The 142,740-nt window shown below is 34.9% G+C and overlaps 12 protein-coding genes, 2 long non-coding RNA genes and 1 other non-coding gene across 26 annotated transcripts in view; 6 read left to right on the top strand and 9 right to left on the bottom strand.

The window, feature by feature from the left end:
- Positions 1–4,254, top strand: part of LOC109171748 (extra-large guanine nucleotide-binding protein 1) — a 4,849-nt gene extending 595 nt beyond the window's left edge. For 2 of the 4 annotated variants that reach the window (XM_019320802.1, XM_019320801.1), the window contains 8 exons: positions 1–1,247; positions 1,357–1,494; positions 1,583–1,687; positions 1,782–1,967; positions 2,092–2,290; positions 2,669–2,910; positions 3,227–3,390; positions 3,468–4,254. The exon at positions 1–1,247 is cut by the window's left edge. In XM_019320802.1, the coding sequence (XP_019176347.1) occupies positions 1–1,247; positions 1,357–1,494; positions 1,583–1,687; positions 1,782–1,967; positions 2,092–2,290; positions 2,669–2,910; positions 3,227–3,390; positions 3,468–4,065 (2,879 nt within the window). In that variant the 3' untranslated portion in view covers positions 4,066–4,254. Of the gene's footprint in view, positions 1,248–1,356; positions 1,495–1,582; positions 1,688–1,781; positions 1,968–2,091; positions 2,291–2,665; positions 2,911–3,226; positions 3,391–3,467 lie in introns of all 4 variants that reach the window. The other 2 variants (XM_019320803.1, XM_019320804.1) reach the window with 2 other exon arrangements.
- A 150-nt stretch (positions 4,255–4,404) lies between these two features.
- On the bottom strand, positions 4,405–6,152 carry LOC109171750 (B3 domain-containing protein REM5-like). 2 transcript variants are annotated; one of them, XM_019320805.1, is made up of 4 exons: positions 5,534–6,152; positions 5,150–5,438; positions 4,912–5,063; positions 4,405–4,824 (listed from the first exon to the last, which is right to left on the bottom strand). In XM_019320805.1, the coding sequence occupies exons 1-4, from the start codon at positions 5,609–5,611 to the stop codon at positions 4,540–4,542; spliced, it is 804 nt and encodes a 267-aa protein (XP_019176350.1). In that variant the 5' UTR covers positions 5,612–6,152; the 3' UTR covers positions 4,405–4,539. The 2 variants fall into 2 exon arrangements, with proteins under 2 accessions (XP_019176350.1, XP_019176351.1); XM_019320806.1 differs by having other exon boundaries at positions 5,306–5,438.
- A 3,225-nt stretch (positions 6,153–9,377) lies between these two features.
- LOC109171774 lies at positions 9,378–13,493 on the bottom strand. 5 transcript variants are annotated; one of them, XM_019320840.1, is made up of 2 exons: positions 13,144–13,493; positions 9,378–12,605 (listed from the first exon to the last, which is right to left on the bottom strand). In XM_019320840.1, the coding sequence occupies exon 2, from the start codon at positions 12,498–12,500 to the stop codon at positions 9,714–9,716; it is 2,787 nt and encodes a 928-aa protein (XP_019176385.1). In that variant the 5' UTR covers positions 12,501–12,605; positions 13,144–13,493; the 3' UTR covers positions 9,378–9,713. The 5 variants fall into 5 exon arrangements, with proteins under 5 accessions (XP_019176385.1, XP_019176388.1, XP_019176386.1 ...); XM_019320843.1 differs by having other exon boundaries at positions 9,378–12,538; XM_019320841.1 differs by having other exon boundaries at positions 9,378–12,647; positions 13,348–13,493.
- A 7,612-nt stretch (positions 13,494–21,105) lies between these two features.
- Positions 21,106–42,044, top strand: LOC109171725. Its single transcript, XR_002052646.1, has 3 exons — positions 21,106–21,379; positions 26,268–26,273; positions 42,035–42,044. It is a non-coding gene; the product is annotated as an uncharacterized LOC109171725 (long non-coding RNA).
- On the bottom strand, positions 26,793–29,176 carry LOC109171723 (cell division cycle-associated protein 7-like). Of its 3 annotated transcripts, none has more exons than XM_019320779.1 (6): positions 28,873–29,176; positions 28,247–28,483; positions 28,013–28,096; positions 27,749–27,878; positions 27,187–27,658; positions 26,793–27,100 (listed from the first exon to the last, which is right to left on the bottom strand). In XM_019320779.1, exons 1-5 carry the CDS (start codon positions 29,115–29,117, stop codon positions 27,200–27,202), a joined length of 1,155 nt encoding a protein of 384 aa, XP_019176324.1. In that variant the 5' UTR covers positions 29,118–29,176; the 3' UTR covers positions 26,793–27,100; positions 27,187–27,199. The 3 variants fall into 3 exon arrangements, with proteins under 3 accessions (XP_019176324.1, XP_019176326.1, XP_019176325.1); XM_019320781.1 differs by having other exon boundaries at positions 26,793–27,107; positions 27,195–27,658; XM_019320780.1 differs by having other exon boundaries at positions 26,793–27,111; positions 27,198–27,658.
- On the bottom strand, positions 38,000–39,711 carry LOC109171722 (cytochrome P450 94B3-like). The gene has a single exon (XM_019320778.1). The coding sequence runs from the start codon at positions 39,663–39,665 to the stop codon at positions 38,148–38,150; it is 1,518 nt and encodes a 505-aa protein (XP_019176323.1). The 5' UTR covers positions 39,666–39,711; the 3' UTR covers positions 38,000–38,147.
- A 6,525-nt stretch (positions 42,045–48,569) lies between the features above and the next one.
- Positions 48,570–53,241, top strand: LOC109171724 (salicylic acid-binding protein 2-like). Its single transcript, XM_019320782.1, has 3 exons — positions 48,570–49,040; positions 52,555–52,692; positions 52,792–53,241. Exons 1-3 carry the CDS (start codon positions 48,681–48,683, stop codon positions 53,068–53,070), a joined length of 777 nt encoding a protein of 258 aa, XP_019176327.1. The 5' UTR covers positions 48,570–48,680; the 3' UTR covers positions 53,071–53,241.
- Positions 53,242–55,357: 2,116 nt separating this feature from the next.
- Positions 55,358–75,494, top strand: LOC109171781 (GDSL esterase/lipase At2g23540). Of its 2 annotated transcripts, XM_019320854.1 has the most exons (6): positions 55,358–55,716; positions 55,812–55,942; positions 56,691–56,939; positions 57,041–57,296; positions 57,499–57,727; positions 75,481–75,494. In XM_019320854.1, the coding sequence occupies exons 1-5, from the start codon at positions 55,434–55,436 to the stop codon at positions 57,720–57,722; spliced, it is 1,143 nt and encodes a 380-aa protein (XP_019176399.1). In that variant the 5' UTR covers positions 55,358–55,433; the 3' UTR covers positions 57,723–57,727; positions 75,481–75,494. The 2 variants fall into 2 exon arrangements, with proteins under 2 accessions (XP_019176399.1, XP_019176398.1); XM_019320853.1 differs by lacking the exon at positions 75,481–75,494 and having other exon boundaries at positions 55,359–55,716; positions 57,499–57,843.
- On the bottom strand, positions 58,758–60,108 carry LOC109171784 (salicylic acid-binding protein 2-like). The gene is made up of 3 exons (XM_019320856.1): positions 59,727–60,108; positions 59,280–59,417; positions 58,758–59,173 (listed from the first exon to the last, which is right to left on the bottom strand). Exons 1-3 carry the CDS (start codon positions 60,090–60,092, stop codon positions 58,895–58,897), a joined length of 783 nt encoding a protein of 260 aa, XP_019176401.1. The 5' UTR covers positions 60,093–60,108; the 3' UTR covers positions 58,758–58,894.
- On the bottom strand, positions 62,190–67,756 carry LOC109171783 (salicylic acid-binding protein 2-like). The gene is made up of 4 exons (XM_019320855.1): positions 67,335–67,756; positions 62,915–63,052; positions 62,499–62,825; positions 62,190–62,375 (listed from the first exon to the last, which is right to left on the bottom strand). Exons 1-3 carry the CDS (start codon positions 67,707–67,709, stop codon positions 62,538–62,540), a joined length of 801 nt encoding a protein of 266 aa, XP_019176400.1. The 5' UTR covers positions 67,710–67,756; the 3' UTR covers positions 62,190–62,375; positions 62,499–62,537.
- On the top strand, positions 70,585–71,226 carry LOC109171732. The gene has a single exon (XM_019320788.1). It carries the CDS (start codon positions 70,585–70,587, stop codon positions 71,224–71,226), a length of 642 nt encoding a protein of 213 aa, XP_019176333.1.
- On the bottom strand, positions 71,673–88,261 carry LOC109171785. The gene is made up of 3 exons (XR_002052659.1): positions 88,247–88,261; positions 79,819–79,823; positions 71,673–71,747 (listed from the first exon to the last, which is right to left on the bottom strand). It is a non-coding gene; the product is annotated as an uncharacterized LOC109171785 (long non-coding RNA).
- A 15,792-nt stretch (positions 88,262–104,053) lies between these two features.
- Positions 104,054–104,512, bottom strand: LOC109171731 (RPW8-like protein 3). The gene has a single exon (XM_019320787.1). It carries the CDS (start codon positions 104,510–104,512, stop codon positions 104,054–104,056), a length of 459 nt encoding a protein of 152 aa, XP_019176332.1.
- A 5,221-nt stretch (positions 104,513–109,733) lies between these two features.
- On the top strand, positions 109,734–114,845 carry LOC109171778 (probable disease resistance protein At5g66900). Its single transcript, XM_019320848.1, has 5 exons — positions 109,734–110,522; positions 111,686–112,086; positions 112,296–112,651; positions 112,808–113,013; positions 113,516–114,845. Exons 1-5 carry the CDS (start codon positions 109,850–109,852, stop codon positions 114,349–114,351), a joined length of 2,472 nt encoding a protein of 823 aa, XP_019176393.1. The 5' UTR covers positions 109,734–109,849; the 3' UTR covers positions 114,352–114,845.
- Positions 114,846–133,803: 18,958 nt separating this feature from the next.
- TRNAL-UAA lies at positions 133,804–133,887 on the bottom strand. The gene has a single exon. It is a non-coding gene; the product is annotated as a tRNA-Leu (tRNA).
- Positions 133,888–142,740: the final 8,853 nt, after the last annotated feature.

Here is a 142,740-nt window from a genome sequence, read left to right as displayed (position 1 = left end):
TGGAGTACTCCTTTGCTATGGAGTACCATGGCCCACCCATTGCCCATGAGCTCCCTCGAGCTGTACCCATCAATGTGGATAGGATTCCAGTTGCGGCCGTGGTTTCCCAGATGCCCTTATCTCGTAAATTCTCATTGCCCATCGTTCAGCCCATTTCCGTTAACGATGTAGCCAAAGGGTTCTCGAAAGAGCTGAAGCGAAGCTCCAATTCCACTGTTTCCCCGACCTCGGTGATTGCGTTTGACCGGCAAAGTGGGTGCGAGGACGAGTCCGCTAGCAAAGAGCTAGAAGAAGAAGCTTTAGGGTCTGAGACTACTCTCTCTCCCAGTTCGGTTAGCGGTATTGACGAGAGCGCGCCCAGTAATAGCGGTTGTATTCCGTACGGTGAATCTAGTAGTTCGGAGCGGATGAATGATGATGAGGGAGGCGGTGAATTTTCCGGCGCCATTAATGAATCCACCGACCTTGCATCTCCCTCTGTTGGCCATGACAGGGTGGGGAGTTCGGGTAATTTTAGGTTTTCAAGCAGCTTCGAGATGTCTAGGGAATTTTCAAGAAGTTCGCAGACTTTAAGGTTTCCAGGTTCCTGTAATGGTGTGAATGAGCCAGATTGGGCTTCAAATGAATCAGTGTTGAGCTTCGATTATCCGTCTTCTCGGGTTTCGTCTCATAAATTTGGGGATACTAACAATGAACAAGGCTATGAGGTGAAGAGAGCTCCAGTTGTTACTTTCTGTGATATTGAATCAGAAGACGAAGATGTTCTTCATGAGGAATTCGTTGGTGCTGAACCAGAGGTGATAAGGCCTAAGAGAGAACCTCCAGTGAAGGTCAAGAAAGGAGTATGCTATAGGTGCACTAAGGGAAATAGGTTTACCGAGAAGGAGGTGTGTATTGTGTGCGACGCAAAGTATTGCAGTAGTTGTGTGCTTAGAGCGATGGGGTCTATGCCCGAGGGAAGGAAGTGTGTGTCGTGCATTGGGTATCCGATTGATGAGTCGAAGCGAGGGAATTTGGGTAAATGCTCCCGAATGCTCAAACGTCTGCTTAACGACTTGGAGATTCAGCAGATTATGAAGGCCGAGAAGTTGTGTGAGGTCAATCAATTGCCACCGGAGTATGTGTGTGTGAATGGAAGGCCTCTCCGTCACGAGGAGCTCGATATATTGCAGAGCTCTGCAAATCCACCAAAGAAACTTAAACCCGGAAACTATTGGTATGACAAAGTATCCGGTCTTTGGGGAAAGGTGAATGCTTTCGCCTATTTTCTTCATAAAGCTGACAATTTTAATCCAAAACCGTAATCTTGATTCTTGATTCTTGAATGTTTGTTTGTACTGACTGTTGAGTTTACAGGATGGGCAGAAACCTTCACAGATTATTAGCCCCCATCTAAGTGTTGGGGGTCCTATCAAGGTGAATGCTAGCAACGGGAACACTCAAGTTTATATAAATGGTCGCGAGATTACAAAAGTGGAATTACGAATGTTACAGGTTAGTCTCTTTCTCTTGACAGGCAACTATTAGATCGAAAATTGTTCCATACATTTATGATTGAATCCTTATACTTTAATTATTATAGTTAGCGGGAGTCCAGTGTGCTGGCAACCCGCATTTTTGGGTGAACGATGATGGTTCTTACCAAGAGGAGGGACAGAAAAATACGAAAGGTTATATATGGGGCAAGGTAGGATTTCTATGCTGATATTATCCTTTCCGGTGTTTTTCTACTAAAACTTTTATCTCTGATAGTATCCTATTCGCTCTATGTGACATCTTAGGCGGGAATGAAGCTGGTCTGTGCAGTGCTCTCACTTCCAGTCCCTTCAAAGTCGTCTTCTGTTTCTGGGGAGCAAATAACGGATGTGCTTAGTCGATCTGTCCCGGCTTACTTGGAGCAAAGGGCGCTTCAAAAACTACTTCTCATTGGATATAGTGGGTCTGGTACGAGCACTGTATTTAAGCAGGTAGTTTCCTAATCATTGGACCTGTCTTTGACGGTTTAGCTGTTTATTTGCTGCTCAATTTTACGTCACTTCAAGACACTGAAGCAACCAGCGTAATTGGCATTTTAATTTCTTGTTTAATTAGGCAAAGATTCTTTACAAGGATGTACCTTTTACGGAGGATGAGTGCCAACATATTAAATCAGTGATTCAGAGTAATGTATATAGCTACCTTGCCATACTTCTCGAGGGGCGTGAGCGTTTTGAAGAAGAATGTTTGAATGGGCTATCAAAAAATCGGGCTTTTAATGAATCTGGACAAACAGGTGACTTTTTTCTCCTATGTAAGAGTTAGTTTTTTTTTCCGTGTAAGTTGGTGTTTTGAGGCAAATTGAAGCATGTTCCATCTAACTAAAAGCCTAAGCTTATAGTTGCATTGCACATTTATGTTTATATATTATATATGCTCAACAATGCTTACTTTATTTGTATCTGCGAAACGGAAAGGGTTCATTTTGTACTTTTGGTTGAAACTTCTAAATGCGGTTTTCGAATTTTCCCTTTGAGGGTAAACATGGAAGTTAGAGTTTAAAATACCCTTCCCGAAACTATGCTTATCTCATAGACTTGCATTCAGCTCGGACTCCTCTGAGTACATGAAATGATTTCCTGCACCATACCGATAAGTTTTGTTTATTTTATTTATATATGGTTAACAATAGGGCGAAGTGATGGAAATGATAAGAAGACTTTGTATTCCATTCCTCCAAGGCTGAAAGCGTTCTCTGATTGGCTTCTCAAGATTATGGCTTCGGGTAACTTGGAAGCTGTCTTTCCAGCAGCCACACGGGAATATGCTCCATTAATTGAAGAGTTGTGGAGTGATGCTGCCATCCAGGCTACGTATAAACGGAGAAGTGAATTGGAAATGCTTCCCGATGTTGCTAATTATTTCCTCGAGCGGGTAAGATAATGGCTATGGGCAAGATTCACTTGTTAAATGATGTTCAATGTTATTTTATATTCATGATATTCTTCTTCCCGAAAAGTTGAATCCCCAACCCCAAGGGCCCCACACACCTCGGTCCGACAGAGCATGTAAATCACGGTAACTTAGTGGCTAGCAGATAGGGCCAGCCAGTGCGCACAAGGGATCTGTTCACTTTGGGCATATTCATTATATTCTTGCCAAGACTCTAACCTAGGAGGTTTTAGATTCAATCCCTTAGATGCCCTTAGATGTAACACAAAAAGAATTCATGATTTCTCTTTTTTTTCAGGCTGTTGATATTTTGAAAGTGGATTACGAACCTTCAGATGTTGATATATTATATGCGGAGGGTGTTACATCTTCCAACGGGCTCTCATGCATGGACTTCTCTTTCCCGGAGGTTGCAAATGACGATACGTTTGAGAGTTGTAATCAGCCCGATTCTCTGCTCAGGTTTGTACCACTTCTAATAATGTTTTCCCAGATATATTAGACCCTAATAATAACGTTTTACTTTTACTTTCGCCCAGATTTCAACTGATCAGAGTACAGGCAAGAGGGTTCGGGGAAAACTGCAAGTGGTTCGAGATGTTTGAGGACGTGCGGATAGTCATTTTCTGCGTTTCGTTGAGTGATTACGACCAGTGTGGTGTCGATGAGACGGGGGAGTTGGTGAACAAGATGCTGTTGAGCAAAAGATTTTTCGAGGGAATTGTTAGTCACCCGACATTCGAGCATATGGATTTCCTACTACTACTAAACAAGTTTGACGTGTTTGAGGAGAAGGTGGAACGCGTTCCTTTAACCGAATGCGAATGGTTCGACGATTTCCATCCGGTGATAAGCCGCCATCGCTCCACCAGCAGCAGCAGCAGCAGCAACATTAACCATAGCCCGTCCCTGGGCCACCTCGCATTCCATTACATTGCAGTCAAATTCAAGAGGCTCTATTCGGCTCTCACCGACCGAAAACTCTACGTTTCTCTGGTTCGAGGCTTGGACCCGAAGAGCGTTGATGAATCGCTGAAATATGCGAGGGAGATACTAAAGTGGGACGAAGAGAAACCCAACTTCAGCGTGAGTGAGTACTCGTTTTACAGCACCGACGCAAGCTCCTTCTCACATTAACGACGGGTCTTCTTCAAAGGGTTAGTTCAACATTCTATCATTGTACATACACACATATATATATTCAGAGGTCTTTAAAGTAGATGAAAAGGAAAAGAAAGGATTGAATGAAAGGACCTTCTTTGTAGATTGTAATTATCTTGAAACAGCTTGCCAAAACTGAAGATATTCTAACACAGTTTTGTTCAATCAATTGAAGCATATGCTCCATCTCAACTAAATGCCTAAGTTGGTAGTTCTGTGGTCTGGCTCTGATACCAAATTGAAGCATGTGCTCCATCTCAACTAAAAGCTTAAGCTGGTAGTTGAATTGCACATTAATAGCTCAACACAATCTAATCCTTCATTTATCAACTCAAAGACAGGGTAATACAATCCTAGTAAAGTTGATCAGACTGTTGTAACTACAATGTTATAAGTTTGATTCTCAGTCGTGAACATAACTGGTCTTTCATCAGCCTCCACCCAACATACTTATTGTCTTGAATGGCGGCCCAACGGTCGTCCTCTTGCTCGTTTCTCCAAATGGAATTGAAGTTGATGATGGCCGCCATGACTTCCGACCAGCTCAAACGTACAGACATATCCTTTGGACAACCTGTTGGCTATCCGGAAATCGGCCCATCTGCCGCCACACATAACAAACTCGCCGTCTTGTTTGCTTATTTTGATCTCCCATTTCTCTCCTCGTGCATCCAGGAGCGTTATATTTCTCTTCCCTGCAATCCCCGTTTCTTCCACGAAGCCTTTCGGTATTATCTATGTTGATAAAAAGGCAGATGAGATTAGAGTTTAGAAGGTTAAAGAACACAGAAAAATGGAGTTTTGTACTCAAGAAACACTCACCATTTCCTCATCAGTGGATGCTGAAAGGATGGTGACGAAGCTTGGATTGGTTGTGGTCTTGGAAGGGCCAATCGATATCTGAGATTTATCATCCTCTGTCTCGCTTTCTTTCTTCACACTCATAGTCTGACCAAGATTGCTTGAATTTTCACCTGTTAAATTCATGGTTAAACCGGAATTAACAACAAATCAACAGTCTTTAAGGTAAGATGATAAGATTTCTGGGAAAAAAAACCACCTGAAAATCCAGGGAAGAAGCGTGAAGATGATAGGCTTTTGTCGCAGCAAGTGCGATCATAGAGTTGAACATGGAAAGTAGAGTAATTATCCATCAACCAGAAAACAACAAAATTCCCAATTTCTAACTGGTTATCATTCACAAAAACAGACCAACCATCTGCAAACAAGTAACGATTGCTGCTTTTTTTAAGCTTCACAGTCCATGATTTCCAAGAACCAGCCATGGCGAGTGAGGGCGTGGACGACAGCTTCTCCCCAAAAATCTTGCCAAACAAAGGTGGTAAACGCTGTAATCAACACCAAATTAAAAACACATTAAACCCACTATACTTAATTAACAAGTAACAATGCATCAACAATAATCACGAACTGAAAAACTTACTAGAACCGATGCAAAGTCGCTAGCCGATAAGATCTTGAAAAAGGAAGGATTTTCGTTCTGCATATTGAAGTTGGACATAGCTCAGCATGAATCACCCAAGTTTCTATGAGAATTGAGAAATGGGTTTTGGCTACGAGGGAGAAATGTTGAAGATAATATCAAATTTGTGTGAGTTTAAGTCCATTGCTTTCACTCTTTCTGTCAAAGAGACAGGGTTTTTTGGGAATTGAGGATAGCAAATATGAGGATACCAATGCATGCACTGGATTCATAGCTTGTTTTGGCGAGAAAGTTAAGTTGCTCTGGATTTTTGGGAGGTTGGACAAGAAAATACAATACTCCAGTGTTCTTTTACCCTTTTTGCAGAAAAAAAAAGAGAGAGAGAGAGAAAATGTCAGTTGCTTTGTATTGTCATTTTTCACATCCTCTTCTTCCTCCACTGAGATTTTAATCAGACTTAGCTCAGATCATTTTGATGAAGTCGGAGGATTTTAGTCCCAAACCCGGCAACTCCTTGTCCGTGACGGTGACGGACGGAAGCCCGGAACTGACTCTGATACTCTTCTTACCGGTGATCGGGTCGACGTTGCTCGGAGGCGTGATGGCCGAGGTGCAGAAGCAGGCGGATGAAGATGGTGGTGACAGCCGTTTGATATTCTAAAATTTATATTATTAAAACACCATTTTGGTGTAAACAATTAGTGTTTCCTTTTAAAAATTTATTTTATTAAAAATAAATTATAAAAATTTAAAGATTTACGTTTAAAATCAGATCAATATTAATTATAGTAAATAGATTAAAGATTAAATAAAATCTGGTACATAATTTGGGATAAATGGGATTGAGATGAAAAAATTTGGGTGCAAGAATATACTGAGAATTTTATTTTGATGTAAAATTTAGTAAAAAATTTAATGTTTTGAGTTGAAGATGGCCAAACACCATGTTGTCGAGTCATTTGACAATTGATATCCCACCCAAGTTTTTTTATCTTTTTCTTTGGGGGGGGGGGAGGGGGGGGGGATACATTGGAAAATTATCTTTTTGAGGTTTTGGCCTTTTGGGTCTTTCAATGACTCCATATCTTTTGTGAGAATTGAACTTTCAACCTATATCTTTAGTGAAAATCGAATTCTCACCCTATTGTTGAAACAAGACTTTCAGAGGGACCTTTGAATCCTTAAATCATTGATTTTTTTTTTTTTTGACACATCAACCTTTTCCAACTAATTCCTAATTTGAAAATTCTTTAACTTTGTTCTCTTCCTTTTAGGGCATCTCCAATGAATGGAGAAAAAAGTGGAGAAAGAGTGAGAGATAGGGAGATAATGATTGGAGAGGAGAGAATATATATGCTCCGAAGAGAATATTCTTCTGGAGCATGTGAGCTAGAGCACAAGGCACGTGGGTAGCAAACGACAATGAAAAGGCGTGTACTATCCATGTGTCGGTGTGAAACAGTTGTTCCCCACCCTGTATTTTATTAAATAAAAAGAAAAAGAAAATGAAGAACAGTCATGACGGCCAACCATGGAGATGGTCCCTTTCGTCTCCATGGCTAACCAGAGACGAAGGAGTTCATCTCCGGCCCGGCCATGGAGACGAAGGGGCTAACCGGAGACGAAGGAGTTCATCTCCGGCACGGCCATGGAGACGATCCCCTTCGTCTCCATGGCGGCCAGAGACGAAGGGGACCCTTTGTCTCCATGGTTGGCTGGCCGGAGACAAATGGTCCCCTTCATCTTCGGCAAGTCAACTGTTTTTTTTTATATATATATTTAAAATAATTATTTTATTTATAATTTTAAAAATTATTTTTAAATAAATATGTTAGCCACTAACAAATAAACAAGTCATTTTAGATTAAATTACATAAATTTATATTGTTCAAGAATCCAATTGTAATTTTTTTTTTTAGTTCAATGACTTAATTGTATTTTGGTGTGTAGTTAGATGACTTAATTGACCCTTATTCCTTTATTTTCCAAGAAACGAGTGCCATGACTCCTGATATCCAATAATTATAACTAAGGGGGGTGTATTCAATCATGACTTTTGTAGAGTTTTAAAGACTTTTAAAAATGATAGATTTTAATAAACTTTGATTGACTTTCATAGAGTCATTCAAAACTTTTTAAAACTTTATAAGACTCTATAAAAATCTATATAAAAAACATTCATAGACTTTTATCAACTTTTTATTTTAAAAAGTCTACAAAAGTCATTGAAACTCTAAATTGAATACATCCTTACAAACTTCCAATGATTTTGATTAATAAACTTCCAATGATTTTTATCATTTATAATTTTCTTACAAAACATTTATAATATATCATAAAATTCTTCTTATTATATAGTTCTTCACCCACATCAACATTCTCAACATTATTATTTTTATCCATAGTATGCTGATATATATATATATATATATATAAACATCAACAAAAAAAAAAAACTATTTCATTAGAAATTCATAACAATATTGAACAATAAAATTTATAATAAAAGAATTGATCAAATAAAATATTTAAAAATATAATTATAAGTTGCATAAAAAATTTTTATATTAATAATATATATAAAAAATTATACTTGATTTATGGCTAGGCATCACGCAAAAAACTATTATTTGCAATAGCAATTTGAGACTACGAACAACAACAAGGTGCTAATGTTTGCAACCCCAAATTGTTGTTACGAACAGTAGTTCGCTATTCGTAGTAACCTGTTTTTTTTTTTAAAAAAAAAGGAAAAATATATGTTACGAATATAAACATAAAAAGAATAAAATTCAAAATATATATGTATTTATATGAATATTATGAAACATATACTAAAACTTGACGATGAAAAATTTGCTTTGTTCATGTATTTAGGGAGAAATAGATAAAGTTAGGGATAAAAAAAAATCATAGAAAAAATAAAAATCAATATAAAAAAGCAATAATCAAGTAAAAATAATATTATTTTGAATTTTAGAGGAAGATTGTAAACTTTATGAGATAGAGAAAAATCGGTAGAATTTAGGTATGAGGAAAATATAGGATAATGAAGAAAAAAATAATTTTATTAAATTTAGGTAGGTTTATAAAGTTTAAATAGGGAAAAAAAAAATAGAGTTTAAATAGAGAGATAAAACATTCAAAGTTGTTACAAAGAAAATTTTGAAATCTTGGGGTGGATGGCTGGATTTCAACTATTTATATTTGAGAAGGAAAAGTCTACAAAAGTCCTAAAATTAAAAAGTCCACAAAAGTTCATAACTTTTTGAATACCACATCTTTTAAAGAGTTTAAAAGTCTTAATTGAATACCACACGACTTTTAAAGACTCTTTAAAAATCTTGATTGAATACCGCATGACTTTTAAAAACTCTCTAAAAGTTTGAATTAAATACCTCCAAACTTTTAAAGTTCATAAAAGTCTTTAAAACTCTATGAAAGTCATGATTGAATACACCCACCTAAAATTCTTTCAATGCCAATTGCTTTATTTACAACACACAAGACATGAACCACATCCTTGTAGACTCTTTAAAGGCACAATTTATACGTCGTTTAGGACCAAGATCCACCTGATCCATGGTATAACAACTCACTCTGGTCCATGGTATAACAATTGATCCAACGGGACCACAAGCCATGGGGCTTTAGTATCTTCTTTTGCATTTTCACTAAATTAGAGCAGTGGTTTGTTGTTCTTGATTGAGGTGAAGAAACACACACACACACGAGAGAGGAAAGAAAAAAAGGTGAATCATCATATAAAGTTATGATGCCTAAAATAGGAAGGGCGATAAAAGCAAAAGCAAGCCAGAAGGGTGAAATACTACTAGCAGGAACTAACAGATCATCATAATTGGATTGTATAAAAGCAAGCAAAATGTGTGATTTTATACACCAGAAACTGCAAACAGTATGGTAAAAAAGCAAAAACCATAGATATATGAGGAAATTGGGTGGATTTATACCTGCTTTAGTCATCATTTCATTGCTACCTAAAATAATACAAGATTCTAACCGCAATTCCACAGCAATATCAAAAAGGGTAAAAATGAAAACGCATGAGCAATTTAAACCATGAATCAACAAACAAATTATCCCACAAGCATCAAGGGGGTGGGGAGGGGGCAAAAGAATCCAATTTGAATCTTTCATACTCTCTATGGCACCTGAAATTTCAAGCATTGGTCTCTTCTGCGACAGTTGGGAGGCCACCATCTTTGATAAAATCTGGGTTGAGAAACTTAGCCACGAATGCCCACAATTTGTATACGTCTTCAAAATTTGTGAGGAAGCCGAGTGAGGCGGTGATCACCTCGACTCTAATAAATCCACTTCGACTGTCCTGTCTACCATTTTCCATCGGTTTGCAAAGGGAGGTGTCTTCGAGATTCGAAGTTCCACGCTGCTGTTTCGGGCTATCTAAAATTCGAATATGACTGAGGATGCCAATGCCGAGATAGATACCATGCAACTCCGCCAGCTTCTGGATAATTTCTGGCTTAATAAGACCCTTATTTCTGTCTCTCACGTTGAAAGCCACTGCTGCACCTCTTTCGTATTTGATTTTGGGCCCATAAATGTAAACAAGAGGTAGACTTTCCTCGCCATTTGAACCGGGCAATCTTAGTTGCAACAAGGAGGTCACGAGCCAATTAATCAGAAAACGTAGCCGAAGGGTAGTCTTGTTGAGGCCTAGCATGTTTATATGATCAAGATGCTTGCATATTATCTCGGGTTCTCTCCTGTCTGACTCTTGCCCGTCATAATCTCCGTCGCTTATGTACTCATCATCGTCTAGACTTGTGGCTGACAATTCCCCAGGTTCTAGTGCATAGCCTAGATGAACTTTACGGTGTTCTTCTGTACTAAACGATACCCTTCTTCCCCTGCTAACATGCTGGTCACTCTCTTCTATACCAAAAAATCTACCACCGTTATATCTGTCCCTTCCCCTCCTTTCCAATAATCTGAACTCACCCTCGGTCTCTCGTCTTATAGCGCTCTCTTTAACCTCGTGACATATTGCAGATGTTGAACCATTCTCGAGGCGACTAAACTGAGAAGTAGAAGTCATATTGTTAAGGTTATATCCCTTTGACATCAAATTTCCTTTACTGGTTTCTGCTTCTTCCTCAATCTCACAAAGATGCTCGGTTCTTCCAGTGAACTGCTCTTCTTCGGGAATGTCGTGAAAATGGTCTAATTCTTGGGACACCGAGCGAACAGCAGCGTCAAACGAAAGCACGTGGTGGTCGTCATGGCACCCGGCATTCGCCTCCTTGTCGTACATTGGGCTGTTAGACATCTTTGGAGGCTTTGGCGAAAGGCGCTTGTTGTTATTCTTTCGGCCAGCAAACCAAAATGGCGGTATGGGAGAAGCCGTTTTTTCTTTGTTAGATTGTCCCGCACAGTCGGACCCCAATGGGCTTTGACCCAAATCTATCCACAATGAATTATCAGACGATTCATCTTCACTAAAGACTGGACTTCTCATTACCTCCCCGACAGATATGCTTTCGGTTTCTTCAAATATCGTGCTTGCTCCATCCCTATCCGAGCTGTTCTCGTGATCCATCTCTGTTTCAAATACGTCCCTCACCTGGGCAGAAGTGAACGCACCGGAAAACGCAGGGAGTTGAGACCCTGGCCGAGTTTCTGTACTAACTTCACCGTTTTCTCCATCTTCATCATCTTCAGCTAATCCAGGAAAACCGTCGATTGAATCACTCAAATAGAGGGGGTAAACGGGAGTGATTTTCACAATACCAGAGCCAGTATGCCCAGACTGATTTTGAAGGCTTCCCATCACAGATTTTTTAATAAGAAGGCATCCAAATCCAGTTGGGTCATACCCAAACACCCTGTAAAATGACGTGATAATAAAATCTGGGCGAAACAAAGACAATCCTAGGGAATCCATGTCTTTTGGACCTAGCGCCCCGGCATCAAGCAAGACGTGCCAGTTGTTTTGCTGAGCCAGTGCCATCCACTGATAAGAGTATTTAGCACCCGTAACTCTCGATTGGACGGGGAAAACAAAAAGACCGGTTGCACAGTCTTTTTTTCTCCTCTTTTTGTTTGAAATCTGTTTTCTCAAATCGGTTGAGCAGAGTTTAAGGGTCGGCCATTTGAACCACGCACTATACACTTTGGCTCCTTTCTCCCGGGCACACTGAGCCATCCAACTAACCGACTGGCTCTCGTGATCGAACATAGTCAACAACTTCTTGTTCGTGTGAAAAGGGTAGGACTCGGCCAGCAATTTAAAAGCCGAACCTCGACTAACAGTGAAAACCAGGCCATACTCATTCTCGGGGATGTTCAAGTAATCCATTATTCTGGATTTAATATCATGTTCAACAGTCCCTTTCTCAGCACCCCCGTATAAAGCATGGTTGCTCAAATTCGCAGTGATCTCGGAGAGGCTAAATGTAGACGAATCCCAAAAGTGCACGGTCTGAAGGAACGAAAACAATCCAAATCCACAGTAATCGAGACATACCTTAGGACCAGGACCGGAAAGGTGAGAGTACTCATCTGATCTCAGCTGATCAATCCTCTCCGAAGACTGGTATTTCGGGTACATCGTAAGAAACTTCGAGAACGCTTTGCGTTGTTCCGGAATTGCATCCTCCGACTCAAAGGTGTGTTCTGCAGCGAGGGCAGTGGCTCTGAGGAATTCTTTCTGGGCATGAAGCCGGGCAAGCGAGCGTGACCTCCCCAAGCCCTCATCTTGATTCTCCATCGCCTCGGAATCCATGACTTGAGACTTAACGAGGGATCCATCTTCAGAAGCTTCCTCGAGAGCCTCCCGAAGCTTATGCTCTTGCAATTTCCTCAGGAACGACGGGTTCCTCTTCACTTCTTCCCCCGAATTGTTAGAGCCATCCCTCTTTTTACCCTTTTTGTCCAAGATCAGAGCAGCACAGTGAGATATTGGCTTCCATAGTGAAAGATGCATCTTCTTCTTCTTCTTTTTTCCGTACCCACAGTACACCTCTAAAGAAGAACCGAACAGAGTTTCAGAACTTCATCAGAGACACATAGGAGTATATGCTTAGCCCATCTAACACCAAAACCAACAAAAGAAGAGGCCGAGTTTCAAACCCTAGCGTAATAAAGCAAAAGGGAATCAACCTGTAAAGCTTTCAAAGAATCAGAGCCCTTTGCTTTCAAAAATCAAACACCCCTATTTCAAGGAGGGAAACCCCAGAATCATTTGCTTTATGCAAACATTTCAAATGCTTTTTTAAATGAATGGATATTAAATATACAGAATGGGCAGGATCAAGGAAACCCTAGAATTCACTTTTCCTAAATATTCAAAAGAACAAGGGATTGCAACACATGGGAAGAGAAAATGGAGAAATCTGAAGTCGGAATTGGGGGTTTAAGAAGAGAAATTTACTGAATCTGGGACTCCATTTCAAGGTTGGAGGATTATCAATCAAGAAACGCAATTAAAAACACACAAACCCAAGATTCGAAGACTGGTGTTTTACCAAAAGAGAAGGTCAACCACTCCTATAACAAGCATCAAATTCCCAACAAACCCAAATGGAAAGAGGAATCAGAAGCAGAATAATTGAAGAACCCAGACTTACAGATCCCCAGGAAATGGGCAAGAAGAGACGCCAAGGCGGGATTTTGGGCACCTGAAAGAGCAAAACCTCTCTCCCCCAACACCCAAAAGGGCTCAAAAGCTTTCCCCGTCTGTTTATCTCTCTTGCTTTTCAGCAACGCGAATTAAAAGCAAAGAACAACCATCAAAATGGCATTTACTATAGCAGGGAGCCCAAAAAACATACCTCTCTTGATGACCACCCTACTGCTCTCTCTCTCTCTCTCTCTCTCTCTCTCTCTGAAAATGCATATGCTCCTATTTGTTGAAAGGACCACACCTTCCACTCCTTAACAAACACTGAGAAGTGACATTGACTTTCACACACAGATTACAGATAAGTGCTCTTCTGTTTGTTTTCTTTATTTCTTAATTTAATCACATTTATTCATTAAATCATGTTTTACTAAATTAATTACCCACAGAATAGTCAGTGCGGGACCCCTCCCATTACGCTTCCCCTCGTCACTAATGCCTCAAGTCAACCAATCCTTTGGCTTGTAAAAGCTCTATTCTGTCTCAGCTTACCCCTCTACCCTAACAATTCTTTTTTTTTTTTTTTTTACTTACTCTTTTTCCAAAAGGGCCCATCAAACTCCCATCTGACAAAATATTTCAAAAAATGTAAATTATGGTGACTTAATAAAGTAACAGACAGAATCAAATGCGGGTGCATGTAAGGGATCTACTCAAATACTATCTACTAGACCATTGAACTAAGCACGTGTCTATCTCGATACTTTTTTTTTTTTATATAAAATTTCACACAAATACTACTCCGTATTAGATTATGAGAATTTCATTTTACATACTCAAAAATCAATCTTAATACTTTTTATATAAAATTTCTCGCATATATTAATAGATTATTAGAATTTATTTTTACATACTCAAAAACCTATCTTGATACTTTTTATATAAAATTTCACGTATATATTATTAAATTACAAGAATTGCTTGTTACATACTCAAAAATCTATATCCATACATTTTATATAAAATTTGACGGATATGTTATTAGATTATGGAATTTTTAATCAATAATTTCTCTTCAACCTTATTTGGTTAATGATTATTACATAACTTTTAGTTTGTTGTATTGATTTTCATATGAGTGTATGATAAATAATTTTTTAGATCAACTTTTTAAACCAAAAAAAATCAATTGTAAAAAAGTTAGTACCTTACTACCCTTATCAAATTGTATAATTCATTCTTCTCAATTTGAACTTTTTGTTTTAACCAACTGATGTGGTAAATAATTCCATCTATACGGATATGAGTAGAAATTATAGAATGGTAGCTCAGGTAGTTAAGACGAGAATCGGAGGGACCCGAACTACTGAATACTCTAGAGAGAAAATGTTCAAAAAGTCATTTCTACAAGCATTATATTTAATGTAGTATTTATAGGAGTTTGGAGGAGACACATGTCGGGAAGTCAGCATGTGTGACACGTGTCTTACATGCACCTGTCGCTCTCGAAGGCTAACGAGCGACATCCACGTGTGATGGAAGATTTGGATGTCCAATGACTATCATGCTCGTTTGAACGTTATTCATCTCTTAGTACTTATCATATGGGATCGGGAAACCCTAGCCAAGTAGTTGGGTCGGAACCAAGCCTAAAGGTCTCCGAGTAGAGACTCATTAAGTTAAGAAGGAGCCTTGTCTTCAGGTCAGGTTGAGCGAATCCCCACGAGGTTGGACGCGGTCGAAAAGCGCTCCTCTCTATGCATGGAGTCAGGTCCGGTCAAGTGTACAGTGCGTATAGGTAGGTATACCCGGGATAATTTCCTATCACCCACATATTTTTTATTTAATTATAATTTCTAATGTTTTGTTTATTTATAAAAAAATTAGTGAAAATAATAATTTTTTTTTATTATTAAATGCTCTTAATTTTGTTTATTCTTAAAAGATATTATATATATATAATCATTTCCTATAATCATTAATAATTAAATTTATGTCATTGGAAGTCATTTTATATGTTATCAAGTTAACCCTTAATAGTATTGATTTGTCAAATCAACTAACAATTAATGATAAATGATCAAATAGGGCATTGTCTGTTCTTATTATATTTTTATATGACAGTTATTAATTTTGATTATTTTAATAAGTATTAAATATACATTTTTAACAACATTATGTATTGGGGTTAGGTTCTTTCCAGCGATTTGTATCATTATTGTCCGTTGTCAGTTCGTTAGAATTGACGTTCGATCCGTTGAATAATAAAACTTTAATTACGAGAATGCTTAATCAAAACTCTTATCCTTTTGCCGTTTTCGTCAAATGCTAAAATATGATTCATCAATCAAAATATTAGGCATTGAACAATACTACCGTTACCATGATTGTGACTCCACAAATTGTAATCACATTTGATTGTCGATTACATTTCTATTTCATATTGAATAATGGTAACAATGTGGCCAATTGGTCAAAAAATGTTTTCTATTATTTAAAATTGACTAGTATAGTATTGACTTCGACGTTCATTAATCTTTCGTTTTAATGTCAATCGAGAAGTTAAATGTGCAACAAGTTGGTCGGGTAGTTGGCTTAATAACTACAAGATTTCATGTTCCATTTTTCATAAAAAGTTTTTTATTGATATATTTTGTTTGAGCGAATCAACTGTGTACAACCTAATATTGTTTACATCTTTGTGGTTATATATGTGCTCTAATATGCCCTCCTAATTGTGTAAATGTCTTCAATTAAAAAGAAAAAAAGCAATTGTTTTTATTGTTGCTAAAAGGTTGATTCACGTCCCGACTCGACAGAGCACCTGAGAGGATGTAAATCATTGTAATTAAACTAAACATATAGACTAGACGTTTGCTTACTGCGTACAAGGAATCTCTCTCATTTCGAGAGATTGCTTTCACATTACCACTAGTAAGACTGGATCTCGAGTCATTGCTCCTAAACTTCACCTCTGTAATTAACTGAGCTGAAAAACAATCGTTTTCATGGTGTGGTGGATGTATTCCCTTAGGATTCCTTGTGGTGGGGTGGGGTGGATTTGCAGGCACGACAACCCAAATATTGACACTTTGAAAAGAGGAATTTAAAAGTTGAGAAAGTAGCAATTTGACCACAATTTTAACTCTTTTTTTTGGGCATCCCAATTAAGTTATTGACTTTCTTTAACAGTCAATCCAAAGGAAAGAAAGCAACGCTGCACATGTCATTGACTTGCCAACCACAACCAAGCACTATAACCATTTCAATTCTCAATTTTCCATTCTAAAGTAAAACTTCGTACCCAACTTTTTCTTGTAAAATATGTATGTAAGTTGACAAATTTAATATGTATATATGTAGTGTTGCCAACATATCTTGCATAGATAATAGGAGTATTATAATGTATATCAATAAGGAATGCTTTGTATAAAACATGGGATATGCAATTCAATTAATATTACATGAATTTGAAAATCATACTATAAGAAAACGGTAAAATACATATTAAATAAGAATAATTTAAATACATACAAATTTTTTCATAGGTAAATTTGATGTGGGAGAGAGAGATTGAAAAAAAAAATTACTACAAGAAATGATTTTTTGTAGGATTTACTGTTCCACAAAACAATAATTTGTTTTGCCTTATGTCACGTACTTGAGGTGCGCCCAGCAAGCCTGTGCATTGCACGTGCCAGCTGGGCACATTAGAGACATTGCTCTTTTTTCTCTCTCTTTTTTTCCATTCTCTCTCCATTTTCTCTTTCCTAGTCATATATGTAAAAACCAAATAAAATTCCCAACTAATGTTGTTCTCTTAGGTTTTGAGAGATTTTTTTTTTCTATCCCTGTGTTTGTGAGGATTCAAAAGGAGTTATTCCAATTTTAATATATGTTATATATAAAATTATATATTTTTAAAAGTTTAGAATATTATTTTAAATTAGTAATAAAATTAAAACAACTAAAAAGAGTTTAAAACTTTTTTAATATATCGGACGGGATAAACTCAATTAACATATATAATGTGAAAATTTGATTAGATAAAATGTGAATCCAATTAAGAAGTATTGCATAAGGTATAGGAATAGTGTTATGGGTATTCAAATTGCTATAAGTAAACCATGAAAAAGAGCATATGTAGTTCATGATGGATATATTGTCAATGAGTAGAAGATTGAAAACAGATACTCATGTGGTGTACAAGACTTTTTAATTAGAGTCATTCTTGACTAGGTTTGATCAATTCTTCAATGATATTAAAGAAACGTTAAGTTCATCCAACAAATTCAGCTTCAAATTTGTGATACAGTCTGCAAATTAAGTTTTTTGTAGCATTGCTGGGGAAGTTGTTTTTAAGTCTGACTATAAGGAATGATATACCATTTCATTGTTCTTATTTGTAATCGTTCCAGCTTATGATTAAATGAATGAGCTTTTTTATTTTCTAAAAAAAAAAAAAAACCAAAAAACCATGGCCTTTAATTTAATTTGTGAATAAACTAACAACTTGTCTTCCATAGAATCCCTAGACCACACCAATTTTGAGCTCGAGTCAATTCAGTAAAGTAAAGCACCATAAAAGAGAAGCTTTTTAAAAGTGAAATCCATTTATTGCAAAGTTTTTCCCTCTTTTCTCTTAAAATGAAAACAAGCAATAGTGATCACTACTTTATCAAGGGCTTAAGTACCATATGGAGAGCCAATGATGAATTCATGACTTTTACATATTCATAAAATTATATATATATTTTTTAAAGTATCAATCTAATTTTGCTTGAACCCAAATTTTGATTGTACTCCATTTGTTTCAAACCTTTTCTAACGCTTATTAGTGCATTCATAAGATTCAAACATGAAATTTTATTGAACAAAATTCCTTTTACATGAACCATTATGCTATCTGCATCACTGAAATGATCATGCCCGCCCTACTATTATATCATCATATTTGTAATTCATCATCAATATTTTATTTACATCCCTTGCAAATACAACACTCTAAAAATATAATAATAATAATAATAATAATAATAATAATAATAATAATAATAATAACATTTGATTTTTTTAATAGAAAATTAAGCCCCATGAGTTTCTCAAAAAAAATTAAACCCCATGAAACTGATGTCAAGAAAAATTTCGAGTTTGAGTCTCACCTCAACCATTATGTTATTATTGATATTAACATTTTAGCTTCATTATTTATCAATGTTGCAGTAGGCGCTAGTCGGGCACCCGGGTAACGCCTAGCGCCTAGGCGGAATCTAGGCGGCGCTAGGCGGGCGCCAAAAAAAATAAAATAAATAGTGGAAGACTTGTCGTTTGACAATTTTAATGAGGTTGTTTTCAACATTCAATCAAATAACACAGCCAAATAAATGAAATAATGATAATTATAAGTCATAACATCATAATAATATTAAAATCAATAATAATGAAAGACGACATCAGACAAAATCAGTCAACATCAGACAAAATTGATCAAAATCAGTAAAAATCTGACGAAATTGATCAAATCGGACGACTCAGCCGAGTTGGCCGCCTAGGCGGCCGGCCGAGGAATGCCGCTTACACCCAAAACCGGCAGGGCTTGGTGCCGCCTAGCGCCTAGGGGGCCGAGTTTTGCAACCATATTATTTATTATTCAATTCATCTTATTTTATGCATTTAGTTTGATTAATAAAGTTTAGTTTTTTTTTTTTTTTTTTAAATAAAATATTTTGTTTGGTGTTAGTATATAAAATTCACATATTTATATTATTAAATTAGAAACATCAAAAGTATTCTTAAAAAAACATAAAATACAATTTAAAAAGTATAAAAATAGTAAATAAATAAAAAAAATTAAAAAGTTGGTTTGACTGTATAGTACATGAGACTAATAATCAATATCAATTGTTTAATTGATAGTGTTTGTCTTAATTATTTATTATATTTAATATCTTAATCTCATTTTCAGTATTTATATTGATACCTTTTGGAAAAAAAGTACCATATAAAAAAAGATATGCCTACCAACGACAATCTTTACTATTTGACTATTTCCTCCGTTCCGTAATAATCTCTAATTTCTTTAAAGTTTGGCTACTTGGGTTGAATTATTATTAATTATTGGGAAAAGGGTCAAATAGGCCCTTGAACTTTAGCTTAAAAGTCAATTAGGTCCTAAATTTTTTAAAGGTTTAATTATACTCATCAACAATTTATATAGGTGCAATGAAGTCCAAAAACAAGTTAATGACCTGCTATCACAAGTCATTAGGGTTCAGGCCACATTCCGACGAATTTTTTGATAAAAAAAAAAGGTGACCAGCAACCGACTCAAATTTGTCGAAAATTTCGCCGGTCACTTTTTTTTTTGCCTGAAAATTCGCTGGAAGGTGGCCTAAACCCTAATGACTGTGATAGCAGGTCATTAATTTGTTTTTGGGCTTCATTGCACTTAAATGAATTGTTGATGGATGTAATTGCACCTTTAAAAAATTTAGGGGCCTAATTGACTTTTAAGCTAAAGTTCGAGGGCCTATTTGACCATTTTCCCTTAATTATTTTGTTGAAATAGTGAAATGTGTGAATTGAATTGAAATCAAAGTTATAAAAGAATATAAACCCAACATGATAGCTTAAATGACAAATGAGTTCTTTTTGAGAGGGAGAATTTTGAGATAATCCGAGTTCGATTCCACACGTGACGATCCACAAGACCTGGACCATATTGTGGTTTACAAAACAATAAAGATGGGAATTGAGAAAGACCTGAACCATTTTTTTACAAAACAATAAAGATGAGATTGTTATATCGTGCGCACCAGGGGACGACGTCGTTTCTTTAAATTGGTGGGAAGTTGATGCGACGGACACCGTTCCGTTCGTCCAATCCCGTACAGTATTTTTTTTTTTTTTGAACACTTGTGTTTATGTGTATTATGTTAAAAGTTTATATGTATTATGTTAAGAGTTTATGTTTATTGTGTATTATGTATTATGTTACGAGTTTGTGTATTCTACTATACAATTCTGTACATACGAAACAATGATTTTTTTTTTAAAGAAGTTAACAGCAGAAACGGGAAACGGAATTAAAAAAAATACAAAAAGAAACCGTTTTGGGCCAGAGCGCACAATGCATTGTCCGCCCTGGTGCACGATATAATTTTCCATATAGATGGGGTTGTTATACCATGGAGGCACGGACAAGGTCCACTTTGCAACGTGAACCATGATTCTAAACGATATATAAATTGTGTATTTTTAATATTATAATTGTGAACTTCTAAAATATCAATTATATTTCTAGGTCCACCTTACAAGTTGGACCCCGATCCACAGAATAATTTGCTTCTAGTTCTAGATGGCCACACAACGAATAAGGCCAGTCCAAATGAGCACATAAAAAACACTACAAAATCAGGGAAACAAACATATGGCCTGTGGGGTTGAACCAGTGAAAGAGCAATAATCTAGATGATGACTTTACATATGAAGCATAATTTATCTTTATTCCTTGTCATATTCTAGGTTACCTTTTACATCATAACATGTTCTGTCTTCACTTCAGACTATGAAGGTTGGATCATTAGATTGACATCTCCATTTCATAGTGGATATAGGCCTTATTTGGCAATTAGCGATTAGCGGTTAACGGTTAGCGTTTGCGGATTGTATTAGCGGTTAACAAATAACGGATTATATTAATGAGTTTGACCAGCAGATTGTATTAGCGGTTTGTAAAAAGATGTTTGGTAAAATTAACTGTTTAGATTAGCGGTTAACATGTAAAATGACCAAAAGGGTATAATAATAATAATAATAATAATAATAATTTTTGAAATAATAATAATATAATAAGAATAAGAAAAAAAAAACAAAAATGATGTGGGATAAAAATCCCACATCGAAAGTTAGAAAATAAATGGCGTTGAGCTCCCTTATAAAAGGGAGCTCAACGCCAATTAATTTCTCTTGCCCATCCCATGTGGGATGGGCAAGAGAAGAGAAGCCTGGGGCTTCTTTATTTAAAGAAGCCTCAGGCTTCTTACTGATTAGTTTAATTTTTTTTTTTTTAATAAAATGGAGGGTGTTTTGGGGAAGGAAAATCCTTCCCCAAAACGCCAATCCCAAACGCTGCTCCTAGCAGCGTTTGGGATTTCAGCGGTTTGGAGCAAACCGCTGCTCCAAACCGCTGATAACCAAACATGATTTTTTGGCGTTTTGACGAAAGTCAAAACGTCAAAATGGTGGATCCGTTAAAAATTTGGCGGATTCGCCATTAACCAAACAAGGCCATATGGGTAATACTATTTTGGGTCTATAAAGAAAATAGTGACTATGAAAATAGAATTATAATGGGTAGAAAAAATAACGGTCAAATTTTTTAATCAAATGAATGGCTTAGATTGATTAGATTTTAATTTTTTCTTAAGATTTCAAAATTTATCTTTAATGAATATGATTATCCGTTAACTTTTTCGTTAAATATTATCTTTTCCGTTAATTTCTGTTAGTTCACCGTTAACTTACTCATTAATTTCAATAAGAAAGGTCTTAGGTTCTAACCCATCCCAATCAAAGTTGGCATAATTAATACTTTATTTTACTCTTATTAAATTATTATTAAATAATAATTTAGTAGTTATAACAAAAAATAATACATATGCATTTCTTTAATTTAGAATTATGTGTCTACAATGTCTTTTTTTTTTTTAAAAAATATTCATTATCGATGAATTAAATAAGAGAAATAATTTCATTAGTTATATTGCCTTTATTTTTCTCCAATATAAAAATTCTTTACATTCAAATTCATCAATTGATTATATTCGCTACATTGTCCCTACAATGTCTTTATTAAAAAATATATATTCATTATCAATAAATTAATTAAGAGAAATAATTTTATTAGTTATATTGTCTTTATATTTCTCCAATGTAAAAATTCTTTACATTCAAATTCATGATTATATTCACTATGTTAGTAATAATATATTATATAGTTTATTTGTCTATGGCTGTTGTTTATTTGACTAGTCTAAAACTACTGTATAGGAGCTTTTAGTGGTAGCTTCCCTATAGGATTCTCTTCTGTATTCTCTTTCCTGATTGAATGAGAACTGAGTTTGTTCATCTGGTATCAGTTAGCGTTAGGCTAGGCATCCTCCCTTTTTTTTCTCCACCACCGTACCATGTCGACAAACTCATCGGAAAGAACCGTAACCACCACCCCTCCTTCTCAAATGACCGGAAATTCCCTAAATGCCGCTCATCATTTTGTATCCATCAAATTAACCAATCGTAATTTTCTTTTTTGGCGCACCCAAATTATTCCTTTTTTTGCGTGGCCAAGGATTATTAGGATACATTGATGGCAGCCATCACTGCCCTCCGGCGACACTCCCAGCAGCGACGCAGCCAGGTTCCTCCGGCACCACCGCGGCTGGCTCAGTCGTCGACAACCCCGAGCATGCGGCGTGGGTCCAACAGGATCAACTGATCCTGTCTCTCCTGATCTCGTCTCTCTCCGACGAGGTCATGCCGCTAGCTGTTGGCCGAGAGACGTCACGCGACGTTTGACTCTCCATCACTGAGTCGCTGGCGTCCTCCACCCGGGCTAGATGCCTCAATTTGCTCGGCCAATTTCAGACATTACGGCAGGGAAGCATGACGGCGTCCGAGTATCTCGTTTTTTGTGAAGGATTGCACTACTCGGGAAATACTCCTTAAGGGATCCGCGGTAGGCGGCTTGTACAAATTGTTGGTGCCGAGGTCACATTTTGCTTTCCTGACCGCAAAAACTACACCTGCAGTGTGGCATCAACGTTTGGGTCACCCTCATAAGCAAGCCCTTCAACACGTCCTCAAACACTGTCCGGTCTCGTCAAATAAATCTCAAGCGTCAAACGTCTGTTCCGCCTGTCAACTTGGAAAATCATCCCGGTTTCCCTTAGATAGAGTTTATACTTCAAGTTTAAATGTATTAGATTTGTTGTATACAGATATCTTGGGTCCTTCTCCGGTTATTTCAGATTCTGGTTTCCGTTATTTCGTGTTATTTGTAGATGATTGTACTCGTTTTTGCTGGTTTTATCCCTTACGGTTAAAGTCAGACATCTATAAAATTTTTGATTTGTTTCGGGTGATGGTAGAACGGCGGTTTTCCCGTTCTATCAAAGCCATCCAGTCGGATTTAGGGGGTGAGTACCGGCGCCTCCACAAAACCTTTGAGTCCTTAGGCATTACACACAGACAATCGTGTGCCTATACACATGAACAAAACGGGCGTGTTGAACGCCGGAATAGACATATTGTCGAAACCGGCTTGACCCTATTAGCTGAAAGCTCAACTCCATTAAAATATTGGGATTATGCCTTTGAAACGGCAACTCAATTAATTAATTGCTTACCGTCATCTGCTATATCCTATGAAACACCACACTTCCGTATACATAAAACACCGCCCCCATACACTTTCTTCCGTGTCTTCGGGTGTAAATGTTATCCGTATCTAAGGCCGTACAATCGGCACAAGATCGAATATCGTTCCACACCGTGTGTCTTCTTAGGTTACCCAGTTTCCTTTAGGGGATACCGCTGTATGGACTTAACTACGGGAAAGATATTTATCTGCCGCCTTGTGCGCTTTGATGAAACAATCTTCCCTTTTGCTGTGCAGACTCATTTGCAGGTTGACTCTGGTTTGGCTCCCGCTCCACCACCTTGGGGAGCTGGGCCCGTGATGGTGAAACCCACCGCTACTCCGGTTCTAGATGAACCACCCCTAGCACAGCAGCCGGCGCCCGTGGCTATAGAAGGGCCGCCTCAAACCGGGGCGAGACGGGGTCGACCTCCAGGTCGAGGTAAACGCACTCGTCCTCCGGCCGAGGATCATGTCATGCGCACCAGGGGCAAAACCCGAGGCACAGACGAGCAATTCTATGTTCTTAACACCACTGTGGACCCTACTTGCTACTCTCAGGCTGTGGGGCACCCATAGTGGCGTGATGCTATGGATCAGGAGTTCAACGCTCTAATGCATAACAACACGTGGACTCTAATCCCGGCAACACCCAACATGAACATTATCGGTTGCAAATGGGTCTTCCGTACCAAACGCAAGGCCGATGGGACCATTGAACGCCACAAAGCCCGCTTAGTGGCAAAAGGGTTCAACCAGGTCGCAGGTGAAGATTTCTTCGACACCTTCAGTCCTGTAGTCAAGCCGACTACTGTGCGCATTCTGTTCTCTCTTGCAGTATCACGCAAGTGGGTCCTTCGGCAACTGGATGTACACAATGCCTTCTTAAATGGGCACCTATCCGAAACGGTTTATATGAAGCAACCACCCGGATATGAAGATCCATCACATCCAGGCCACGTCTGCCACCTACAGCGTTCGCTGTATGGCCTAAAACAAGCACCCCGAGCATGGTTCAACCGCTTACATGAGTTTCTGACATCCACTGGTTTTTTGGCATCCAAAACCAATGTCTCACTATTCTACTATTCAGCGGCGAGCTCACGGGTTTATCTGTTGGTCTATGTAGACGACATAATCATGATGGGTAACGATTCAGCTTTAATTGACACACTCCTCCGTCAGTTATCGACTGCTTTCAAAATCAGGGATCTTGGTACACCACACTTCTTTCTAGGGATAGAAACACTACCTTTCGGTGACGGTTTAATTCTATCTCAACGACGCTATATGAAGGACATCCTCACGAGGGCAGGAATGACGGACTGTAAGGCTCTGGCCACTCCAGCAGCAGTAACTCAATCAGCTACACCCTCTTTAACTCCCTTCGAGAACCCTACTAGTATCGTAGGATCGTAGGGGCGTTGCTGTATTTAACTATCACCAGGCCGGATCTCTCCTTCTCGGTGAACAGGTTGTGTCAGTTCATGCACTCTCCGACTGATGATCATTGGGGTTTACTCAAGCGGGTGTTACGGTACGTTAAGGGGACTCAGGAATACGGGCTCCGTCTGTCTCTATCGCCCTCGTCTGATCTTCATGCCTACACTGACTCAGACTGGGCCGGATGTCCAGTTGATCATAAGTCTACCAGTGGTTATGCTGTGTTTCTTGGCACCAATCTCGTCTCATGGGTCTCCCGCAAGCAGCGCATTGTGGCCAGGTCCTCTACCGAAGCTGAGTACAAAGGGCTGGCGGATGTTTCAGCTGAGGTCACATGGGTCGTTTCCTTACTCCGTGAACTTGGGTTACACTCTGGTACACCGGCTACGCTATGGTGTGATAATCTAGGGGCCACTTACCTAGCAGCAAATCCATTTTTTCACGCCCGCACAAAACATGTCGAGATTGATTATCACTTCGTCCGGGACAAGGTCGCCGCAGGGGATTTTATTGTCAGTTTTGTTTCCACCAAAGATCAGCTGGCAGACATTTTCACCAAACCACTACCAGCTCCACGCTTCCAGGCGCTACGGGACAAGCTCAATGTTGTCGCCCTCCAACCTTGTGTTTGAGGGGGTGTGTTAGTAATAATATATTATATAGTTTATTTGTCTATGGCTGTTGTTTATTTGACTAGTCTAGAACTACTGTATAGGAGCTTTTAGTGGTAGCTTCCCTATAGGATTCTCTTCTGTATTCTCTTTCCTGATTGAATGAGAACTGAGTTTGTTCATCCACTACATTGTCTATTATCTTTTTTGTGCTTTATTTTTTTAATTAAATATCAAAGTTATAATACAAAATAATGCTATGTATTTATTGACCAAGTATTTTATTAATATCATGAAAAATTAAAAAATATAATTAATAAAATCAATCATATTAACTATATGAGGGATTTATTGACAAAGTGAGTATTCAAATCACACAACAAATTGAAGTGAGAACTACCTCGCAATGTCCATGTTTGACAATCAGCAGTTAGCGGTTAGCGTTAGCAGATTATATTAGAGGATTTGATCAGCGAATTATATCAACGGTTGGTAAAAAGATATTTGAAAAAATTAACTGTTTAGATTAACATGTAAAATGACCTAAGGGTATACATATATTTAATAATAATAATAATAATAATAATAATAATAATAATAATAATAATAATAATAATTGTTTTAAAAAAATAAATAAAAAAATAAAAAAATATAATTAAGCTAATCGTATTAACTACTTGGGCGATTTATTGACAAAAAGAGTATTCAAATCACACAACAAATTGAAGTGGAAAACTACCTCGCAATGTCCTTGTTTGGCAATCAGCAGTTAGCTCTTCAATATTAGTATATATTTAATATTTTATGCCCTAATTTTTATTTGCTCTCCCTTATGTCCCGTATTTGGTTTCAACCATACCTATACAATTATTTTATTAACAATTATAATCAATCTTGACTATATTATCTTGTATTTGTAAATTTAGAATTACCTATTTAAATACGCAAATTCAACATTCAATTATCTATGCATGAACAATTTTAATATAATCTTACCTTAATATACTTTAAAGTACTTATAAAAAAAAAAAAAAATAAATAAAAAAAAATAAAAAAAATATTGAGCATTATCCCAATCGCACAATGCGCGTAAAAAACTAGTAAGTATAATAATAGTGACAATTGCTTCCCAAAAAGAATTGGAGTAAAGTGAGTCTATAGAACCAAACATAAGAGCGATCCAAGTTAGCCTTTGAGCTACAATTAATTAAAACTCCAAAATCCAAACCCCCCACAAATCATAAATTCACAATCCACATTCAAGTTTAAAATTGTGTAAAGTGCATAATAGTATATCTATCTATCCTAAAGCTGCAACAATCTCATTTGCTAGTTTTCTGTTGCAAACAAAAATATTTCTTACAATGTCAAAAAAGTTCCAATTTGCAGAGGTTCATGTCCTTCATCTCCCAAGCATCACAATGCACAAACAACATCTGGAGATGCAATGTAGGTTTGAACAAAAATTTCGAAGCCAGTCGGGGCAACTAATGCTGACTACTGACAATGTTGAAAAAATCGCTAGGCGCCCTCTAGGCGCCTGGGGACCGCCTAGCGCCTAGGCGCGATTTTTGCAACACTGACTACTGATATCAATTGTTTCTAGCACGCCTTTCTCTTAGCCTTCCAGCAATGCTATCGGGGATTGGCTCGACTCCCTGTCGCTTCCTTTTGGACTTTAGACTTGTTTCTGGTGGCATAATACTACCCAAAACTGCATTTTCACAATCATGTTCGACTTTTACTACAATACGAGATCCTTCATCCACCTTAGGATTTGTTTCATCATTTTCAGAGCAAACCTTCAGCAATACTTGGGGGACACTACATTCAGTCTCTTTGCCAGCACCTCGGGCTACTTCGTTGTCATCAGTTGATACAAAATCCATTCTTTTCTCTTCCGCTTGAGTTTCATTGCGTGCCTCAGAAGAAGGTAAGGATCTCTTTTCAGGAAGCCCGTCATTAGGTGAATTATTCTCGGGATGATCAGTCGTTGCTTGGCGGGTTTGAATGAGATAATGTGCAACTGACTTGTAACCCAGTGCGGTAATCTGTATTTGGGACAAACAAAGTGAGGCTACTCTCCTAAAGTATACGAACAACGATAAATTACACGAGATTCTCCTCTACCTTTGCATTACCTTCTTGTAGAGAGCACCAGTAGGAGCCCAGCCCTTTGCTTGTCGACACAAGCTGCAGTTGCAGATTCCACGACAAACCGGGCAAATCCAGTCCGGGTTCTGGTTGGCTTCAACCACATGTTCTCCATACCTGACGGGCCAATTTCTCAGACGGTGAGGGAAGATTTCTTGTTTTCTCACAAATAAACGGTAAGAATGGTTGGAGAATGAACAAGTCGATGCCACGAAGTTGAATGGAACAATTGCTAATAGTTGCATTATTACCTCATAAACAAACAATCCCCGCAAAACTGTCCCTGGACCTTGTTGCATTTCCAGCAATGAGTACGAAGGCCCATAGTTTTCTGCCTGTAAAACAGCATAGATAAATTAAGGAAGACAAACTGACAAATCCATCAAGTTTTACAAGAATAGAAAGGCATGGATATAGGCATTCAAGATGACCACTAAACACAAATCTATAGTTTAGAAAGGCATTCTTAGTTCTTAGTATCTTACCGGCATTGATGACAAGTCTTCCCCTTAACGGGATCATAAATTCGCTTCCCATCCGTTCCACATCCATCCACAAATAGATCCCAACTCATATCAGTGCTACCCAACAACTTCTCATGCTCTTCTGTATATATCTCAGCCTTTGAACCACCAAAATCCTTCACCAAATCCTCACCCTCAACATTGGATCTCTTTCCCAATGGCAATTCAGAGTAGCTAACAGGTGAAGCATTTTGCAGCCTAAAATTACCACCAAAACAGAAAATGTCATAAACAATTACAAGAATCTAAACTTGTAATCAAATCCATCTTGAAACAAGGTAAACAAGCAATCAAGAATACTACATATGAATCAACCACTAGTATTTAGCCTAAAAATCAAACCTTTACATGGACAAAAAGAATTCTATATAGATGCAAAAAAAAAGAGCAATCACTAATCAGATGCAACCCTCCGTTTATACACACAGAAAGAACCCACAAACATCAGCCAAACAACACCAAATAAACACCTAAACTATAATCAACTGATAACACAGAAAAATTTCAGAAGATTTCAAGGTAAATAGTGCAATCAACAGGAAAGTAAAAAATAAAAGGGGAAAGAGAGGGAAAGAGCGTGTGTGTGCCTGGAGGAGCGGCGAGTGGGCTGAGATGGAGGCAAAGGAGAGACAGAGAGTCGCTGTGGGGGTTTGCAAGTCTTGATGGCCTTGATGGGCTTGATAGACTTGAACTTGAGAGAGAGATCAAATATACCTAGCTTTCTCATTCTTTCAAGATTTTCCTTTATTCTTTCTTCCCTGGATTGTTCGTACTCAGAACCCTTCTTCTGCTTCTGGGTATGGAACTCGCCATTATCTTCTTCACCCACCATTTCTTCTTCACTCAACCTCTTTCCCTCCGCGAATCTGAAAGTGGAGAGTCTATATGTCCAACGGTCGAATATGTAGTAGTGGTAAGTGGAGGGTGCCCTCGGACTTCGTGCCTTCTTGTCTCCAATTAATCTTTTAATGATACTCCGTAGTAAATTATTTTCTAAATTAATTTTTAATGTTTTTTTCATAATATTTCTTTTGAGTTAATTATTGAAATAATCCGAAATTATTAATTTAATTTTTTTATTATTTTTTTCTAATTAAATCTTTAATTTTAAAAAATTTAACTAATTTGGTCTTCCGTTTGTTTAGCTGTCAGACATCGGTTTATTCGGGACTAAATTGGTAATTTGGCTATAATCAAGAGACCATTTTGGTAACTAACTATTTGGTTTAATAAGAGAGAAAATAGTGCATGTGATGATCAAAATGATCCCTTGACTGTGAAATTACCAATTTGATATCGAGTAAACGGACATCTGACAGCTAAACAAACGAAGGATCAAATTCGTTAAAATTGAGGACTTTATTATTATTTTTTTCTTGAAAAGTTGAGGACTTAATTAGGTAAAAAAAAGTCAATGATCAAATTAGTAATTTCGCTATAGTCAAACGGTCATTTTGATAATTAACTCTAAATTTTTAAATCAATAAAATCTTAATGTGTGTGTGTGTGTGTGTGTGTGTGTGTGTGTGTGTATATATATATATATATATATATATATATATATATATATATATATATATATATATATATATATATATATATTGGATAAAAGTGGATTTTTTCGAATATAAAAATTATACAAAATGCAAGTGAATAACTATACTAATTTAATTAGGTATAGTTGTATGGATATAATAAATTGGATTAATTTCATTTTTAGTTCTTCAATTGTTGATTTTATTTTTATTTTTAGTTAATGATTATATTTATCTTTTTTAAATTGTGATTTTCAATCTTTTGAAAATCAGATTTAATACCATATTTGATACTTGGGTATGAGTTTATGACTAAAGGTGGTAACAAGTTTTTAAAAATTGAAGTATTAAATTTGATTGATTTTAAAATCGATAATGAAAGTAAAAAATTATTAAAAATAGATTGTAATCGAAACACTAAATTTGACAATTAATTTAAATTTGGTAATTTAATAAATTATATATAACGGTATAAAATATAAATGCTCCGCTCTGATGATGAGGTCAGCACACACGATAATGAAGCTGGCCCAAATTTGAGAAGGAAACCATAGTATGTGTTGGATGAAAAGAAGACTGGGAAATGTGAAGCTTCCCTTGTATGTCGTTCTCTAAGGATGGTGAATGAGAATTGAACAATGCAAACAGCTAATCGCAAGTGCATAAGAACCGTAGAAAGCTAGGTCTCAAGACTTTAAAAGAGAGCATTATCAAAGCATTAAGGAAAAGTAAAGTATCATAGAAATGTAAATAAACAAGTAGCAAACACAAATGTAATCAAGTGAATGGATGGGACTAGGACTAGGTGTTCGTTGATTGGATGCAATAGAATGGCCTTTAAGTATAAGTAGTGTAGTGCATTGATCATGATTATTGTAAGATGTTTCCATTATTGCCAAAGCCACTCTCATAGGGTCTATTTGACTATCAAGTAGTAAAATCATACTCTTGTAGCAACCCTACTAGTTGAGATATTCCATCGAACACTTAGAGTCCACATTTTCTTCCGAGCTTCGTCTCTCGACGTAAGGTGGGGATTGTAAGTGGAATAGGCTATAATAGAGTTCCAATCTCTTGGCAACTACACGCCTCCCAGACCTATTGCATGATGTGGCCATCACCATACAATAGTCTATACAAAGTCCACTTCTAACAAGAATCAAGTCACTTTCTAATTGCAATCAAAATATTCTAGCATCCTAACAAATAAACCTAATCCTAATTCCCTAAGAATTAGCTACACACTATCACAATTGCATAGCTAAAATGAAGAATCAATGGAAGCATTTGAAAGAAAAGTAAATTGTAATTGAAATGAACACTTTGCTTTGAAGCACAATCTTCAATCTCCAAGAAAATCTTCACAATTGTATGTTGAAATCCCATAGAATTCTTAGATCAAGTTGTTTTAAGAACCCTAGGGAGAATTCTCTCTCTAAAATCTAAAGTACAAGTAACAAGTCTAAACAATTGGCAAAAATCTAGATAACTCTTAACTCGCAAATGAGAAGAAAACATCTATTTATAGCCACAATTTTGCCCCTTGTCACGCAAGATGTCACACGGTAATGGTTTCCGTGACGAGCAGAACCAGCATAGAATCCTCTTGTCACGAGGGGAGATACCGCGTGCAGTGGTTGCTAGCGTGATCAACATCCATCATTCTATGAAGTTTGCACCACGAGCCTCATTAATGCATGATGTATGGTGTGAAGAGCAGAACCATGTCTCTGAAGTTGGTGTCACGAGCTCCATTACCACGTGGTGAGGCTGATAACGGCAGAAACACCTCTCTGAAGTTGGTGTCACACCTGGATCACGTGGTAACTTGTGGAGTAACTTTGACCTTCAAGATGATCGAATTAGACTTTGAGGTCTATAGAAAACTTGTATTCCTTTGATGAGTTGATGTCCCAATGACACTTGAATCACTCTATTTGGACACTCCTATGCTAAGATATGATCAAAATACCAAACTGTCGTCGAGGTGCCCTTGAAATGACGTTATTTTCGTAGAGTGCACAAATGCAACCACAATTAGTCTTTATTCCTAACTTTATGCAAATTAAGCTATTCTAAGCATATAATAAGCTCAAAGAACCCCAATTATTGCACAAGATGTCTCTCAATACCCCCACAAAACATAACATCTATGGCACTTACCAGTCTACTGAGGTGTTATTGAGCATTATGTTGGAAATAAAAATTTCAAGAACAAAGAACGATTAATCGAAGGTGTGCGAAACCCACTTTTCTTAAAATTGACTCACTTTCTAAAGAGGGTACTAGGAGCGTTGAAGCATCAGTTTCCCAGGATACCATGGATTACAACAATATATTTAAGCACTCAAATATATTGCTTTCGGCGAACTTAGACAAACGAAACACTTTTAGGAGATTAAGAGAGATTGGAAAAATGTTTTTAGGGAGTTTTTAGAAAGTATGAGAATGAAAAACTCAAATTTTCAGTTCGTAAAATCATTATGCCCCACCACACATTCTTCTAAAAGATTGAACCCCAACCCTAAGCTCCCCCCCCCCCCCCCCCCCAAACTCCGACCCGACAGAGTATTTGGGAAGATATATATGCCCCACCACGCATATTTATAGGAGATGTGGAATTTATTAGCATTCATGACATTAAAAAATTGAATTTAAAATTCAATTGTGTAACTCTTAAAAGTAACAAATCAACCAAATTAAATATGATGTTGCAAAATTAATTCTCATATAAAGAAAATTGAAATTAATCATAATTAATTCAGTAATAGATTAGAATTAACGCACCAATTTCTAATACATTGGAGATACATCACAAGTTAGAGAACAATACGACTTATTATATGAATTAGTGTTGCAAAAATCGCGACTAGGCGCTAGGTTGCGTCTGGCCGCGTCGAGGAACGCCGAAATCGGCCTCCTCCGTGACCGGCCGCCTAGGTAGTTTAGACAATCTAGGCCTAGGCAGGCGAACACTGCTATGAATTGCGTTCTGAGGAACCTCTAAAATTTGGGCAACACTGCTATGAATAGTAGAGGTAGAGCTCTCAATGCAAGTTGGCATGGTAGGCCTTTGAGGCCCGCTACTTAGCGGGCATGGAGTCAACTGACCCACCCCAAAATAAGGTGTTTAATGGTGCACCCAAAAACTCTAAAGAAGTGATTGATATGGTTGGCTCTCTGGCTAGGGAAGCTTGGGTAGTTTTTTACTAGAAGGAATACAAGCCTTTGAAGTATGGCCATGTCGGTGTTGGTTTTTGCCAAATGAAGGGTGGGTGAAACTCAATACTGATGATGGGGTCAGGAAAGCCACGACAGGCTTAGCTAGCGCGAGTGGTTTATTTGTGATTTTAGAGGAAACTTGATCGCAAGCTTTGTGGTCAATATTGGGGTCGCTGATAACTTTCTTGCTGACTTGTGGGGCCTAAGGGAGGGACTACGTACGACTCAGTAAGGAAAAGGGGTTCTGAAGGTTGGTTGTGGAGTTTGATTCCAAATCAGTGATTAAGGTGATGAGGGAGTATTATGTGGTGAATGAGTTCATCATTACGCTCATTAACGACTGTAAGTTTCTCACTTTGGGGTTTGAAAATGTGACTTTTACGCATGTGATGAGGGAAGGAAACAAATGTGCTGTTGAGTTACTCGCCACTATTGGTCAGGATACGGATTGGGGGACGATAGTTTTAGAGGTTCCTCAGAATGAATTGTTGGGGTTTTTAATTGTTGATGCCGGGGAAACAAGGTTCAGAAGGATTAAATAGTACCCGCGTTGAGCGTGGGTGGTAACACCCAAAAAAAAAAACTTTAAACTCGTTATATTGCAGCGGTTGTATTATATGGATTAGTTAAACGCTTACATCATAAACTTAAACTGCATATATTTACTTTTACATATATTATTAGATAAACTGTTAGCACATGCGGAATCAAGCCAGCAAGGGAAAGCCAAAACTGTCATATCTTTCTGTTAAGTTAGTTAGGAAAGTTGTTTCCTTAACCACCTTTCCCTCTTCTTTTTCTGTTATACCTTTCATCTGTATTGCTTGTGTATAAGAAAAGGCCAAGCTGCCTGAGAACTGATTGATTGAGTTTTGAATACAAAAGACTTTCTTTCTGCTCCACTCTCAACATGGTATCAGAGCCTTGATGGCTTGGAGGACACCCTCTCTAAACACAATTCGTTCTACAATGGCCACAAACCCCAGCTCCTCAAATCCAAATCAGATTCCCACCCCAAATCCCATTGCTGCCTATGATCCTAAGGATCAAATTGATCCTCTTCATCTTCATCCAAGCGAAAGCCCTTCGTTGCAGCTGATGACTGTACAGTTGGAAGGAAGAACAAATTACCATTCATGGGCAGAGCAGTAGAGATGGCCCTGAGATCAAAAAACAAATTGGTTTTTGTAGATGGCACAATGCCAATCCCAAGCAAATCAGATCACAAGTTCTTCTACTGGGATCAGTGTAATACTATGGTACTCTCCTGGATCCTCAGAGCCGTTTCACCCACTATTGGAAGAAGCGTACTATGGATCAATATAGCTGAAGGAGTCTGGAAGGACCTGAAGAAGAGGTTCAACCAGCAGGATGTATTCCGAGTTGCAGAGATTCAATCGGGAATTCATCAAGTCAAGCAAGGTACCCTGACTGTCAATGACTATTTTACTCATCTGAAGCTTCTGTGGGATGAACTGTTTATTTTAAGACCAATTCCCTCTTGTGAATGCTCACCTAGCTGTGAATGTGGAAGGAAGTTGTCTGAAAAATAGAGAAAGTCTTGAGAGTGATATGTTGGCAACCTTTCTCATTGGTTTGAATGAGAATTTCACAAACACTAAACGACAAATAATGTTGATGAAACACTTACCTGATGTTGGGGAAGCCTTTTCTATGGTTTCCCAACAAGAGAGACAGGTGATTGGTGAGTCAAGTGGCTTTGGAGAAAATCTGACATAGGCAAGTGTATTCTTTACCAAGAATGATAACAGGAGGACATTCTCTGGTCAGAAACAGAAACCAATATGTAGCTATTGTGGGTATACTGGCCATACTGTGGACAAATGATACAAGAAGCATAGATATCCACCTGGTTGGAAGCCAAGAAGCTAAGGTGTGGGGGCTGCCAATCAACTTCAGACAAGTGTGCAAGAAGGTGTTGTCACAGAAGCTATTCCATCTGTTAATCAAGAAGATTTCAGAAGATTCATGGAGTTTATGCATCATGAAAGAGCAAGTAGCTCACCTCTTGCTGTTGTCCCACAAGCCAATGCAATTGCAGCAAATTTCATTCCAAATACCAGAATTGAAGGTAATTCTGTTGACTCTAACAGTAATTTGGCAAGTTCTCAATCCCTATGGATCTTGGACAGTGGTGCCACACATCATATTGTTTGCAATATAAACTTGTTGCATAATCCCAAGAAAGTTAAAGGTATCTTTGTGGATCTACCTAATGGAAGTCAAGCTCAAGTCTCCCACATTGGGACTGTTCAATTCACTGCTGAAATGGTCCTCTCAGATGTGCTATGTGTGCCTATCTTTCATTATAATTTAATCTCATTGGGTGAACTCACAAGAAGGGCACAATGTCAGATTATTTTTCATGCTAATCAGTGTATCGTACAGGATCGACACCTTGGGAAGATGATTGGTATGGCTGAATTGAAGAGAGGACTTTACCAGCTTGTTCATCCTACTCTTCCTGTCTGCAATCTGCAGTGTAAACCTACTGTCAATGTTTGTATCTCTTGGCATGCTAGGTTAGGACATCCTTCTGAGGGCAAAATTAGATTGTTTCATTCCCTAGACAATAAGATTTGTAATGACAAACCAAGTGTTTGTGACTATTGTCATTTTGCAAAGCAAAAAAGGCTGCCATTTAAGCCTAGTCTTTCTAATTCAACAAATTGTTTTGATCTTGTTCATGTGGACATATGGGGCCCATATCAAACTGCTACCATCTATGGTCACCAATACTTCTTAACTCTTGTTGATGACTATAGTAGGGCCACTTGGGTCTATTTAATGAGGAAGAAGAGTGAGGTCAAGCAAATTATGCAGGTTTTATGTGAACAAATCAAAACACAATTTGGGGGTAATATCAAATGCATCAGATCAGATAATGGGAAAGAGTTCAGCTTAGAGGAGTTCTATCAAAGCAAAGGTATCTTACACCAAACATCTTGTGTGTATACTCCTCAGCACAATAGTGTAGTTGAGAGGAAGCATGTCCACATCTTGGCTGTGACAAGGTCTCTAAAATTCCAAGCTAATCTGCCTGAAGATCTTTGGGGTGATTGCATCCTCCATGCTGTATATCTCATCAATAGACTTCCCTCAGCTGCCCTGGATAATAGAATTCCCTACCAGATTCTATTCAGTAAGGTGCCACAGTATCAGCACCTGAGAGTTCTTGGTTGTCTTGCCTTTGCTGCCATCCCTAGCTGTCAAAGGAGCAAACTATCACCAAGAGCCAGGAAATGTGCCTTTTTAGGCTTTGCAAATGGAGTTAAGGGGTACAAACTCCTTGATATACAGTCTAGAGAAGTGTTCTTGTCTAGAGATATACACTTCTATGAAGATATATTCCCATTTCAGAATTTTCAGGATAGTCAGTCCAGAGAATTGGTCCTGCCTTCTAAGGAATTGGCTTGTTTAGGCAGCAATGATATTGCACCTGCCACCCCTGGCCTAGTGGCTGATCAGCCTCAGCCTCAGCCACCAGAATCAAACCAGATCAGTGAGCCCCTTACAGAAGTGACACAGATGCCTCAACTCAGGAGGTCAAACAGACCAAAAACCACACCTGCTTACCTGAGTGACTTTGCATGTCATAATGCAGCCACTAAGCAAACTTCCCCACACCACATCTCCAAGGTATTATCTTATGATGGTTTGTCACAAGATTTTAAGGTGTTCTCTGTTAACACCATGCTTGTCAAAGAGCCTAAGAACTATAATGAAGCTATCAAACAAGATTGTTGGAAGAAAGCTATGGAACAAGAGATCAGTGCCCTGCAGGCCAATGATACATGGATAGTCACTGACCTTCCTCCTAATAAAGAGCCCATAGGCTGTAAATGGGTATATAAAACCAAGCTAAAGGCTGATGGGACCATAGAGAGGTACAAAGCAAGGTTAGTTGCCAAAGGGTTTACTCAAACTCCTGGTTTAGATTACTTAGATACTTTTAGTCCTGTGGCTAAGATTGCAACTATCAGGATGCTATTGGCTGTCTCTGCTATAAAATGTTGGGCTCTGCAGGCAGCTCATAGAATATTGAGATACATTAAAGCAGCACCAGGGCAAGGACTCTTCTTCTCAGCAGCCTCCACCATACACCTGAGAGGTTTTACTGACTCTGACTGGGCTGCTTGTCCAGACACTAGGAGATCCATTACAGGCTTTTGCATATTTCTTGGTTCATCTCTAATATCTTGGAAGTCCAAGAAGCAAGTCACTATTTCCAGGAGTTCATCTGAGGCAGAATATAGAGCCTTGGCCACAACTGCTTGTGAAATCCAATGGCTAATCTACCTGTTGCAAGATCTGACAATAGATGAGTATCCCACTGCCACACTATATTGTGATAGTAAGTCAGCAATAGCCATAGCTGAGAACCCGGTGTTTCATGAGCGCACCAAGCACATCGAAATTGACTGTCACTTGGTGAGGGAGAAGTTACAAAAAGGAACCCTAAAATTGCTGCATGTTAGTACAACTAATCAACTAGCAGATGTATTCACTAAACCTCATGCTCAGAACACTTTCAACAGTCTAATATCCAAGCTGGATCTTCATAACATGTATATTCCAGCTTGCGGGGGATGTTAGCACATGTGGAATTAAGCCAGCAAGGGAAAGCCAAAACTGCCATATCTTTCTGTTAAGTTAGTTAGGAAAGCTGTTTCCTTAACCACCTTTCCCTCTTCTTTTTCTGTTATACCTTTCATCTGTATTGCTTGTGTATAAGAAAAGGCCAAGCTGCCTGAGAACTGATTGATTGAGTTTTGAATACAAAAAACTTTCTTTCTGCTCCACTCTCAACATAAACACTCGTTTTAAATGGATTTTGTTAAAAGAAAAAAAAAACATCAATAACAATGAAACGTATAATACTAAGGAAATTTTAATGATATTATAAGCAAGAGAAATTAAACATTTTGGCTCTTAATTAAGGGTAAAAACACACTCAATATTCATCCCTTAACCGAGTCGTTACATTCTCCTTGCTAAAAAACTTACTATAGAAGATCGAAATGATAGTCGGTGGTCAACTCATACGTACTGTTGAGCCTTAGCATGCAAGACATTAAAAATACTTAGTTATTATTGTAACCTTCCCTCATGTGAACCCTAACGTAGAGTCCTTTAGCCATGTATCCGGTCAAGAGGGGGACAAAAACCGGCTGTGACTCGCACACCGGTCGAATCTCAAACCGGCGCAGAATGGAGGCCACTACGAACTTCATCTGAATGAAAGCCATCTCTTTGCCCAAACACACCCTCGGACCGGCTTGGAAAACCGGGAACTTAAACGGGCTAATCATTTTCAACTTCCCTTGTTCATCGAACCAGCGGTCCGGTTTAAACTCGAGCCAGTCGTTTCCCCAGAGATTCTCCATCCTCCCCATTGCGTATGGGGAAAAGGTGACCCTATTGCCTCTGTAAATGGGTGTTCCGTCAGGCAGAACGTCGTCGTTTGCAGCGTGCTTGGAGTCCCACGCCACCGGAGGGTATAGCCTCATGGACTCGCACAGGCATGCTTTGATGTAATTCATCTCCCTCAGATGATCAAAATTTAAGGTTTTTTGGTCGTCCGAGGAGAGGACTTGTTTGATGACAGTGGTTTCGATGTTTGGGTGTTTGGATAAAAGCCAGAAGAACCAGGTGAGGGCGGAAGAAGTTGTGTCTCTTCCGGCGACGAGGAAACTTATGACCATGTCCCTGACAACCTCGTCCTTGTGCCCAGCATCCAACAACCTCGACAGAAAATCACTCCCGGCGCCGGCGGCAATATTGTTTGCTTTTTCTTGTTTTCTGACACGGATGATCTCCTCGACGTGATCATGAACGACTTTGATGTGTTCCCTGAGTTTTTTCTCCGATCCCACGTTGAAAGCCCGCTTGCATTTCCACACAGCAAACACAGGCGCCATGCCGCGTCTCGCGGAAATCTCCGACGCCTTATCGAAAGCATCCACCAACGACTCGGCGGAAGAATCGGAGGAAGACAAACAGCCGGGATCGGAGCCGAGGGAGATTTTACATATGGTATCAAACGCAAATCTTCTCAGAACGTCCTGCAAGTCCAACACCGATGAATTTCTCGCGGCGGCCTCCAGCAACGGCGAGAGGCGGCCGTCGACCTCCTCCTCTAGCGTCTTCATCACCAGCTCCCGGAGTGACCTGGCGGTGAACTCGTGGCTGGCCAGCTTGCGCTGGGCGCTCCACAAATCCCCATCCACGTTGAATATCCCGCGGCCGAGGAAGTCGCCCAGAATCTGGTTCATGGGCTCCCCTTTAGGGAAGTTGAGGAAGTTGTTCTTCAGCATATACTCCACGTTCTCGGCGCTAGCGGTGACCACCGTGCGCGGCGCTCCGAGGCGGTGCACGACGATGGTTTTGGTGGGCGAGGAAGCGAGGAGCTTAGTGTACCAATCCAGCAGGCAATAGCGGTTCTTGTAGAACGATAAAAGACACCCAATAATTGGGTAAGATGGAGGAGTGTAAACAATGAGCTTCTTATGATGTTCAGTGTGGAATACACGACTGAACATTAATAAGAAGAAGAAACAAAGAAGCCCAAAGATGATGATGAAGCTGAGAGAAAGAAACATTATTATTGTGCGGTTTGGTTTTAGGGTTTCGAGTTTGGATGGGTTTGAAGTTTGAAGTGGGGGTGAGGATGAGGAGAGTGAGTACTGAGTGGGCTTGTATTTATGAGTGCGAGTGATGAGTGATGGGAGAATAGGTGGCAGAGGGATTAGGCAGATAATAGTGAGCAAGAAAGGGTCATGAGTATTGATGCACGTGATTTTTGTGCTGAAATTGGATTTGATTGCAATCTCCAACTGGGGCAGTGCACGGAGGCCGGCGCGGGCACATATTCCTATGTTTTTAATTGCAACCAACAATAGTGTCACATCCATGTCCTAATAGTTAAGTGTTAACTTACTTATTGATTTTAATAAAAAAGGTCTTAAGTTCGAACCTCATCCAATCAAAGTTGGCATAACTAGTACTCTTATTTATTTTTCTTAGTTATATTGTCTTTATATTTTTTCAATATAAAAATTCTTTACATTCAAATTCTTCAATTGATTATATTCATTACATTGTCTATTATCTTTTTTGTGCACTATTTTTTAATTAAATATCAAAGTTATAATACAAAATAATGCTATATATTTATTTACCAAGTATTTTATTAATACCATTAAAAAATTAAAAAAAAAATTAATAAAGACAATCATATTAACTACTTTAGGGATTTGTTGACAAAGAGAGTATTCAAATCACACAACAAATTGAAGTGAGAAACTATCTCGTAATGTCTTTGTTTGGCAATCAGCAGTTAGCTCTTCAATATTAGTATATATTTCATATTTTATGCCCTAGTTTTTATTTGCTCTCCCTTATATCCCGTATTTGGTTCCAACCATACATATACAATTATTTTATTGACAATTTATAATCAATATTGACTATATTATCTTGCATTTGTAAACTTAGAATTGCCTATTTAAATACGCAAATTTAACATTCAATTATCTATGCATGAACAATTCCAATATAATCTTGTCTTGATATACTTTAAAGTACTTATTAAAAAAAAAACATTGGGCATTATCCCAATCGCGTAATACGCGTAAAAAACTAGTATATATATATATAAATGTTTCTATTAAACCGTCGTATAAAATAGTTTAAAAAATAAAATAAAATACTTTCTATAGCAGTTCCAAATCGGAATTGCCATATATAGTGGTTTTTTTTTCTATATACGGTGTTTTAAATACCGTCATATATTAAGTAGCCTTATTTGTTATTTATTAGATGGTGGTTCTCAATAACTATCTTATATACAATATATACACAACAGTTGTTAAGAACCGTCATATAAAGTATTTATTTACAATGTCAGTGATTGTCACGACACTTAATTTTTTTCTATTTTTTTAAAGAATTACCACGACACTTAATAAACCACCGTCTAGTGTAAAAAAAATCGTCGTAGTATATATGTTTTGTATTAGTGATAGTGTGAGAGTTACACCTAAATATGATAAACTCCTTGTGGGCACGGGTGTTCCCAAACTAATATATGGACAATTGATTCATCGTGATTTACTCATCCACTATTCTATGGACATAGTGAGGGACCTTGGAGTCTAAGTGATAAAAAAAAAGTATTTATTTTTTTGTTATATTATTATAGAGTCAAATGTACACGTTGCTATTATAAGTGATTTATAAGAAAGTCAAAGGCACCATTGAAGTTGAACCCATCTCATAGTGTCAAAAATACTGAATACTAAACACATCTCATTGTCGGCAAAATATACTGAACAGTGAACACCAGTATGAAAAAGAAGAAAAACAAAGAAACTAAATTAATAAATTAAACATCACAATTAATTATATAGTCTGTTTGATTGTCATCTTATTTTACGTCGTGCAGTGTAAATGTGTAATATACATATTTTATTGCCAATTTAAATAGAATTTTATTTTAACATTTGATATTGATATTAATAATATATTCAACGCTAAACATGTTTTTAAAGAATGTACTATGGAATTAGATTTTTAAAAAATAAATGCGTCAGAAATGATGTCATACAATCTTATCATTGGCTGTGTTTCAACTTTTCAATAGGGAAAATTGGTGGTTTAGCTTTTCCGGAAACTAGCTCCCAATTTATATGTCAGTTTCACATGCATCAATTCAAGTCCAAAGTAGGCGCAGCATTTCTCCGACATGCCTCTTACTGAATATAAATATAAAAATAAAGCACACAAATTAATTAATGTTAAGTCGATAGTACAGATTTTATAGCAATTATATATATATATATATATATATATATATATATATATATATATATATATATATATATATATATATATATATATATATATATATAGGGAAGGGTTCAGGTGCGGGTATAGCTTCCCGTGCGGTTGTGCGGTTAAATCTGAGCAGTTGATCAAATTTAGATCAACGGCTCAAATCAATGAAAATTAAAAAAAAAAAAAACACGTGCCTGGAACAAAGAAGTATAAGCTAAGGTGCACCTTAAGTGTTAGATCTTAATCACAAACTCACGCACTTTAAGTACAAAACCAACACACATTAAGCACAACCTCACACACATTAAGCACAAAACCACGCACTTTAAATATTAAGTCATAGACTTTAAGTTTCAACAACTACTGACATTAAATACAAAACTCATGCACATTAAGTACAAAACCCACGCACATTAAGCACAAACATCACGCACATTAAGCACAAAACTCACGCACTTTAAGTATTCACTCACAGACTTTAAGTTTTTACAACTATTCACGTTAAGCACATCCCCACGCACATTAAGCACAAACCTCACGCACATTAAGCACAAAACTCACGTACATTAATCACAGATCCGCTCACCTTAATTTTGACCTAGATGAAAAAATTACAAAATTGCCACCGCATTTTTTTTAAAACTTTGATAATCCTGGACGTTGATTAAAACGAGATGAATGGCTCAGATTAAACCGCACAACCGCACCTGAAGCCCTCACCCGCACAAGAACCTAAATATATATATATATATATATATATATATATATATAGTGGTTATAGTGCGAGAATTTGCTTAGGTGCGAACATGTGGTTTAATCTGAGCCGTTGATCAAATCTAGATTAACGGCTCAAATCAATTATTATTTTTTTTAAAAAAATACGCATCTGGAAGGAACCAAGAAACTTAACCTTAAGCATGAAAATGACGCACCTTCAGTACAGAAATCACGCACCTTAAATACACAAACAAAGCACTTTAAGAACACAAACCACGCACCTAAAGTTTTAAAATGAGGTACTTATTATAACTGACGCACCTTAAGTACAGAAATCACGTACCTAAAGCTTTAAAGGACGCACCTTAAGCACACAAACCACGCACCTTAAGAAGGAAAACCACGCACCTTAAGAAGTAAAACAACGAACCGAAAGCTTTAGATCGACGCACTTTAAGTTTCAACAAAAACGCACCTTAAGTTTTCACTGAAGAACTTACGCACCTTAAATACAAAAATCATGCACCTAAAGAAGGAAAACCATGCACCTTATGTTTTAATAACTGACTCACCTTAAGCATAGAAACCACACACCTAAACAAGGAAAACCATGCAGCTTAAGAATTAAAACCACACACCTTAAGTTTGACCAATACGGAAAATTACGAAATTACCACCACATTTTTTTTTTAATAATTGTTAATCCTGAATGTTGAGTTTGCCAAGATCAATGGCTCTCCTCCTACCGCACAATCACACATGGGCGCACCAACCGCATTTGGACCTATATATATATATATATATATATATATATATATATATATGTGTGTGTGTGTGTGTGTGTGTGTGTGTGTGTGTGTGTGTGTGTGTGTGTGTGTGTGAGAGAGAGAGAGACAGATCATGTGAAAATCAACGGTCCAAGAGAGAACTGAGAACCAATTGCAACTGTCCACGTGTCCAGATCTAACGGTTCAGGAACACTTTTTTTTAAACGCGGTGGCATTTTCATAAATAATTGAACGTTGAAGTGCAAGTGACAATTTCATATAGTGAATCTAAGTGGCAGTAAAATGTATTAAAAATGCAACAAAAAATGTACACTCAACATGAATTTTAAGTGCATCTAACGTTATCATTAGTTGCACCAAACGTTATTATTAAGTGAGCCAATGTGAAAGATGTTATCATTAGGTGTACTAATGTTAAAAAAAAAAAAAGAGAAAATTGTAAAAAATGTCCCACTATAATATGTCAATTATCAATGTCATCCCTGAATTATGAGTGGTGTAAATATTGCCCTTCAATTATCAAAATGGTGCACATATAGCCCCTCCCGTAACGAACCTGTGGTTTCCCACCGTTGTCCATCGTTGGTACTTCGAATCGAGGGAGGGAAAAAACAACTAAATTACATATTTACTTCGACTTAACGGTGGCGTACACTAACGCGAAACCACATGTCCGTTACGGGAGGGGCTATATGTGCACCGTTTTGATAATTGAGGGGCAACATTTACACCACTCATAATTCAGGGGTGACATTGATAATTGACATATTATAGAGGGACTTTTTAATAATTTTTTCAAAAAAAAAAAGTAAATTACTTGCACTATTAAGTGAAAATAGTTGTACTTTTAAGTGATTTTACTTACAATTTTTACTTGCATACTCGCATTAGTCACTTGTACTTTTAACACATGTTACTTCCATCAAAGTTTGAGTTATTTACAAAAATGTCACCATTTTTTTATATTACATCATTAAACCTGAACACGTGTACGACTGCGATTGGTTCTCACTTCATTCTTAGGCATTCGTTCTCAGGCAAATTATGCTGTAAACCCGTGTCCACCATGTGCATGGTGGACACGCTGTATATTCATAATTTCTATACTGTAGATTCATAATTTCTATACTGTGGATTCATAATTTTTAAACTGTAGATATATAATTGCTATACTGTAGATTTATAAAATCTATACTGTAGGTTCATAATTTCTATACTGCACATTCATAATTTCTGTACTGTAGATTCATTATTTCTAAACTGTATAGTTATCAAATTATGAACACATAGTTATCAAATTATGAATCTACAGTATAGAAATTATGAATCAACAGTACCAAAATTATGAATGTGCAGTATAGAAATTATGAATCTACAGTATAGAAATTATGAATCTACAGTACAGAAATTATGAATGTGCATTATAGAAACTTTGAATCTACAGTACATAAATTATGAATGTGCAGTATAGAAATTATGAATCTACATTATAAATTTTAGGAATAAGAGTCAAATAGGCCACTCAACTGTACACCAAACTACAATTAGGCCATCAAACTAAAAAAACAGTACAATTGCATCCCTGAACAACACAAAATAATGCAATTAGGTCCAAAATGACATGTTTACCTGGAAGAGCAGGTTACCGATTTTAAAAATAATTTAAAATAAAATAATTAATTAAAATTAAATTTTTTTAAAAAAACTAATCTACTGGATTCGTCTCCATGGTCGGAACCTTCGTCTCCAGCCATGGAGACGAAGGGAGAAACTCCATGGCCGGAGAAAGCCAGCCATGGAGTTTCGTCTCCATGGCTGGAGACCCCCGACCATGGAGTTTCGTCTCCATGACCGGAGACCACCGGCCATATGAAACTCCATGGCCAGGAGGTCCCTTCGTCTCCGGCCATGGAGACGAACCTTCAGCCGTAGATTAGTTTTTTTTTTTTTTTTATTTTTTTATTTTAATTAATTATTTTATTTTAAACTATTTTTAAAATCGGTAACCTGCTCTTCCAGGTAAACAGGTCATTTTGGACCTAATTGCATGATTTTGTGTTGTTCAGGGACCTAATTGCATTGTTTTTGAGTTCGATGGCCTAATTGTAGTTTAGTGTGCAGTTGAGTGGCCTATTTGACCCTTATTCTTAAATTTTATGAATCTACAGTATATAAATTATGAATGTACAGCGTGTCCACAGCATAACGCTCTTTCATTCTCTCTCTCACACACACACACACCATTATGTATGCAAAAATGCACCAATAGTGTTAGAAAACTCACCACGATAAAATGCACCAATGCACCACATACCAAAAAAATGCACCATTGGGTTTACAAAAAGCACCAATTGTGTTAGGAAACGCACTACACTGAAATGCATCAATGCACCACAAAACGCACCACACACCAAAAAATGCACCATAACTCACCACACCTCATGGTGCGTTTCTAAACACTCTGTGGTGCGTTTATGTGTATCTAATGGTGCGTGACCGCACAGCTACACGGGAAGCCTTGACCGCACTGGAACTTGACCGCACCGTTAGGCTTTTAGGAATTAAAAACCATTTTGGGCTTAAGGCATTTGGGTACAAAATACTGGTTCACCATACTAAATAGACCCTAGCCCATTTCAAAATAAATAACTATATAAATATTTTTATTAAAATATTTAATATCGGAACTATGGTTTATTTTAGGAAAATACGGGGTATCACATCGTGGTGACATCACTTCAACTTTGTCTTGAGGTGGCAAGAGTTGTAATTGTATTGCTAAAATTCTCAATACAAGATTCAGAGCGTGTAGTATTCCCCAGTTGTTACATGGTCTCAACCTTTTATAGTATATAATGGTAACAATTACAATTATAATGGCCTCTAATAAGTGCAATGGCTCCCTCAATAAGTGTCGTGGCTCCTTAGTAATTGATGTGCGCTCTCGTATATAACTCATTCTCTTTGATGAGATGGTGCTCTAATAAGTGCATTGGACTCTGGGTTAAGTGCACCATTCCACTTCCTTTCTACATGACTCCCGACCGTTACTAATTGATAGCTAGTGTTAATTGCTTTGACTCCGTCAGGTTAGACCAAGAGCGTTCCATGTCGGATCTAGTACCTTGTCTTATTTTCTTGTCATTACTAAATCAAGTTAAATAGGTAAAATTTAAAAAATGAATCAATTTTTCATTCACACGTTATTCATTTTGAACCTATAATATATTAAATTAAGACCTCTAACTTAGAAAACTTACACTTTAAGCCAATCCAAACCCGGAATAAACTTTATAAAAATTATACCACAAAATAACCATTTAAACCAATTTTTCCAACACATCCATCAGCGAAAGCAGCAAAGTTTCGCCACTTCCATAACCACCCCACAATGGTGGCAAACAAGGAGCTCCAATCACTGTTATTTTATTCTGCATTCTACCCCAAAGATTGGTATCAATCTAGTCAATGAGACTCGTTTCATTCATCTTATGCATTTCGGTCTCATTGATAAACTCCTTCCAGATATCTATGGCTTTGGAAAACTTACGAAAGATTTGGTCTGCATCCTCTCGGCAACTGCAACAGAACTGGCAGCGGCTATCGTCTATAATGAAACCCCTACGCTTCCTTTCAGTCTTGCTTATGATTCCTTCGTGTCTCAATAGTCATAATAATGAGTTAATACCCAAAATCGTCCTCGACTATAGTGGTTTTTCTCAATTTCGTCCTAAACGACTTTGGTGACCTAATATCGTCCCAGACTTTTGTGTTTCGCTCAATTTAGTCCTCCATTTGTTATTCCGTCAAATTGGTGTTAAATAAAGGGACAATTCAGTAATGTCAATATTGATCTCTCTTTACTTTCAACTTGTGAAGTGCGAAATTCCTCTTTCTTGTACGAATTACACCCAGAATTACTCCCGGACATGCGAATCAAATTTTATATTCGCAGTTTTAGGAGTAATTCTGGGAGTAATTCGTAAAAAAAAGGGATTTCGCAGTTCACATGTCTATGAGTAAAGAGATGCCAATATTAAAATTACTGAATTGTCTATTTATTTAACACCAAATGGACAAAATAACAAATGAGGGACTAAATTGAGCAAAAACACAAAAATCTGGGACTAAATTGAGCGAAACACAAAAGTGTGGGACGATATTAGGTCACCAAAGTCGTTTAGGACGAAATTGAGAAAAACCACTATAGTCGAGGACGATTTTGGGTATTAACTCCCATAATAATTAAGGAACAAATTCTGTGCCTATGTTCTGCAGGGGCTAGATCGGCGTTAATCCAAATGTCGTCACATTTTTTAGAGTTAAAAGTGCTTGATTTGACTCTTCACCAGCCTCTGCCGCTAGGTGTTGGGAATGGCTCTTTAGGGGCCTCCACTCAACAATTCTCTCTCTTTAAATACACAGTTTTTACTGACATTCAAATCGTGATCGGACTCATGTAACAGATCATTAAAAAATAAAGGAATAAGGTTCAAATTGGCCACTGAACGTAACCTGAAAATGCAATTAGGCCACTGAACGAAAAAAAGTGCAATTAGGCCATTAAACACTCAAAAAATGTGCAATTCGGCCACTGAACTCTCGAAACGTATGCAATTTTACCGGATAACAGGTTACCATCAATTTTAGCAGGTTACCTGCTTACGTGGCAGCTTAGTTGACATTTTTAATAATTTTTAATAATTAATTTTAATAATAAATTTTATAAAAAATTAGAAAAAATTAAATAAAAAATAAAATAAAGTCGTTTTTATTTTTTAAAATTTTTTTTTAATAAAAAGTTATTATTAAAATTTATTAAAAATGCCAACTCAGCTGCCACGTAAGCAGATAACCTACTAAAATTGAGGGTAACCTGCTATCAGGTGAAATTGCACATTTTTGGAGTGTTCAGTAATCTAATTGCACTTTTTTTTTTGTTTAGTGCCCTAATTGCACTTTCAGGTTACGTTCAGTGGCCAATTTAAACCTTATTCCAAAAATAAATTAATGTGAATCAAGTCCTATTTTACAATTAAATAACAAATCATAATAATGAGAAAGAAAGATATATGTATTATATTTTGGTGTGTAATTGGATTACCTATTTCTTTTTACTAAATAAATATTGCTAGCTTCGCTATATAGATAAAGAGAACAGAAGAATGAACCAGAAAATTCTGTAGCCTCTCTCTCTCTCTATCTCTTTCCCTTTCTCCCTTGGTTCACATTAATCCTAGCTAGCTTACAGCTAATAAACCAAATAAAACGGCGATGACACAGAAACACTTTGTTCTCGTCCATGGTTCATGCCACGGAGCTTGGTGCTGGTACAAGCTGAAGCCCCTCCTGGAATCCGGCGGCCATAAAGTGACGGCGCTAGACCTCGCCGCCTCCGGCGTCAACCCCAAACAGCTCCACCACCTCCGCACGCTGCACGACTATACGTTGCCGTTGATGGAGTTCATGTCGGCGCTTCCCGACGGAGAGAAAGTTATCCTGGTGGGCCACAGCTTCGGTGGCTTCAACATAGCCCTCGCCATGGAAAACTATCCTCACAAGATTTCAGTTGCTGTTTTCTTGACAGCATTCATGCCTGATTCTGTTCATTCACCCACCTATGTCTTGGGTCAGGTATTCAAGTTTAATTATTAGAGAAGAATATTGGTTAAATTACAAAAACAATCTTAAAAAATTAATGATTTTAAACATTTAACAATCATAATTAATGTTTTTAATGTCACCTTCACAGGCTAATTTTACCACAAAGTTGATAACTCGGAACCAAAGGCAGAAACTTATATAATTAAGGGATTTTATTGTTATTTCTTTTTATAATTGAATGATTACAAAAATAATATTTTTCCTAATTTTGATGTTGGCAGGCTCAATTATTAAAGTCTGAATTGAAATATTTTATTTTTTAGAATTATTCAGTTTCTGCTAACCCAGTCATTGATTTGAGTTTTATTATAGCTGTATTGCTGAAATAGTGTTTGTTTGGTAAATAACTGTTGATAGCTGATAGGATTAATTAGAGGGTATAATTAGTTAATAATATTAGCTGATTGTAAAAAAGTGTTTGATAAATTAGTTGTTAGCTGATAGCTGTTTTGTATAATTTTTTTTTCTAAAAAGTTAATTGAAAAAGTTGCTTTGAGTAGCATTTTTAATTTTAACATTTTATTGAAGTAAAAAAGTTAATTTAACTAAACACTTATATTGATTTTTAAACCAAGTCAAACAATTAATAGTGATCAAATAAGCCAAAATTGACATATAAACTATTTTACCAAATAGACCGTATCTTTCTTTAATTTTAGCATTATCAAATAAGGCTAGAGTCTGATCTACCTTTAAAAAAATAAGGCTAGAGTCCAAAATTATTATTATTTTTTTATTATAAGGTGAAGGATACTCAAATATACAAACTACCACATCTCTATCGAGGTTCAAACTCATCACCTCTCACACAGGGGAGCAACTTGATACTATTAGACCATAAGGTCTTTGGTAGAGTCCAAAATTATTTAATTTCATGCCACAATTATTAGAATAAGAAAACAAAAATAGAATGGAGTTAAAATTAGATCTGTCGTCTAGTGTGGACTGAAGTGAAATGAAAGCAAGAGTTAGATGAATGGAAATATGGAACTAACGTAATCATTGAAAACAAATATGTGGTCCAAATAAACACATGATAATCGTAGTATTCTTGGGATGGAAAGAATGCTGGGAAAGGTGATTGATTGTTTTTTCGGAATGCCGTTCTTTAATGATGGTGAAAAGTAACATCCAAATGTAAAGAAATAAGTAGCAAACACAAATGTAATAAGTGAATGGAGGGGATTAGCACTAGGTGTCCCTGCGAAGTAGTGTAATGCATCGATCGTGATTCTTGGAAGATGTTTCTATTGCCAAAACCACTCTAATAGTCTATTATGTGTATCAAGTAGTAAAATTCTACTTTCATAGTCAGTGTTGCAAAACCCGCGCCTAGGCGCCGTCCGGCCGCGGAGAGAAAGGCCGGAATTTCGCGGCCGGGCGGCCAGCCGGCTGAACCGACGATTTTTTATTTATTTATTTTTTTAGTGACGTGGTAAGGTGTCAAAAGTTCACCGTAGGCGGTTTGCCCCTCCATTTTCTAAAAAAAAAAAATGCTTCTATTGCTCTTAATTTTAATTTTTTATGTATTTAGATGGTTTCAATAATATTTTGAACCATTTTACAACTACTTTGTAAATAGTTTGTAAGAAAAAACTAGAACAACCTTATTTTTTATTAATGAAGTTTTATAATTTTTTTTTTTTAAAAAAAAAAATAAAAAATAAAAAAATCGGCGCGTAGGGGGCGCTTAACGTATTTGCAACCTTGCTCGTAGTAACCTTACTACTTGAGGCATTTTATCGAATACTTGAAGTACACATCTTCTTACGAGCTCTACCTCTCGGTGCAAGGTGAGAAATACAAGTGGAGTAGGCTATAGTGTAGTCTCAATCTCTTGGTGGCTACACGCCTCCTAGACCTCTTGTATAATACATGCGGCCGTCATTATAAAAAAAAAGTCTACAAAGTTCACTTTAAACAAGAATTCAAATCAATGCATCACGTAATTTTCTAATTGCAATCAAAACATTCTAACATCCTAACAAGTAAACATAATCCTAATTCCCTAAGAATTAGCTAGACATTGTCATAATTGAATAGCTTTTTTTGGGTGAATTTGAAGCCCTCCAAGAAGGCGTTACCTAACCCTTAAGTAGGAGACATTACAAGAGTCAGCAGAAATAAGCTCCGTCAACTCAACAGGCGCGTGATCGAAGTAGTGTGTACCCCAATCAATCATCTGGCCGAGGTTTGCCGGCCAGTCAGCGCACTTGTTACCTTCTCGCTCAATGTGGGAGAACCTAATATGTCTAAACTTTTTAGTGAGGTCCATACAGTTTTTGACTAAAGCCACAACAGTTTTAGCTTGCAAATCACCTTTGGTCATGATGGTTATCACTGCCGCCGAGTGATAGTTAAGATGATAGAAGAATGGAAGCATTTGGAATGAAATAAATTGCAATTGAAATGAACACTTAGCTTTGAATTACAATCTAAAATCCCCCTAAAATCCTTAAATCCAGTTGTCAAGTTGTTCTAAGAACCCTATGGAGAATCCTTTCTCCAAAATCTAAAGTACAAGTATGAACAAAATGTAAAATCTAGATTTTTCCCGTAAATGAGGTCAAGAGATCTATTTATAGTCGAGATTGTACTTCGCGTCACGAGGGGAGTTACCACGCAATAGACAATGTGATATGCAGGGCTATTACGTAGAAGTTTTTGTCACAATGGTAGTTATCTCGTGACAAGCAGCATCAAGGCATAGAAGTCCGCGTCACGCTCGGGACCACACAGTAACTTGTGACATGAATTTGACTTTGAAAATTTCATAATCAGACTTTATGGTCCCTAGAAAAGTTTTATCCTTTTGAGTTGTCGCTCCAATGCCACTTTGAATCACCTCATTTGGATACTCCTAACACAAGATAGGATCAAAATACCAAACTGTCTCCAAAATGCTATTGAAATGACATTGTTTTCATATATTGCACAAATGTAACCACAATTAGTCCTTATTTCAAACTTTATGCAAATGAAGCTATTATAAGCGCAAAAGGACTCCTATTATAGCATAAATTTGCCTCCCAAATACCCCACAAAACATATTTAGCACTTACCAACACATAACAAAGCCATATGGTCCATTTCTTTGCATTTTAAATTGTGGAATTTTCTAACCCGCTTGGTTGGCGTGCACTCTCATGATTTTTCCAATTACGAGACGAGATTTGAACACCTCACATCTCTTAAATGATGAGAGCGCATGACTACCCATCCACACCAACCAATAGGTGAAGATGAGTTCAAACCTCCCCTTGTAATTAGAAAAATCAATATCATTAACACTTTGTCCTTTAATTAGGTTGGGCTAATGCGAACGTGAATTAGTATGAGGAAGACACCTTATGATTACCAAAAAAATAAAAAAAATAAAAAATTATCAAGTTTTCTTACACTTTCTTGGTACAGAATTTTCTCAAATTAATATATTATGAATTATTTTTCCATTAATTTGAATTATTTTACCTTTTTCCCACAGTTTAATGAGCTCACACCTGCTGAGATTTGGTTGGATACTCAATTTTTATCCTATGATACACCAGAAGATCCTCTTAGAACCTTGATTTTTGGTCCCCAATTCATGTCTAAGAAACTCTACCAATTGTGCTCCCCCGAAGTAAGTCATGCCACCTTCTCAAACCTTTTTATTCAATTATTTTAACAACTAATTTACCACTAATATAGGATTTCGTTTAATAAATTAATTTTTTTGTAGGATATTGCACTTGGGGGCTTGTTGATTAGGCCAAGTTCTTATTTTACGGAGGATTTACCAAAGCTCAAAAAGTTCACTGATGAAGGTTATGGTTCAGTTAAGCGAGTTTACATTATTTGCTCCGAAGATCAAGCCATAACATTAGATTTTCAACGTTGGCTTATCGAAAACATTGGGGTAGTTGAAGTGAAGGAGATTAAAGATGCAGACCACATGGCAATGCTTTCAAAACCCCAACAACTTTGCCAGTATCTCTTAGAGATAGATAGTGATGAATAGAATCACTCATTTGGTGTTCATTCAATTTACAATGTTGAATTGTTTCTTAATTGTTTGGATGTTTTATGCTTCATATTCTTCGTTGAACTATGTTTTGTCTGTCTGTGCTTTGTAAGATATGATGTCTTTTTGGTTTGGATTTTGTTTTTGATAATTTGTAATCTTTTTGAAGTTCTTATAAATTGTAAAATTATTCTAGTTCTATGTTTGCCTTAATACAATTATTTCACATTTTTACATGAACCATTGTTTTTATGTATCACTTTTAAACTTGAAGTGATGAAATTGAATTTTGATACAATTTTCAACATATGTAAACTATTTATATGTTGACTCCAATATATGCCACTTTTATTAAAATTACTTTTATTATTAAATATTTAATTCTAATTTTAATTTCGATTCCAATTTTATTTTTAAACAAAACACCTCTCGATATTTTGAGAATATTCTAGGCTCGTACATTAGCAGTAAATATTTTAGTAATGGTCAAAATTCAACACGTGTGTTATTAAATTGGGTCAGAGGCTTTACCTATGGGTTGAGGTGGATGACCTAAATTTAGTACCCAAAAAGGGACGGTTGAGATTCGTCCACGCAACACTCAAGAACCACACCTTCGTTGGATACAAGGGCAGGGAGCCGTAGATGTGAACAAACGACTTTATTTTTTCTTCCTTTGGTGTAAGTGAACGACAACTAGCTACACAAAGAGAGGCAGCAGAGGTTAACAAGCAGATCATTTTTTTTTTTTTTTTTTTTGAAACAACAAACAACAATTTTTAATTAGAAATATCCAGCAGAATTACATCAGAAATAGATGGAGGGGCCGAAACGAACCACTCCCTACAATCAGCATTGAACACGGCTTCCCTAGCTAACGTATAGGCCGCCATATTTGCAGATCGTTTAACAAACACAAAGCTAATACAATTAAAGTTACAAGCTAGTTTACGAATGTCATCAAGAATTAAACTAAAGGATGAGCTAAAATCAATGTCTTTCAATCCTTGAATGACAAGAAGAGCATCTGTTTCTACAATGACGTTATCTATATTATTGTTTACAAAATTAATCATTCTTTCACTTTGCCAAGCCAATGACCTTGTGGTCTAGTAACATAAAGTGACTCTCTCAAATAGAAAATCATGGGTTTGAACATCGGTGGGGCGGTATAGATTCTTTGTACTTCAGATACTACATTGTAACAAAGTTAGTAGTACTCAAAAAAAAAAAAAAAAAAACATTCTTTCCCTTTTATTTTGTTCGTCTCATTCATGGTTTTATTATTATTGAAAATTTATTACAAAATTAAAAAATAATATTGTTGATGGAATTAATAAACCCTAGAGCTCGAATTAACTGATATCAATAATTAAACAATAATAATAAGGAGATAAGAAAAAAGCTTTAGTAAAAGACAATGAGCTTGTATTACGAGTTATGTGTAACAAGATTACAAGATGTGTAATGATATATAAGACCAGATGAGGTAATAACAAGACAAAGAGATTAATTTATACTAAAATGCTCTCCGTAACCGCCACACGTGAAATGGTTGGGCGGTTACGGTTTCCTTTTATCGAGTCTTGACTAGCTTGTTCATCTCCGGCCTCGAGGCCGACCACTAAGGTTAGCCTTGGGTACCCGGGGCTGACTACTGAGGTTAGCCTTGGGGCCTTGGGGCCAACCACGAAGGACGACTTTAGGGCCTTGGGGCAGCGAGGTTGACCATGAAGGTCGGCTTAGGGGCTTCGGAGCCGGCTCTCGGCCCGCTTCTTCAGGTCAGATCGCTCCGGACTTGTCTCCAATATATCCATCAATTATATTATTAATATTATTAATATTTACTCGTATCATTTAATTCAGTAGCACTTAAAATATTATACATGATTATGTCTGGTACAAAATGTATAAACACCAATTGACACCTTAAAATACTTGGAAGAATAATAATGTATAGAAAAGTGTATGCATGAGATGGAGAATATGAGGCTAAGAAAGTATAACCGTACCGGGGGGAATTGAAGATTTGAGTGAATGGCTAAACAAGCTAAACCAAACTCACACCTAATAAATTGTATCACCTGACAAGTTTGTACAAATTCTGGAATATAATGACTTTGAGAAGAAGTAACATATAACCATTAACGAGGTCCATGCACGTTGGAGACGGTTCACAAATGTAGTCCACCTACCTCTTGAAATCCTCCCATCACCCCCATCCCACTCAACACATATAAACAACCCAACCATTCTTACCAATTCAACTCAAATCCTTCACAATTTCTCAACCACACCCATCCTTTTCTTCTTCATCTTCTTCAAAAACCAGGATATAAAAAGTACGTGTACACCTGCAGATGAGCCATCACCATAGCATAGGGATTAAGATGGCGGGCGTGGTGGTTTTGGCTATGGCGGCGTTATTAACAGGCTTCGTGGCTTGTGAGGACAAGAAAGGTGATGAGTGGGGAATGGGAGCTTCGTTTATCTTCGGAGACTCTTTAGTAGACGCCGGCAATAATAATTACCTTTCCACTTTATCTAAGGCTAATATTGCGCCCAATGGGATCGACTTCAAACCCTCCGGCGGGAACCCCACCGGCCGCTACACCAACGGGAGAACCATCGGTGACATTATCGGTAACGTAACATATATCTATCAATCTTTTCAACTCCTTTGTCCTTAGCTTCCATCTTTCAATAATTATATATATATTTTGTTCATTGGTTCTTAGGTGAGGGATTGGGGCAATCTCACTATTCAACGCCGTTTTTAGCTCCCAATTGTAGCGGCCAAGCTCTATTATACGGTGTGAACTATGCATCTGGAGGGGGTGGAATTATGAACGCCACTGGAAGAATTTTTGTAAGCTCTCTATATAAAATTCTTCACCTATAAATTTTGTATCTGGTCGTTTCGATCTACAGTCCATCATATAAATTGTCAGTTGTAATAAACAAGCCAAACCCATAAAGTTGCAACAGTTATGCTATGTAACCGTGTTCACCATGCGCATGATGAACACAGAATACATCCATAATTACTAAGCTGTAGATCCATAATAATTATGAATCTACAACATAGAAATTATGGATCTCTATAATTTATATACTATAGATTCATAATTTCTATACAACTGTAAATAGAAATTATGAATTTACCCCTGTATTCACCATGTGCATGGTGAACAGGTTTCCACGGCATAATTTGCGATAAAGTTGAGCTTGGGCCTATAACCCTTTTAAGAGTGTTGGGCTAGGATTTTCTAGCCCATAAAACCTTGGGCTTACCTGGTGTAGCCTAGTTGGCCCATGGTTATATGGGCTAATACATATGAAAAATAACACAACTTATTTTTCACTGACCAATGATAGATCATAGATTAGCCTATATTAACAGCTCTATTGTCAATAATTAGGTTGTACCTAACTCAACCTGTCATACTGTTATTGTAGCAAATGGTTGGACCATTGGTGACTCAATCCATTTGTCATCTCTAAATGTGCTACATATATTATACTCGATATGTACCCACATAAATAAATAATACTTTAGTGATGGACCAAAGAAATGAAGATAAAAAGCTTGAATGTAATGTATGTTGACATTACAGGTGAATAGGCTTTCAATGGATATCCAAGTTGATTACTTCAACATAACTAGGCAACAAATCGACAAATTACTTGGTGCTTCAAAGGCAAAAGAATTTATCACCAGGAAATCCATTTTCTCCATCACAATTGGCTCCAATGATTTCCTCAACAATTACTTGCTTCCCGTTCTCTCCATGGGCACAAGAATCAGCGAAACTCCTGATGCCTTCATTGACGATCTTATCTCTCATCTCAGGGGACAACTTACGGTAAATATAATATATTACTTTTTTCTTTCCTACTTCATATGTTCCAATAATATAAAACTATTATTATTTTTCTAAATCTAAATTTTATTGTTTGCATCCAGAGACTTTACCAATTGGATGCTAGAAAATTTATCATAGGAAACGTGGGACCAATCGGTTGCATTCCTTACCAAAAAACAATTAACCAGTTGAAGGAAAATGAATGTGTAGAGCTAGCAAATCAACTTGCTAACCAATACAATGCCCGGTTGAAAGAGTTGTTGGGAGACCTCAACAAGAATCTCCCCGGCGCCACCTTTGTGCACTTGAATGTTTATGATCTTGTCTTGGAACTAATCACAAACTACGCTAAATATGGTAACTTCTTCTCTGATCTTTTTCAACACCATATACTATATTAATACCAAAAACTACAGTTCACAGCAAAAACACAACTTTATTTCTTTATATACCGTCACATTTTTGAGAGGCAGAGTACTAGCCTTTACCAGTCTTCATCTAACAGTGGCCTAACCAGTTATTATTGACTGGACTTGACCCTTCACTGGTGTATATGCAGGGTTTACAACGTCGACCAAAGCATGTTGTGGAAATGGAGGGCAATTTGCAGGGATAGTTCCGTGTGGACCAACCTCGAGTATGTGTTCGGATCGAGACAAACATGTGTTTTGGGACCCATACCACCCCAGCGAGGCTGCTAATATTATCATTGCCAAACAGCTGCTTAAAGGAGATCCTAAATATGTGTCTCCCATGACTCTTCTTGAGCTTCGAGATTTGTAATTTGTGTTTCGAACCCTTTGTATTATTTTAATATGTTATTTGATTTCAAGATGTATGTCAAAAATTCTTGTGTTGATAAGAATGTTCTCTAGCTTATATCTAAATTAATACTTCATCCGTTCCATTATATATATATATATATATATATATATATATATATATATATATATATATATATATATATATATGTGTGTGTGTGTGTGTGTGTGTGTATTTTCCAAATTTAAATGAAATAATTTTTAATTCAATTTTTTATAATGTTAAGTTTAATATTAGTATATAAAATTTATTATCACATCTAATTACTTATTAATCATACGGAGTATTAGAATTTGATTAATTCGAAATCAAATTGCTATCCATTTCAGAGGAAGCTCAGCTCTCTCATTAATTATCTACCATTCTATTCAGTGGTTCACTTAAGCAAAAATAATATTTAAGTGGTCATTTTGAGGCAATGTTTTGAGTGTGGTTCACTTCTAATTTATGTCAAGTCAAAGTGGACTTGGGTTCTCTTAAGCGAAATATTTAATTTGATATTTATTTACTCAAAATAGATAATAGGTGCATGAGAAATTAATTCTCAAATTGTACTCATTGAGTTAGGAAAAATCGAGCTTTGAAAGGCTTTTAATAGCCTTTGTCATTTTTATCCTACATCACAAAAGTATATGAGTTTGTACTAATATAAATACAACTTAACTTTTTAAAGAGTTTGAATTATGTAGCATAAAATCTCAATCTCGTGCATATGGAGAGAGGGCACAAATCAAATTATATTCCAAAATGACTTATGGAATCTTATTGAACCATTGAGCTATGTAATAACCTTAGCTTATTACAGCAAAGATAAATGTTACTCTAAATTATACATACTCCAATGTCTTAGACTGCACTTTTAATTTTATTTTTTTAGTATTATTGACTCTCCTATAATTCAGTATCTGTTCATAACTATTTACTCAACTTACTGAAGCACAAAGAATCAATAACGTCCACTATTTGCAATATAATAATTTTATTAAGGCACACAGGATTACAAAGTTGACAAATTAAACGAAATCCAAACCACGACAAAGGAGGCACCATATCGGACAAAGCATAGTTCAATTAAAAAAAAAAAAAAAAAAAAAAGCAATTGAACATTGTGAATGGCAATCAAATTAGTGAATTTATTCATCACCAGCAATCTCTAAGAGATATTGGCAAAGTTGTTGGGGTTTTGAAAGCATTGCCATGTGATCTGCATCTTTAATCTCCTTCACTTGAGAAACCCCAGTGTTTTCAATGAGCCAATGCTGAAACTCCAATAACATGGCTTCATCTTTAGAGCAAATAATGAAAGCTCGCTTAACTGAACCATATCCTTCATCTGTGAATTTTTTAATCTTTGAAAAATCCTCCGTAAAATAAGAACTTGGCCTAATCAACAAGCCCCCAAGTGCAATATCCTACAAAATTTAATCTATTAAATTAAATCCTATCTTAGTATAGTATGTAGTAAATTAGTTGTTCAAATAATTGAATAGAAAGGTTTGAGAAGATGGCATGTCTTACTTCTGGGGAGCACAATTGGTAGAGTTTTTCAGACAAGAATCGAGCACCAAAAAACACTGCCGTTAGAGGATCTTCCGGTGTACCATAGGGTACAAATTGAGTATCCATCCAAGTTTCCGCCGGTGTACGTTCATTGAACTTTGTGAAATAAATAAAAAAAAATTCAAATTATACGTGATAGCATTCTATTACCCTTCTAAATAGGTGGTTACATGATCAAATTTCAAAAGAATTTTGGCCCTGTTTGGTAAAATGATTGTTAGCTGATATAAAATTATAAATAGTTGATAACATTAGCTGATTTTAGAAAAATGTTTAGTAAATTAGCTGTTAGGTGATAGCTATTTGGTATAATTACCAAACAGGGCCAATGAGTATTATATTTCAAAAACAGTAAAGATTAACTTTTTAATTTCCGGGATAATTATATTAAAGTTGATTAATTACCTGATCCAAGACATAGGAGGGTGAATGAACAGAATCCGGCATGAAAGCTGCTATGAAAACTGCAACTGAAATCTTGTGAGGATAGTTTTCCATGGCGAGGGCTATGTTGATGCCGCCGAAGCTGTGGCCCACCAGGATAACTTTCTCTCCGTCGGGAAGCGCCGACATGAACTCCATCAACGGCAAATTATAGTCGTGCAGCGTGCGGAGGTGGTGGAGCTGTTTGGGGTTGACGCCGGAGGCGGCGAGGTCAAGCGCCGTCACTTTATGGCCGCCGGATTCCAGGAGGGGCTTGAGCTTGTACCAGCACCAAGCTCCGTGGCCGGTGCCATGTACGAGAACAAAGTGTTTCTGTGTCATCACCATTATTCTGTTTCTGTAAGGTAGGATTAAGGGTTTCAAACTTAATTGTTAAATACAACTGGACAATTAAGCTTACCGATTAATTAAAGGCGGCGTGACTGTTAGATCCAAATTAATTAAATACAAAAATTTGTGTAAGATCATTAATTAATGAAATTCTCCTTGAAAACTCATTCAACAAACTTTGAATGTCAACTTCTTTTAAAATTTTTATTTTTATTTTTATTGCAATTATAAAAAAAAAAAAAAACAATTTATTGACTATCTCTCGTAACACATACTTGACTGTAATTAATTAGTAGAATTAATATTGATAGAAAATAAGATATATTAAAATACTTTTAAAAATTAAATAAAAAACTATATATGTTAGTAAAATAATAAAAAAATCTTTGAAGTAACAATAAAACTCTTTTTATTCCTTAGTTATCATAAATTGACTGATCTCATCCTATGTTAGAAAAGGAATCTACTTATTCTTCCAAAAGGTTGAACCCCAACCCTAAGGACCCCCACACCCTGACCCAACAAAGCATTTGAGATGATGTAAATCATCAAAGAAAAGAAATCTCCTTATATTCCTATGTTAGATGGTTTAAGATTTTGATAATAAAAAAATGATTACTGCCCCGTAATCCTGTCATGCAATTTTAATTTTTGAAAAAAAGTACAAAAACTAATTGTTAACTTGGGGGTTGTCGTGGATGGAAGACATCTATTTTTAACCAAGTCAAACAGTTAAAATTAATCAAATCAATTAATTTTAACTGATCAGCCATTTTAATTTACCAAACAGGGCCACACAAATATAAATGTGTTTGTAATTACGTTTTTCATGATTTGCTCCATCTTTACACATTATGCAGTGAACTTATTACAGCAAATATAGATGTTAAATTCCGTTAGAGGATTTTCTAATATACCATAGAGTAAAAATTGAATATCCAACCAAGCTTCCGGAGGTGTCCGTTGATTATATACTAAATAAAAGTAAAATGATTATAATTCATAACATTATCAATGCGATAAAATTCTCTTCCAAAAAAAAAAAAATAAAAAAATCGACAATTTGTATTGCAAAAAATGGATAATATACCCTTGGTATGTGTTCATTTGGGCCACCAATTGTTTCCGATGATTATATCCCATGCTTTCCATTCACCTCTCAACTCTCGCTTTCATTTCAATTCAGTCCAAACTATGACAGATCAAACTTATTTTAGCTCCATTCTTTTTATTCTTATTCTAATCATTGTGCCCACCATCAAATTTTGACAATCATTTTAACATATTGGACCAGGTCCAAATTGAAAGGTAGGCCACCAACATAATTACATAAAATTTATTTTTAGTATAATGAAGGAATTGTATTGCTATTTATTCATAATTGAGTGATTGAAAAAAGATATTTTTCCTAATTTTGATGTTGGTAGGTTCATCTATTAAAGTCTGAATTCAAATATTTTATTTATAACAGCATCACCACCAGTGGTTCCTTCTCAGTTTTTGGAACAGTGTTGGGGATCATAACTGATGGAAGGCATTGGTTCAAAGTAAAATACTTCTCCTGCAAAACCAAGTAAGAGCTCCGGATGCGCGTTAGGCGCACTTCGCGCCACAGCGGGGGCGTCTGACTTTTGAACCACTTTTTATTGGATCTGTTCAGTTTCTGCTAACCCGTGCCAGGCATTGATTTGAGTTTTGTTATAGTGTACCGCTGACATAAGACAATCTAAATGCTAGTACGCATAAGAGATTTATTCACTTTGACATAACCTACACACTGTGCTGCTGTCAAGGTTTGAACCTTAGTCTCTTCTTCAAAATACAATTCCTTCATTATATAAGTTGTAGCCTTTGGTTTTGAGTTATCAACGTCTTGGAGAGTCCCTCAGGGTGGCAAAAACATTAAATATGACCGTTATTATGTGTTCAAAATCATTAATTTTTAAGGTTAGTTGTGTTTGTAATTTTGCAATGTTTTTCTCTACCTTCTCCCTAAAGATTGAATGATGAGATATCTAGAGAAACAATTGAGCCATAATGACTTCCACAACTAGAGAATCATTTCAATTTAAAGAAAAACTAATTACCTAAATAGAGATGAACAATAGAATCACTTTATATAAATAAGAACTATGCACCCACAGCACAACCTTGAATAAAATTTTATCTTTATGACCAAAGCTTCTAGTCAATCTCATTATTTATCACTTAAACAAGGCTTTAACAATATATTTGCTACATTATTAAGATAGCATTTAAGCAAGGCAAACAAACCACTCAACTAATTTTACAAAACTTTAAAAAGAAGACAAAAAGATGGTCATATCAAACAAAGCCTAGAGACAACATATATATATAATTCAATGAATAGTGCAGGTCATAATACACCCAACCGATAAACAATTGAACTTTGTGAATGGCAACCAAATGAATATAATGATTCTATTCATCATCATCACCAGTAGTTATCTCTAAGAGAGATTGGCAAAGTTGTTGAGGTTTTGAAAGCATTGCCATGTGGTCTACATCTTTAATCTCCTTCACTTCGCCCACTCCAATGTTTTCGATGAGCCAACGTTGGAAGTCCAATGGTATGCCTAAATCTTCAGTGCAAATAACATAGGCTCGCTTAACTGAACCATAACCTTCATTGCTGAACTTTTTGGCCTTTGACAAATCCTCTAAAAATAGAGAACTTGGTCTAATCAACATGTTCCCTAATGCAATATCCTACATACAAACATTAATTTATTAGTGATTAATTACTTGTTAAAACAGTTTAAAACGAAGGTTTTAGCAGGTTAAATGTAATGACTTACTTCTGGAGAGCATAACTGGTAAAGTTTCTTAGACATGAATTGAGGACCGAAAAACATTGACGTTAGAGGATCTTCTGGAGTACCATATGGTAAAAATTGAGTATCCAACCAAGCTTCTGTAGGTGTCCGTTCATTATACTTTACCCAAAAAAAAAAAAATTGAATTAATTTAATTAATACACTTTAGTTAATGTAAGACAATTTTGTACCCCAAAAAAAAAAGTAAAAAAGTTTGGTAATTTAAAATGATCAAAGAATTGGATAATATACCTTTGCCATAAGATTCAAATTATGTCATGGACTAGGGTCCACTTTATAAAGTGGATCCATGAATATAGAAATAATAGTATAGGACTAGGTACATAAATTATGAACAGTAATAAATTTATGTACAAACATCTTGTGTATTTACTATAGTGAGCTTATGTACCTACAGTAACAAATTTTATGTACTTAATTACCATAATGACTTTTGTGAACCAAATTTATATATCAACATAATCCTATATATAATAAAGCTATATAGTCTTGTGAAAATTAAATGGTGATAATCACCATTTAATTTTCACAAGACCATAATAATATTGTTAATTATAATAACAATAACAATAATAATAATAATTGCAATAATAATAATGATAATAATTTCCACTGACAGTTTATAATATATATATATATATATATATATATATATATATATATATATATATATATATATATATATATATATATATTTATTATATTTATTTATTTATTATATTTATTTATATTTCAATTTCTATTGGCAAATTATTGTGTGAACGATGGTCCACATAATTGTATGGATCATGAATATCAAATACAATTTTAATATATTAAAAGTACATTATTTTTATATTGAAAGTACCTTACATACATATATAATGTACCCTTAGTATATTTAAAATATACTTTTTATTGCATGCAACCCCAAAGTTCATAAGTTTGATATTAATATATGGCATAGCTAGGCGGCCTAATATTTAAGATTGTTGATGTACATATTGAGGACTATGGAGACAAAGATGCTTTATTCGTGGATTCATCGGATACTATCCAACAACACTCTCCAACTTAATTGACGTGAAGTAGGCTTAGTAACATTAAGATTATATTCTCGAATTATTAGTTCTCAACTTTTATTGATTACACACTTAATCCGATAGTATTTGGAAGAAAAAATCAATGTTCGAACTAAGATTGTGATTTTGGTCTTTAAAGGTCAATTGTATGTTGCTACATCTAGAGTTAGAAATTTCAAAGGTCTAAAAATTTGATCCGTGGTGACTCTAAAATTGTAATTCAATTACTATTGTAGTTTACTAAGTTCTTAAAAATTTGTAATATTAAATACTATGTACTAAATTTTTAATATAGTTTAAGATTTGTAGTAATCACCCACCTTAAATATTATTTTAATTGTAAATATATTTATGTTCATAATTTTATCATAGGAATTTACACATAATAATTATTAAATAACAAAAATTTTATATAGGAATAAACCTCATATAAGGTATATTTTTATAACATATTTTTCGTGCATCGCACGGGACAAATACTAGTTATGTTATATATCTGTATATTTATTTTTTTAAAACAAACCTTGATATATGTATCTTTTAAAATATTTCAATTAGAACTTTATAATAATAATTTTTTACATATTAATGTTATTTGTGAAAAATAAAAGTAGAGTGGAAATTTTTTGGGAAATACTATATGTACCCCTATTTTCTACTCTCAATTTTTACTCCTACACTTAAAATTTTGATGTAGACACATTTACAGGAGCCCACATAAAAATAAAAAAAAAAATAGCGTTCTACTACATGTATTCTCAAATCTTACTCCCTCAGATTTACTCCCTGATGTGGTGGCTATGGTAATTTAATTTCTTCATGTGAGTCCATGTAAAAGTGTCTACATCACTATTTTCAGTGTAGGAGTAAAAGTTGAGAATAGAGAATAGAAATACATATAATATTTTCTAAAGAGATGATTTATCAATGTGAGTCACATTAGAAAATAAAATTTGAAAATACGAACTCAAAAATTTTGGACCAGAGCCCACTTGGTCCATAATATAACTAGTTGATTTAGGCGGCCTATTGTTTTCAATAACAGTTGTTATATTATAGACCGCGGTGCATAATCGATTATGCACCGCGGCCCATATACGGCGCCGTTTCTTTAAGTAAAGAAACGGCCCGCCGTTAGAGTTAACAGAGTCCGTTTGTTTGGTGTATTAAACACCAACTGACACTACAGTATATCTAAACCGACACTGTAGTTATATCAAAATGATACTGTAGTTATAGTGAAATGAAACTGCAGTGTATATAAACTGAAATTGAATAACATTTCACATATTTGAGTGTATATTGTACAATGAAGCTGTAATTATATCAAAATGATCATGTAGTTATGTTTTAATAAAACTATAGTGTATATAAAATAAAATTAAATAACATTTTCACATATTTGAGTCTATAAATATCGAATGAAACTATAGTTATATCGAAATGAAACTGTAGTTGTGTTCAACTGAAACTGCAGTGTATAGAAAATGACACTGAATAACAGAGTTACTTTTTGCAAAAGAATGCGAAACGGCGAAAATAAACACTGTTAATTTTCATTTAAAAAAAAAGATGCGCGGTGCATAATCGATTATGCACCGCGGTGCATAATATAATTTGCCTTTCAATAATTACGTTCCTTTCAATCAACATTCGCTTTCATTTCAGTTATGTCTACACAACTACACTATAGATAAATTAAATTCTTCCAAAAGCTTGAACTCTAACCCTAAGGACCCCTCATACCCCGGCCTGACAGAGCATTTGGGAGGATAAATTTACAAAGATTTGACTATATTTATAATTCAGGAATAATTGAAAGACAAACTCAAAATATTTATTTGTAAGAATTTATTTTTTAAAAAATCTAGTAATTAAATAAAAAAGTTAACACGCATTAATAATATATATTAGGAACTGTGGTTACATTGCTATTGGGTGATGGATTGGTGTTAAATTGATTGTTTTATTATAATATAAGATCTTATGGCATGTGGTCACTGGTCACAGAATCTCATTTTAGATTGTATCTGTTACTAGTGGTTGTGATTGTGAGAAATAAAAATAAATAAATAAATAAAGTATAGCAGAAGTTAAACATTTTAAAATATAATAATAAAAGTTAATCTTTTTTCTGAATTTATCAATTTTGATTTTTGACTATGATTGAACTGGAATAAATTAAAACTAAAAATTAAAGAAACTAATAATAGTTGTTGAATTCTCAACGAAAGATACTTGTACCTAACTGAGTGTTATTTTGGCCATATATGATTTAAAAAAACAAAAAAAACAAAAAAAAAAAACAAAACAAAAAAAAAAAAACCAAACAAACAAACAAAGAAATTATCAATCATTATTGTGTGAATCATGGTCCACACAACTGTGTAAATTATACTATCAAATAATATGCATTCAATACACAAATAATGTATTTTGAGTATATTAAAATGTACATTGTATTTCAGAAAAGTACATTATTTGAATACTAAAAGTACATTATTTTGTATAATGTAATTCAGTACACAAATAATATATTTTTAGTATATTAAAAATGTACTTTTTGTCAGGGTCGATTTTTAGATTTTTGTGGCCCTGTTTTTTTAAATAAGTGAGACCCTACTAAAAGTATGAGTGCAATATTTAAAACCAATACAGTAATATATATATATATATATATATATATATATATATATATATATATATATATATATATATATATATAACTCTTCTTTTCCGTTACAAAATGATTTTGTCATGCTCAATTAATTAGGTCCTAATTATTATGAGAGAGAAGTTATTATGAGCTTTAAATTAATTGTAGATTTTTATTTTTGTTTTGTTTCTTAAGTAGATATGTCATAAATAAATATTAAGTCCTTTAAAAATTGAGACCTTATCAGGACTATGTAGTCTAATGGTATCCGGGTTGGACTTTCATTTGGAAGGTTGTGAGTTCGAGCCTCAATGGAGGCGTTATTAGCTCTTTGTGTTTCAATAGGTTGAGAAAGTATATGAACAGATATTACAATGTAATAGAGCTAGTAGCATTTAAAAAAAAAAAAAATTGAGACCTTGTTGCCTATCTTGCACACTCTAAAATTCAGCCATACTTTTTGTTAGCTTAAACAATAATTTGTCACAAACTAGACCACGGATCAGGGTCCAAAATGATATTCAAATAATGTGCATGCAGTAAATATATATATATTATGTATTTTCAGTTAACATATTATTCACCTATAAATAGATGGAAGGTGTATAATATGATAAACACAAACACAACTTATTATACAAGGTAAATAATTAAAGTTGATTACCTGATGGAGGACATAGGACGGTCCATGAACAGTATCAGGCATGAACGCCGACAAGAAAACGGCAACTGAAATCTTGCGAGGATAGTTTTCCATGGCGAGGGCGATGTTCATGCCACCGAGGCTGTGGCCCACCATGATAACTTTCTCGCCGTCGGGAAGCGCCGCCATGAACTCCAACAACGGCAACGTGTAGTCGCGCAGCGTGCGGAGGTGGTGGAGCTTTTTGGGGTTCACGCCGGAGGCGGCAAGGTCAAGTGCGGTGACTTTATGGCCGGCGATTTCCAGGAGGGGTTTCAGCTTGAACCAGCTCCAAGCCCCGTGACATGCGCCGTGAATGAGAACAAAGTGCTTTTGTTGCCTACAAGTTTTCACCATTTTTGTTTTTTTTTGGTTTAGGTGTGAGCTATAATGGTGTCTATATATATATATATATATATATATATATATATATATATATATATATATATATAGGGCTTGGCTTAGTAGTTTTGATTTTAATTTTTTATATTTCTTCTTTGGTTGATGTTGTCTATATATATAGGCATGTGCAAATGCAAGTGGCCTTGCAGTTTCGTTACGATTTTAGCCTTTTACTACCAAACAGGGAAATGAAAGGTTGAAAGGGAAACGTGGAAACTGGAAACTAATGGAAATGGCATCCAAATCTATAGTAGATATGACATCACAATTTTGTATTCATTGGCATACATAATTAGATGAAAATAAATATAAAGACAACTGTAAATAAATAAATAAATAATAAAGGTCAAATAGACAATTGAATAGAAGATACTGCAATTAGGCCACTGAATCTAAAAAAAAAAAAAAAAAAAAAAAAAAAAAAAACTAAATCTCTAAACTAATCCATTTTATGCAATTAATCTAATTTACAGGTTTTTAGGTTTCTAACAAGTCACTCCAAATTTCTTAAAAAAAAAAAATAGAGCTTTGTCATAGTCTCCGTCTCGACGAAGGTATCTTCTCTCTATCCTGCATACAGAAACCTGATCAAATTAAAAGCATTGACCAAACTCAACTGTTGCAAGCGTGGTTATGATGTTTTGAAATAAAATTGTTAAATAAGAGTATGGTTATGATGTTTTGAAATAAAATTGTTAAATACAGAGTACCTTCCAAACGAGATAATAATTGTAGCAACTAGTCAACTATGAAAACCAAAAGCACCATGTTTTTCATTTGAAATTTTCTACCTCATTTCCTCACACTTTTAGGAGCGATTTAGTGGCATTTTGTTAACTACCTTCGTGGCTTCAATCAGTAGCTAAATAATGCTGCTTCGATACTAACAACAACTTACTTAAATGACTGCAATTACCTGTATGTTAAGAATTTCGCAGCTTAATCCAATTTTTACGAAACGTAAAATGAATAAACATCTTGCGCTTAGAAGATAGAATCACGAAATATTGACTATTTGTGTTTCAGTAGGTTGAGAAAGTAGTTATAAACACAGGGGTGGATTTAGCATGGGTGCAGCTGCCCCCACTCACCCCACCCCACCCCATATATAGCCCTTGTATGTATATATAGTACATGGTTTACATATAGCTATTTGAAAACTGATTAAAGTAAACAATAGTTAAGTTGGACAAGTTGGTAAAGGTATGTCTGGACTTGAGAGATGTCTGTGGTTTGAATCATATTTCATTATGGCTTTTGGCTTTTATATATATAATTTATAATGTGTTTTTTATTTGAATTATTTTATCAAATTAATTATGTTTCATATTTTGTTATGAATATTTATATAAAGTTTTAATGTGTTTTATTTTTCATTTATATCCAACAATATTTATGACTATATTTCTTAAGTGTTTCATTGTTTTTCAAACTATAATGTTTTGCCCCCACTTACAATTTTTTTCTGGATCCGCCACTGTATAAACAGATAATGCATTGTAATAAAATCAATAGTACTCAAAAAAAAAAAAAAAAAAAAAAAGAAGCTTACACCTTTTCGTGGTTTAGAAATTCTAATTTTTAGTGGAGTTCACTTTTAATTTGAATTGGGTGGATTTAGGTTCTCTTATGTGTAAAAGGTTTAATTAGATGTATTATACACTCAAAATGAGTAATGAGTAAATAAAAAAATTAATTTAGGGTCCGTTTGAAAATCTGGAAAATGATTTTTCAGAAAATGCCTAATTTTTGTAAAAATATTTTAATTTGTTGGTGTTTGAGTGAATCTTTGAAAATTTTCTTTTCCTATTTGGCTAAGTGTTTAGCTGAGTGTGGTGTGGTGATGGTGTTGCTGGTGGCAGTGGTGGTTTGGTAGTAGTGGTGGTAATAATAGTAATAATAATCCAAAAATTAACTTTTAAAAAAAAAAAGAGCGAAGAGAGAGAAGGGAAATGAAGAATTCGAGAAATGTCTTCCGACTAAAAAATTAGGAAGACATTGTCCCCAAATTAAACTTTTTTCCGTTGATCAAAATGAATATTTTCATTTGACTTCATTTTCCTTGAATACCCAAACACTGAAAAATTTCGGAAGTCATTTTTCGATTTTTCAAACGAACCCTTAATGATTCTCAAGATGTACCCGTTTGAGTTGAAAAAAAAATGAAGTTGGAAGGCTTTTAAGTAGTTTTTGTCCAGCAGGGGTGGAGGTTCCTTACCAATCCCCAGTTTCTAGTTGCCAGGGTTTACAAGGCCAGGTATTACCCAAATTCTGATTTTTTGGGTGCCACAGTTGGTAATAATCCAAGTTTTTGTTGGAGGAGTATTATGGCCGCTCAGGACCTGATTTGTCGCAATATAAGGCATAGAATTGGGAACGGTGTTTCTACTTTAGTGTGGGGTGATCCGTGGTTGATCGGGGATTCTACTCCAAGAATTTTATCAGATAAGCCGCAACATTTGGGTGAGGTGAGAGTTTCTGGATTAATAGACCCAACATCCTTATCATGGGATGTCCCTTTGCTAAATGAGCTTTTCTCGCCCGGTGAAGTTGAGCGTATAACTAAGATACCGATTAGCCCAGCCTATGATGATTTGTGGTATTGGCATGGGGACCCTAGGGGGTTTACACAGTCAAGGGCGCTTACCGTGATTTGATGGAACCATAACTATACCCCCGAATGACTTCTCATCCTGGAACAGAATATGGAGTCTAAATGTGTGTGGAATATTTCAGGCTTAATGGTGCAGTGTACAATGGGAGATGGTTTTGGTGCATGGCTTGAGTCGTTGCTACGGAGTGTACTGTTGATGAGAATCATTTTACTGTTATGGTGGCTATCATGTATCATATTTGGTTGCAACGTAACTCAGTGGCATGGGATCATAAGGTGGGTCTCCCCCGGCATGTGCATGCGGCGGTCGTGGCATCGTTGGATGCGTGGCGTAAGGCGGCGGGAACACAACCTCTGCAGCATGAGGCGTCCGCATCAACAGAGGCAGCTGGGCAGTCCACGGGCCAGCTGTTCTGCTACTTCGACGCTGCCTATGTTGCGGCGAATGGTGAGGGTGCGTATGACCTTGTTCTTCAGCATGCGGGTGGCGAGTTTGTTGCGGCAAAGAATGGACCACTGCCACCATGTCTCGGACCTTTTATGGCGGAGTCTTATGCGTGCAAGGAAGCCCTATCTTGGCTACGGGAACGTGGGGTTATGGAGGTTGTGCTTCGGACGGATTGTTTGAACCTATGTCACGCCCTTTCTTCTTCAGCGGCGGAGTTTCGCTCTTATGATGGTGTAGTTGTTTCAGCATGTCGGGATTTAATGAGTCTTTTACATTCTTGTTCTATTGTTTACATTTCCCGTTCGTCTAATGTTTTAGCACATTCGTTAGCTCAGGCAGCCTTATCTCAGGCAAACTCTATGGCGTGGGAGGATGTTCCTCCTGCGTTTATTTTGGCTTTGGTTGATTAATTATAACAGCATTTACCTTTCAAAAAAAAAAGTAGTTTTTGCCCCACATAAAAAAAAAAAATTGCAAAATAATGATGGGGTTGATGGCACCCCGCCATGTGACCCTAGTGTTAAGTTTATCTCTTCTTTCAATAACATTAGTGTTAAGTTTGTTAGATGATCAGCGAATCGTGTTGCTCACCTGTTGACCCGGACTTCGAATTCTCATGCTAGTTAGGTGCTATGATCGAATTCATGACCCATCGCCGCATATTTTAGATTGTTTTACTGTTTAATAATAATTGAGTTTTCTTTGATTTTCAAAAAAAAAAAAAAAAAAAAAAAATCATAGCCAACTGCCATGTAGTGTAATGGCATCTCCATTATCAGAGGCAGAACCAAGATTAAATGATGTGGGGCAATTACGATTTAAGAGTGAATAATTCATTTAATATATTTCGACATAGATTATTACATTACAAATCTACTAAAATCGAGTAGCAGACTAATATTTTCTTTTTAATAATGTGACTGCTCATGATCTATATACATAATCACCTTATGATTTGGTTAATCTTAATTAATTCTTTGTTTCAAATTAATATCTATCTTATATATCTAATTCTTTGTTTATGTAATCACCATCTTCTTTGACTTAGAAGACCGAAGCTGTCATTAATGCAGTTATTAAAAGAATGTTGTTTGAAGAGAAATGAAAATGGCAAATTATGTTGTGCATCCTTGTGCACCATGCATGGTGCACACGGATGCAAAAACGGCATCGTTTTACTTTTAAAAAAAAATCATTTTCGATTATTGTTAATTACATAAACATATATATGTTCATAATTTTATAATTTCACATTCTGGATGTATAGTTATGAAATTATGGATGTGTAATTATGCATGCAATTCTGTATGTATAGTTATGAAGTTATAATTTCACATTCTGAATGTATAGTTATGAAGTTATGGATGTGTAGTTATGCATGCAATTCTGAATGTATAGTTATGAAGTTATGGATGTGTAGTTATGCAATTCTGGATTTATAGTTATGAAATTATGGATGTGTCGTTATGCAATTCTGGATTTATAGTTATGAAGTTATGGATGTGTAGTTTTGCAATTCTAAATATATAGTTATGAAGTTATGGATGTGTAGTTATACAATTCTGGATTTATATTTATGAAGTTATGGATGTGTAGTTATGCAATTCTGGATGTATAGTTATTAAGTTATGGATGTGTAGTTATGCAATTCTAGATTTATAGTTATGAAGTTATGGATGTGTAGTTATGCAATTATGGATGTATAGTTATGAAGTTATGAATGTGTAGTTATACAATTCTGATTTTTTTTTTTTAAGTCGGACATCACAACGACGTCGTTTTTGCAACCGTGTGCACCTAGAGAATATGAAATTTAGTCTGCAAAATAAAAAATTTGGAAGGGGAGGGGGCCAGGGCCCCTGCACCATAAAGGTGACTTCACTTTATCCGTTATTATTCTAAATGGATTGTCAGATTTTGATTTTTGGGCTAAAAATATTAAAAAAAAAAAAAGAAAGTATTAAAGAGATAGCGTTAGAAATCGATGGATAATAATGAAGGCAATTAGATAAAGTTACATACATTTTTGTATTTGGAACGAGAAAAGTATTAGCCAAATTTGGTCTAATTTTTTTTTAATGAAATGAGTATGACTGATAACTGATTCACGTCAAATAATACTTCATTTTTTATTGAACCTGATTAAAGACCAATTGCTATACCAATACGGCAATACCAATTCAACTTGAGTTGTACCTCTGTTTTGAAACAATAATTCCAGTATATATCTCGTGCAAGGTGATCCGAATAATCGAATATGATTGAACCAAGATAGAAGGCATATTTAGATGTGTTTTTTCTGACTTCAACATCTCTAATTCAATTATTGTCCGTATCTATTATCTACTATATATATATATATATATATATATATATAGGGACGCACTCAGGTGCGAATAAATGTCCAGGAAGGAAATGCGAACGAATCAGCGCGCGACACGTGTCCAGATCTAATAACTTAAAAAAAAAACGCGGTGGCATTTTCGTAAATAATTGAATATCGAAGTGCAAGTAAAATCTCTTATAAGTGCACCTATTTTCACCTATAAGTGCATGTAATTTTGCCTTGTTAGCATTCACTTTCCGCAACCATTCATGCACCTGGGTGTGCTTATAACTATATGTGCAACTATTTATCACTATAGGTGCAACTACTTATAACTATAGGTGCACCTACTTTCACCTATAAGTGCATGTAATTTTGCCTTGTTAACATTCATTGATCTGAGTTCAGCGGGTAGTATTACTCCTGAAAACCACTCGCAAACATTCATACACCTAGATGCAACTACTTATACCTATGTGTGCAACTACTTAGAACTATAGGTGCAACTACTTAGAACTATAGGTGCAACTAAGTATTGATGCTCAGTGTAAATTTTTACTTGCACCTATAATACATTTTACATGCACTTGTAATACATTTTACTTGCACTTCGATGTTCAATTATTTACGAAAATGCCACCGCGTTTTTTTTAAAAATCAGTGTTTCTCATCCATTAGATCTGGACACGTGGACGAACAGAATCCATTCTTATTTCGCGCCTGGGCGAGCCGTTCGCACCCGAGTGCAAGTCTATATATATATACTATACTAATAAGAGCCTAAGAGAGTTAGATCTATAATGGGTAGAAAAATGGCGGTCAAATTTTTTAATCAAATGAATGACTCAGATTGATCAGATTTTAAATTTTCCTTAAGATTTCTTAATTTATCCTTAATGAATATGATTGTCCGTTAACTTTTCCGTTAAATATTATCTTCTCCGTTAATTTCGGTTAGTTCACCGTTAACTTATTCATTGATTTCAATAAGAAAGGTCTTAGGTTCGAACCTCATCCCAGTCAAAGTTGGCATAAATATTAGTATTCTATTTTACTCTTATTAAATTAAATAATAATTTAGTAGCTACAACAAAAAATAATACATATGCATTTCTTTAATTTAGAATTATGTGTCTACAATGACTTTATTCAAAAAAAAGTATCCATTATCAATAAATTAAATAAGAGAAATAATTTCATTAGTTATATTGTCTTTATTTTTATCCAATATAAAAATTCTTTACATTCAAATTTATCAATTGATTATATTCGCTACATTGTCCCTACAATGTCTTTACTAAAAAAAAATTATTCATTATCAATAAATTAATTAAGAGACATAATTTTATTAGTTATATTGTCTTTATATTTCTCCAAGTAAAAATTCTTTACATTCAAATTCATCAATTGATTATTCACTACATTGTCTATTATCTTTTTTTGTGCACTATTTTTTAATTAAATATCAAAGTTATAATACAATATAATGTTATATATTTATTTACCAAGTATTTTATTAATACCATGAAAAAATTAAAAAAAAAATATAATTAAACCAATCATATTAACTACTTGAGGGATTTGTTGACAAAGAGAGTATTCAAATCACACAACAAATTGAAGTGGGAAACTACCTCGCAATGTCCTTGTTTGACAATCAGTAGTTAGCGGTTAGCGTTAACAGATTTGACCAGTTTATTATTGTTGGAAATTGGTGAATAAATCGATACACAATATATATATATATATATATATATATATATATATATATATATATATATATATATATATATATATATATATATATATACATATTTGTCCCGAAAAAAGGAATTTAATTTATAGAAAATTAAATCCAACCAATTTTGGTTCAAAACCAAAATTACATATATATACAATGTATATATATTAACCAACTAGGGATTTATTTTATCAAAATAATCCCACCACAACTAGTACAAAACTTGTACACGAGACTTAATTTCCACGAAATTAATCCCACCACAACTAGTACGAAACTAGTACAAGAGTTTAATCTTTCCGAGAATAAACCCACCACTTGGTCCGAAACCAAGAACAAAATAAAAGCAAGAACGGGTTTCTAACCTAAGGTTTTAACCCAACGCGAAGAAAGAAGAAGCATAGGAAGCCCGAGTCGTGTGTACACACACTCTCCTTAAAACCGATTCGCCACCTCCCGAGGGTGCTAGGATCGTCGTGGCGCCAGTCTCCCAGGATAAAATAGACTACAACTTTGGCGTTCGAGCACTCCAACCCAAAGTCCGGCGAACTAGAACACAAGTTGAGCACTCCGATGTTTTATGAAAGATGTTGGCAGAATTTCTTTTCAAAACATGAGATGAGAGTAGAGAGAAAATCAAAGGTTTTGAGAGTTTCAATCTTGAATGTTGTGTGTAAACATTCTGCCACCACCATAGCTATTCGTAGGGGAAATATGAATAAATAACATATTCATGGCACATAAACCACCATTAATCCAATTTAAAAATTGAATTAAAACGTTTGAAACGGTCATACTTATTATCGAAATAATATCAACGGTCACGAACTTAATACGCGATTAATTCGTATCGACCATAACGATCCGTTTCAAAATATCTGAGTGACCGAGAAGTCCGTACAAACCCGAAGGTTTAACGAATTGGGACCGGAAACCACACCCGAGTGATCCACAAGTACCGAAACGGTGCAGCACGAATCAATGCATATAACATTTGATTCGTGCACACCGAATCCACAACACGAAATGAGCTACTTTGGAATCCAAAGCTTAAGCTCAATTCATGCACAACTTTCGTCCATGCACAAAGCATAGCACGAAAGTTCATTTTTCCAATTCACTAATCAAGCTTTCAAAAGCTTAATTACTATGTTGCAACTTAACCTTTTTCCAATGCTAAATTAAAAGCATTCCTTCGTGAATGCTAAGTAATTAGCACCAAGATTAGTGCTAATTTTAATTAGCCACTAAACAATAGGTTTAAGTTGTCGAATTCTCTCAAATAGGTTCACTTTAAGAATCAATTTCTCATTCACCTATTACCCATTTTGAGCGTACATTATATCAAATTCTTCGTCTCACTACGAAGAACCCGAATCCACTTTGACCCGACCCAAATCGGAAGTGGACCCCACATATATTTGTACCATAAAATAATCACTCAAAATGTCATTTTAGCTAAAAATTCCAACAATTATATTAACATTTGGTAAAAAGATATTTGAAAAAATTAAGTGTTTAGATTAACATATAAAATGACATAAGGGTATACATATATTATAGCGACGAATTTATTTCGTTTTGTGACGGACATTTCCGTCTCTAGTTATAGCGGAGGAAAAAATTTTGGTCACTAAATTCTAGCGACGGGGTTTTTTGTGTATTGGACAAACTCTGTCGCTAACCACTTTAGCGAAGAATTTTCACTATTTAGCGACGGAATGTGTCCGTCGCTATTCCGATATTTTTTTGTAGTAATAATAATAATAGTTTAAGAAAATAATAATAATAATAACAATAATAATAATAATAATAATAATAATAATAATAATAATAATAATAATAGTTTAAGAAAATAATAATAATAATTTAATAAAAAAATAAAATTTAAAAAAAATATGTAGAGTCGAACGTTCGGTTCTTCTCAGTTTTGTCACTTTTCTCACATTGGTGGGAAAAGTGGCATGGGAGTCTTAAGACTCCTATCAAAGGAGCCTTAAGACTCTAATTTAAAAATTAAGTTTGCCCATCAATTGATGGGCAAGCAGTGAGACAGCGAAAATGGCTCTTGTTATTTAATGAGTCGAAACGGCTCTACAATAATTTTTTTTTAAATATATATATATATATATATATATATATATATATATATATATATATATATATATATATATATATATATATATATATATATATATATATATATATATATATATATTTGGGGAAATCATTCTCAAAAACACTAAGTGAAAATATTGTAAATTGCAATGTTTGTATTTTCAGTGGTTTGAAACAAATTGTTGCTTCAAACTATTGAATAACCAAACACTTTCTTTAGCATTTTGATCTTTGAGTTACATCATATTTACCAATCATCCAATATATTTGGGTTACATTATAATTAAAATTTTCAAATTTTTACCACATCTAAATTACTTAAATTAGGAATTTCTTTATCCATAGTAATTTATTGAACAATAATAAAATGGTTGAACTAAATGAACACCGAGCAAAACACCTAAAGGATTGGTACCGGTGATTCATTTGCAACAAAAATACTTGGTTACTATTTAAAAAAATAGTAACAATTATAATGAATCTCCTATATTACATTGTATTCATATACTATGAGTTACATATTTAAATAAACATATTCAACATTAAATTACTTTCTCAACATATTATAGTATCTGTTCAAACATACTTTCTCAACCTAATGAAACACAAAGAGTCAACAACGCCTCCACTAAGGCTCAATCTCATGACCTCCCACATGGGAGATGGTCACTACATGCCATCTGAGCATTAAATTACTTATGTATGAATTTCTCATATATAATCTTGCATTGATGTACTTTCAAATATTTATTCAATTATAAACATTGGACATTAACTCATTCGCGCAATGCGCGTGTAAAACTAGTATCCAATAAGTTTCACAACTTTATTAGTAGAGTAAAAAATGTCATCATTACTCGTACCTTTGACATATTTTAAAATTCGTTTTGCAGTAACCCAATGTGATTCCTTTGGTTCCTCCATGAATCTGCTAAGTATTCCAACTCCAAAAGAAATATTCTGCCTTGTTGCCACCATATACCTCAAACTCCCAATTAAGCTTTTATAAGTTGTCACATGCATTCACATTCTTACCACACTCATCTTTGGACACCTTTAACTTTTCAGCTACCGGAGTTGAAACTGGTTTAGAGTTTTTCATTTTGAACTTTTTCAAAATATCAGCGACATACTTCTTTTGTGAAATAAAAATTCCACCATCCATCTGAACAAACTCAAGGACTACAATAAAGTAACACATAAGGCACACATCAGTCATTTCAAATCTCTTAATGAGTGCCTTCCTGAATTATGAGATAAGCTACAAGTTATTCCCCATAAAAGCTAAATCATCAACATATAGACAGATTATAACAATATCACCAAAATCTGTGCATTTGACATACAAAGTGTGCTCATGAGGACATCTTATAAAATCACTTCCAACAAAATATAAATCAATGCAACCATACCATGCCCTAGACGTCTGCTTTAAGCCATATAAGGTTTTTCTCAACATGTACAATTTATGTTCCCTCCTTTCTTCACAAACCCTGCAGGTTGCTCAACATATATTTCTTCTTCAAGAAAACCATTCAAAAAAAGTAGACTTGACATCCATTTTATGCAATTTCCAATCATTTTGAGCAGCGAGAGCAGTGGCGGATCCAAAAAACTTTTTCAGTGGGGGCGAAGCGCATTAAAACAAAAGAGATAGTTTGATTAAAAAAAACACTTAAAAGTATAGCCATAAATATTGTTGGATGTGGACGAAAAATAAAACACATCAAAACTTTATAAAAATATTCATAATAAAATATGAAACATAATTAATTTGATAAAATAATTTGAATAAAAAAATACATTATAAACACATCTCATTATTAGTATAAAAGAAAGTTATATATGTGTGTGTGTAAATCTCACCATTAATTAATACAAAATATTTAAAAGTCATAAATTAATTGTGTCAGCACACACATTGCATTCGAACCCTAGCCTCTTTAAAAGCTGTGCCAAAATTATATTAAGGATTTAAACCCTAGCCTTTACAAAGATTACACACATGCTTCGCCGCCTAATCTAATCATCTCTTGTTAATTTTTATCTATTTTGTTATACTTATACTAAAACTTGTACTATATATACATATATACATACAAGGGTTATATATGGGATGGGAGAGGGGGGCAGCTGCCCCCACTTCTCCCATGCTGAATCCGTCCCTGAGCAAGAGAGAAATAACCATTCGAATTGTATCTATAATCTTTGATTTTCCTGTCAGCTTTCAAATTTTTCTCTTAAAAAATTGATTACAGACCAAAAAATTGAATTTTTTTACTTTAATAACTGAAACCGAACCAAAAACTAAAATATTCGGACAATTTGATTTTCGATCGTCAATTATCAGCCTATTTTTTTTGCTTACCCCTACAGCTTAGTACATAGAGAAGTGGCCGCCACACTTCTCTCGTTTTTTGAAAAAAAAAAAAAAATTCTTATTTCTTATTTTTAGATTTTTGGGTGAAACTCCACACTGACTGCTCGACTTTTCAGCACTATTTGTCCCTTGTCATAGGATCTTTTCGTTCTTACGTCGGTTGTGCTATTGATGGTTGCAGAACTTATAGTGCTTCTTTTACCTATTGCTCATTTAAGTTTATTACTAGATCAGTTAATTTAATAGTAGCTCATACATTTGCTTTTTTTAATTTTTGCTCAGACTATTACTATGTACTGGGATGCTATCCCATATGACTCTATTGGTGGTTATCTTTAATATATGCCGTTCATCGATTACTTTCAAAAAATAAAGATGTGGAAATAAATAAAATATTAAGTCTTAATATAAAAAAATAAATAAATAATTAGGTTCACAAATACTACGTATCTAAGATGCTCTGTTCCAAGAAAACATGTATGCACACAGCACACAATCGAGTTGACTGGTGAATGCTGTAGCTAGCATAAGTCTACACTCTACACCATGGTGTTTTCATTATTATTTCACTATACAAACAACATAATAGTTCCATGAGCTAATTTCATTTATGGTCCTAAATTTATAAGTGACAGTTTAATTATAGTGTTTTTTTTTTAAACATTTTTCTTTAATCTTAATATTATTATTATGGCATAATTATTTTTGGTCATCTATCAACAAAACAGTTTAAATGACGTTAAATACAACTAGTATTTTCACCCGTGCGATGCATGAAATGGAATTGTTGTAATATATTAAGAATATTTAAATCGATATATAATTATTTAAGAGTTAATTTCACCAGAGGTCGCTTATCTTTCTTAACAATTCCACATTTAATCCTAGACTATAGTTATTAATAATTAGATTTATTCTATGTTATAATTCTTATGTTAATATTCTTACTATTATTATTAACACTTAATTACTTTTAGATATTATTTTTACCACTTATATTATTATTATTATTATTTCTTTTCAAATTTTGTTAGTATATAATGGCCGTGAGGCACACAATAATAATATAACCATAATTAAATATTCTTGTATTGTATTTCGGGAGTCACAATAATAATATAACAATAATTAAATATTCTTCAATTCTATATTCTTCTAGGATTTCTATTAACATCATTAATTATTCCCAAATTTACCATAATTAAATAATTTGACCAATTATAAAGAGAGATTATTAAATAATGCACGGGACAATTTTTTAATTAAAAATTTTAAAAATTCATTAATAAAACATAAGGTTCTCATAGTTTTTTCTTAGAAACTATTTAATAAAGTATTTTTTTTTTTAGAAATTGGTGGGTCAAACCGCCTACGACTGTTTGCGGTGGATAGATCTTGAAAAAATACGCGATTTCAAAAAAACATTTGTCCAAAATGGACAACCGAGTCAAAAGTTATGCATTGCCGAACTTTTGACTCTTTACAACTTTAAAAAAAATAATAATAATAATAATCGCCAGTTCAGCCGGCGAGGCGCCTGCGGAGGAGGCCGATTCCGACCTTCCTCGCCGCGGCCAGCGGCCCGATTTTTGCAACACTGATATATAGTATAGATAGAATAGGAATAGTATTACACAATTTTATAATATTAGAATAGAATTTTAACCCAGAATTATTGTAGAAATCAATATATTTTATTGGGAAGAGAGATTTTTTAAGAATTGGGCGGGAAGTTAAAATTCCAGGATTTTGTTTTTATATATAGTATAGATGACAATAGGATACACTATTTTATAAAATTAGAATAGAATTTTAACCCAGAATTATTGTACGAATGGGAAAGTAGAAATCAATATATTTTATTGGGAAGAGAGATTTTTTAAGAATTGGGCGGGAAGTTAAAATTTCAGGATTTTGTTTTTATATATAGTATAGAAGTATAGATATAGATGACAATAGGAATTGTATTACACTATTTTATAATATTAGAATAGAATTTTAACCCAGAATTATTGTACGAATGAGAAAGTAGAAATCAATATATTTTATTGGGAAGAGAGATTTTTTAGGAATTGGGCGGGAAGTTAAAATTTCAAAATTTTGTTTTTAAATATAGTATAGATGACATTTCAGTCTTCAATTATTATTTTTTTCAAAAAAAAAAATAAACATAAAATATATAACAAGTCAATGCACTTTGTATTAAAAAAAAATCAAAATGTCCTTGTATTTAACTGCATTTCAACTATTGTTGATGGATGACAAAAAATGGTCATGCCACAATAATACTATGACCAAAATGAAATGTTCTAATACAAAAATATTAAATGGGACTGACACCTATAAATTTAGGACCAAAATGAAATTAACTCCAATCTTGTCATATATTAATTTATGTGAAGGCTACATACAGTGATGGTGTTTCGGCAAAGGCAAAAATTTGTATCTTAGGGGTGTGTTTGGTTCAAACATTGTAATCAAAATAGTAATATACATATATGTAAGAGTTATGTTATTCAGTTTCATTTTATACACACAATATATATGTTCATTTTATATATAGCAATACTGAAGTATCTTTTTTAATTCTACTATAAATTCATTTGATAATATACATATATGTAATGTGGTACACCATTGATTCACGATAATATTAGCCATTTCTTTTAATCAAAAGAAGCGATGACTTATTGCACCATGCTTCACACAACTATATGAACCATAATCCACTTTAGAACGATTGTAATAAGTAATAAGTACCTATCGTCCTATGAACTTCTATTATCCAAAAAGACACCTCTAAGAAAATATAGTACATTCAATGGGGCCAAAACACACTTAAAATCTTCAATAGATACAACAAGTAGTAAAAAGTATTACGGAGTATATTTATACCAAAAAATATTACACTTGTACTAAAAAGTAGTATATTTTTTTATTAAAAGACTTTTTTTTTTTTTTTGAAACACTAAAAAGTATAATTTACTCCTTATAAGTATTATATTTTTAGTGAAAAAATATTACACTTGTACTACATACATTGTAACAGAGGTAATAGTACTCAAACAAAATATATATTATATTTTAAATGAAAATGTAGTATTTATTCGTTATAAGTATTACATGTTTGTTCATTGAAAATAATACTTTTTTTTTCTTGTATAGTATTTCATTTATTTTTGAAAAGTATTATATTTTTCTTGTAAAGCATTATATTTTACTCTATAATATTAAATTTTCCTTGTGATGTACTATATTTTTTTTCCAAAAAGTATTATATTACAAAAAGTATTCCATTTTTTTGGTAATATATTGCATTTTCACTCAAAATTATTTTCTTTTTGAAAGAATATTACTTTTGTTTGAAAATGTATGATTATTTTTTAAAAATTTATTACATTTTTCTTATAAAGTTTTACATTTTTACTAAAACATATTAAAAAAAATTTAAGAAAAAAAAGAAGAAGAAGTACGGAGTAATATATTTTTCATGAAAATTGTTATATTTTTGTTCTAAATTATTAAATTTTTCTTTAAAAGCTAGTATTACATTTCCTAGGCAAAATATTACGGAGTATATTTTTGTTAAATAAAATACTATATATTTCTTATAAAGTACGTATTATATTGTACGTCACTAAAAATATTATTTTTATTTGTAATATATTACTCCGTATATTTTTAATAAAAATATTATATTTTTCAATGTTGCAAAATACGTTAGGCGCCCGATTAATTTTTATTTTATTATTATTGTTTTTAATTTAAAAAAAATTAACTAAAAATTATAAAAATTCACTAATAAAACATAAGGTTTTCATAGTTTTTTCTTACAAACTATTTATTTAAGTGGCTATAAAATTGTTCAAAATATTGTTGAAACCATCTAAATACATAAAAAATAAATAAATAAATAAATAAATAAAACTAAAATTAAAACCAAAAAATCATTTATTTGAGAAATTTGAAAAAAAAACTTGTCCAAAACGAATAACCGAGTCAAAAGTTATGCCTTGCCAAACTTTCTACAAAATATTAAAAAAAAAAAAAAAAAAAAACGCCGGTTCAGCCGGCTAGGCGGCCGGCGGCGCCTAGGCGTAATTTTTACAACACTGATATTTTTATCTAAAAAGTTTTGTAATTTTGTTTAAAAAAATTACATTTTTATTAAAAAAATTTACATTTTTGTAACATATTACATTTTTACTAAAAAAAAAATTATAAAATTGTTAAAAGATTATTATAATTTTATTAAAAAAGTATTTTTTTTTGCTTGTAAACTATTATTACGTGTTAAAAATTAGGAAAATACTTGGTGTACTTCCATTTTATTCTCCCAATTTGTACTTCCTCTCACATGTTCTTGATGTAGACATTTTTTTGTGGATCCACATGATGAAAATAACCAATCCTTGTTTGCCACCTCAAGGAGTATAAGTAAGAGAGTAGAATTTGAGAGTACGTATAGTAGAACTAAAAAATTATTATATTCGAGTTGACTTGGGATAGTTTAGATGGCACTGAGTCTACGCCAAGGTGTTTTCATTCTTTCACTACAACCTGCCCCACGTACAATACATTAATTTAAGCATTTAACGTGTGCAGAGAGCGACATTTTTTTTATTTTTTTCCTCCAATTGCTTTTCGTTTAGTTTCATTTTCAGTCGTACATGCGACGTCGCGTCATATATATATATATATATATATATATATATATATATATATATATATATATATATATATATATATATATATATAATGTGATATTGATGTGGAGACAATATATTCGTGATGTTTTGTCAAAAGGTAAAGGCTTTGTTTGTCAATCAGTGTATAGCGATTAGCGGATACCGAGTTTGATTAAGGGATTGTATTAGTAGTTTGTAAAGAAATATTTAGTAAAATTAGTTAGTTGTTTATTATTAAAAGCATTTTGGAGGAAAAAAAACATCTCTTACCCCAAAATGCCAAATCTCAAACCATGCAATTTGCATCGTTTGTGTTTCAACCGTTCGGAACAAAAATGTTACTTCGAATCGTTGTTTTAGCTAATAAAAGTTTTGAAATTTAACTAAGTCAAAATGTCAAAGTTAACGAATACTCCATTTGTGTGATTAAAGATATATAAATGGAAGGCCAAAATTTAGTGTGATTAAAATATCCACTTAGTATCAAGTGGTTTGTAGTCCACTGGTATCGAATTGCTTTCTTAAGTGGGAGGTGTAAGGTTCAAACCTTAGTTGAGGCAATAGTGTGTATATGTAGGGTATCCCTTTCCTTATAATAAAAAAAAAAAAATATCCACTTAGTAATTAAAAATTGTAAGGATTTGTGCCCAAAATTAAAACCACGTTTGCACGCTTAGCAACCAGCCAAACTATAACTATTATGAATCAATTTTTTTACAAGTTATTTATTTATATTTAATATATTCATGTAGACTTTTATTGTACAAGAAGACACCACCAATAAATATAGTACGTTCAATGGGGCCAAAACACACTACCTAAAATCTTCAATAGATACAACATGTTTCTGATACAAAATTAATTTTTCTCATCAAAAGAATTTTGATTTTAAACCAAAGATTTCATTAAAAATAATATTTTTCAATTTTACACTAGAAACTACTATTTTTAAATTAATACATATTACATTTAAACAAAAAGTTAATATTTAATGTAATAAATTAGTATTTTAAAATTAAGTACACAATATTACTTTCATACAAAAAATTAATAGTTTTAAAATAATAAATATATCACTTTTATAGAAAAGTATGTATTACTTTTCTTTTTTTTTTTTAAATACATCTTTCATTAAAAAATTATTATATTTTCACTGAAAATATTTGTATTTTCTCAAAAAGCATTACATGTTCATTAGAAGGTATTAGCATTTTCACTAAAACAAATTGCTTGTTCTTTTGAATTTAATATTTTTTTTTAATACTATTATTGATTCTATTGTTGGTTCTTTTGTACTTTCTTTATTTGTTGCAGAACAAAGAGCCAATACCCCACCATAGGAGTTCATTTTTGCGACCTTTCCTCAAGAAGAACTAAAGATGTGTCAACTAAGTACAAGGTGCTTGTCTTGCATGAAATTTAATATACTTTCATTGAAAAGACTAATAATTTTAAAGAATAAATAATTCTTTTCAATATACTTCCATTTGAAAAGAATTATTTATTCTTTAAAATTATTAGTCTTTTATTTAAAAGAATTGTGTTTTCGTTTGAAACATGTTACATGTTCGTTGCAAAGTATTACGCTTTCATTGAAAAATATTATTTATGTATTATATTTTTGCTAAAAAAATTATTACTTTTTTCTTGAAAAGTATTACATATTAATTGTTAGAAAGTATAACATTTTCATTGAAAAGTAATATTTAGTTTCTTGCAAAGTATCACATTTTACTATATATTTTTTTTCATTTTCCTTGTGAAGTATTATATTTTTCTTGAAAAGTATCACACTTTAAAAGTATAAAATTTTCCGTATGAAATATTATATTTTACTAAAAAATATTACTTTTTTAGATATAGAATACTACATTTTTTGTAAAGTATTACATTTTTACTAAAAACTATTAATTAATTTTCTTAAAAATTATTACATTTTCACTGAAAAATATTATTATTTTCCTTGTAAAGTATTTTATTTTTCTTGAAAAATATTTCATTTTTTCTTGTAATAAATCATTACATTTTTCTTAAAATTATTACATTTTTCATGTAAATAATTATATTTTTACTAAAAAGTATTGTTTTTTCTTAAAAAGTACTCCACCAATCCAATTTTATGTCTGGTTCATTTAACAAGACTCGACTAAAGTTATTTACAAATCAAATTTAATGTTAAGTTTAGTATTAGCATAAAAATTTTATATATTTTGAAACTATAATAAAATGTACTATTAAACACACACAAAATAATTTAAAAATTATTAAAAGATATTAACAAAAATAAGCAAAGACAGAAAGGGTTGATTTGACAAAAGAACAATACACATAATAGATAAAATAGGTCAAAAAAGTATTATTTTTTTCCTTGTAAAGTATGTATTACATTTTCACTAAAAGTATTATTGTTACGTTGTTTCCAAAGTTTTTTATTTTCACTAAAAAGTATTACATTTTATTCGTCAATATTACTTTTTTTTTTCTTGAATTTTTTTACATGATCTTTGGAAATTATTACATTTTTTTATATTTAAAAGTATTACTTTAGTTTGTAAAGTATTTCATTTTCACTAAAAGGTTTTACGCTCTTTTCTTAACAATATTACTTTTTTGTACCACTCTCATTGAATCTTACTCTGTAATTAAACTTTCTATAATTGCTGTAATAAATCACTATTATTTTCATATTATATATTAGATCACGTGAATATGTTCCGATTCAAAACTAAATTATACATTTATGTGTACAAAAAGTCCAATTCAAATTTATACTCCAATGTTCATGAATCAAACTTATACCCTATTGTTAATAACAAATCTTAATTCTCATTCACGTACTAGACTAATCCTTAGTCACCTTATATTTCACATATAAACTACATGTTCATGATATCTACAATTATAATAAGAGCCAATAATGTTAGATCCTTAATTAGAATAAAAAAAATATCGGTACTACTTGTTTATTAAAATGAATGGTTCATAGTATTTTGATTTTAGTATTTTTAATGATTTTTCTTATTTACCCTTTATTATATTATTTTCTTTCCTTAAATAACCTTAAATTCCGTTAGTATAAACTTTTTTTTGAAAGCCGTTAGTATAAACTTTATTAACGGAATATTTCGTTAACTATTTATTATTCTTAACTTACTCATCAATTTCTATAAAAAAAGGTCTTAGGTTCGAACCTCATTCCAATTAGAATTAGCATAATTGTTAAACATATACTACGAATATGTTAAAATGTATTAAAAAATAAAATATAAAATTTAACATAAACTTTGGTCAAATAATTAGCCCGACTAAATACATAGCATTCAATGATTATAAATCAGGAACTTTGATAATCATTTGATTTTCTTTCATTAAAAAAATAATAAATTTAAGTTCAGTTTTTTTTTTTCGTTTAATTAATATTCTTTTGATTATTGAGAACAAAACTTAATATTTCAATTATGCTTTTATCAATGCATGAAAACTTCCAAAGAAATTTGTAAGTTAATTTTTACTATATTATTATAACAATATCTATTGTAACCTTATATTTTGAATTATTTATTATCATCATCTATTGATAGCAATTATCATTGACAAATTAAACTCTCAAAACTATTTGTTCAACAACGAATGGAAATTTAAAAAAAAAAAATCAATGATTTCATTATTGTGGATGAAAAGTATGTACGCCACTTTATTCAATCGTTATGCCGTGGAACTGTGTCCACCTTGCAATGTGGACACAGTTCTATGTTCATAATTACTGAACTATATGTTCATAATTATAAAGCTATATATTCATAATTTTTTAACTTCATATTCATAATTATTGAACTCTATATTCACAATTACAGAACTCTATGTTCATAATTATTAAACTATATGTTCATAATTATAAAGCTATATATTCATAATTTTTTAACTTCATATTCACAATTATTGAATCTCTATATTCATAATTACAGAACTATATGTTCATAATTATGTTCACAACTTTATGTTCATAATTATAGAACTATGTGTTCATAATTTTTGAACTATATATTCATAATTATGAACAATTTTAGAACTGTGTCCACCTTTGTCCACCTTGCAAGGTGGACACGGTTCCACATAATAACTTTCTCACTTTATTGCTCTTATTACTTAAATTAAAAAATAAATTAGTAGCTACAACAAAAAATAATATATATGCATTTAATTAATTTAGAATCAGATGTCTCACAACATATTAAACATGTAGGGAAAACTACCACTACCAAATATCAACATGTGCTTGTAAGATAAAAAGTTTATAGCACAACTAAGATCTCAGTCATATACACAACAAGACAAATCTAAAACTTCATACACCATAATCTCATTGCATGGTGAATCCCTCTATGATACTACCAATAAACCAATTGCACATGACATACTACCAATAACAAAAAAAAAAAAAAAAAAAGAAAAAAAAAAGAGACATGTACTGAAAATGAAAACAATAACAATGCTACCTAAAAGAGAATTAGAAACATTTAAACCAAAAATGGTATTTATTTAGACTATCGTTTTTAGACTTAGTACTTAGATTAACGTTATTACAAAGTTGCAAACATTTATTTTGTGACAGTTATATATAATCAATCTCTCATATATTATCTTGCATTTATATACTTTAAATTACCGATTTAAATAAACAAATTCAACATTTATTTACCTACGCATGAACATCTTCTATATAATATTGCATTGATATACTTTGAAATACTTATTTAAAAGTAAGTATTGGGCATTATCCTATTCACGCAAAGCGCGTAGGAAAACTAGTTATTACATATATACAAACTTCATACCAAAATAAATTCTGGGCTTACATCAATAAGCCCACAAACTAGACTGTTTATATCCTACACCACGGCGCGTGTTGCACTATGCGCCCAGATGTAAAACGACGTCGTTTTAATTTTTTTTTTTTTTTTTTTTTTTTTTTTTTGAAATTTCTCGTCCCAGTGAATGGCAGTAGTTTTTTCTTTAAAAAAAAAAAAACCGTTGTTCAAGAATGTACATAATGTTATACTAGAATACACATAATTGTATACATGAATGTACATAATTATATAACAAAATATACATACTCTTTTTAAAAGATAATACACATAATCTAACATAATACATAATAAACATAAACTTTTAACATAATACACATCAACTATTAACATAATACACACAAATTTTCTGATTCGGATGTACATAATTGTATAAAAAGAATGTACATAAGTGTATAAAAAATGTACATAACTGTAAGAACCAATACACATAACTGTATGAACAAATACACATAACTGTATGAACAAATACACATAACTGTATGAACAAATACACATAACTGTGTGAACAAATACACATAACTGTGTGAACAAATACACATAATCCCAGCAACTTCCTACCGAGCCTCCCAAAACGATGTCGTACATCGTTTTGGGAGGCGCGCGGCGCACAGTGCTATGTGCACAGTGGTGTAGGGTATAACGATTGCCTCTTTGATAGTTTGATTTACGGCCATGGCGGTCCCAGAATTTGGGTACCTTCAAAATTTCCTCTTTTTATTAATACTCAAACCTAGAACCGCTAAAAGCCTAAAAGTATAATGGTATGTCAATTGGAGTACCCCACCTTGCTCTTGGTCTGCAATTCCTACGGGGGGAGAAGATGGAATATGAGATTTTGAGAAGAGTTAATTTCCAATTTTTTTGAGTATTATTGACCATGTTACATGTAGTATCTGTTCATATCATGGTTGCAGTAGGCACTAGGCGGGTGCCTAGCCGGAATCTAGGTGGGCACCCAAAAAAAATAGTGACAGACTTGTAGTTTAACAATTTTAATGAGGCGTTTTTAACATTCAATCAAATAACACATCCAAATAAATGAAATAATGATAATTTATAAGTCATAACATCTGAAATAATGATAATTTATAAGTTATAACATCATAATAATATTAAAGTCAATAATTAATGAAAGACAACAACGGACGAAATCGGGCGTCTCAACCGAGTTTTACAACACTGGTTGATATATACTTTTTCAATCTACTGAAGCCCAACCAGTCAATACCGCCTCCACTAAGGCTCGAACCCATACTAACCCATGACCTCCCATTCATAGTGACTAATCCGGCCTCTCGCTGAATTGTAGGCACCTCTTTTGGGGATTTAAGGCTGCTCCATTTCCAAAGCCAAAGATCGAACTCTTGACCTTTGATTAAGGATGGATGAGTCCCTTTCACTCAACCACACTCTCCAGGTTCCTCCCATTTGGATTATAATGACACTTTCGAATCTAATTTTTGACTAATAATTTAATATAATTTTTAAATTAATTGTAGTAATGTAACGGTTGATTAACAAAAATAAGAAATACTAACAATGACAGAAAGTAAAGAAAACAAGATTTACGTGGTCCGGTAATGTGTCTACGTTCACAGGAGTAAAGCTATTATTTTATTAATTAATTGTGATATTGATAATCCACCTATCTATACAACCAATGTATTTATATGCATCTTCCCGTACAATGGGTCCGACCTAATCCGCTACACTCTATACCTTATATAAGACAAATTCTTATTCCTTATATGAGACACTCAACAAATCACCACATTGGCAAATATGCATATACCCATAGGTCGAGACAACTATACTCATCTAGCATCTGAAAACACCCAATAAGCCTAAACAATGTTTGAACTTGTCCTTTGTCAACATGTCTGTTGCGTTCTCATTTGTATGAATTTTTTGCAACAAAATCTCACTAGAAGCAACTAACTCTTTAACCTTATGAAACCTTACAGTAATATGCTTGGTTCTAGCATGATATACTTGATTTTTAGCTTAAAAAAAATGATACTCTAACTATCACAATGTAACTGAACTTCACCTTGCTCAATACCCAATTCTCAAAATGGATAATGTGTAAATGAAAAAATTGATTCTCAAAATATATCCACTTGAATAGGGATAAAAGGAGTTGGGAAGCTTTTGAAGGAGCCTTTATCCCACATTAAAAAATAGAAGTTGTTTTGCACTACATATACAATTATTTTTTAGAAGGAGTTTGAATTGTATAGCATAAAAACTCTCTCACACGCAGAGAGGTGTAGCTTGAGCTTCGCTCAAATATCAAATGAGTTTGACAAGGCTTGACTTGCACTGTCTATTTTAAACTAACGCTACAAGCCTACAACGCAAACTTTCGTTTAAGTTGATATATTTGCAGAATTCGAACCCTTTTTTTATATTTATTTTTTATAAATAAATTGATTTATCAACTTATACTCTCTTACATATATTGCTACCCCAGCTTATATATCCCACCGTCGCCCCTATCTACTTATCCTCGCATTATCACTATCACTCCTATTATATATTTATACACTTACCACTTCATACATTCAATATTATCTTTTCTTACTTTACCTACCATCATCTATATATCTATCTATTGCTCATTTACTTATCTCAATATAACATATGGATATGCATTTAGAATTATATGTTATTCAACGAATTGATTTAAATTTAAATTTAAAGGCTAAAGTGTCATCCCGCACCATGAACTATATCAGATTGTTCATGTCGCACCCTGAACTTTCATAACGTACATTTAGATCCACAAACTATTATTTTTTTTTTCACCTAGGACTTTTTAAAGGTTATCTACAAGTTGCAGGTAATAATATGTTGACATGGATTTTTTTTTTTTTTTTTTTCTCTTCTAGCACCTTGGTCATTCTCTACAGCTTTGCGTTTGGACATTCACTTCCCCGGCATTTTCAATGAAGAAAACAATCAAGCTCCATCTTTCTCTGTTTAAAAAATAACCAATTAAGTGGTCGTGGCTGGATGGAGAAACACCGGCGACAACAAATGAAATTTCTTTTTGATCAATTCATCGGCGGTCGCCGCCCTGTCTCTTGCAAGCTCCGAGGTAATATATATTACATTTCATGTCCCTCTCATCTCTTCCATTCCTCCATCATATATATATGTGTGTGTGTGTGTGAGTGTGTGTGTGTCGTTTAACCTTTTCATTTTCATAAATATTATATTATATTCGAAAAATCAAAATTTTCGAAACAAGTTCTCCACCGTTCACTCACTCTCCGCTTTCGAAGACCGCCGCGGATGGAGGCGCCGTGGTTCACCGTTCGGAGCAACTTATTCGCTTCACCTTCACCCTTCAACTTAATATATATACACTTGTGATGGGTGTGTAGTATATAGTGGTATTGCTGTAAGTGAAATTTTGTTCTCTGAATATGAATCCAATCTTACATATGCTTTGTTTCAAACTACATTTCTTATTCAATCCCAAAATATATATATGGGTATATATATTATCAGTTTCTCAGCCTCTCAATCTTCTTGGGGCGAGGCAAGTTTCATCCTTAATACATTATTTTCAGGACCTTTTAGCAATCAATATAAGCGAAGAGCAGGGATACTCTCTGAGCAGCGAAGAGAAGAGGAAGGAGAGAAATTAAATGTTCATCTGCTAGGCGTAGTTGGGCTGGCGACGGAGTTGGGAGCAACGGGGCTGCTGTAAACGTAGATAGTAGTACATGTGGATGCCTGGGATTTTTATTTTTTTATTTTTTTAATAGAAACAATAATGCAATTAAGGGCCACGCATAAAAATCCATTCATAAGTAAAAAATTAAGAAACTGAGAAAGAGGAGTGATATAATACTTCTGATTTTAGTTATTTATAATAAAATTTGGGGTTGACTTAAAAAAGAAGATCCACATAAGCTAATAACCTTTGCCATGTCATCATAGTAACCTAGAAACCTTTAAAAAGTTCTAGGTGAAAGAAAAATAATAGTTTGTGGATCTAAATATATGTTATGAAAGTTCAGGGTGCGGCATGAACAATCTGATGTAGTTCATGGTGCGGGATGACACTTTAGCCAAATTTAAATGAACTTGTTAGGTCTTCAAATATCATAAATATGTTAGATAGTGGGTGTAAAAATTTAAACATATTACTCAAAATTTTAAATGTTCTAAATAAAATTTTGATATCAACAACCTGGACATATTCTTACTTATATCTAGGGGCGGAGTCAGAATTTTTGATCGGTGGGGCAGAAAAAAAGATATTTTGAAAAAAAAAAAAAATGAAACACTTAAGTTATCTATAAATATTTTTGGATATATGCAAAAAATAGAACACATCTATTATTAAAAATCTATACTAAAGCCTTAGGAGGGATTCAAACCCAAGCCTTTTATTATAGTATAACATGCATTCCTTACCACCTAATCTAACTCAACTATTGTTAATGTTTTATGTTTTCTTATACTTATACTACAACTTGTATTATATACATATATAGATACAATGGTTATATATGAGGTGGGGTGTGGGAGTGGGGGCCCATTGTAACTCCACCCCTGCTTATATCACTAACATTTGTAAATTTAAATGATATGGAGTACAAACAAAAAATCAATTAGTTTTCAAATAGGGAGTAATGCTTATATCACTAACATTTGTAAATTTAAATGATATGGAGTACAAAAAAAAAATCAATTAGTTTTCAAATAGGGAGTAACTTTTTATATTTCATCTGAAAAATAAATATTAATAAACAAGTTTTCTAAATGTCCGTCTAAGTCGCTTAAACGATCACCTAATCACGGCTTAATCCGCACCTAAATAACTAGCCGCCTAGCGATTTTGTCAAAATTCTAATCGGTCACCGCCTAACGCTTAGATGTAATTTTTGCAACATTGCTAAATCAGAAAAATGAGCTAAACACAACTTTAATTTCAAACGAAGTCCATTAAGAGGTTCCAAAATTTTTGAGATAAGCAAGTGCCTCGTCCATTTTCTGATCTACACTATTCGCCTTCGCCAGAGTTTTCTTGCTATCCCTGAACTTCTGTATCTGGACATCAATAGAAAAGAATCTCACCAGCGACTTCTCCAATTTCGCCAGCTTCTTTGAGCACCGCCACTTCTTCCAAAGATGGTGTCGCTTGATGTTGAAGCACTCCTGGATTAGCGCTTCGCCGTCTTTGAGCTGTTTGATAAGCGCTTCTGTTTCGGCTTCCTGGGTGCCGGTGAGCTTGTTGAGTTTCTCTATGTCTTGAAAAATGGGTTTAATCTGAAAGAGGGTTGATTTTAAGCTCTCTAAGTCTGATCTGAACGCGGCCACTCTCCGGCCAGCATCGACGACGGCAGCGAAAAGTTTATCAAACGTCACGCCCAAAACGGCCCCTCCGATGAGAGTTCCGGCCATTATCCTCTGACTTTTTCCTTTGCCTAAGCTAGTAAGTAGTAATACTTGTTTGAGAAGTTTTTTTTCCCAATATTTTTACACAGCACACATTTTATTCTTGTTTCTTGGGAATTATGTTCAGTAGATGATAATGAAACAAATCCACAAGGAAAATCCGCAAGGAAAGGATAGGAAACTTCGTAACAGTGACCGTATCTTTTATTTGAATTCTACTAAGTACTCTTAAATCTTACTCCATTAATTTTACTTTCTGATATAACAGATAGACTCTGATTAACTATTTTTTTTTTATGTGGGTCTTAATACAAGTGTCAACATCAAAGTTGTGTGTGAGAATAAAAATTGAGAGTACAAAATAGAAGTATACATAATATTTTCCTGTTTATTCATTGGACTTTTTAAAGTATATATATATATACTAATCCGGGGCAAGCGCGAATCGTCATACCCAACAATTAATTAATGTGTTTTAATTTTTAAATGATAATATATATATATATATATATATATATATATATATATATATATATATATATATATATATATATATATATATTTTAATAATTATTATATGAAAAAAATAAAAACACACACATATATATATACATTATTTAGGTAGCAACATGGTACTATACAATTAAAACTCTAACATGATCTTGACAAATTAAATATTAATGAACATCATTAATAACAAAATGTTATATATAATATACTGACTATTTTTGTATATTTTTTTCAACATTACAACAAATTTGAATTATTATTAAAATTAGATTAATTAATTCAATAAATAAATAAATATAAATATATATATATATATATATATATATATATATATATATATATATATATATATATATATATATATATAAACATATATATTACATAAACATGTTATTTCACCCATAGTTGAAATATTATAATTTCCAAAATTATTAACAATCAAATATTATTAAAAAAAAATAGCTATTTGTAATCATGACATCAAAGTAATAAAACTTTACACATGATTTGAGAACAATGGCTAGTAAGAGTGTTATTTTTAAGGGGCAATTGATAACTCCTCAATATTAGTATAGGTGAGATTTATGGTCACACTCATATGAAAATATATTCTCAGGAGAAATCAAAAACTAATATCAAACCTTGACAGGGCGTTTGGTTGGAGGGAATTTAAAATTCATTTCCACTTAATTCTCATTTAATTCCAAAGGTCACTAAATTCCGATTGGAAATAATTGCAATTCTACGGAATTGCAATTTCCTCATTTTCATGGAATAAAAATCAGGCTGATCAAGTTGGCCTCTTATCATATGTTGGTTTTACTATTCATGGCTACAGGACTGTTATGTCTTCTTTTACTCATTGCTTAGTTAGCTTAGTGCCTAGATCGGCAAACTTATTAGCTCATACTCTTACTTCTGCGGTCTTTGCACAGACTAGTACTTTGTACTGGGATTCCGTCCCCCCTCTGACTCTATTTATGTTTTACTTCAATAATTTATGCCGCGTTTTTGCTTTCAAAAAATATTATATTAAAAAAGTATTATATTTTTTATTGAAAAGTATTACTGTTTTTTTTTCTTTTAAAGTATTACTCGGTACATGCTAGTTAAAAAGTAATAATATTCACTTAAAATATTAAATTTTCTATAAAATGTAATATATTTTTGTGAAATACTCATGATTCTTTACAAGATAATTTGTCTATGAAATATAATGCATTTTCATTAAAAAAATATTATTTTTCCTTTAAAAGTATTAATCTTATTTTATTGTAAAATATTACATTTTCACTTGAAAGTGTTATTTATTAAGTATTACATTTTTACCAAAAAATATTACACTTGTACTAAAAAGTAGTATATTTTTATTGAATTTTTTTTTTTGAAACACTAAAACGTATAATATATTCCTTATAAGTATTACATTTTTAGTGGAAAAATATTACATTTATACTACATTGTAACATAGTCACTAGTACTAAAAAAGTATTATATATATATATATATATATATATATATATATATATATATATATATATATATATATATATATATATATTAATAAAAATTCATTATTTATTTGTTATAAGTATTACATTTTTACTGAATTTTTTTTTTAAAGTATTGCATGTTTGTTAAGAGTTACATTTTCATTGAAAAATATTTTTTTTCTTGTATAGTATTTCATTTATTTTTGAAAAGTACTATATTTTTCTTGTAAAACATTATATTTTTTTTTTGAAAGTTACTGGCTCTATTACATTGTAGTATCTGTTCATATACTTTCTCAACCTACTGAAACACAAAGAACCAATAACGCCTCCACTGAGGCTTGAACTCATAATCTTCCAAATGGAAGTCCAACCCGGATACCATTAGACCACATAGTCCTGGTTGTAAAACATTATATTTTACTTTATAAGTATTAAATTCCTTGTGATGTACTATATATATTTTTTAAAAAGTAATATATTACAAAAAGTATTACATTTTTTTTGCAATATATTGCATTTTCACTGAAAATTATTTTCTTTTTGAAAGAAAATTAATTTTTTTTTGAAAATGTATGATTATTTTTTTTAAAAAAATTATTACATTTTTCTTATAAAGTTTTACATGTTTACTAAAACATATTACCTTTTTTTTTTTTGTAAAGTAATATATTTTTCATGAAAATTGTTATATGCGGACGCCTGGAGTGCGATATAGATCCGTACATGGCAGAAACGGTTGCGGTCAGGGAAGCCCTCAAGTGGTTGAAAGACACAGGACATAATAGTTTAATAATTGAGTCAGATTGTTTAAATTTTTGTATTGCTTTCAATTCTCGTTTAGTAGATAATTCTTATATAGGTTCGATTGTTAAGCAATGTCAATTGATTGCTAGGGATATTGGGAACGTGTCAGTTCGCCATATCAGGAGGTCAGCGAATCGCGTAGCCCACGTGTTAGCAAGGGCGACAGGTTCATCGGCTGTCTCGGGCTCGTGGTCTTTAATTTCACCGGCTTGTATTTCCGAATTGTTAAATCATTAATGCAAAGTTGTTTGGTTTCAAAAAAAAAAAAAAAAGCTAGTATTACATTTCCTAGGCAAAATATTACATTTTTGTTAAAAAATATTATTTTTATTTGTAATATATTATATTTTTAATAAAAAATATTACATTTTTATCTAAATTTTTTTGTAACTCCGTTAAAAATATTACATTTTTATTAAAAATTCTTACATTTTTGTAACATATTACATCTTTACTGAAAAATAAAATAAAATTGTTAAAAGATTATTATAATTTTATTAAAAAGTATTATATTCGAGTTGACTTGAGATAGTTTAGCTAGCACTGAGTCTACGCCAAGGTGTTTTCATTTTTTCACTACAACCTGCCCCACAATTCATTAATTTAAGCATTTAACATGTGCAGAGAGCGACATTTTTTTTTTTTTTTTACTCCGATTGCTTTTCGTTAAGTTTCATTTTCAGTCGTACATTCGACGTCGCGATAAGAAGACACCTCCAATAAATATATATAGTACGTTCAATGGGGCCAAAACACACTACCTAAAATCTTCAATAGATACAACATGTTTTTGACACAAAATTATTTTTTCTCATCAAAAGAATTTTGATTTTAAACCAAAGATTTCTTTAAATATAATATTTTTCAAATTTACAGTAGGAACTACTATTTTTAAATTAATACATAGTACATTATTTAAACAAAAGGTTAATATTTAATGTAATAAATTAGTATTTTAAAAGTACAAAATATTACTTTCATACAAAAAATTAATATTTTTAAAACAATAAATTTTATATCACTTTTATAGAAAAGTATTAATTTTTTTAAAATTACATTTTCATTAAAAATTATTATATTTTCATTGAAAAATATTTTTATTTTCTCGAAAAGCATTAGGTATTAACATTTTCACTAAAACAAATTGCTTGTAGTATTTATTCTATACTTTCTCTATTTGTTGCAGAACAAAGAGTCAATACTCCATTATGGAGGTTTGATCTTGCAACCTTCTCTCAAAGGAGAACCTTAGAGGTGTCAACTAAGCAAAAGGTGCTTGGCTTCCATTGAAAAGACTAATAAATTTAAAGAATAAATAATTCTTTTCAATATACTTTCATTGAAAAGAATTATTTATTCTTTAAAACTATTAGTCTTTTATTTAAAAGTATTGTGTTTTCATTTGAAAAAATAGTACATGTTTGTTGCAAAGTATTACGCTTTCATTGAAAAATATTCCCTTTTTTCCTTATGCATTACATTTTTACTAAAAAGTTATTACATTTTTCTTGAAAAGTATTACAAATTTGATAGAAAGTATAACATTTTCGTTGAAAAGTAATATTTTTTTTGCAAAGTATCACTTTTTTTTTTTTATCATTTTTCTTGTGAAGTACTATTATATTTTTCTTGAAAAGTATCACATTGTAATTTTAAAAATGTTAAATTTTCCGTATGAAATATTATATTTTATTGAAAAAGATTATTTTTTTTAGAGTACTACATTTTTTTTGAAGTATTACGGAGTATATTTTTACTAAAAACTATTAATTAATTTTCTTTAAAATTATTACATTTTCACTAAAAAATATTATTATTTTCCTTGTAAAGTATTTTATTTTTCTTTAAAAATATTTCACTTTTCATCATTACATTTTTATGTAAATTATTAGATTTTTACTAAAAACTATTGTTATTTCATAAAATGTACTTCATCAGTCTGGTTTTATATGTCTGGTTTATTTAACGAAACTCAACTAAAGTTATTTACAAATCAATTTTTCATAATGTTAAGTTTAGTATTAGTATATAAAATTTATATATTTGAAACTATATATTAAAAGTACTATTAAACACACACACAATAAATTTAAAAATTATTAAAAAAAATATTAACGAAAATAAAAAGAAAGAAAAAGTTGATTTGACAAATGAATAGTAAACATGACAGATAAAATATGACAAAAGGGTGTTATTTTTTTCCTTGTAAAGTATTACATTGTCGTCACTGAAAAGTATTATTGTTGTTTCTAAAGTTTTGTATTTTCACTACATTTTATTGAACATATTACTTGTTTTCTTGAAAACTTTTACATGATCTTTGGAAATTATTACTTTTTTTAATGAAAAGAATTACGGAGTACTTTAGTTTGTAAAGTATTTCATTTTCACTAAAAGGTTTTACGTTCTTTTCTTAACAATATTACTTTTTTGTACCACTAATTGAACCTTACTCTGTGATTAAACTTTCTATAATTGATGTAATAAACCACTCTAATTTTCGAATTATATATTGGATCTCATGAATTTGTCCTGACTCAAAATCAAATTATACATTTTATGCATAAAAAGTCTAATCCAAATCTAAACCCCCAATGTTCATAACAGGAATCAAACTCATACCTTATTGCTAATAACAAATCTTAAATAAATTTTCTTATTCACTAGACTAATATCTTAAGTCACCTTATATTGGAAAATACTATATGTACTCTCAATTTTTACTCCAACACTTAAAATTTTGATATAGACACATTTACAGAGACTATATGAACAAAATAGCCTATTAGTATCTATCACATCATGAAATAAATTTAAGAAGGTAAGATTTGAAAATACATGTAGTAGAACTCCCTCATATTTCACTTATAAACTACATGTTCATGATATTATTACATATACAAATTTCATACCAAAATAAATTTTGGGCTTACATCAATAAGCCCACAAACTAGACTGCTCCTCTTTGATTTACGGCCATGGCGGTCCAAGTATTCAATCGCAAATTATGCTGTGCAACCGAATGCACCATGCGCATGGTGCATTCGATGCAAAACGATGTCGTTTTGGTTAAAAAATGCGTGTCTCACTTAAAAAAGAAATCAAGTTCGATTCCCGGTAATAACATTTCTATATATCCATAAATTCATAACTATATATTCACAAATTCATAACTATATATCCACAGTGAATGAATGAAGTAAAAATTTACAATGAATGAACTAAATATCCACAGTGAATGAATGAAGTAAAAATTTACAATGAATGAACTAAATATCCACAGTGAATGAATGAAGTAAATATCTACAATGAATGAACTAAATATCCACAATGAATGAACTAAATATCCATAAATTCATAACTATATATCCACAAATTCATAACTATATATCCACAGTGAATGAATGAAGTAAATATCTACAATGAATGAACTAAATATCCATAAATTCATAACTATATATTCCAGAAATTCATAACTATATATCCACAAATTCATAACTATATATCCACAAATTCATAACTATATATCCACAATAATGCTATTGCCGAGAATCGAACCTGATTTTTTTTTTTAAATGGGACGCGCGTTTTTAGTCAAAACGACGTCGTTTTGCATCGTATGCACCATGCGCATGGTGGATTCGGTTGCACAGCATAACTATTGGTATTCAATTATTATACCGTGGACCATGGTCCATAGTGATATGTGGATCATGATTGTCAAATAAAACTTTAGTAGAATTAAAATGATATTTTAGTATTGCTAAAATGAAATTAGTGTGTAGGAAAAATGAAACTAAAAAACATAGCACGCATTCAATAACGTATACTGTCAAATGAAAATGTTACTTTAATGTTATTAAAATGAAACTTGTGTGTATGAAAAATAAAATTAAAATTCAGAGTCATATAATAACATATATTGTCAAAGGAACGTGGAGTGTAATTAAAATAATACTTTAGCATTATTATAATTAAACTAGTGTGTGTGAAAAATGAAACTACAAAATAGAACTCATACAATAATGTATATTGTCAAATGAAATTGTAGTATAATTAAAATGATATTTTGGTATTACTATAATGAGTGAAAAATAAAATTGAAAAACAGAACAATATTATCAAACTAAAATGTAATTAGAATGATACTTACTTCCAGTGGCGGAGCCACCTTATGGTAGGAGGGGGCCTTGCCCCCCCCCCCCCCCCCCCCCACCCCAAAAGAAAAGTTTTTTTGTGTTAGTATGGAACATCACAGGCTGCACAGCATGGCCATTGGGGCTTGGCCCCCCACCAAAAAAATAAAATAAAATTATTAATATTATAATAGGCTAATAGGCTTAATAGCTATTGTGTCATTGTGTGGCCCCATCACCATCACCAAATATTTCTCCCCCTAAAAGAAAGTTTTCAGAGTAAGTATAATACACAAACCATCCAAATTCCTAATTGCGGTGAATGGAGATGGATTCATCTTTTATGAATTATTGTTTATTGGAGATGGATTCATCATCTTCACAAGTCACAATAATCGTGGTGAACTCGGACTAAATCTTCTCTTTCGTTTTCTCAGTTGACGACTCACGACAGCAACCGCAGTGAACTCGGGCTACCGGCTACGAGCAGTGAATTTTATCAGGAGTGACAGTGAACTCGCCCCCCTACATCAACAAATCCTGACTCCGCCACTGCTTACTTCACAAACTACACTACTACATGTCTACATGGATCATTGTCCATGGTAAAATTTGCCCCGTACCTTCAAAATTTCCTCTGTTTGTTAATACTCAAACCTAGAACCGCTAAAAGCCTAAAATTATAATGGTATCAATTGGAGTACCCCACCTTGGCGTGCAATTTCTTAGGGGAAGAAGATGGAATATGAGATTTTGAGGAATAAATTCCCATGTTTGAATTATCTTAACTATAATAAAGCTATATGGTTTGAAAAGTAATTAATGTTTCAATTAATGCCACAACATCCTTTATTATAAAAAATAAAAAAAATAAAAAAGCACAACATTTGAAAAATAAAATAGTTATATATTATATAATCATCAGGGTTGTAAAAATCGCGCCTAGGCACTGAGTAATCGGCGCCTAGGCGCTAGGCGCCCATAGGCCGTGGCGATTTCCGCCCTAGGCTCCCGCCTAGGAGACCGGCCGCCTAGGCGCCCGCCTAGCGCCTAACTCGTCCGATTACGCCGAGTTAACTCGTCAATTTCTGTCGAGTTAGTCGAGTTAACCCGACCGACTCGACCTTGCTAATGTTTTCCATTTATATGACATATACATATAATAAGACATATATACACTCGTAGACTAGTTTGATACTTTCAATCTTTGGATGATTGAAGTATTTGGGTATTTCATTTGAGTTTTTTTTTTTTTTTTTTTTTAAATATTCTTTTGATGTTATGACTTACGAATTATCATTATGTCATTTATTTGGATGTGTTATTTGATTGAATGTTGAAAATAGCCTCATTAAAATTGTCAAATTGCAAGTCTGCTACTATTTTTTTCGCGACCGCCTAGATTCCGCCTAGGCGCTAGGCGCTGCCCGGGCGCCCGACTAGCGCCCAGCGCCTACTGCAACCATGATAATCATATAAAAAATGTACTTTTGAAAAATAAAATCACTATATATATTATATAATCATATAAAAAATGTGTTCAATTAGAGTTTAAATTTACTCATACAAAATTTGAAATTTGTTTTCCAAATGTAATTATCTGAGTTATTATTCGTATTGTGAAAATTATAATATAGATGAAATACAATTAAGAATAAATCAATATAATTATGTAAATTTTCTCTATAAGTTTATTTGAATATGCACATAATTAGAGATTATATTAACCATACAAAATTTTAATTTTAATTTTAATTGTAATTTTGTATTCTATACAAATAATAAATACTTGACCAATGAAAACTCAAAAATATTATTATATTAAACAATTTAAAATATTTTAATTTTTCTATTTTTATTTATATTTATAATAACATAATTTTTTCTCGTGCATCGCGCGAGTGAATTACTAGTATAGTGTAAAAGCTTTCTCTTACACACAGAAATAGACGCTATCCATTGAGCTTGCACTATCCATTTTAAATAGACGTTACAATGCGGAATTCTGTTTGGGTTTATATTTACAAAATTCAAAATCTTTTTATATTTATTTCTTATAACTAAATTGATTTATCAACTTATTCTTTCCTACATATATTGCTACTCCAACCTATATACACCACTGTCACCCCTATCTACTTATCATCGCATTAATTATCACCGTCACTCCTATTATATATTTATACACTTACCACTTCATACATTCAATATTATCTTTTCTTACTTTACCTACCATCACTATATATCTACCTATTGCTCATTTACTTATCTCAATATAACATATTTATATGCACTTAGAATTATATGTTATTCAACGAATTGATTTAAATTTTAATTTAATTGAACTTGTTAGGATCTTAATTCAAATATAATAAATATGTTAGATAGTGAGAGTAATAATTAAAAGGTATCACTCAAAATTTTAAATGTTCCAAAATTTTGATATCAACAACCTGGACATATTCTTACTTACCACTAACATTTGTGAATTTAAATGATAGGAGTAAAAAAAAAAAAAAAAAAAAAAAAACAATTAGTTTCAAATACAGAGTAATTTTCTATATTTCATTTGAAAAATAAATGTTAATGAACAAGCTTTCAACGCTCACCTAAGCTGCTTAGACGGCCTCCTATTCCGCCGTGACCTAATCGAGGCTTACGCTGCCTAGCGTCTAGACTTGATTTTTGCAACATTACTAAAATAAATAATAAAAAAGTGAGCTAAATACAACTTTAATTTCAAACGAAGTCCTTAAGAGGTTCCCAGAATTTTGAGATAAGCAAGTGCCTCGTCCATTTTCTGATCTACACTATTCGCCTTCGCCAGAGTTTTCTTGCTATCCCTGAACTTCTGTATCTGGACATCAATAGAAAAGAATCTCACCAGCGACTTCTCCAATTTCGCCAGCTTCTTTGAGCACCGCCACTTCTTCAAAAGATGGTATGGCTTGATGCTCAAGCACTCCTGGATTAGCGCTTCGCCGTCCTTGAGCTGTTTGATAAGCGCTTCTGTTCCGGCTTCCTGGGTGCCGGTGAGCTTGTTGAGTTTCTCTATGTCTTGAAAAATGGGTTTAATCTGAAAGAGGGTTGATTTTAAGCTCTCAATGTCTGATCTGAACGCGGCCACTCTCCGACCAGCATCGCTGACCGCAGCGAAAAGTTTATTAAACGCCACGCCCAAAACGGCCCCTCCGATGAGAGATCCGGCCATTATCCTCAAGCTTTTTCCTTCCCTAAGCTAGTAGCCTAGTAATACTTGTTTGAGAAGATTTCTTTTTCCCAATATTTTTACACAGCACACATTTTCTTCTTGTTTCCTGGGAATTATGTTCAGTAGATGATAAGGAAACAAGTCCACGAGGAAAGGATACGGAAACTTCGCAACAGTGACTATATTTTTTATTTGAATTCTGCCGCATGTACCTCAAATCAGTATGATAGACCTAATTAGCTATTTTTTAATATGGGTTTCAAATCTCAATGCAAGTGTCTATATCAAGGTTGTGTATGTAAAAGTAAAAGTTAGGACTAAAACATGAGAGTAAACATAACATTTTTCCTTGTTATTCATTATACATTTTTAATGTATATAAAACATGAGAGTACACATAACATTTTTTTTTTATTCATTTGACATTTTTTGTGTATATATATACTAGTCACGGATTTGCGCTTTGTGCGTAACGTCATACCCAACAATTAATTAATGTTTTTTAATTTTTAAATCTCTCTATATGTTAAAGCAAAATGAGATACTGTAAACAGTTCTTGCCCAATTCAATATAAGTTTAAGCCCATCCTAAGTTTAAGCCCATCTCTATCTCTATATATATTAAAGTAAAATGAGATACTGTAAAAAGTTCCCGTCCAATCCAATATAAGTTTAAGCCAATACCAAGTTTAAGCTCATCTCTATCTCTCTATATATTAAAGCAAAATGAGATACTGTAAAAAACTTCTGCCCAATCCAATATAAGTTTAAGCCAATCAAAATCAATTACTAAGTCTAAGCCAGCCAATCAAAATCAATTACTAAAGGGGGTGTATTCAATCATTACTTTTGTAGAGTTTTAAAGACTTTTAAAATGATATATTTTAATAAATTTTAATTGACTTTCATAGAGTCATTCAAAACTTTTTTAAAACTTTATAAGACTCTATAAAAGTCTATTTAAAAAACATTCATAGACTTTTATCAATTTTTTATTTTAAAAAGTCTACAAAAGTTATTGAAATTCTAAATTGAATACATCCTTACATACTTTCAATGATTTTGATTCTTATCATTTATATAATTTTCTTACAAATCATTTATAATATATCATAAAATTTTTTTATTATATAGTTCTTCACCCACATCAACATTATTATTTATCTTCATAGTATGTAGGTTGAGACTTATATGCTAATTACTTATATATATTATTAATAAACATAAAAAAAAATTTATTTCATTAGAAATTCATAACAATATTGAATAATAAAATTTATAATAAAAGAATTGATCAAATAAAATATTTAAAAATATAATTACAAGTTGTATAAAATAAAAAAAATTAATATTTATAATATATATATATATATATATATATATATAATTATACTTGAAAATGGTAACATTGTAATAACCACATGGAGCTATCCTCAAAACAAGATAAAAAGATGAAAGAAAAGAAAGAAAAAGTAGAAGGGAAAGTGAAAAGAATTTTTGTCTAGAAGTGAGCTATAGAATGGTAAAGTTGTAATTCACTCAAAATTTGAGGGCATTTGATAACAAAAATAAATCTAAATGTTAGATAAAAAAAATTTAACCACATGATTTGAGATCAACGGTTAATAAGGGGTGTTATTTTTGAGGGGCAATTGGCAACTCCCAAATATTAGTATAGGAGAGATATGATTTCAAAAAAATAATAGTAATTTTTTTTTTTTTTTTTGGATTAACGGGAGGGGAAGCATAAATGCATTACCAACTAGCACCTATGAGAAACTCTTCTCGGTCGAGCTGCTTCCAAGCAGTTCTTCATTAATACTTGCAAAGCTCTCGACGTGGTTCTTCAAGAAATTTACAAGTATCCCTTTGGGCTTTGGTTAGTACATCCGAATGTTTTGCTCTCTAATTAAAAACATGTCTCATAATATATATATATATATATATATATATATATATAGAGAGAGAGAGAGAGAGAGAGAGAGAGAGAGCAAGGTTCAAGTGTGGCGATGTCTTTAGGTACGGCGTCACCAATAGTTCAACAAATATACATCATCAACGTTAGGAAAATGCAGCACAAAAACACACAAATTAGGTACGTATCACCAAAAATACACCATTGGGTGTGAGTAAAAATATTATATAGTGTTCGAAAATACACCATTGGGGTGTGGTGAGTTATATGGTGTATTTTTTTTTTGAGTCTGTTGACTGTTGTGTATTTTTTGATGTTTTTTTACATTTTATTATGGTGTGTTTCCCTTACACTGTTGGTGTATGTTGTTAACACTGTTGGTGTATTCTGAAATTCCGCCACACCGCCGCATTTAAACTTTTTCATATATATATATATATATATATTTATAAAGGTTGCAAAAATCGCTAGGCGCCTGGGGACCGCCTAGGGCGCCTAGAGTGCCTAGGCGGGCGCCTAGAGCGATTAATCGGCGCCTAGGGCGCCTAGGTGGCCGACCGCCTAGCGCCTAGGCGCGATTTTTGCAACACTGATATATAATTCTCATGCATTTTATATTCTGCAATACATTAAAAAATTGATTGTTATACCCATACAATTTATGCTTTTCTTAATTGTAAATCTAAATTGTTTGTATATTTCAATTTAGTGATTCTACTTCTAATTTTTGGAAAAATATGCCCTAAACCAGTAATACTTTAGATAAATTTGTAATATGTTATTTATTTATCAATGGTTATACTTTTAGTTATTGTAATTTGAATTAAAGAATAAAAAATCACAATATAAATTAGACAAAAAATTTGCATACCCTACTAATTTTAAGTTCAAAAAATTATCTGTCAAGTTTTTATTAATCAAAATGATATTAAATCAATGAAAGCATTCGTCTAACTTTATAATTATAAAAAAATTATAAGTTCCTTCTAATTTAAAAGTAGATCAAGGTTTATTTATTTACAGTACAAGAGGTCTCCAAATAAATCGCGAGTTGATCAATTTTTTTGAGCTTTGGGTCTCCTACTAACTTCATTGCCGCTAGAGCAAAACTTACAGAATAACTCTTGAATCATTGAGCTAAACATTTTTCTTTAATTTTTAAATTATAATTATAAAACCCACAATCATTATTCAATGGCGAGATTTGATAAATTTTTTTTTTTTGGGTGCTTGGTGAGATTTGATAATAGGTAAGATAACCAAATGGTTGCCATCCCAGACGACCCTTCTGCTCAGGAAGAAGACAGCCATTTTTGGCAAAAGGCGACCTTTTTGGTCGCCTTTTCAGGTAAATGTCAATTATTTTGGTCCTTGAAATCTCACCGAGAATTGGTCGGAGGGTTGTTGGAGTTAGTCGGAGGATCACCGAAATCTTACTAACTTACTATTACAAGTCATTAATTGATTTTTGTGCTTCAATACACTAACATAATGGTCCTGTTCGGTAGCCTATCAGTCAATTTTGACTTGCTTGACCATTATTAGCTGTTTGACTTGGTTAAACAATCAATATGAGTGTTTGATTAATTAGTTTTTTTGTAACAACTTATTGCTCCAAAACACTAAAATTCAAAAGATTGTTTAAAACAATTTTTTGATTAGCTTTTTGAGAAAATCATTTTGTATGAAATCAAGAGAAAATTTCAATTTTGGTCCACTGACTATCGGAGTTGTTTTAATTGCAACACTTGACTTTCAAAAATGTTAATTTAGTACCTTGACTACGCAATTTCTATAAATTTTGGTCACGCCGGTCAAATTGCCGGCCAAATCTCACCGAAAAAATTTAATAAGGCAAATAATGAGGGTATTTTAGTCTTTTTACTCGTGTTCTTTCTTCTCCGATGAACTTCCCTCCATTTCCGGCGATTCCTTCTCCGGGTAAATACAAGGATGCATCTACAGACTACAGATAACACAAAGCTGTATTCTTTGCTCTAAATTTCTTGAATTTTGAAAGAAATTGCACAGACTACCCGATCTTGCTTCTTTTCTGGGCAAAAATGTTTGAGATTTCTATGAAGAAGAAGAAGAAGAAGAAGAAGAAGAAGAAGAAGAAGAAGAAGAAGAAGAAGAAGATTGGGTTGTTGCTGCAGGAGATGAGACTATTGATGACTTGATTACAAAGAGGATGAAGAAGGCTATGAAGATGCAGATGAGGAGGAGTCTAAGGTTGAGTACTGAGGATTGTGTTTTTGGCCTCATTTTTAATTTCCCAGAATTGTGATGGGGAAACTGTAGTGTTGTGTTTTTAGCATATATGCACAGGGTTATGGGTAAAGGGAGATATATAGATTTTGAGAGGTTTAATTTGGTGATGCAAACAAGAGATCAACTAGAAAGAGTTTGGATGAAGCAACACTGGGTGGTGTGTGTATACCTGTGGCATTTCATCAACACCATCGGAGAAGCTTATCGGAGAAGGAATCTCGCCGGAAATGGAGGAAAGTTCATCGGAGAAGAAAGAACATGAGTAAAATGACTAAAATACCCTCATTATTTATCCCATAAAATTTTTCCGGTGAGATTTGGCCGGCAATTTGACCGGTGTGACCAAAATTGATAGAAATTGCATAGTCAAGGTACTAAATTAACATTTTTAAAAGTTAAGTGTTGCAATTAAAACAACTCCAATAGTCAGTGGACCAAAATTGAAATTTTATCTGAAATCAACTATCAACTAATAGGCAGCTAATTTACCAAATATTTCTACAATCAACTAATGCTATTCACTAAATATTATCAATATATTTATAGGCTTAATTGCACATTTTAAGAGTATGAATGAATCTAATTAGTTTTTTTTTTTTTTTTAAAGTAAAGTTTAGTCTACTATTTGAGGGAAAAAAGAAAAGCAAGTAAAATAAAGTGGGAACACTCGTATACTTCCCAGTTCCCACTTATAAAGTCCGTTTTGTCCAATAGTCACTGACTTATTGTTCCCGGAGTTTCTTTCTCCTTTCTTTTGTCTTTTTTAAAAAATTACACCTTTCGTCCCTAAATTATAAAATAATTGTAGAACTTTTTAAGTGTGAAACATACTTACTTTTTATTTATTTATTAATAAAATATTAGGGACGAAATTTGTAATTTTAATATAATTCATGAACGAAAAGTGAGCACAAAAAGGATGAAAAGTGCAACACTAAATTAATTTAAGAGAACGAAAAGTGAGTATATTTTATTTTTAATTTTACTTTTTTGAAAAGTTCTTTCTCCTTTCCTCGTGGGCCTGTTTCTTTATTATCCACGGATTCCACGCTCCACAGAATGATTCCCAAGAGACAAGATGAAAGTGTATACTGTGGGAAATATTAAAACTAAATTTCCCAAATAATTGTTTCTAGCTCAGGCAGAGGAAAATGGCCGCATCTCTGCTAGAAGGGGCCGTATTGGGGGTGGCGTTTGATAAATTATTCGTCGTCGTCGTGGATTCTTGCCGGAAAGTGGCCGCGTTCAGATCAGACTTTGAGAGCTTAAAATCAACCCTCTGTCGGATTCAACCCATTTTTCATGACATAGAGAAACTAAACAAGCTCACCGGCACCCGGGAAGACGAAACAAAAGTGCTTATCAAACAGCTCGCCGACGGCGAAGCGCTAGTCGAGGAGTGCAAGAAAATCAAACGCCACAATCTTTGCAAGAAGTGGCGGTACTCAAAGAAGCTGGCGAAATTGGAGAAATCGCTGTTGAGATTTTTTTCTATTGATGTCCAGATACAGAGTTTCAGGGACAACAAGAAAACTCTGGTGACAGTGAATGGCATAGATGAGAAAACGGATGAGCTTCTTGCGCTTGTCAAGAATCTTACAATCAATCAAGGGGCAACTGCTATGGGCACTCCCAGTGCGTTTCCTGGGTGGGTTGATGTGCCGGCAGTCCCAGCTGGTTTAGTGGGATTCGATGTTCCCCTTCTGGAGTTGAAGAAGATGGTGGATGAAGCAGATGAAGAACTTGTGGTGGTGATCTCCGCTCCTGGGGGCTGCGGCAAGACGAGTCTAGTGAAACTGCTCTGCCACGACAAAGATATTAAAGGTTTTGTGATTCCCAACTCTTTACACTAGCTTCTAGAGCTTATTCAATTGGTAGCCTCTTTAGAATTCAGAGTAATTTATGAATGTTTAACTCATAACCTTTTACATAAGTTAGTATCAAACACTGCTATGCTCAACACGTCCCCTCACGTGCGGTGGGTTCCAAGCAACAAGTGAACCGTAGTCGCTCTGATACCAAATTGAAGCATGTACTCCATCTCAATTAAAAGCCTAAACTGATAATTGGATTGCACATTAATAGCTATATGCTCAACAGGGATTGTTGGGCAGAGGCCTGAAAGGCAACTCCATCACCAGATGGGGAGGGATTGTTGGGCGGTGGCTTGAAGGGCCAAGTCCAGCACCAGGTGGCTGCTAGAGGGATTGTTGGGCAGAGGCCTGAAAGGCAACTCCATCACCAGATGGGGAGGGATTGTTGGGCGGTGGCCTGAAGGGTCAAGTCCATCATTAGGTGGCTAGAGGGATTGTTGGGCAGAGGCTTGAAAGGCAACTCCATCACCAGATGGGGAGGGATTGTTGGGCGGTGGGCCAAGTCCATCATCAGGTGGCTAGAGGGATTGTTGGGCAGAGGCCTGAAATGCAACTCCATGAGGCCTGAAATGCAACTCCATCACCAGATGGGGAGGGGTTGTTGGGCGGTGGCCTGAAGGGCCAAGTCCATCATCAGGTGGCTAGAGGGATTGTTGGGCAGAGGCCTGAAAGGCAACTCCATCACCAGATGGGGAGGGATTGTTGGGTGTTGGCCTGAAGGGCCAAGTCCAGCATCAGGTGGCTAGAGGGATTGTTGGGTGGAGTCCCGAAGGGCAAGTCTAGCACTAGGTGGCTAGAGAGATTGGGCGGAGGCCTAAAGGTCCAAGTCTAGCACCCTGCGTTGGCTAGAGAGATTGGGTGGAGGCCTAAAGATCCAAGTCTAGTACCCTGCGTTACGAAAATGTGATGTTAGTTGAGCTTCCGTTATCAGCTATAACTTGCGCTTGATCTAACAAGCTGTATGAGTAAATCGCTTGGTCTAGTATACATACTTTTTCTTGAGAGCACCTAGCAAGATGCAATCTTTACTAGCTAGAAGGATGGTTATACTATTTGAATATATGCTTCCACACTATTTCTGAGTTCTGACAACTTAGTCTTATTTCTTTGCAGAGAAATACCAGCAAATCTACTTTGTCACGGTTTCAAGAACACCAAACCTCAGGAGCATTATTCACAAAATTTTTAACAAGTTAAGCAATGGATTGGTGCCTGACTTTCAAAGTAATGAAGATGCACTCAACCAACTGCAACATCTACTACAGGAGCATTTAGTGGGCAAATCTATGTTGCTGGTCCTGGATGATGTTTGGAATGAATCACTTTCAGTTCTTGAAAAACTCATCTTTCCCATACAAAATTACAAAGTTTTGGTTACAACAAGATGCAGATTCCCACAGTTTAAATATACGTATAAATTGAAATTGTTGCCTGATAATGATGCGATGATTCTATTTTGTAACTATGCCTTTGAAGGTGGGAAATGTATTGTTCAAAGAGATCTTGTGGATAAGGTAAAAGCTACTAATGTGGTTAATAGTACAGTTTCAAATCTTACGATATTACTTTAATGTATGTGCTTGAACCATTCAAGTTTCAAAGTTTGATTGAATTATTTTCTAAATAAAATAATCTGATGCTTTGTGTCGGTGACTGAATTATAGCCTATCTTATCCCTATAGATTCCATTTAGAGGAAGCTCACTAATGGTTTGTAATGGCAGGTGGTAAAAAGCTGCGGAGGATTCCCGTTGGCTCTTAAGGTTGTAGGAAGATCTTTGTACAGACAAAATGAGTTTTTTTGGAATGATAGAATTAAGAAGCAGTCTAAGGGTCAAATCCTCTTTCCTTTGGGTAGCGATCTGCTTGATTGTCTCCAACCAAGCATCGATGCCTTGAATGAAATTTTGAAAGACTGTTACCAAGATCTGGGATTATTTCTTGAAGATCAAAGAATACCAGTAGCGGTGCTTTTGGACATGTGGGAGGAACGTTACAATCTTGATGATGATGGGTTTTCAGCTTTTAATATCCTTCTCCACCTTGCTTCGTACAACCTTGTCGATCTTGCCCTTAGAAGGTGTGTGCATTCAATTATTTTTTATTTTCTTGTCTCTTTGACATTCTTGTATGAAGCTTCTTAAATGAACTGCTGTAGCCTAGATATTTTGCTAGTTTAAGAATATGAGGTAATCATATCGGTCACCATTGACAGAAAAGTTTTTCTTATTCACAGAAAAGATGATCCTGCCAGCATTGGCTTCTCTAATGCAGTGCACTATGCCCGGCAACATGATGTGCTAAGAGAATTGGCTATGTACCAGAGTGTCAATGAAACCATAGAAAATCGAAGGAGATTAAATATTGACAATGATTTCCCTCCATGGGTGCTTAAACAACCAAGGCTACTACTTCAAGTCCAAATGCTATCCATCTCTACAGGTTGGCCACTAACCTTTTTAAAGATTAAATAAACAATAATTTTTTTCTTTCATCTAAAAGGTAAATCTTTATATCAACCAGTGTTGCAAAAATTGCGCCTAGGCGCTAACATGCTATAAAATTTTGATAAAACAATTAAATTTAGGCTTTATTGGTGAAAACAAAACTTGAACATTTATGCTTTGTAACAAACCTTTAAAACTTGGTAAAAGAACCCAAACCATTGTATTTTGTGACAATTATAACTAACAATTAGATTAAAATCTTTAAACTTTGACAAATTGATATCAAATATTTGTATTTTGTAACACTTATAATTTCCAACCTAAGAACGAATCTAATCTAGCTCAGATTTTTTGTGTTTGTGCATCACTTATTTAAAATTTTACAACATAACATTATTTTTTAAAGAACATTTTTAACCAATAAGCCTTAAAATTATTATTACAGTGTATTCATTAAAGTTTCCTCCACTAAATAAAGGCGTTATTACCAACTGCAGATGAAACATTATTCTCCAATGACTTGCAACTTCCAAATCTTGAAGTACTATTGTTGAACATTCAATCAAGTTCTTATACCTTACCAATATTTGTGGAGAAAGCAAGCCATCTAAAGGTTCTCGTTGTCACGAATAACGGTTTCTCCCCAACCGTGTTTAGTAACTGTACTCTGCTTGGCCATTTGCACAACTTAAAGAGAATTAGGTTGGAGCGTATATCATTTTCTTCCATCTGTCAATCAACTTTCATGTTGGAAAACTTGCAGAAGATTTCATTGGTCATGTGTGAGGTTGGGGATGCATTTCGGGATTGTGTTGATCGGATGCCAAACCTTCTGGAAATTAATATCGAATACTGTGATGACTTAAAAAAGCTGCCAATTGGTATATGTGATCTTGTCAATCTTAGGAAGCTTAGCATCAGTTACTGCCAAAAATTAGATGAAATTCCTGAAGAACTATGCAACTTGGAGAACTTGGAAGTTCTGATGCTTCACTCATGTTCAAACCTGACAGGGTTACCGGATTCAATGGAAAGGCTCTACAAACTAAAGTTCCTGGATATATACGATTGTGTGGATTTGGATCCCATTCCTGAAAAAATTGGCGAATTGCGTTCTTTAGAGACCATCTTTATGGGAGGTCGTCAGGGACTAGATGACCTGCCTGATACAGTACGGAACCTTGCACAATTAACAACTGTCATATGCGATGAGGAAACTGCTTTTTTGTGGGAAAATTATAGAGACTATTTTAAGGATCTAAGGATTAGCATTGTAAAGGATGATATGAATTTGAATTGGCTCCATAGATCGTCATGCCTGGGAACCTTGTAGTCGGTGCAAAGATGATGACCAATTGTTCCGAAGGCCATTAACACTTTTGCATTTCTGTGTAAAAGGACAGTCATGCCGATATAAGTAAGTTCAGGCATTTTCTTGATGTATTATGTGTGTGACATTCTTGCTAGCATGTAGAAGATGTGGAAAGGACAATATGTTAGCTGCCATGGATTGAAGGATTTGGATGTCAAATATGCATATTTTCACCTGTAACTGTGAAATAAGAGTGATTGTAATTGTAGCATACAAGTTGTAGTTGACAGAATCTAGGACTTAGAACAGTAATGTTATTTTTGCTACTAATTGCCTGTTGGATGTGTGGCATAGGAAGAAGCAGTTTGTCTGGAATTAGAGCAATAAAATGATGTATGTATTCTTGTTGAAGCATCACTGTTTGATCAGAGCAGCTGATCTCAATCTGTATAGCATGATTAACTCAAAAGACATTGACAATCAGCTGATGAATTGCAAAAAATATTCAATTGTTATACCATGGACCCGAGTTCCTATTGCATTGTGAATCCTCGTTAAAAAATTATGTGTTTGCAATTAACACATTCAAACATGCAGTTAAAATTTTTTGTACATGTAAATAAATTGAATAACATGATAATTACAGGCACCACATAAATTGTTGACTGCAGATACATAATATGTTAACTGCAAAGCTGAATTGTGTGCATCGTAATTGGTTAATAGGTGCTGTGGAGGCATTGTTGGAGCCATTGGCGCTTAAACGGGGTGATTTGTTGCTATAGGAAGAGCAAGGAGGCATTTCCATACAAGCAAGGAAGAAGCCAACAAGCTAAAAGAAGAAGCTGGAAGCCACGACGAGCAGGGTGACATTGTGGACAGTGGTTGAAGATAGAAATCATCTTTTGCGATTGATGCTATGTGATTGAATTGAGCTATGAGATAGTGTAATGACTTGATGATGCCTCTAGTTGTGATCTTGGTGGTTTGTATTGACTCTTGTATTGTTGTGGCCAAATTATGCAAGAGGTACATGAACAAGGTGTTGTCACTATGAGAATAGAGCAATACCATAGCCACACCTCTCACTAGTCCAACTTTGCTTTAAGAAAAGGGAGTTCGAAGGAGATGTGAACACCACATGTTGATGAATTACTTCAATTGGCTTGATTCACCATGAGAGTAGGGCTGAATTACAATTTACCATTACATGAGCTCTCACCAAGGATACATTATGGCATCTATTAAAAATAGAATAGTCCAAGCTCTTAGTTTTACTATTACTTATTAATTACCTTAGTTAATTGTTTTACCATTACACTTTGTATATAGTTGTTCCTTGATATCTTGCAACTCGCTCTCAAACTAACTTCTAAACACTCTACACTTTTGTGCTTAACCACCTACTATTCAACACATTTCCATTCCACTCATTGAGACGATATCCGATATGATACGAGGATACCCTCTCACACACACTCCATTCCAGCACCACTTTTACTCAGCTTTCAACTGTGAGGTCGATCATGACCTCCAATGACACCTCACGGATGCTTGAAGTTATGCCCAAGAGCACTAACTTGGACCCAAACTTTCATGCTGGTCTAGCATCTCACTCAACCGTATGGTTTAGACCAAACTTTTTGATTCCTGGCCTCACATTGACGCTCATGGCAATGAGTGTCAGCGTGAGCCCCAAGTTCAGAAAGTGTCCTGGGATGGTCATGGCGCTCAGATTTAACCCCTTGACTTGCTTCACACCCTTATGCCTTCGTTTAGTGCTTCCTTGAAGTCTTTTCACTTGCAAAATGCCTTATTTCTTGCCCACTCTTTCTTATCTATAATTAAAAATAATTGTTATAAGTGATTTTCATCTCAAACACATTTTTTTTGGGGGGAGCCCCATGCAAAGAGAGCTCATTTGCCACTTGAGCTGCCCTCTCAGATTATCTCAAACACATTAAGATATACGCAAAATGGATTAAATAAAGTGCACCACTAAGACAATTTATCGCTTATCATCAACTCCGTGAGCCACAAGGATGTAATGAGTGTTAGGGTATTGGAGATGAGGAGGTTGGCCTCGGAATGGTATACCAATTAAACTTGAATACAATAGGTGGATAGAGTGACTGGTAGGTGGCCTTTGGATAGCGCGATTGACAAGGCACTAGGGGAACATTTATGGAGGCATTCAAGGAGGCCGTTACACATTAATAGCGTGATTATGGCCGAAATTTGGGAGAAGATTGTTTTCCTCAAAAAAGTGGGCCGGGGATGTGATGAGTGTTAGGGTATTGGAGATGAGGAGGTTGGCCTCGGAGTGGTATACCAATTAAACTCGAATGCAATGTCTGGTAGGTAGATAGAGTGCCTGGTAGGTGGCCTTTGGATAGCGCGATTGACAAGGCACTTGGGAAACATTTATGGAGGGGGCCGTTACACATTAATAGCGTGATTATGGCCGCAATTTGGGAGAAGTTTGCTTTCCTCAAAAAAGTGGGCCGGGGATGTGATGAGTGTTAGGGTATTGGAAATTAAGAAGTTGGCCTCGGAGTGGTATACCAATTAAACTCGAATACAATGTCTGGCAGGTGGATAGAGTGCCTGATAAGTGGCCTTTGGATAGCGCGATTGACAAGGCACTTGGGGAACATTTATGGAAGCATTCAAGGAGGCCGTTACACATTAATAGCGTGATTATGGCCGCAATTTAGGAGAATATTGCTTTCTTTAATTATTTACTTATCTCTTTTAAATTAGGAAGTCAATCCTGTTATGTGCAATCAATTGGCAGTCAACCCGGAAGGGACATGCCAGCGGTTTGTAAGCTTAGTTTTAGAGATTTACTAGTATTTTCGCTCGTACGTTGCACGCGATGAATTTGTTATAATATTTTAAAAATATTTAGATCGATATACAATTGTATAAATTATAACATCGAATATTATATAAATATAATTGAAGAATTGAGTTGCACCGATTATGTTTTCACTAAAGAACCAAAGTACCGATCGGCACGATTTAGGTAACCCGATTAGCACTAAAGAACTGAAGTACCGATCGGTACACGATTTAGGTAACCCGATCGGCGGGTACCCGTACCAAACCGATCATTTTTTTTTAATAAATATATATATACAATATATTAAATATCTAAAGTGAGGTTCATTTCTTTTTTTTTTAATAAATATATACAATGTATTAAATATCTAAAGTGGGGTTTGAACCCTTAACCACAAAATTAAAAAGCAAAAGCTTTACCCATTAAGCTATAAACACATTTGTGTTAATGTTTAAATTTGTATGTTAATAAAGGTACACATTTTTTATTAAACTAGCATTGTACCCATGCGATGCACGATCAATAAATTATATTTTAATTTTACGTGTTGTTATTGTAATAAACTATAATAAAATACAGATATTACATCTTAAACAGATTTTAAAGTATATTGCATAACATATTTCACAATCATGGCACAGAAATTGGCACAGAAAAAATGATGAAATTTCAAATTGTTAATTTTTTTTTTTATTTTTAGGATAAACAAATTGTTAATTTGGTATTGACTTATTTATTGTGATGGCATATGACAATAATAAAGTGATTGCCTCTTTTGAAATTTAAAAGGCAATCTTGTATCTGATGGAGTCATAAACATTATCGACTCTCGGTATTGTCACCCATTATTATTTTAACCTCAATAACGGCAAATTATGCCCTGGATCCGTGTCCACAATGAATTGTGGACACGGGCCCAAAACGACGTCGTTTTTTTAAAAAAACGCGTCATTTAGTTATAAAAAAAAAAAAATCGCGCGCGTTTTGCCCTTAACAGCGTTATTTTTTTTTGGATTATGAATGTACAGTTATGCCGTTATGAATGTACAGTTATGCCGTTATGAATGTACAGTTATGCAATTATGAAATTATGAACACAGAGCTCTAACATTATGAACTTACAATTATGAACATATAGTGATAAATTTATGAACATAGAGCTCTAAAATTGTGAACATAGAGCTTCGAAAATTATGAATGTACAATTATGGAGTTATGAATGTACAGTTATGGAGTTATGAATGTACAGTTATGGAGTTATGAATGTACAGTTATAGAGTTATGAACGTACAGTTATGGAGTTATGAATGTACAGTTATTAACATATAGTAATAAAATTATGAACATATACTCCTATAACGAAGCGGTCTGAAAAAAAAAAAAAAAAAAAAAAAAAAAGGAGATAACAGTGCCTAACGGCACTGTTACCCGTGTCCAGCAAGCATGCTGGACACGGGTCCAACGCATAACGATTGCTCAATAACATGCTCAAAGAATCTTGTAATGACAAATTTCTTTGAAAAACACCATACAAACAATTAGATTGGAAACTTTTTTTCAAAAATAAAAAATAAAAATGGGACACTAATGGTCTCTTCCAATAGATTCTCTGTCGTTAGCATAAAAAATATTTTTTGCAAAATAAGATAATTTCATAGTACTATTGTACATCTAATATAAATAATTTTTTTTTTAAAGACATAAAAACAATTTAATTTCTAATCAGTAATTTAAATTTCCACATAATATATATATATATATATATATATATATATATATATATATATATATATATATATATATAGAGGATAATTGACCGAAATGTGTAGAGGGGCAAGAGAAATTACAAAAATGTGTGCTGACTTTTTTTTTGACAAAAATATGCAAAACTCCTTTGGGACTTACGTTTTTGGTTGTGTCCCGGCCTATTTTTTTTTTTTCATTATTTTCGTAAAACGCAAGAGCGAAATGCGTTTTGCGTATTGTATACGTAAAACGCATTTGGCTCTTGCGTTTTCATGTGACGTATGGAATACGTAAAAACGCATTTCGCTCTTGCGTTTTACGTATAATCCAAAAAAATACGTAAAACGCAACTCCGAAATGCGGACTATTTACCGGCGCTACTTCCGGAATTGTGTGAAAAACGCAAGACTGAATTGCGTTTTTCGAATATGAAAAACGCAAGACTCCAAAAACGCATGTGCTAATTGCGTTTTTGTGCTTCTTCGCGATCGCCGGTACAAAAACTCCTTGCGTTTTTCGAAGACTCCAAAAACGCATGTGCTAATTGCGTTTTTGTGCTTCTTCGCGATCGCCGATACAAAAACTCCAAAAAACGCAAAAAACGCAACTTACTTTTGCGTTTTCGGTATAATACTTAAAACGCAAGAGTAAGTTGCGTTTTTGCCTATACCGTATACCCTAGAAAATGCAAGAGCCAAATGCGTTTTACGTATACAATACGCAAAACGCATTTGGCTCTTGCGTTTTACGAAAATAACGAAAAAAAAAAGGCCGGGACACAACCAAAAGCGCAAGTCCCAAAGGAGTTTTGCATATTTTTGTCAAAAAAAAAAAAGTAGCCACACTTTTGGAATTTTCCTTCTTTGACCACACATTTCGGTCAATTAGCCTATATATATATATAATTCCAACATATCATGCTTCACTGTAAATATATATTGGTTATTACATATATATATATATATATATATATATATATATATATATATATATATATATATATATATATATATATATATATATAAACATATAATTATATTAATATAGAATTGGGTGAGCAACTTTGCTCAGATATGCTAGAAGCTTCTTCCGGTTGAGATGAAAAGTGTTGGGGGAGACACGACTTTCCTATTTCTGGGCGACATGTATTTAACCTCCATTTCTCTTTCTCAATTTCTTTTGATTGCATTCCTAATTTTTACAGATTTATTGCTCTCAGGCTGCAATTTGAGTAGTATGGCCCTCAAATTTTACACGACAGCATGGCGGGTATTCATTGTACTTCGCTAATTCAGAGCTTGGAGTTCTGTGATCTTCAAGCTCAGTGCATGCGCTAAATCTACGATTGTTGCCTATCTGTTCATTGTTACTGGTACTTATCTGGTATACAGTTGTTAACTACCTGTATATGTCGTACTTAATAGATAACATTTTGAAGTATTTTGAACTTGATTTTGTTGTATTTAATTACTCTTGTTTAGATTATCTTTGTTTTCTATTTTTTTGCATGTTTGAATCCTTCATGTGTTGCGAATACAATTCCAACTAAACTATTACAGCAAATGATAATCTTAATTTTTTAGCTAAACAATAAAGTAATTGTGTTTATTTTGTTGCTTCCACTAAGGATCTTTTGCTTAAACAGATAATTATAAGTAAACATAAGCTCTGGTGCATTTAACTGAATCATTCTTTGGTCGGTCTATCCTCATGACAGACAATGCATTGTAGAGATTCTGGAATTGCTCTTTTATAACACCCACCCTAAACATCATGCACTGTGAAACCGATGTCTCTATTTCTGATGGAATGACCTGGGTCGCCAAAAAGCATACATTATTAGAAGGAGTTTATAATATGATTTCTACAATTATTCAATTACCTAGAAAAAGGAACCCTATCTCCCCTGTCTGAAAACCCGCCAACGACAAAGCATAAAGAACAAAAAAAAAACCCAAAATTTACACCCTACACCCTACTCTGCTTTGACCGCCGATTCCGACGCCGCCATAACGCGTCTCGGCAATCTGGTCTGACCATCTGCCTCGCCTCTTTGAGGCGATCATAGAGGTGGGTGGCGTGCCTCCAAATGTGGTGGTGGAGGCTTTCGACCAAGTCAGAGACATTTTAGCTGATTTACGTCGTAAAGGTTACACATTGTTGAAGTCAATGATTCAGAAGCTCTAAGCTGGCGATGATCCTCAGAGACCTTCCTGACAGGATAATGGTGCTGGCACCCGACCCGGATCATAAGCAGCACCTGACCCGACACCATATTTAACCCGACATCGTGTGGAATTCCAACAGGCAGAACTCCAACGGGCAGAACACCAACGGGTGGAAACATTATGGCCATTCATTGCATTGAAGGGAGAGAATTAAAGCTGAGCGCCTCATTCATGATTCTTCATGCTATTGCCGTTAGCCTCAGCTCCCTAATTATGACTCTTCATATTGTTACCGTTAGGACTTAGCATAAATAGAACTCCCCTCAGCTAGCAATGGAGAGGATACACTGTATTTTCTATACTGAGACAAAAGCAATACAACTATTGTTACTCTCTCACATAGCGTTATTATAATATTATTATTACCGGTAACATTATTACCGTCATTGGTGCTTTCATTGAGAGCCTGAGCCCAATACTCAAGCAGGCTACGACACACACAACTCATTCCTCTTTCAACAGCAAGCTTGAAAAAATGGTGTCCCGCAGCTCCCACGGTTCCCGCAACGTGAACAATGGCAATGCCTCAGGTGACCTCCGGGACCAACTCACCAACAATCGCGGAGGGGACCTCCGAGAACAGCTCAACAACGGGAGGCCCGGGGACCTCCGAGACCAGCTCCACAATGGAGGGGCGAACCAAGTCGTGAACCTCCAGGCGACCATCTAGCAAGCAGTGGCGGCGGCACTAAACCAAGTGGCGGTGGGACTACAAGGCCAAGTGCCCCCGCCGCGGCCCTAGGAAATAAGGGTGGAGACCCAAAGAAGTAGACCGACTAGACGACAACCATGCCCTTCCCAATCTGCACCAGAACGATTGGGACAAAGGGCGCCCGTGCGGCAAAGATTAGGATCACGGGTCGAGGGATCCTCTACCAGAGGTCCTCGCCAACACGAAAACAGAGAAGCCGAGAGATCACCCACAGACGAGGTGGGCGAGTCTCGGGAACCGACCCCACGCCAACACGTTGATGAGTCGACCTTACGTCGACACTTGGAGGAGCGACGCGTCGAAGAGCCGGCTCCGCGACGGCACTCGGCGGGGAAGCGACGCGTTGATGAGCGGGTTCCACACCGACACTTGGAGGAGCGGCAGCCGGCCCCGCACCGGCACCCTGATGAGTCGGCCCTGGTCGAGAGGCTACAAAGAAGAATCGAGGAGTTAGCAAGAAGGATGGAGGCACGGGAGCAGTCCCCGGAACCCGAGGTACGGATGGCAGCACCATTCTCCCCAAGCATCATGGACGTACCTTTGCCGAGGGACTTTAGGTTGCCCGCCATCAAGGAGTACATGGGGGTCACTGACCCACGCGTCCACATGACGAGGTACAATGCTGCTATGGTAATGATCGGGGCAGGGGACGCCATCATGTGCCGAGCGTTCTTGTCCACCATGGATGGAGCGACCCAAGACTGGTTCAACACCATCCCTGATGGGTCGATCCAAAACTTTGGGGAGTTGTCCAAGATCTTCCTGACATACTTCTCCGGTAGCATACAACGTAAGAAACTCTTCTCTCACCTCTATGTAGTGAAGCAAGATAGAGGCGAGAGCCTCAAAGACTTCCTGATAAAATAGAAAAAGGAAGTCAATAATGTCTACGACTTCGACTCCAAGGCAGCGATCCCGATATTGATCCATGCCTTAAGATCAGGGTATTTTCACAAGCAGTTGAATGCCCACCACCCCCGCTCTTACGAAGATCTGATAAGGACGGCTAGCCGCTATGCCGAAGCAGAGGACGTCGACAGGAAGAAGAAGGACGAAGAAGATGGATGGAAAGGTGGGAAGCCTGGGAAAGCGGGTCCGCCCAGCCAGGCACCACTCTCGAACCATCCAACCGCAGGGAAAGGCCGAGACCACGAACGACCTCGCCTGGTCCCCTTGCGTAATCTAACTCCTCTTACCCATCCCGTCAGTGTCATTCTAAAGCAAGTTGGGGAGATGGGAATGGTAGAATTCCCCGAGGAGTGCATGAAGGTCTCCCCAAAGGCAGACCAAACAAAGTACTGCAGGTTTCATAGGCAAGCTGGCCACGATACGGATGAGTGTCACGTTTTGAAGAGACAAATAGAAGAACTCATCCAACATGGCTACTTCTGACATTTCGTCAAGCGATTCAAGCAGCAGCAACAGCCGCAACACAATCCATCAAAAAATGTCTGGAGGAATGAGGATGGCTCGAGCCGTCCACCTCGAACGCAAAAAAAAAAAAAGAGACCACGACCAAATATCTGAGCAGAATGATAGCGAGAAAGAAACCGAGGTGGCGCCCAGACGACAAAAGAAGCACACCATACACTTTATCTATGGTGGACCCGCAGGGGGCGACACGCCCGTGGAAAGAAAGAAGTGGAGCCGGCAGCTATACGTGGGAGAAGTGGTGAGTCTTCCTAGAGAAAAGAAACAGAGACAGGAGGCCATCACCTTCTCTGATGATGACCTCCCAGAGGGCCCGTTACCCCATCGTGACGCCCTGGTGATTAAGATGGACGTCAACGATGTCATGGTCCACCGCATCTTAATCGACACAGGAAGCTCAGTCAATGTGTTACGATGCCTTCACCAAGTTAAGGATACCTAGGAACCAGCTCAAAGAAGTACGTACCCCACTCTCTGGATTTACGGGTGATTCAGTGGAGACAGAAGGGGTCAGTGGTCTTACCAGTGGAGATAGGCACGAGCCCTAACATTCGCAAACTTGACGTAGAATTCATCGTGGTAAAACTCGCTTGTGCGCACAACATCATATTGGGGAGACCGGCACTGGATGACCTCAAGGCCACAGTGTCGGTGGAACACTTGTGTATGAAGTTCCATACTCCGAATGGGATAGAAGTCGTCAGGGGAGACCAGCGAGCGGCCCGCAGTTGTTACGTAAAAGCATGCAAAAAGATTGGCAGAAAGGATCTACAAGTCCACACCATCTGCAAGGATGATCGATCGGGTATGGAGCTCAGAACATTTAGTAAGATATTATTAGTAATACTTTGTAGTCGTGGTCCGCCCAGACCTGTAAACAATATTTTGTAATCATGGTCTGCCCAGGTTACTTTGCTCAAATAAAAGGTACTCAACACCACCTTCGATCAACCAAAAGCCGGCCGACGCCGCATTCTAAAAAAAATTTTTAAAAAATAAAATAAGATAAAATAAAAAAAAAAATAGAAAACCGAGTGCTCGGCCACGGGTTGGCCGAGACAGAGCTCTAACATTATGAACTTACAATTATGAACATATAGTGATAAATTTATGAACATAGAGCTCTAAAATTGTGAACATAGAGCTTCGAAAATTATGAATGTACAATTATGGAGTTATGAATGTACAGTTATGGAGTTATGAATGTACAGTTATGGAGTTATGAATGTACAGTTATAGAGTTATGAACGTACAGTTATGGAGTTATGAATGTACAGTTATTAACATATAGTAATAAAATTATGAACATATACTCCTATAACGAAGCGGTCTGAAAAAAAAAAAAAAAAAAAAAAAAAAAGGAGATAACAGTGCCTAACGGCACTGTTACCCGTGTCCAGCAAGCATGCTGGACACGGGTCCAACGCATAACGATTGCTCAATAACATGCTCAAAGAATCTTGTAATGACAAATTTCTTTGAAAAACACCATACAAACAATTAGATTGGAAACTTTTTTTCAAAAATAAAAAATAAAAATGGGACACTAATGGTCTCTTCCAATAGATTCTCTGTCGTTAGCATAAAAAATATTTTTTGCAAAATAAGATAATTTCATAGTACTATTGTACATCTAATATAAATAATTTTTTTTTTAAAGACATAAAAACAATTTAATTTCTAATCAGTAATTTAAATTTCCACATAATATATATATATATATATATATATATATATATATATATATATATATATATATATATATATATATATATATATATATATATATATATATATAGAGGATAATTGACCGAAATGTGTAGAGGGGCAAGAGAAATTACAAAAATGTGTGCTGACTTTTTTTTTTGACAAAAATATGCAAAACTCCTTTGGGACTTACGTTTTTGGTTGTGTCCCGGCCTATTTTTTTTTTTTCATTATTTTCGTAAAACGCAAGAGCGAAATGCGTTTTGCGTATTGTATACGTAAAACGCATTTGGCTCTTGCGTTTTCATGTGACGTATGGAATACGTAAAAACGCATTTCGCTCTTGCGTTTTACGTATAATCCAAAAAAATACGTAAAACGCAACTCCGAAATGCGGACTATTTACCGGCGCTACTTCCGGAATTGTGTGAAAAACGCAAGACTGAATTGCGTTTTTCGAATATGAAAAACGCAAGACTCCAAAAACGCATGTGCTAATTGCGTTTTTGTGCTTCTTCGCGATCGCCGGTACAAAAACTCCTTGCGTTTTTCGAAGACTCCAAAAACGCATGTGCTAATTGCGTTTTTGTGCTTCTTCGCGATCGCCGATACAAAAACTCCAAAAAACGCAAAAAACGCAACTTACTTTTGCGTTTTCGGTATAATACTTAAAACGCAAGAGTAAGTTGCGTTTTTGCCTATACCGTATACCCTAGAAAATGCAAGAGCCAAATGCGTTTTACGTATACAATACGCAAAACGCATTTGGCTCTTGCGTTTTACGAAAATAACGAAAAAAAAAAGGCCGGGACACAACCAAAAGCGCAAGTCCCAAAGGAGTTTTGCATATTTTTGTCAAAAAAAAAAAAGTAGCCACACTTTTGGAATTTTCCTTCTTTGACCACACATTTCGGTCAATTAGCCTATATATATATATAATTCCAACATATCATGCTTCACTGTAAATATATATTGGTTATTACATATATATATATATATATATATATATATATATATATATATATATATATATATATATAAACATATAATTATATTAATATAGAATTGGGTGAGCAACTTTGCTCAGATATGCTAGAAGCTTCTTCCGGTTGAGATGAAAAGTGTTGGGGGAGACACGACTTTCCTATTTCTGGGCGACATGTATTTAACCTCCATTTCTCTTTCTCAATTTCTTTTGATTGCATTCCTAATTTTTACAGATTTATTGCTCTCAGGCTGCAATTTGAGTAGTATGGCCCTCAAATTTTACACGACAGCATGGCGGGTATTCATTGTACTTCGCTAATTCAGAGCTTGGAGTTCTGTGATCTTCAAGCTCAGTGCATGCGCTAAATCTACGATTGTTGCCTATCTGTTCATTGTTACTGGTACTTATCTGGTATACAGTTGTTAACTACCTGTATATGTCGTACTTAATAGATAACATTTTGAAGTATTTTGAACTTGATTTTGTTGTATTTAATTACTCTTGTTTAGATTATCTTTGTTTTCTATTTTTTTGCATGTTTGAATCCTTCATGTGTTGCGAATACAATTCCAACTAAACTATTACAGCAAATGATAATCTTAATTTTTTAGCTAAACAATAAAGTAATTGTGTTTATTTTGTTGCTTCCACTAAGGATCTTTTGCTTAAACAGATAATTATAAGTAAACATAAGCTCTGGTGCATTTAACTGAATCATTCTTTGGTCGGTCTATCCTCATGACAGACAATGCATTGTAGAGATTCTGGAATTGCTCTTTTATAACACCCACCCTAAACATCATGCACTGTGAAACCGATGTCTCTATTTCTGATGGAATGACCTGGGTCGCCAAAAAGCATACATTATTAGAAGGGGTTTATAATATGATTTCTACAATTATTCAATTACCTAGAAAAAGGAACCCTATCTCCCCTGTCTGAAAACCCGCCAACGACAAAGCATAAAGAACAAAAAAAAAAAACCCAAAATTTACACCCTACACCCTACTCTGCTTTGACCGCCGATTCCGACGCCGCCATAACGCGTCTCGGCAATCTGGTCTGACCATCTGCCTCGCCTCTTTGAGGCGATCATAGAGGTGGGTGGCGTGCCTCCAAATGTGGTGGTGGAGGCTTTCGACCAAGTCAGAGACATTTTAGCTGATTTACGTCGTAAAGGTTACACATTGTTGAAGTCAATGATTCAGAAGCTCTAAGCTGGCGATGATCCTCAGAGACCTTCCTGACAGGATAATGGTGCTGGCACCCGACCCGGATCATAAGCAGCACCTGACCCGACACCATATTTAACCCGACATCGTGTGGAATTCCAACAGGCAGAACTCCAACGGGCAGAACACCAACGGGTGGAAACATTATGGCCATTCATTGCATTGAAGGGAGAGAATTAAAGCTGAGCGCCTCATTCATGATTCTTCATGCTATTGCCGTTAGCCTCAGCTCCCTAATTATGACTCTTCATATTGTTACCGTTAGGACTTAGCATAAATAGAACTCCCCTCAGCTAGCAATGGAGAGGATACACTGTATTTTCTATACTGAGACAAAAGCAATACAACTATTGTTACTCTCTCACATAGCGTTATTATAATATTATTATTACCGGTAACATTATTACCGTCATTGGTGCTTTCATTGAGAGCCTGAGCCCAATACTCAAGCAGGCTACGACACACACAACTCATTCCTCTTTCAACAGCAAGCTTGAAAAAATGGTGTCCCGCAGCTCCCACGGTTCCCGCAACGTGAACAATGGCAATGCCTCAGGTGACCTCCGGGACCAACTCACCAACAATCGCGGAGGGGACCTCCGAGAACAGCTCAACAACGGGAGGCCCGGGGACCTCCGAGACCAGCTCCACAATGGAGGGGCGAACCAAGTCGTGAACCTCCAGGCGACCATCTAGCAAGCAGTGGCGGCGGCACTAAACCAAGTGGCGGTGGGACTACAAGGCCAAGTGCCCCCGCCGCGGCCCTAGGAAATAAGGGTGGAGACCCAAAGAAGTAGACCGACTAGACGACAACCATGCCCTTCCCAATCTGCACCAGAACGATTGGGACAAAGGGCGCCCGTGCGGCAAAGATTAGGATCACGGGTCGAGGGATCCTCTACCAGAGGTCCTCGCCAACACGAAAACAGAGAAGCCGAGAGATCACCCACAGACGAGGTGGGCGAGTCTCGGGAACCGACCCCACGCCAACACGTTGATGAGTCGACCTTACGTCGACACTTGGAGGAGCGACGCGTCGAAGAGCCGGCTCCGCGACGGCACTCGGCGGGGAAGCGACGCGTTGATGAGCGGGTTCCACACCGACACTTGGAGGAGCGGCAGCCGGCCCCGCACCGGCACCCTGATGAGTCGGCCCTGGTCGAGAGGCTACAAAGAAGAATCGAGGAGTTAGCAAGAAGGATGGAGGCACGGGAGCAGTCCCCGGAACCCGAGGTACGGATGGCAGCACCATTCTCCCCAAGCATCATGGACGTACCTTTGCCGAGGGACTTTAGGTTGCCCGCCATCAAGGAGTACATGGGGGTCACTGACCCACGCGTCCACATGACGAGGTACAATGCTGCTATGGTAATGATCGGGGCAGGGGACGCCATCATGTGCCGAGCGTTCTTGTCCACCATGGATGGAGCGACCCAAGACTGGTTCAACACCATCCCTGATGGGTCGATCCAAAACTTTGGGGAGTTGTCCAAGATCTTCCTGACATACTTCTCCGGTAGCATACAACGTAAGAAACTCTTCTCTCACCTCTATGTAGTGAAGCAAGATAGAGGCGAGAGCCTCAAAGACTTCCTGATAAAATAGAAAAAGGAAGTCAATAATGTCTACGACTTCGACTCCAAGGCAGCGATCCCGATATTGATCCATGCCTTAAGATCAGGGTATTTTCACAAGCAGTTGAATGCCCACCACCCCCGCTCTTACGAAGATCTGATAAGGACGGCTAGCCGCTATGCCGAAGCAGAGGACGTCGACAGGAAGAAGAAGGACGAAGAAGATGGATGGAAAGGTGGGAAGCCTGGGAAAGCGGGTCCGCCCAGCCAGGCACCACTCTCGAACCATCCAACCGCAGGGAAAGGCCGAGACCACGAACGACCTCGCCTGGTCCCCTTGCGTAATCTAACTCCTCTTACCCATCCCGTCAGTGTCATTCTAAAGCAAGCTGGGGAGATGGGAATGGTAGAATTCCCCGAGGAGTGCATGAAGGTCTCCCCAAAGGCAGACCAAAAAAAGTACTGCAGGTTTCATAGGCAAGCTGGCCACGATACGGATGAGTGTCACGTTTTGAAGAGACAAATAGAAGAACTCATCCAACATGGCTACTTCTGACATTTCGTCAAGCGATTCAAGCAGCAGCAACAGCCGCAACACAATCCATCAAAAAATGTCTGGAGGAATGAGGATGGCTCGAGCCGTCCACCTCGAACGCAAAAAAAAAAAAGAGACCACGACCAAATATCTGAGCAGAATGATAGCGAGAAAGAAACCGAGGTGGCGCCCAGACGACAAAAGAAGCACACCATACACTTTATCTATGGTGGACCCGCAGGGGGCGACACGCCCGTGGAAAGAAAGAAGTGGAGCCGGCAGCTATACGTGGGAGAAGTGGTGAGTCTTCCTAGAGAAAAGAAACAGAGACAGGAGGCCATCACCTTCTCTGATGATGACCTCCCAGAGGGCCCGTTACCCCATCGTGACGCCCTGGTGATTAAGATGGACGTCAACGATGTCATGGTCCACCGCATCTTAATCGACACAGGAAGCTCAGTCAATGTGTTACGATGCCTTCACCAAGTTAAGGATACCTAGGAACCAGCTCAAAGAAGTACGTACCCCACTCTCTGGATTTACGGGTGATTCAGTGGAGACAGAAGGGGTCAGTGGTCTTACCAGTGGAGATAGGCACGAGCCCTAACATTCGCAAACTTGACGTAGAATTCATCGTGGTAAAACTCGCTTGTGCGCACAACATCATATTGGGGAGACCGGCACTGGATGACCTCAAGGCCACAGTGTCGGTGGAACACTTGTGTATGAAGTTCCATACTCCGAATGGGATAGAAGTCGTCAGGGGAGACCAGCGAGCGGCCCGCAGTTGTTACGTAAAAGCATGCAAAAAGATTGGCAGAAAGGATCTACAAGTCCACACCATCTGCAAGGATGATCGATCGGGTATGGAGCTCAGAACATTTAGTAAGATATTATTAGTAATACTTTGTAGTCGTGGTCCGCCCAGACCTGTAAACAATATTTTGTAATCATGGTCTGCCCAGGTTACTTTGCTCAAATAAAAGGTACTCAACACCACCTTCGATCAACCAAAAGCCGGCCGACGCCGCATTCTAAAAAAAATTTTTAAAAAATAAAATAAGATAAAATAAAAAAAAAAATAGAAAACCGAGTGCTCGGCCACGGGTTGGCCGAGACAAAACTCGGGTGGCCTCGGCCGAAAAAAAAAAAGGGTCGGGCAGCGCCTCAGCCGCAGGCCGAGGCGTATGTCTCGGCCTTCTGGTCGAGGCGACGCCTCAGCCAGAGGGCTGAGGCCGCGCCTCAGCCACAGGCCGGGCGCACGTCTCGGCCTTCTGGTCGAGGCGACGCCTCGGCCGAGGCGCGGCGCCTCTTCCAAAAAAAAAAAAAAAAAAAAAACAGCCCGGCGCACGACTCGGCCAGGCCGAGGCACGCGTCTCGGCCATTGGCAGAGGCGCAGCACCTCGGCCTAGGCCTGAGGCGCACGCCTCGGCCACCGACTGAGGCAGCCCCTCGGCCTAGGGCCTGAGGCGCACGCCTCGGCAGGCCGAGGCCCGCGTCTCGGCCACTGGCCGGGGCGGCGCCTCAGCTTGTCCATAAAAAAAAAAAAAATCAGAGCTCGCCTCGGCCACGATCGGTCGAGGCGACGCTTCGACCACGATCGGCCAAGGCACACGCCTCGGCCACGGTCGGTCAAGGCGACGCCTCTACCGCGATCGGCCAAGGCGACGCCTCGGCCACGGTCGACAGAGGCGCACGCCTCGGCCACGAGCGGTCGAGGCGACGCCTCGGCCACGAACGATCGGCCGGGGTGCACGCCTCGGCCACGATCGGTCGAGGCTACGCCTCAGTCATGATCGGCCTGAGGCACGCACCTCGGCCAGCCTAAGCCGCAGCCCGTCTCGGCCAGCGTAAAAAAAAAAAAAATTCATGTGTGATTTGAAAAATAAAATCACATACTCGGGATCAACCGGGATTCTGCACGATATCAAGTAAATTCAGCCTTACTCCCAAGTCAACTCAAACACATCCGTAGACTCAGGAGTAGGGGGACTGGTGACAGGATAATGGTGCTGGCACCCGACCTGGATCATAAGCAGCACCTGACCCGACACCATATTTAACCCGACATCGTGTGGAATTCCAACAGGCAGAACTCCAACGGGCAGAACACCAACGGGTGGAAACATTATGGCCATTCATTGCATTGAAGGGAGAGAATTAAAGCTGAGCGTCTCATTCATGATTCTTCATGCTATTGCCGTTAGCCTCAGCTCCCCAATTATGACTCTTCATGTTGTTACCGTTAGGACTTAGCATAAATAGAACTCCCCTCAGCTAGTAATGGGGGATGATACACTGTATTTTCTATACTGAGACAAAAGCAATACATTGTTACTCTCTCACATAGCGTTATTATAATGTTATTATTACCGGTAACATTATTACCGTCACTTCCAAAGCAGCCTCCCAATCCCTACGTCATGATCACCAACATCATATTGGAGATCGGCAGCTTCTGGCGTATTCGCAAGTCGCGATCCCGTCTTCATCGCGGGAGTCTTTTTCGGCGATTGAGACCATGTATGGTCGATCGGAAGCCATACTCGGGGTCAAGGATGTGTCTAGATCAATCCTCGCTGCTCAGATCGGTGATCGGAGTGTTCCGGTTCTAGTGAACTCTGTTACGCTCGTTCCCAATGCTCAGATTGTGGCTAGGAACTCTCCGGGCATTCTGGGTGTTGGTGGTCATTCAGCGGGATTCCGTCCTTCTGAGGCCGCTGGTTTTGGACAGGAGGGTGGTGTTGGTCTTGGAGTGGTTGCGGTGGAGTCTTGTACTCTAGAACCTATTCGCCAACCCCCTTGCGTCCCTGTTGATGGGGTACGGTGAGTCGCGAACTGCTCCGGTAATTGCCGACGTCTTCTACGGTGAATTCGACGAACTTGTGGAAGCCGGTGAAGGATTTTAGGTAATCGACAGCGGGAGCTCGTGGACCTTTTCGACGGCTTGCCTGATTTGTAGTTATAAATTCAATTCCAAAATGCTGTTTTTTCTTGTGTTATTTATTTACATTATTAATAGGGCAGTGATGATGAGGTGAATATGCTGAAATTGAGAGTCTAACTCGGATGCCATCTGAGCACAAGGTGTTTGGCCACTTGCTACTCCAACTTAGATTATCAATTATAACTTATTTTTTCTCCGATTCTTATATTCATGCCTTTATTATCTTACTATGCTTATTACAAAGTACTCCCCACTACCTGTGAAGACAAAACCGTATTTCTAGGTTGATGGTGTTACTATGATTTATCAAAGTGCATGTATTCCAAGCGTTATTTATGTTAGGAATCTTATTCATGCATCTTTATCTGATTGGCAATAGAATTTGATGGAAACAGTGGCTGTGTCTTCGCCCCAATTTGCCAAAACTGAATCGAATGTTAAGATTGGCAGTGAATATATATTATGCGTCGAATCTCTGGCACTTAATTATAATAGGCATGCAGGCGCCGTTCTTTTTATTGGAGTTCTTGACAAGAAGCATGGGAAAAAGAGTGAAGTAACGTTTGGAGCACGTGGTTTTGCGTCTCTTAAAATGGGATACGCCAAATCAAGAATCAAATATCAATTATTATTGTGTGGACCATGATCTATACATTTGTGTGAACTATACTATCAAATAATATACCGTACATAAAGAATGTACTTTTAATATATTAAACATGCATATTGTATTTATGGAAAGTATATTATTTGAGTACTGAAAGTACATTATTTTGTATAATGTACATTCATTACACGAATAACGTACTTTTAGTATACTAAAAATATATTTTTTGTTATGGTTCACACAGTGTGGTCCACACAATAATCTGCCAAATGGGGTCACACTTATGTGAGACAGATCGGATCAATATGTAAATATAATACTTATATATACTAGCAAGTGTAATACTAAATCAGGAATAAAATGTTCGTTACTTATAATGGAAAAACATAATACTTTTGAAAACAAATATAATATTTTTATATTTTGGCCCCTAAAATTATAAGATTATATGGAGGCATACTTCTAGTTACGATCAATAGATCAAAGCAGGCAATGTTTTTTTTTTTTTTTTTTTTTTTTTTTTTTTTTACAATTGAGGTTTGAATCTATCACTTCCCACTTAGGGGAGCAACTCGATACCAGTGGACCACAAGCCACTTGATAGAGCAGGCAATATTTGTTGTGTACGTTTGGCGAATCTAGATGTGGATATCGCTGCAAATATAGTCCTAGTGACAGTAAATTGAGTTCAAATTCATAATATTTTGGGATTATAGGTCTAAAAGATTCTTATAATTATTATGGAAACAACAATTAAAATATCACTATATAAAAGTATGCATCCCTTGTGAAAACTAGCTAGATAGTTGACTAAATATAGATTCAATTACTTATTCTGTATCAATTTTACATCTAAACTTGCTCAGTTAAATATGCATTTCTGAATAAATATCCCACATAATTTCCCAACAACACCAACCATGCTGGCTATGGGGTTCGAACCCATGCGCACTTATTGTGCAGAAGATCTTAAGTCTTCCCCCTTAACCTCTCGGGCAAACCAGCAAGTGTTACATTAATAATGTTTGTAAAATTCTACAGTTCAGGACGTTGTTTCCGCCAACAAAATTGGCAGCAGAGTTCCATGGCTTCCGGTGCATCTGATCGACAAAAGAGGTTAATTCATATTAAGAAATGCAGTTATACTATTATTAAAACTTGGGTAAACTTTATAAGAGCTTATAAAATTTATATTAAAAACATTCATATATATGTTTATTAACTTTTATGAATTTTTTTATTTTTAAAAAATTTACAAAAATCATTAAATTTTTAATTGAATACATATTTACATACTTTTAATTAATTCGATTCTTATTATTTATAATTTTCTTACAAAAAATGTTATATTATTAATATATCATAAAATTCTTCATAAAACTCTCCTTCTATATCTAGCTTCTTCCTTAACAAAACATTCTCAACTTTATTATTATTATTTATCAATAGTAAGGTGAGACATTAAATACCAAATCACTTATATAGTATTAATAATTAAGCACTTGCAAACAAAACTATTTTATATAAAAATTTATAACAGTTTTAAATGCAAAGTTAGACGAACATGTACTAATGATCTAACTGAGCAACTATATGAAATGCATGTTGGGAAAATAATGCAAGTCAATGGACTTTTTTGGAGGTAATTCTCAAGTTGTTGAGTGCTAAGATTTGTTAGGTATGTAGTATGTGATCATAATCGTCTAACCTCTAGGGTATTCTTAGTTCAAACAAACAGACAAACATTGTCTGATATCTCTGATCTATTGCCTGTCCAATTTTTTTTAATTTCACTCTGAAAATGTATGTAATTAAGTTACTAAGTTCCAATCTCGGGATGCATAGAGACAATGATTGTTGTGTTAACATCGGGGGCAACACAGTAACTAATCTCCTCGCTGAATTGTAGGCACCTCTGGAATGAGACAGCTAGTTTGGAGATTTGAGACTACTCCATATTCAAAGCGAATGATCAAACCCTTGACGTTTAGTTAAGGATGTCCTTCTACTCAACCTCACCCCCAAGTTACTACACTTGAGATACTACATCATATAAATGAGACTTATTGGGGAACAAGGCAGCTAAAAGAATATCTCAAACATCAAGAGGTGGGATGTGATACCCTTGATTGCATATTAATTATAGGAGTTAAATGTGTTCTTAGAATTAGGATGGTGCAGCCTAATTAGTAGGAGAGTTATTAATACCATTAATAAAATAGTATATACAAATGTGCTCAAGGAATATATAGTATACATATTAGACGTAGTACTATCTTGATACGAGATCATATCTGAATGTGAGATTGAGAATCCCTATTCAATGGTCCTACGAGTATTAGTCGTATATTAGCTGTGGTCATCTGTCTTTTAAACGACCATGTCCTTCATCTTTTAAAAATTAACTATCCAGGGTCTTACGTTAAGTTTGGTGTTAAATGGACGTTAAATATGAGGGTTATGCTGTCTTTTCAGCTCCATTAAGCATTAATCTTATCCTTAATCATTATTAAAATTTCTGATTTTCAAATTATTTTCCGTGGTTGCCAAATAAATTTTTTTATGTCTTTTTTTTTTCTTTTTCTTTTTTAGTGCTACTGACTTTGTTATAGTTTAGTATCTGTTTATAACTATTTTCTCCAACCTACTGAACTCACAATCCCCATATGGGAGTGCAACCTTAATGCCATTAGACCACAAGGTCTTTGGTTTTTTTTTTTTTTTTTTCCTTTTTCTTTTTTGTCGTTTTATTGTGCCTAATATTTTCAAAAGATTAACAGTCTATTCACTTCCTAGACTTTTGACCTGCTAGGGACCAACACAAGCAATTTAATTTGCTTCTCAAAAATATGTACCAAAGTAACATCTAATCTCAAAAAAACACAATATCTTAACCAAAAAAACATATCAGTCAAGTATTTATAGATCCCAGTTTAAAATAAGAAACCTAATTGGCCAGCTCCAACTTAATGATCGATTGCTGAATAGAAACGTTTAAGTTGAGCCAAACACCAATCCAAAGCAACCAGCAATCAGAAATCTTCATCACATAACACGCCCCCTTCAATTCGTCCGCATGACCGCCATCAAATGATATGATACATATATCAATCAGTTTTAAGAACCTCTAAGGAAGGAAGTAGTGCCCAACACGATTTCTCTTCATCATGGAAAATATTCTTCTTTACACCACTGGTAGGCAATTAAAAAAAATAAAAAAGAAATAAAGAAGAGTTATGTGGGCCATTTACGCATGTGCAATGCACGTATTTACTGGATGCAATAGGTGAAATAAAGAGACTATTTTTATCTGTTTTGCAGAAATTGAGAAGGTGAGGACGGAATGTTTGAAGCTGATGGGAAAGGAAAAGTTACCGGCGGCGGTGGAGGAGTTTTTACCATTGAAGGGTAATTCTGATGGAGACGTCGGGACAAAACAGTCAAACAATCTCAGGGTGAGAAGATGAACTGGATGAGCTTTGTTGCGCTCTAGAACCACCTTGTCCCGTGTGACAATTTTAATTCTAGAAAACCAAGCAAGCAACTTTTCCCTACGAAACCTCTGAGATTAATTTTTTATTATTTTACCGTGGACCAGGGTCCACAGTGCACTGTATGTGCACTCTAGTGTTTGCAGAAATTGAGAAGTTGAGCGGGTAATGTTTGAAGCTGAAGGGAAAGGAAAAGTTGCCGGCGGTGGTGGAGGAGTTTCTACCATTGAAGGGTAATTCTGATGGAGACGTCGGGGCAAAACAATCAAACGATTATGGTGAAAAGAAGAACTGGATGAGCTTTGGTGCACTCTGGAACCACCCTGTTCTGTACGACAATTCTTATTTCAGGAATACAAGCAACCAACTTTTCCCCTAGATTAATTTTCCATTATTTTACCGTGGACCAGGGTCCACAGTGCACTGAATGTGCACTCTGGTCCTACATGACATCATTTTCGATTTACTTTTGACGTCTACTGTTTGGTTGTTCAAATCACATTACACTTTTTTTTTTTTTTAACTGTAAAGTATGTGTGTATTGTGTTGTAAGTTCTGTGTCTTGTGTTATAAAATTCTATACCTTAAAGTATCAATTATGTACATGTAACAAATTAGTAGCTGTGTAACATAACACAACATATTGTGTCTTATGTTATAAATTTATATCTTGTGTTGTGAAACCTAAATCAAATTTGAAAATAAGTAAATACTCCGTATATAACATGTGAATGTGTCTTGTGTTATGAGTTTTTGTGTCTTGTGTTATGTACTTATGAGACACATATAATGCTCTTTCTCATGCACAAGCTGAAAAAATTACAGAGTACTATTGTTTTGTAGTATGCATGTATACTTAACTAACTTAAGGAGAGATTAGAATGTATATAATATGTAATCATTAGAATGTATAAAATTACAGAGTAGTATTGTTTTGCTACTCTAAATGGTGAACTAAGATGGAGCAACCAAGATCCAAGATGGCGGGATCGGATTCTTGCCGAACCAGTGGTGGGCAGAGGTTGCGACAACTTGTTTATAAAGCAAGCGGAATATGGTTTAATTTCTTTGCAAGAACAACTAAATTAAAGAAAAAGTTAAAATCATGACCACAAATAACACGTTTAATTTTGGTCTCATTAGTCTATATACTCGAAAACAATTTTTGATAAATTCAATTAAGTTATTCATCAATTAAAATGAGTCGCCTTCTCTGGTAGATGGTCACCGGCGACGGTCGCCAGATTTTAGTCGGAAATATGCTCGGAATAGAAATGACCTGTAATAGCAGGTCATTTATCGATTCTTGGATTTCATTGCCTCAATATAATATGTATGTTAAAGGGTGTAATTTCACTTTTTAAAAGTTTATAGGGACTTAATTGGATTTTTCACTTAAAGTTCAGAGGCTTATTTGATCCTTTTTTTCTTTTAAATATTAATCTTAAAATTAAATTACCCTTAATAATGTTGATTAATAAATCAAGAGCTATCCAGAAGCACACAATATATACTCTGTAAATTAGAAATGGCAATGGAGTGGAATGACAAAATGGCATATATATCTTCTGCCTCTGCCCCGAATTGATCGATCACACTCAAGTCCTTGCTCTTGCATGGGGGAAATAATGAAATTCCCTTCCCATCCTTGCTTTTGTATGGATTTTTCTATGACAAAGAAATTCTTGACATGCATATTTTTTCTTTAAAAATTATATCACAAATTTACAATTAAAGTGTATAATATTAAAATTAAAAACATAATAAGTGTGGATGAAGGTTATACCCTTCATTTATGTCCCTTTTTTTCGTTAAATTTTATGATATATTATGCTATAAATGTTGTACTATACAATATTTTGGACAAACATACCCCTACCGTTATAACTTCCGTTATCCTTTCTACTATTGCTACCATGCACATGCATCCACCATATATTTTCTTATTTTCAATAATAATAATAATATAATAATAATAATAATAATAATAATAATAATAATAATAATAATAATAATAATATACACATTAATATTGGGGTTATATGTTAGTTATTTCTTAAAATATAAATATTAAATTTATAGAAATGTTTTAAATTATTATTATTATTTACAATAATTTAAAAATAAATTTAAAATTTTAATATAAATATTAATATTGGGCACCTATTTTTTGCGCATCGCGCATAAGAAAATTCATTGTAATTCAAGAATATAAAAACACCCAAAAAAAATACGAACTTCAAGATTAGTCAAAGTATATAACTATATATGTTTAATATATAAATATAAATGTGTTGTCCATCTATCACTTAAGACGGAATGCATTCTTCAATTTGGTATCAAAATTAAGTGCTCAAATCTCTGTAGTCTCACGCATTTTTTAGAGTCCATGTGAGGAAGTGCACAAAACATATAATATACAAATAGAAATGTGCAATTCATCTATCAATTTCAACTTTTAGTTGAGATTAAAGTATAAAACACACTATCCAATTGTACATAAGAGTAAAAAGTTAATGTGTCAAATCACCATTTGTAATTTTAAAAATAGTTGAATTAAAATTTTGAAATGAATATTTATCTATATATTACTGACTACATAAATAAAACGTACTCCTATATAGATTTCATTATATATGGTTTAAAATTTAATAAATAAATTATAGACATTAATTGGGATTGAGTATATCCTTTATATATTAGGTAATTTTGTAAATATATAATATATATATATATATATATATATATATATATATATATATATATATATATATATATATATTAAAATAAGTTTGTGATGTGATCATTTATAATTAGGTTTGAGGGCCCCACTAGCTTGTACTCAGTGGGGATTTAAAATATCTGTCTACTCACATCATTATCCAAATCAAGTCGTGGGATGAGGATTTTAAGAGCATCTATATTAGTTTAACCTTGGTGCAATTATTGAGGAATTTTTGTCAGAGTGATTAGAAAAGAGAAAGAAATGTGAGAAAAAAAGAAAAATCAAATATAAAATATATTTTGATTTAAAAAAAAAATTAGTCATTTTACGCGCCGCTAGGCACGTGCAGCAGGTGCGCGGAACGCACAGTAGGTGCCATTAATGCAATCATTTAATTTTCTACTGGGCCCCACAATTATGCAATGCTTGCAGGAGAAATAACTCACCAAAATAACCCACTCCCACTCTAGTTTAACCCTAATTTGAGTTATTTAATTTGACATAAACTCCCAAATATGCACTGATAATGTTGCTCTAACAATTGTTATACGGTGAACCATGGTTCAATACAGCACCACTTCGTTTAATTAAAAGAAATGATTGTCGTTATTATAAATTAATGATATATCACATTATATATATATATATATATATATATATATATATATATATATATATATATATATATATATGTATTGTCAAATTAATTTATACTAGAATTAAATCGATACTTAAACATTTTTATAATAAATATATTGTGTGTATAAAATGAAATTGAATAGCAGAGCTCAAACAGATATATATATTGTCAAATGAATTTATAGTGGAATTATTTTCAAGAGTAGAATGTAGGATTAGTTGTAGAATTAGATGGGGGGAGGAATCCAAAACTGCTTCCACATTGGGTTTAATCTTGGGAGAACATTTTTGTGAAACTGAATTTTTTTGCATTTAAAGCAGCGATTAGAAGTGAAACAAAATCTAATTCTTCAAAGGATCTGACAGCATTAATTATATTCAAGCAAGTTTCAAAGACCCACCTCCGTGATTCATGTCTCAATTTATTTCATGCTCGTCAAAATATCAATCAAGATTTTATTAATTTTTGGAGAAGATTTTATTAATTTCACTTTTATTTACTCCAATTATATTGAGTGTGGTTTTTTAGATACTTTTATTAGTTCTCAATTATTAATGGGAAATTTGGAGTTAATTACTAATTTGCTCCCTCGACTATGAGAATTTCACCAATTTGGTCATCGACTTCTAAAATTTTTCAAATTCAATTCCTGACTATATTTTTTTTAATTCAAGTCTTAACCGTTAGTCAATTGTTAACTCGGGACCAAATTGATAATTTCACTATAGTCAATGGATCATTTCGGTCATCACATGCACCATTTTCTCTGAAAGTTAATTACTGAATTGGTCCCTTGACTATAGCAAAATTATCAATTTGGTCCCGAGTTAACGGACGTCTAACGGTTATGACCATTTCGGGTTTAAAAAAAAAACATAGTTGAAGACTAAATTGAGAAATTTTAAAAGTCGAGGACCTGATTGGTGAAATCCTCATAGTCGAGGGACCAAATCAATGAATAACTCGGGAAATTTGTAAATCTATTCCTTGAGACCTGAGTTATAGAAAAGGTGTAGTTTTCTAATTACCTTAATTAACGTGAAATTGTAATAATACCTTTAATTAGTTAGTTGTCGGGGTGATGTATTTTGAAATTGTAATAATACCTTTAATTAGTTAGTTGTCGGGGTGATGTATTTTACTCATTTGTTCTGATGGATGAAGTCATTTGAGCAAAAACCTAATCAACAGTACTAATATAGAAATGGCAAAACTGTATTTTCATATTGATTTCTTGAGCAAAAACTTAATTAAACAACACCTAACAAGTACGTTCATATTGAAACGCCCGCCGCTGCCAATGGCAGAAACTCCTAAATATGGTAACTTTAGAGAACAAGGACAAAAATTAACTCTCCAGTAGTCACCTTTTCCGCCACGGGAGAAACTCCTCCAACGCCACCGCCACGGGCAACTTTTCATTTCCCTTCAGCTTCAAACATTCCGCCCTCACCTTCTCGATTTCTGTAAAATAGATAAACAAAAATTAAATATGTACGCACAGAATAAAACGATTTTCATCAATTCTAATCGTTTGACCGTTTTACCCCGCCGTCTTCATCAGAATTACCCTTCAACAGTAGAAACTCCTTCACCGCCAGCAACTTTTCCTTTCCCTTCAGCTTCAAACATTCCGCCCTCACCTTCTTGATTTTTGAAAAATAGATAAAAAAAAATATTCTCTTTATTTCACTTATCGCATCTAGTAGATACGTGCATCGCACATGCGTAAATGGCCTACATAACTCTTCTTTATTTCTTTTCATATTTTTTTAAATTTTTTCTCCGTGTTTCCCTACCCCTCACTCCTACACGCCATGTCAAAAAATTTTTTTTTTTAAAAAAAGAACTAATCGGTTGAAAATGCCGTAAGTGTGTATTCTTAATTTATTCTTAATTCTACTTCCATTTCTGCCCCTCTTCATTATAATCTTTGTACCCCTGTGCTATAAAATCAGCCCCCCATCTTGCATTTTCATCATCTCTGGTTAAAGATATATCTGGGGGGGAAAAGATCGGATTGGAGGAGTTTCTACCGTGGCGGAAAATGTGACTCAAGAGTTTCTGGGAATCATCATCGATGACAACAATTTCAGCAAAAGCAATTGAAACGGATTTAGGAACTACAAATTCACAGTTCAGATCGATATTCCTTTCACTAAAATTCTGGGTTCAACTGTAGAAACTCCTTCACCGCCGTCGCCGCCTGCAACTTTTTCTTTCACTTCAGCTTCAAACATTCCGCCCTCACATTCTTGATTTTTGAAAAATAGATAAAAAAAAATTGAGTTAATACCCAAAATCGTCCTCAACTATAGTGGTTTTTCTCAATTTCGTCCTAAACGACTTTGGTGACCTAATATCGTCCCAGACTTTTGTGTTTCGCTCAATTTAGTCCTCCATTTGTTATTTGTCAAATTGGTGTTAAATAAAGGGACAATTCAGTAATGTCAATATTGATCTCTCTTTACTTTCAACTTGTGAAGTGAGAAATTCCTCTTTCTTGTACGACTTACACCCATAATTACTCCCGGACCTGCAAATCAAATTTTATATTCGCAGTTTTAGGAGTAATTCTGGGAGTAATTCATAAAAAAAAAAAGGGGATTTCGCAGTTCACATGTCTATGAGTAAAGAGATGCCAATATTAAAATTACTGAATTGTCTATTTATTTAACACCAAATGGACAGAATAACAAATGAGGGACTAACTTGAGCAAAAACACAAAAGTCTGGGACTAAATTGAGCGAAACACAAAAGTCTGGGACGATATTAGGTCACCAAAGTCGTTTAGGACGAAATTAAGAAAAACCACTATAGTCGAGGACGATTTTGGGTATTAACTCAAAAAAAATTATTCACTTTATTTCACTTATCGCATCTAGTAGATACGTGCATCGCACGTGCGTAAATGGCCTACATAACTTTTCTTTATTTCTTTTCATATTTTTTAAAAAAAAAATTTTCCGTGTTTCCCTACCCATCACTCCTACACGCCATC

The sequence above is a fragment of the Ipomoea nil genome, unplaced genomic scaffold (assembly GCF_001879475.1).
Source record: "Ipomoea nil cultivar Tokyo-kokei standard unplaced genomic scaffold, Asagao_1.1 scaffold0380, whole genome shotgun sequence".
NCBI lineage: Eukaryota > Viridiplantae > Streptophyta > Magnoliopsida > Solanales > Convolvulaceae > Ipomoea > Ipomoea nil.
Note: the sequence above shows the minus strand (reverse complement) of the source record. Positions and strands in the feature narration are given on the sequence as shown.

What these genes read in the sequence shown, in the direction of transcription:
- LOC109171750 (XM_019320805.1), bottom strand. Translation starts at nt 5,611, where the DNA reads ATGTCCAACTTCAATATGCAGAACGAAAATCCTTCCTTTTTCAAGATC. An exon ending in GCGACTTTGCATCGGTTCTA is followed by an intron (nt 5,439 to 5,533) that starts GTAAGTTTTTCA and finishes TGTTGATTACAG; the next exon opens with CGTTTACCACCTTTGTTTGG. An exon ending in CATCCACTGATGAGGAAATG is followed by an intron (nt 4,825 to 4,911) that starts GTGAGTGTTTCT and finishes TTATCAACATAG; the next exon opens with ATAATACCGAAAGGCTTCGT.
- LOC109171774 (XM_019320840.1), bottom strand. Translation starts at nt 12,500, where the DNA reads ATGCATCTTTCACTATGGAAGCCAATATCTCACTGTGCTGCTCTGATC.
- LOC109171723 (XM_019320779.1), bottom strand. Translation starts at nt 29,117, where the DNA reads ATGGTGGGTGAAGAAGATAATGGCGAGTTCCATACCCAGAAGCAGAAG. An exon ending in GGGGATTGTTTGTTTATGAG is followed by an intron (nt 27,879 to 28,012) that starts GTAATAATGCAA and finishes TTGGCCCGTCAG; the next exon opens with GTATGGAGAACATGTGGTTG. An exon ending in CTGGTGCTCTCTACAAGAAG is followed by an intron (nt 27,659 to 27,748) that starts GTAATGCAAAGG and finishes TCCCAAATACAG; the next exon opens with ATTACCGCACTGGGTTACAA.
- LOC109171722 (XM_019320778.1), bottom strand. Translation starts at nt 39,665, where the DNA reads ATGTTTCTTTCTCTCAGCTTCATCATCATCTTTGGGCTTCTTTGTTTC.
- LOC109171724 (XM_019320782.1), top strand. Translation starts at nt 48,681, where the DNA reads ATGACACAGAAACACTTTGTTCTCGTCCATGGTTCATGCCACGGAGCT. An exon ending in CCACCTATGTCTTGGGTCAG is followed by an intron (nt 49,041 to 52,554) that starts GTATTCAAGTTT and finishes TTTTTCCCACAG; the next exon opens with TTTAATGAGCTCACACCTGC. An exon ending in ACCAATTGTGCTCCCCCGAA is followed by an intron (nt 52,693 to 52,791) that starts GTAAGTCATGCC and finishes ATTTTTTTGTAG; the next exon opens with GATATTGCACTTGGGGGCTT.
- LOC109171781 (XM_019320854.1), top strand. Translation starts at nt 55,434, where the DNA reads ATGAGCCATCACCATAGCATAGGGATTAAGATGGCGGGCGTGGTGGTT. An exon ending in ACGCCACTGGAAGAATTTTT is followed by an intron (nt 55,943 to 56,690) that starts GTAAGCTCTCTA and finishes TTGACATTACAG; the next exon opens with GTGAATAGGCTTTCAATGGA. An exon ending in CACAAACTACGCTAAATATG is followed by an intron (nt 57,297 to 57,498) that starts GTAACTTCTTCT and finishes GTGTATATGCAG; the next exon opens with GGTTTACAACGTCGACCAAA.
- LOC109171784 (XM_019320856.1), bottom strand. Translation starts at nt 60,092, where the DNA reads ATGGTGATGACACAGAAACACTTTGTTCTCGTACATGGCACCGGCCAC. An exon ending in CCTCCTATGTCTTGGATCAG is followed by an intron (nt 59,418 to 59,726) that starts GTAATTAATCAA and finishes TATTTCACAAAG; the next exon opens with TTCAATGAACGTACACCGGC. An exon ending in ACCAATTGTGCTCCCCAGAA is followed by an intron (nt 59,174 to 59,279) that starts GTAAGACATGCC and finishes TAAATTTTGTAG; the next exon opens with GATATTGCACTTGGGGGCTT.
- LOC109171783 (XM_019320855.1), bottom strand. Translation starts at nt 67,709, where the DNA reads ATGGTGAAAACTTGTAGGCAACAAAAGCACTTTGTTCTCATTCACGGC. An exon ending in CGTCCTATGTCCTCCATCAG is followed by an intron (nt 63,053 to 67,334) that starts GTAATCAACTTT and finishes TTTTGGGTAAAG; the next exon opens with TATAATGAACGGACACCTAC. An exon ending in ACCAGTTATGCTCTCCAGAA is followed by an intron (nt 62,826 to 62,914) that starts GTAAGTCATTAC and finishes GTTTGTATGTAG; the next exon opens with GATATTGCATTAGGGAACAT.
- LOC109171732 (XM_019320788.1), top strand. Translation starts at nt 70,585, where the DNA reads ATGGTGGCTATCATGTATCATATTTGGTTGCAACGTAACTCAGTGGCA.
- LOC109171731 (XM_019320787.1), bottom strand. Translation starts at nt 104,512, where the DNA reads ATGGCCGGATCTCTCATCGGAGGGGCCGTTTTGGGCGTGGCGTTTAAT.
- LOC109171778 (XM_019320848.1), top strand. Translation starts at nt 109,850, where the DNA reads ATGGCCGCATCTCTGCTAGAAGGGGCCGTATTGGGGGTGGCGTTTGAT. An exon ending in CCACGACAAAGATATTAAAG is followed by an intron (nt 110,523 to 111,685) that starts GTTTTGTGATTC and finishes ATTTCTTTGCAG; the next exon opens with AGAAATACCAGCAAATCTAC. An exon ending in AATGCTATCCATCTCTACAG is followed by an intron (nt 113,014 to 113,515) that starts GTTGGCCACTAA and finishes TACCAACTGCAG; the next exon opens with ATGAAACATTATTCTCCAAT.